Consider the following 141,084-nt stretch of genomic DNA (forward strand, 5'->3'; position numbering starts at 1 on the left):
GGACACACACACACACAAACAAACAGAGCGATACAGCATCTCTACCGTTCGAGGCTCTGTGCTCTGCTCCTTATAATAAAAAAAATAACTAATTCAAACAACACACATTCGGAAGATACATCGACACCCTACGCACACGCACACACACTGTATTCTTGCGTCTACTAGTACTACTACTACTGCCACTCCTACCGGTCGGTTGCTGCCGGCCGCCTTTGTCGGCCGTTCTCGCACCGTCGAAAGGTGATTCTCGACTTATCGACCCGCGGCAGACAACACAAAGGGAAAGCTAACTCATGTGTGTGTGTGTGTGTGTGGGTCCGTTGCCGAAAAAATGCTGCGCTTACGGCTTAGCCCGACCGGGGGGGGAGGTGGGCTGGGCGGACACAGGCGGCAGCGATTTGTTTGCTTTTTTGGCAGCGTTCTCGACTAGCGCCACACAACGTGCAAAGCCTGGCTACGGGGGTTGCTGCTGCACACCACGCTCCCTACACACCGCGCGAGACAAATTAAACTATATGTGCACACACACACACACACACGCGCGTACAACAGTTAGCACACAGGGTGGGGAGAGGCGGGGGATGCAAAAGGAATGGCCCGACTGGGAGTCCAAAGATCGTCTGGAGCTGTCGGGGCGGCGGCAGCAGTGCCGTTGATCGCACGACAGTACACCGATGAGAGCGAGAGAAAGGGTGAGCGAGAGTGGCAGACTGCGAATCTGTCCCGCTCGCACGGTTCTCGCTTCCAGAGGAATGTTTGATGGTGGTGAACGCCGGCGAGAAAAGCGAGCGAGAGCGAGAGGGCTGCGTCGGAGCGGCGCGCACACTAGTTGCCCCGGGGCACGATCGGTGGCGGCGTGTTGATATTGGATTTACTTTTGCAAACGGGATGAGGGGGCTAAAATGCGATCGCAGCCACACGCCGGCGAACGGCGAGTATTTTGTGGTGGAATGACTTTAACTGCAGAGGCTCCGAGCTTGGAGAGTGTGGAAAGTTTGCGAGAACGCAAAAAGGAAAATTAAAATCGTTTACTAAATCATAATCCAAAACTTTTTTTTTTTCACTTGTAACAATTTTGAAACATTGAGAAAAAAAATTAAAATGTACCGTATAAACTATAGCCGTACGCGTGTTTAAACTCCTTTTTAGGTCCAAAATGATTAAAGTCGCATTAAAGGGGTTACACATGATTCGTTTCGATGACACTTTAGACAACCAATTTGATTAAGCACAGAGACAGTCTGGTGCATGGATATCCACACAATATGATGATAACTGGGAAAATCAAATAATATTGTTAATTAATTACCACAATTAACTAGCACAACGAAAAAGAAAGAGGTTTTTTTCAAAAAAAAAATAGGAAACATTGGATTTTAATGGTTCTTCAAATTCAAAGGAAAAGAAACCATTTAAGCATAAGATCTACAATAAAACTTGCACATAAAATGCCTGTATCGAATTGGCAAATTGTATAAATTTGATTTTTGTTGTTTTTGAATGTTGTAAAAGTAAAATTAAAGATTTTTTCCCAAAATGTTTAAAAATTAATTTTTACTCAATTAATAAACCAAGAGTAAAATTGTACGAACAATCCATTCCAATGTCTGTAGCGGGCTAAACCGTTGACCGGTCATACAAAAGAGCACTCAAAGGTTTTAGCTGATAGTTGTAATCAGATTCTACCGTTCAGAGTAATGTATGAAGAGGTATTTCAACCTAATTACAAGCTACAAAATGGAACATTCAGTACATTCTGTTCTGTGGGTCCAACTGATTTTTTTTTCATTTGAAAAAGCTCATCATTTTGACTTTTTTTGTTTTGAAAATGATCGTATCAAGCAATTATAAATATTTTTTTAACCTGATTTGGGATGTTTTGATGGGAGCGTGTATAGAATTGTTTAAAATGATTTTAGCTTTTTTTTAAATAGCTGAGAATAAAAAAAACACAAACATTTCAATTACCAATTTAGCTGAAATGCGACAGACTGCATGAATAATGTTATGAACACCATTCTAAAATTACCAGAGAACGATTTTTCTGGTCATTTTCAACTGAAAAATGAATTATCCATGAAATACGATAAAATTTGAATCCTTCTTCTTCTTATAAATAATTTTCCGAATAACGAATAATTTTCTAAGTAGGAAAAAAATTAAGCCCCTCAATCAGTGCTTAAGATTCCTTCCCAAAAGAAGGCCAATAAAATCGATTTGCATACAGAAAAAAAGCAGGCAAAATGTCGACCAAACAAAAAATTACCATACCATGTCCATAGGGCCCCGTCTTCCCACTCCCCTTTAATCACACCAAGCTTGCCCCACCACCACCAGGCTGTGCGAGAGAACCTGAATGAGAAAAGAATGTTTTTTTTTTGTGCCGGGGCGGCGATCAAAATAAAAAATAAATAAATAAAAATCGAGCCAGAGATTCTCGCTCAATGCGCGCGCGCGTTTGTGTGTATTGTGTGTTATCTTTTGTCTTATCGCTTTCTTACTTACTCACTCGTTTACGCGAAATTCTAGCCGTTCCAAGAAGGAAAAAAATACGTTCACCTTTTTCTCCCCCTGCTCCCCCACCCGCTCACAAACCATTTCCGCCGTGCACGATTCTGCTCCCTCTACCACGCCTGAATCATGAACACACGAAAGCTTTTGTGGTAAAAAAAAAATGATGTGCCGGGATGCCGGTTGGCTCCTTCATGCGCCTGCTTGGCCGGATTGAGTCAAGCGCGCTTGAAACGGAACACACTTTGCTGTTGGCGAAAACGACTGACAAGTGACGGAAGGGAAAAAGCATAGCAGAAGGCAAACAGGCCCAACTATTCCGCTTGACATGTTTACTTTTTCTAGTTGTTAGCTCTTTTACTGTCATTTTGGGGAAAAGATAAACTCATTTTTTTATTTTGCCAGCTAAGCAAAACAACAAATAGAACCCCCAAAGCAGGAAAAGGTTGAACGTGATTCTAATGGTGAAGTGTTGTTGTTGCGTGTTGACAACCCGGTAGTGAAAGAGCACGGCAAACCACGTGTGTTGCCAACAACTGAACATGCATGGAGAAAGAGAAAGACAGAGAGAGAGAGAGAGAGAGAGACATACATTCAAGAACACTATCAACACGCACAAACACACGCACAGACACAACGCTCATCTTGATCAGGAAATTCGATCACAAAAATATCTCCGCCCGGCCTGTCTCACCTCCGGCTGCGCTATCGATTTTCCGTCCCCCCCCCCCCCCCTTCCACTACTTAGAACAAACAATCCCACACACTCACACAAACAAACACAGAGGCAAACACACATAAACGCACCTGCACCTGTGTTCACGTGTTTTGGCAACGGTAACGGTCGTTCGTTTGCTCATCAGCTAGTAGCGCACACCAACACCTTTGCTTTCGCCGAAATACACACAAACGCTCGGTAGAACTGTGCGCGCAAACTGTCACGCTTGTGTGTGTGTTTTTTTTTGCAGGAATTTGCCGAAACGCGCGCGCACACACGACTTTCCCTTGCTTACGTTCCCGGGCACACATACACGCGCACGTACCATGCACGTCCGGCAGCGGCGAGCCCTCACAGTAGATTGAGCCCGATCGAAGCGCTAGAACGCGTGCCCGAGAGCGAGAGCGTTCTGCCGTGCACTTGTGGCATAGTGGTGGGCAAAGCGGTTGAGCGTGCGCGTGAATGAACACGGGTGTCGCTCAGCGAACTACTGCGAGCGGTGAGCGATTGACTCGTTCGTTCATCCTTACACCATGGGAACATCTGGGGAGGGGTTTCATCTGTTACTCGATAATCAGTTTTTAAGTTTTTGATAAAATTGGTTCAATATAACGAATTCGGTACCATTTTGTATGCTCAATATGTTGTTCATATACATAGAAACAATAAAAAGAGCTACACAGCAAATTTTCTCATCCTTCTTTATTAAAGTTTTTTTTTACTGAAACGGTTCAGTAATTGTATATTGAACTGATTTTCATCATTAATGTTACGTTTTCAATGATGTTCAGTAAAAAATTTATTAAATGCATTCAAGTAAAACAATGATCAAATCAAATCATCAACATTAATTAACAACAAACTGTGTCATAGGATATGAGTAAAACGAATTACTCAAAATGCAGCAATTAATGCGCTCAAATCGACCTGTCCGCAAGAGCATCAGAACAAAATATAATGAGATACTTCCTCGTGATATGCAGTTAAGAGGTGAATATAGTAGGTGCTTAAAAGCACCCCAATAAAATGGCAGGAGAGATTTTGGCTTGCGGGATTAATTTGAAGAAGAAAAAATGGCAGAAATCTTTGCTAAAATTCACTGTGCTTGCTGGAATTTCGTGGCGTCTTTGAGCGCTTACTGAACCATCAAAACTTGTTACGGCCAAATGAAGTGTAAAAACTGTATGAAACAATATAAAACATGGACGAACATTAGCAGTGACACTGGCTATCTCAGCGCATCAATAACCTCAATTTGAAAGAAATATTCCGTCACTGTTTAATCGCGACCATTTACTGAGCCATCAGTAATATGAGAATGGTTTTACTATGCTTTAGTAAACGAGCTACTGTTTACTGAATTTACAGCTAAAAAATTCTGTAAAATTTTACTAAATTTCAGTAAATAATGTTTTATGTACGTAGCCTTTTATTTCTTAGAGTATTTATTAGAACTTGTTATTTTACCTCTGTTCTGTCTGCCGTCTACACGGACGATTTCAGTCAAACTTTATATCCAAACGAATCATGTGTACAAATATCAGATCAGTACAAACGAGAATTTGCAATGTTGTTACTCATATCTTCTTTTGAGTACTCGATATGAAAGTTAAGTGAAAGTTCGAGTTTACAATTTGTCATTTCGTGCATACGATTCGACAGCAAACGTTATCATAAAATTCCCATAAAAACGAGTCTGGAAAGGATCATTTTTCCATTATATTTTTAAAGTAATGTTTAACACTTACAGACCTTTCCGCCACACTTAACAGATATTTTACCGAAACCGTAACTTATTCTATTTCGTGTAAAAATCGCAAAGGAATCGCATCGTCCATTTAATGTGAGAATTTATAATTAATTCTGTACGAGTTAGTTGCATAACAACGGAATGAACTGAACGTAACCATAAGCACATCTCTATTTGGGATGAACGGGCTCGTTCTCATGAGAGGGTGAAAGAGAGATAGAGAAAGCTACACAGCTTCCCGTCCTGTCAATTCCCCTTTGCGTTGGTCACACTTGCTCTCGCGATCACACGATCGGTCGATCGTCTCTCTATACTTCTTTTTCCCCCATTCGACTGTAATCTTTGTATCTCTCTTTGTTTGGCACTTCACGGTGCCCTTTTTCCGTCTCGCTCGGTACGTTCTGACCGATCATCCCGATTTAAGCATGGCAGGGGTCGTGTCTCGCTTAGCTAACGCGTTGACCGTTGCTTTTTCTTGAAATTTGTCATTTGTACAAAAAACAATCATAAATCGGGGAAAAGCTTCAATTTGAGGTGTATACGAGAGAATATTTTCTTTCGCACAAACGAAGGACGCTTTCAACGATTTCAATGCACGTTTTCAGTCTTTTATGAAATAACGCTCAATTTGAATTGTTTATTTTGCTTATCTCACGTACGTAACAGCAATTCCTTCTGTTCAAATCCTCTTCTACAAAAAAATCCTCCTTTTATTTTGAATGGTTCAGTTACTTGTATTATAATTTCATAAACAATAGAAAAAAGTAAATTATGTCCCCCCCCCCTCATTTGGCTGGCCCATCTGCGACGAGGCGTGTGGTAGGCGCAGCGAAATTGGAACGGGAACATACCGAAAACCGTTTGAAATTTGAAATTTAACGTTAAACCTCAACTCAAGCAAACAGCCAAAACACGTGCAGCGGTGTTGATTGCGGCGACGCTTATTAAACCTATCTCTAATGATCTTGCAAGATTGTTTAAGGAATGACCTGTGCCGTCAACTGGAAAAGCTGTGCCGTTTGAAAATCCTTTCATAGGAGACGTATTACACCATGAGATTCTAACGCTACATGGCCGTTTAATGTGTCGTTCTCTCTGTCTTTCTTTTTTTCCTGAAATCTCCATCTCGAAAGATATTTCTCTTACTGTGCTACAGTATGCGCCTACACTCCAACACAAAACAGCCCTAAATATACCGTTTAAAACAAAAGCTAACTCAGCGCTAACTGCTGCTGATAACTGCTACTCCAGCCCGCCCTGCAGCAACCGATCGTACGGCAGCTCGTACAGCACGATCAGCTTGACCAGCACGCGCAGCTGCTCCCGGCGCCGCTCCGGATCGACACCACGGCGCTCCTGCTCCTGCTGCGGCTGGCCAGCGTGGCTGTCATCGTCGCCGCCCAGCTGCAAGTACTGCCGGATGATGGTGCGATAGCGGGCCCGCTGCTCGTCGCACCGCTGCCAGATGCGCTTCAGCAGCGACTGCAGCAGATTGCTGGCCACCAGGCAGCGGGCGTCCGGTGCCCGGTGTGGCCAGGCCTGCTTCTCCAGTGCCGCCCGGAGCAGCCGCAGCTGCCAGGCGTCGAGCGATTTGTTCGTGCGGCGCTTATCGTCCTGCAGTATCTGGTTGTGCAAAAAGAAAAAAGAAAATAAATATTAATAGGGAAGTATAGCTTTGCGCCTCGCTTTTCCGGCGGCCGTACCTGCGTCAGCCCGAGCAAGATCGGCAGCCCGTGCAGCCGGTCGCCCATTACGCTGTCCGCGACTAGGCGCGCGTACAGCAGCACGCTGTGGCGCAGCTCATCGCTGTGGCCGGCCGGCTCGATCGGCCACCGGAGGGCGGGCCGGTCCGGCTGCAGCAGCAGCGTGCGCGTCGTGTTGATCACGTCCGGCTGGTCGACCAGCTGCAGCAGGTTGAGCGGCTCGAAGTGCCACCGGCTGTGGTTCGGCTGGCTGAACGCGTTTAGCTGGCTCGTGATGAGCCGGGTCGGATCCTCCTGGTAGGTGAGGCAACCGGTGCGCTGCTTCACGTCCACCCGCTCGTTCTTCTTGAAGATGCTCCTGCGATTGGTGACGGAAAAGAAGGAAAAGCAATTAGGCACGTGAGTTGTGAGGGGAAAAATAGAGTCTTCGTTGGAATCAATTCCGGCTAGCTCCGAAGTTTTCTGGAATCGATTCCGGATAGTAAGTTCGGAATTATTGTTCGGAATCGATTTCGGATAGTAGATCTAGAATCAGTTTCCGTAATCGATTCCGAAATCGGCTTCGGAATTGGTTCTGGAATCGGAATTGGCTCCGAAATGAGAATCGGCCCTGGATTCGGAATCGGCTTCGGATTTGGAACCGGTTTGGGAATTGGTTCCGAGATCAGAATTGGCTCCAGATTTGGATTCTGATTCCAAAGGCAACTCCGGAAACGGCTCCGGAATCGACTGCGGAATCAGCTACGGAATCGGAATCGGCTCCGAAATCGGAACTGGTTCCGAAATGATAATTAGCTCTGGATTCGAAATCGGCTTCGGATTTGGAACCGGTTTCGGAATTGATTCTGAAATGAGAATCAGATCCGCAATCGGAATTGATTCCGAAATCGTAATTGGTTCCGAAATGACAATCGGATCCGGAATCGGAATTGGTTCCGGAATCGGCAGCGGAATTAATTTAGCTTCTGAAATGAGAATCAGATCCGCAATCGGAATTGATTCCGAAATCATAATTGGTTCCGAAATGACAATCAGATCCGGAATCGGAATTGGTTCCGGAATCGGCAGCGGAATTAATTTAGCTTCTGAAACTTCTATTTCAATTCAAGAACTGATTCTCATTCCGGACCTGATTTCATTTCTGGAGACAATCCTGATTCCGTTTCCGGAGGTAAATGTGATTTCCAGATCGATTCTGATTCTGGAGCCGATTCTATTCCCGGCATTGGTTTTGGATTCGGAATCGGGTAGGTCCGATTCGGAGCTCCCGCCACTCCACGCGAGTTCAACAGCTCCTACCCTCCCGCAACCCCTACTCACTCCAGTATCTGCCAGTTGTGGCGCCGGTCGAACCGGAAGTGCCAAAAGTTTTCATCGCACACCTCGAGCCAGGCGAGCGTACCGAGCTCGGGCAGCAGGCACGGCGCAAACTGCTCGACCGGCTGGTGCTCCCGCCCGACCGCCGCGTACCGGATGCGGCACAGGCTGAGCCGGCCGGTGTCGATGCTGCGCGGCAGAAAGATGCGCGGCTCGATCGCGAGCACGTACAGGTGCCGGAACGCCTGCAGATGGTACCGGTTGTCGTTGCTGTACGTGGGGAACTTGGGGAAGATCGCGCAGACGAGGGCCGCTATCGCCTCGGGCGACCGGGACAGCGTGAACCGGCCCGCGCCCAGAAACAGAAACCCGAGCGCCATGTGCACCGCCATGTGCGAGCCGTACGTCACGTGCTGGAAGCCGATGCGCGACCGGAGCATGCGGATGGGGCGCAGCACGCGCAGGCTGCCGGTGCCGGCCAGCACGAGCGACAGGGCGAGCAGCAGCATCATCGTGCAGTTCTCGATCACCTGGCTGCCGACGAGCCGGGCCAGGCTGGTGGGCGGCTCGGCCGAACCCTTGTGCAGCCGGACGCCCTGCTCGATGAAGTACTGCAGGTAGTGGTCGAGCGTCTCGACGGCCGACTCGCTGGCGGTGCCGGCGTACCGCAGCCCGATCGCGACCGCACTCCCGCACACCACGCTACAGTACGCCTGGCTGTACAGCACCTGCTCGAACTTGGACAGCCGCTGGGAGAAGGCGGGTCCGCCACCATCGCCGGGAGCGTCCGACTCCTCCGCCGTCTCCGCCGTGCCCATTGCGTCGTCCTGCGGCTGCTGCTGCTGCTGCTGCTGCTGCCGCTGTGGAGCATCGCACGTGAGGGAAATGTTTTGCCGCAGCAGGTCGGGCAGCTGCTGCTCCACCCAGCCGCACGTCGGCTCGATCCGGTGCCAGTGGATGAGGTGCCGGGCGACGGTGCGCAGCTGCAGCAGGTCGGGCCGCAGATGCTGCAGTATGTACAGCGTGTTCGGTGGCTCGAGCAGCCGCGCGATCGGCTCGTTCCCGGTGGCGAAGTACATCAGCCCGAGGGCCAGCGTGGCGCCCGGCGCCGTCACGTCCACGTTCACCGTCGGGCCCTCCTTGATCTGGAACGAGGGCAGCCGGTACTTTTCCTTCTGCGCGCCGACCATCAGCCGCCGGTTGCCCCCGTTCATGTAGTAGTAGAGCGTGTCGGGCAGGGCGAGATCGTGCAGCGACGAGGAGCAGTCGCCGAGCCCGAGCGTCACCAGGCCGAGGGCGAGCCCGGCCGTCAGCGCGTACGACTCCCGCTCGACGTAGTTCTCCATCTCCGGGCCGGGCGGGCGGCCAATCTCCTGCAGCAGCACCTCGACCATGTGCCGCTTGGCCGTGCCCTGGTAGAGCAGGCCGACGCCGAACAGGGCCGCCACCTGCAGGTTCTGCGAGATGTCCAGCTCGACCGCGGTCGGGGGCAGCAGCGCCTCGACGTGCACCGCCAGCAGCCGGGTGATGGTGAGGTCGGAGGTGCCGCGGTACGCCGCGGACAGCCCCACCATCAGCCCCAGCCGCACCATCTCGTCCGAGCGCAGCATGTAGTCGAAGATGCTGTACAGCGACAGCTTGCGCAGGTGCCCGGTCAGCCCCAGGGCCATCAGAAACCCGCCGTGCTCGGTGGAGGTGTCCGTGCCGGCCGGCAGCAGTGCGCTGCGGCCGCCGCCCTGCCGATTGTTCGTGATCCAGGTGGAGGTGAGGTGGGGCGTGTCGGGGTAAATGCGCAGCCCGGCCGCCACGCCGTTGTGGAACGCGGGCCAGAGGCTCATGTTGGCCGGCACCTCGATCTGCTGGATCTCGATCGTGGTGCCGCGCGTGACGTCCCGCCCGGACAGGCAGAGGCGCGGCACGCGCACCGTTTCCGTCTCGCTCGGCCGGCTCGAGCAGACGGTCAGCATGCCCCGCCCGACCGGCAGCGCCATCGTGCGCAGGCAGAGCATGTACAGCCGGCGCTCCTGCTCCTCCAGGAACTCGTGGTCGGGCGTGGTCGCCGACTGCGGCAGATTGATCTGGATGCGGGCGGCACTGTTCAGGAAGCTGCGCACGTCCTCGATGCGCCGATCGTCCGGAAAGCGCAGCTGCAGCACCTCCCCGTCCATCCCGCCCATGCCGTCCTCGTCCTGGGTGGGCTGGCCCGGCCGCAGCCCGTCCTCCTTCGGGGCGGCCGACGTGCCGCTGCCGGTGCCGGACGCGATCCCAGCAGCAGTGGGGCCGCCGGTCGGCCCAGCCGATCCCGCCCCGACCACCTCGATTTCGCTCATCTCGTGCTGCCAGCTGGCGATCTCGTCGTACTGGGGCGTCGCCGCCTGCCGGGTGCCCCGCTCGGTGGGCTCGGGCGCCCGCAGGTCCGGCACCCACTCGGGCAGCCCGCTCGCCAGCCCGTGGGCGCGCAGCTCCGGCCGCAGCAGCAGCTCGTAGTAGACGGCCTGCAGCCCGTGCGACAGGTACTGCCGGCAGCCCTCCAGGTAGTTCAGCACGAGGTAGCGCAGCGCGATCGGCAGCTGCTCCAGCTGGTCCCGGGTGTAGCCGCGCGCGACCAGAAACGCCAGCACGGTGTCGCCCGTCCGCTCGAACGAGGCGGTTGTCGCTTGCCGGCCCGCGGGGTGCGTCGCCTGCAGTGCAAGTGGTCGGGTGCGCTGCGCGGCGAAAAACTCCTCCGAAAGGACCGACGCGAGATGCTGGCGCACCCAGCGCTGCGCGCTCGGCACGCGGTAGATGTACGCGACGAGCGTCAGCATGTCGTAGCTGAGATCGTTGATGCCGGGCCGGTGCGGGAACGGGGCGTCCGCACCCTGGCACCCCGCCAGCAGCCGCTCCAGGTAGCGAAAGATGGCCGGCGGCCGGGCGAGCGATTCGCCCAGCCGGCCGAACAGGGCCGGCTCCTCGATCAGGCAGCTGCCGTGCCGCCGGTACCGGTCGAACAGCTCGGGAAAGTCGACCAGATAGTGCAGCTGGTACACGGCGAGCTGGGCGTCCGCCGCCAGACAGTAGAGGAAGTCGGCGAGCCGGCGCAGCTCGTCCGCCCGGCACACGTTCAGCTTGAAGTCCTCGTACAGCAGGTGCAGCATCTGCAGAAAGTCGGGAATGTGCGGGTAGAGGCTGTTCAGCTCGCGGCGCTGGTACGGCCGGCGGCCGCCGGGCTGCTCCGCCACGCCCTCGGCCGGCCGGTCCGTCGCGTGCCGCACCAGAAACTCCCAGTCGGCCGGCTGGCCGTGGGTGGCGTCCCCGCGGCGCCGCTTCTTCGGCTCCTCGGCGCAGGGGCAGCTGCCCGAGCCGGCCGGCTGGCCCGCTGCGTCGGCCGCCCGATCGTCCGCATCGGGCGGGCCCACCGGCCGGCCCATCATCGTGAAGAGCAGCGTGCGAAACAGGTCCCACTCCTGGTGCGCACTGAGGCCGGCGTGCGAGCCGGGCACGTTGCGCGTACTGTACCAGTGGATGAGCAGCTCGTGCATGGTGGTGGTTGGGAGGGCGTGCCGCAGCACCGCCAGGCAGCTCCGCACCAGGTGCGACTCGGCGAGCGGGGCCAGCGACAGCCGGACGAGCCGCTCGTTGCCGAACACGAGCGTGAAGCGCGAGCCGGTCGCGTCGCGCAGCGCCACGATCGGGCTGTGGTCGGTGCGCAGCACGTACTTGCTGCCCGAGGGGCACGTGCCCGCCAGCGGGACGGGCCGCACCGGGGAGAGCAGGTGCAGCTCCTCCTCGAACTTCCCGTGCCCGGGCGACACGTTCGGCAGGAGCGTGCTGCGGCGCGGGAAACCCTCCTGCCCGGTGCTGCTAGGCGCAGTGTCCGGCGTACTGCTGCTGCTGAGCGCGCTGGGACGATTCGGCACGAACGGGGGTCGGGCTGGCGGTGGGGGCGGCGCCGCCCCTGGACCGCTGGCCGCGCCGGTGACGTGCGCGCGGAAGCAGCTGCTGCTCGGCAGCCCGTTCAGGTGCAGCTTGCCGACGGCGATGCAGCCACTGTACAGCACCAGCCGGCCGGTCGGGTCGAGCAGCACGATCAGGTTGACCTGCTCGAGCGATACGGCGGAGCGGGCCGGCAGCGTGCTGATGCCGAGCACGTTCAGCGCGGTCGGGCTGTACTGTACCAGCGTGAGCCGGCAGGCCCGGGCCTGCAGGAAGCAGATGTACGTGTTGCCGACGAGATCGGTGTGCAGGAAGGCGCCGGTCGCCATCTCGCCGTCGGTAGCGCTGGGAAGGGAGAAAGAGAGAGAGAGAGAGAGAGAAAGGTTGATTAAGCTTTTTGTGGTTTAAATTTTATTTGTACACGAAAAATGGATCAAAATTGTAAGGAAAAGTGTTCACAAACAGGATTTCCGAATGTTTATTTTACGGTTTCTCAAACATATTTGAATGATTTCCTCCAGCTTCCCCATAGTTTTAAAATAATTGATAAAAAAATACAAAACAATTGGAAAAAGATCAATTAATTGGTGCGGCAAACTGAACAATATTGACCAATTTTTGAAAAATTTCCAAAAGGACATTGTTCGATTCACCGTCCACCATAACCCTACATTCGAGATCACTGAGGATAAGGTAAATGTTGCACTTCATTAACTGAAATCATCATTTTTCCCTGGTCCTAGCGGTATACCGTCATGTGTCTTCGTTCCACTTTTGCAGCAGCTTTTCTGCAGATCCTTCAAAGAAGGATTTGTTCCAGAAACCATCTGGAAATCTGTGTGGATATGTCCTGTGTATAAAAAAGTGGATCGTTCAGTTGGTTCTAACCATCGTGCTGTGGTCTGCAATCTGTGCAAGTTAGTGCTGGGAATAATAAAGTTTTTGTCGGAATCAATTCCGATTAGCTCCACAGTTTTCTGGAATCGATTCCAGATAGTAGGTTCAGAATTAGTTTTCGGGATCGTTTCCAGGGCCGACTCACGAATCGGCTCCGGAGTCAACTCAGGAATCGGAATCGGTTCGGGAATTAATTCCGAACACGAAATCGGAATCGGATAGGTCCGATTCCGAGTTCCCATCACTAAAGCAAGTGATCAGTAAAATTGCCAAAAATCCCGAATCAACTCCGACAATTTCTTAATTTCGATAACTTCGGAAACAAAATCCGCCTTGCATTATCTGGAGTCATTCGAAGTCGTTCGGAGTCGTCGGAGTCGTGCGGAGTCAGTTGGAGTCGGCTTCCGAAACAAAGGCCTCTATAGGAAATGCACCTATGTCTATAGGAAACCCACATGCACATTGCCTCAGGTGACTCCGAACGATCCGAATGACTCCAACTCCGGACGATTCCGAACGACTCCAGGCGATTCCGGACGAATTCGGACGACTCCACACGACACTGTCTCTGGACGACTCCTGGCAACTCCGAACGATTCCGACTCCGGGCGACTCCGGACGGCTCCAGACAATTCCGAATGGCTCTAGATAATGCTGGGCGGATCTGTCTGCTGGAGTCGGTTCGGAGGTTGTACCTAGGGTCGCAACAAGTATGCAGATCTGGTTAATAACCGCGCCAGAGGTCCTCTCGCAGTGTGCTCACTATTTTGATGAATTACTCAATCACCAGTTTAACGAAAAGGTAGAGGCTCCACTAGCAGAGTCATGCTATTGCCACCTAGTATCGACGAAACATAAAAAGCATTCCGTCGGCTGAAAAATAACAAGGCACTGGTCAAGAATGAAGGTGCACGACGAGAAAACGAAACTCATCAAATTGTTACTTGTGATTGGAATCTCGGCATCATCTACCCCATATACTATAAGGGAGACAGGTTGAACTGCAACTACTACAGCGGTATTACGGCGTTGAATACCGCCTATGAAATATTCTTGTCCCGCACGTCGAAGATATAGTCGGAAACTATCAAAGAGGATTCCTAAACGGAGAATCAATCACAGATGAGATCTTCACCATGCGGTAGATCTCGGAGAAAATGGCAGAATACAGACTATGACCAACATCACTTGGCAGGTGAAGGTGGGTGGAAAACTCTCAGGACCTTTTGCTACCACCAAGGATTTGCGCCAGGGGAACGGACTTGCCTGTCTCCTATTTAACCTGGCACTGGAGAGGGCCATCGAGGGTGGAGACTTCGGGAACCATCTTCTATATTGACTTATCTCCCAGATCCTGGCATACGCTAATCATACAGACATCATTGCGGTTCATCGATACGTTCAATGTGTACTTTGGCAATGGGGGGTCTATAGTACCGAGCAGTATTCGAGAGTTGTCCTCACGATTATATCATGTAAGGATTTTATCATGTAAGGATCATCTAGAGGACTTATAAAAAAAAACTGAATGAATTAGAAACCGATAGACTGCTGAGATCAGCAGGAGAGACTTCAGAGAAACTACTACTTGTTGAAAAATGTTCAGCAAAAAGAGAACAAATTCCATCCGTAAATACAGCAGTTGGTGAGCCTAGAGACATGATGGAAGGGGCGGTGAAGGATTTACGGCTCTTATTAACGAACCTCCAAAACGATTTCAGGTCCGAGCGGAACTGAAGTTGAAGTCTACCCATGCAAAGCCCTGTATCTTGCCCGAATATAAATGCGATAGGCCGTTGCTGCATATTTAAAAATTCGCCGGTGCTAAGCAGAATGAGTTTGAAGTAGCTTACTAAGTGCGTATGCATGCTGGACTAAAGATACACGGGGTCTTCCGCAATTGCTTGCTTTGCTTACCGTTTAAGTCGCCACTGACTGCACATAGCAAATTAGTATCACTAACTACAATATACCGGATATAAGCTAATAATCACTGAGGCTACGTTAAAAAAAATCAAACATAGAAACCAATTGAGACGCCGATGACAAAGAAATATGTGGAACCATGCTTACAAAACGGAATAAACGGTTTGGTAACGGAATCAGAACTGACTCCAGAAATGGAATTAGCTGGAATAAGATCCAGTTCTTGAATTGAAATAAGAAGTTTCAGAAGAGAACTCATTCCAGGAATCTCCATGAGAATTTCGGAGCCAATTCCGATTCCGGAGTCAATTTCTAATCCGGAACTGATTCCGATTCTGGGAATCGATTATGATTACGAAGCCAATTCTGGAGCCGATTCCGATTCCGGTTCCGGAGCCGATTCCGGAACCAATTCAGGGTCCGATCCCGGCGCTGATTTCGATTCCGGAACCAATTTCGATTCCGGTTCTGGAACCGATTATGATTCCTTAGCCAATTCTGGAGCTGATTGCGGAGCCAATTCCTGAATTGATTGCGGACAATGATTCCGGATCTATTATCCGGAATCGATTCCATAAACAGGTTCGGAGCTAGCCGGAATCGATTTTGCAAGGAAGCGTACTTTCCGCTACTATTTAATATTTACAGATGCGATTTTCCAAAATTTTTAAACAATACGCTTTGCAGATGACTGCGATTAGTTCCTCTGCCAAATGTTCAAGAAATAACCACCATCAATCCAGCATATTGTATGAAAGGAAACTGAACAACATTTGGAAAACAATTAAACCCCCTTGAGAAAGTGTAAATAACCCATTAAAACCCCCGTAATGCACCGTCACAAAAGCTTAAAGCCTTACCTCCACGTCGAGCCGGGAGGATTGCCACCCGGTCCACCGGCACCGTTGCCACCGACGGTCCACACATGCTCGAGGCAGTACTGGGGTGCGAGCGGTTCGCTGCGCGGTTCCTGCTGCTCCGGCGCGATACCGTGCCGGTCCAGCCCGGACAGGACGTCTTCGGCGAGCCGGGACGCCTGATCGGAGAACGGATTGTTCGGCAGCTGGAACGAGCCGAACCGGGACGAGACGGATGCACTGGCACCGAGCTTGGAGGCGCCGGCAAGGCCTCCGCCGACGGTGCTAGTGCCAGCGACCGAGCCGTGGTACAGCGCGCTGGCGTCACCGGTCTGCTGATGGGCGTAGCTGGCCTCCGAGTCGGCCGTGTCGGGCGCGAATGGTGCGTACCGCGCCTCGGGCAGATCTTCCTCCTCGGTTAGCCGCAGCTTGTAGATGACGTGCTTGCCGCTCGGCTCCACGTACAGCAGCACCAGTGCGACCTGCTCGCTCGTAAACACCACCCGATAGTCGGGCTGCTGCAGGAAGCCATAGTTCAGCCCGGTCAGCAGCAGCACCGGCTTCATCTCCTCCAGCGGGAAGGTGAGCGTGAAGAGACGGGGCCACGGGACGGATTCGCTCCACGTCGCTGCCGCCGCCGCCGCCGCCGCCGCCTGCGTGCTGTCGGTCTGCTGCTCGAGCAGGATGCCGTCCGGCATCATCCACACCGCCGACACCGGGCACTGCAGCATCGCCTTGTACGTGTCGCCCCCGTCCAGAAACACGTGCAGCGTGTCCTTCTCGATCAGACAGATGGCGCTCTCGGGCGGGTCGGGCGCGCTCGGCGATGCCGTGTCGGGCCGGACGAACCGGCGCGGGCAGAAGAACGCGAACCGGATCGGCGTGTCGCAGGTGAACGTTTTCTGCGGCAGCCCGTCCGGCTCGTTGCTGATGCAGCGCGTCCACACGGCGGTCGGGCCGCACACGTACAGCTCCTCCTCGGTGCAAACGTACGGCGGCGTCACATCGCGGCCCGCGGTGGCCGTGGCAGGTCGGCCGAGGGGCAGCTCGCGCAGCCGATAGAACTCGGCCGGTTCCCGCTCGTCGAGCGAGATGTTCACGTTTTGCAGGCGCTGCAGCAGCAACAGGTCGACCGGGTGCTGGCCGGCCACCGGCAGCTCCTCGTCCGCGTTCGGCCCCGGATGATTGTCCACCACCAGACGGCCTCGTGGAAAGTATTCCTGTGTGGGTGTGGATGGTGAGTAAACGGTTGAGTGTAGTGTTCGGCGGTGAGGCGGCGGGGGATGCCCCCCCGTGTTCCTACCAACGGTTCCGTGGCGGTAATCATCTTTTCCCCTTTATCTTCCAGATTTGCAACCTTAGCGAACCGACGGCGTCGACGACGGTGGCAATGGGGGAAACATAACCAAACACGGGCACAAGCACAAGCACCGGGGTTTGCGCGGAAAAAAACCCAACAACAACCAGAATGCGAAAGCTGCCGTCCCTGCTGTACGTTGATAAGGATTTTAAATCGTTTTTGGGGGTTTTTGAGCACCACTTTTCTTTCACAATGTTTCGGCACCAGTGACTACAGCAATCCGGATTCCGGTTACCGGTACAGGCAAGGTAAACAAAAACGAAGCAGCCCTACCAATGTGTATCACATCGGCCAAAGGTGGTAGCCGCGCGTAATTCAAGGCAATTAACGTTCGCCTGTTTGACAGTTTGACAGTTAAACGGTCAGTAGCGGCTGCACAGTGGAAGCGCCGCTCAGGATTTGCGTCAAAACTGTGAAGTGCGCTCTGAAGGCTGGAAATATTTCAAAATTATTTATTTATGAATTTTATAGCAGTACAGGTATCCCCCGAGATACGACTGTGTTTGGGACCGAAAAAATGTCCCAAAGCAAGGCGTAAGGGCGGTGGCAACGCTCATCGGATGCGATTTTATCGGACGAGGTTTATATGGGATATGACAGATAACGTCGGACGTGCGATTTTGTCGTCCGACGTTATCTGTCAAATCCCATATAAATCTCGTCCGATAAAATCGCATCCGATAAGCGTTGCCACCGCCCTAAGTCGAAAAAGTCGTATGTTGAATATCTATGAATATAAAGTTTATAACCGGAGTTGAAGAGTTAGAATCTATGATATCGTGTATTTTATTTAAATTAATGTTCAATAATGTTATTTAATAATAATAATTAATTTAAAAGCCGTACTTCTTCTTCTTCTTTTTGGCACAACAACCGCTGACGGTCAAGGCCTGCCTGTACCCACTAGTCAAGTGAGCTTGGCTTTCAGTGACTTATTGTTACCATCCCAAGTGCCACAAATCCACTAAACGACCACTAAACGGCTTCTAAACGACTCAAGTTCTCTACCTAAACGGAATATAGAAAGACTTCGTTTAGCAGACGGCAAACGACTCTTTCATTCTAAAAATAGCAAAAAAGCTGGTGGCGCTCTCTGTTGGTGGGATACCCCAACCAGTTGAGCTTCATCGCTTGGAGGAGAGCTTTCTCATTTCCTCTGTACTGTTGTATGGTTTCGCATTGAAGTTATGCATCGCTAGAACTAGAACGGCGATACAATTGTTTAATTACTAAACTCCAACGGAAACCACCAGTACTGAAGCAAGTGAGAATTGAGTTATGGTCGTTGGTGTTGATACCCACGTATCTGACCACACGACCATTCACATAGATTTTTGCTCAGAAAGTTATAAGGCTATATAGGTCATGATAAGATGAAACTTGTCGAAACACATTGCAAGAACAGGATAGCAATATAATGATGAGTTGTAATACGCCATCTATTGATCAAACCAATGAAGCTGTGGAGCTTTCATTTTTTTATATGGATATTAAATTTTCCAGTCGTTTAAGCTTAATCTGTGGCGCTTGGGATAGCAGGATAGTCAGTCCTACACGTATGGGGGCACGGTCTTTTCGGGACTTGAACCCAAAACGGGCATGGTGTTACGTCGTACAAGTTGACGACTGTACCACCAGACCGACCCATTAAACGCCGTACACAATATAGATACCCAAGTGCCACAAATCCACTAAACGACCACTAAACGGCTTCTAAACGACTCAAGTTCTCTACCTAAACGGAATATAGAAAGACTTCGTTTAGCAGACGGCAAACGACTCATGCATTCTAAAATAGCAAAAAAGCTGGTGGCGCCATCTGTTTGTGGGATACCCAACCTGTGGAGCTTCCTCGCTTGGAGGAGAGCTTTCTCATTTCCTCTGTACTGTTGTATGGTTTCGCATTGAAGTTATGCATCGCTAGAACTAGAACGGCGATACGATTGTTTAAATACTAAACTCCAACGGAAACCACCAGTACTGAAGCAAGTGAGATTTGGGTAATGGTCGTTGGTGTTGATACCCACGTATCTGACCACACGACCATTCATATAGATTTTTGCTCAGAAAGTTAGAAGGCTATATAGGTCATTATAAGATGAAACTTGTCGAAACACATTGCAAGAAAAGGATAGCAATATAATGATGAGTTGTAATACGCCATCTATTGATCAAACCAATGAAGCTGTGAAGCTTTCATTTTTTTCCTATGGATATTCAATTTTCCAGTCGTTTAAGCTTAATCTGTGGCGCTTGGGTATTCAAGATCGTGTAGTTGTGGAATCTTTGCAAATGTGTGTATAACGGTTATCAGCCCAGCAATTCAAAAATATGATTCAATTTCTTCTCACTGACAACTTTTAACTGTCAAAATCAACATCGTCGTATCTGCGAATCGTCGTAACTCGAGGGGGTCGTAACTCGAGGGACCCCTGTATCTGTCCAATTCCATATAAAATGTTAACATGCCTGTCCGATAAAATCGGATGCGAAAAAGCGTTGCCATCGGCCTTATGTGGTGTTCTGATCGAGTTTATTAGTTTCATAGAGTCAAAAATAATTTCATACAAGTTCTTCTAGCCGCAAGACGTCAAAAATCGAAGGATTTATCAAAATAATTTGATTCGCAAATTGATAAAAAATATTTCTTCTTGGCCTTCGGACGGTTCCATACACGAACCGCGATTATCTCGCCTGCAGTAAAATCCGTCAAATTTTATAACAGAATTGACAGCTTAAGTCATACGCGATTTTCGCGATACCGCGACGATCTCGGTTCGTCTATTTCCTATCTTGCAAGATTTTCAGACTTTATTTTTCCGGTACCTGACAGAATGAATAATTACTGTTATCGTAAGGCCGCGGGGCCATGGGGATTCTCAACGCTCATTTTCTCAAGCACTCATGAGTGCTTTTGAGAAACCGAAAATGAGAAAATCGTTCTCAGCGTTTGTCGAATCGGAACAAAATCGGTTTTGAGAATCTTTGAGAATCTTTGAGAAAGTTGAGGATGCAGCGATTGGCTTATTGAAATAGGAGCAATTGTGCTATTCGTTTTTCGGTAATCACTTTGCACAATGTATTAAATGTTTATAATTAAAAAAGTAAAAAAAAAAATGTGATAAAAACTTATTTTCTATTTAAAGCTTCAAACAAAGCTTGAGTGGCTATATCAGTTTCTCAGAGTGAGAAAAATAGACAACGGCCACGGGCTCGCGCCTGAGAACAAGTTTTGAGTGCTTGAGAAACTTTAATGAGTGCTTGAGAATGTTTTCTCAGCTTGAGAAAGCCCCGTGGCCCCGCGGCCTAATACAACCAAAAAAACGCTGCTTTAAAAAGGCTTTCAGTAAAAATCCGAATATTGGATTCGGCAACACAAACTGGACCGGGTAACTGTCAAACCAAGATTTCTTCTACTTACTTCAACACGTCAATTTCAGGAAGATGCTTCGACCTGTATCATGTATGGAATTTTGAAACCATTGTAGATTTCCAGCAGTAAACTTAAAATGTTTCACTTTGTTGCTTGTTTTGCTTCCATTGCGTTCACATCGCGATTGTCCGCCGGCTGTCGCGCGGTTTTGCTCCTTGGGTGCTCCCGGTCCGTGACAGCTGTCAAAACAAAGGTTTCGGGGTTGAAAATTCTCGCGCAGTGAAAAGAAAAGGAAAAAGACCGACGACAAGGGAAGGAAAAGAAACAACAGACACGGCAAACGTCGAACGGCCATCGCGCGCACACACACACACGCGCGTCCACACGGGTTCTGCTTTTCCGAGTTACGAATAGGTGCCCGCACGCGATGGGGGCCGCATCCAGCAATCCGCGAACGCTGGTCGTGAACAACGACTCACCCGCCGGCCTCATCGACATCTCCGACGACGTGGTGCAGCGGCTCAAGAGTGGCCTCCCGTCGAAGGCGCAAGGTGAGTACGGCATTTGCAATCCTGCTGCAATCGCCCCGTGAGCGAGCGAGCGAGCGAGAGAGAGCACACCTGGCGGATCGATCCCCACACGCAAAAAAGTGCATGGCTTTGAGGGCAGACAGGCAGGCAAGTGGGCGGGCCGGTGGGCAGCTGTTTGAACCGAACCCGAGCCTCTCCGGTGCGGCCGCCGCAGTGGGGCGTTTCGATGGCCGTGCCGCACCATCAATAGTTAAATCCCTCCCGCCGGTTATGCAACCGTTAGCAACTGTCGCACTGTCATGCCGCCGGGCTGGAAGGTGGTGGAGTGAGCGATGCGCAGCCCGTCTCAATTTGATTCTTTTTGCACCAATCAACCCCGGCAGGTCGGAACGGGTCGGACTCCCCGCAGCAGCAGAGTGGTGGTGGTGATAGCGGCACGCCGGCCAGTCGTGGGCCCAGCTCCTACCCGAACCCGCTACCGCCACCGTCCGTGGTGTACCAGGGCGAGCTGCCCCTCACCTCGATGCAGGTGCTGCAGGAGAAGGAGCGGGAGCTGCGCGAGAACGACGTCTACTGGACGCAGCGGCTGAAGGCGCTCGAGGCCAACCTCGCCAAGACGAACCAGGTGCTGGAAAAGGAGTACAGCGATGCGGTAAGGGACGAGGGGCGTTAAACCCGCGTGAGATGGTGGTTTCATATGCTGTTCTCTCCTCGTGCTCGGTACCAGGTGGCGGATGTGAAGAAGCGGTTCGCAACGACCGCCGTCCAGCAGCAGCTGCCCCCGTGCCAGGACCTGAAGGCGAAGGTGATCGCGTGCTACCGGCAAAACCCGAACGAGACGCTGCGCTGTGCCGAGGAGGTGCAGCAGTTCACCGACTGCGTCAATCTGCACCGCATCCAGCTGCTGCAGCAGCGTACCGCCGCGGAAACGCCCAAGAAGTAAAGGCAATCCCCCCCCCAGCACTGTTCAGAATGCACTGGCACAAACAGCAAATGGCGAGCAACGTAAAAAAAAACAACCAACACAACAGCCTGCAGGAGAGGCATTCTTCTTGGCCACCGGTGGGCGCTGCTGAAGCTTAAATCCGCGTTTGCCCCGTGCGCTGTGCCACGTGCTGTCCTGCCCAGTTTGACGAGTTGGCTGGCTCTGTACCCCTCCCCCTGTGTAGCGAGCATACTGATGTCGATCCCTTTATTCGTTTGTAAATATAAACGCTAACTCAAACGACTTTACCGGGTGTGCAAGGCTTCGCTTTTTTCTGCTTCGAGGCCCATTTGCGGGGCATTATCCGTTTCAGAGCAAAACAGTGTAATGTCGCTTGGCAGGCGTTGTATAGGAGGCAACAGAAACTAGGGAAGAAGAGGGGGTAGAAGTAGCAACAAAATAGACGTTTGAATAGAGAAAGGGTAGCTAGCTTCAAGCGATTTTTCAAGCGACTCACGACGTTTCGCTTAGCGTAACTCGAGCAATATCCGAACTTAGTGGCCTTAAAGCGCGGGTAAAAGCGGCTCATCTGTGGTAGCTATAGTTTTGCTAGCCCTTTTATACATAGGTACCATGAGGTTGTATGGTAAAGTTTGGCTTAGTAATATTCTGAAGCTGGTTAGAAGATCATTTTTGGGGATTTTTCTTCAGTAATCAGCTACGTCGCAATCTTCACTTGGGGGGGTTTTGCGAATCCAACTGTTCAAGCTTCTCTAAATTCTTTAAATTGCATTAATTTTCTAACTACTGGTAGCGTTAGAAATGCTACAAAAATCTATATCATTTAATTTTGTTTTGCACGACGACCTTTTCTCGTTTTTAAACTCCAAGATAGATTTGTTGATGCACTGCTAGACAATTCCTGCTAGAGTTTTTCCTCCCAAAATAAACCGGTTTAATCACAATCAGAAATTTGCTGTGGTAAATACTATTCAGCGAGAGTAACATGTTTAAATAATTCGATAAATTTAATGCCATTAAATCTATTAATTTGACCGACAGCGGTTGTTGTGCCAAACAAGAGAAGAAATCTACAACCACACTTGCCCGCAATCATCATCAACACTCATGGTCATCTGCAATCATGCGATACTCCTCCAAGTGGCAGCAATTGGCAGGGGAATCTCGCGACTTCATGAACACGTAGATCCAGTTAAGCACGCAAGAAATACTTACACAATTATACGACACTTTTCCTCCTGGCAATAGTTTTATATCAGTGACGAACGAGTTCATAAGGGCCAAAGTCACTTTAAATCTTTTGACAGACAGACACAGTTTTATATTAAAAATTAAACAAAAAATTCTGAATCTTATCCGAAGGTAATCTTGATTTTAAAATGCACTTGGAACACAAATGATATTGCTCGATAGGCGAGATTTTACTGGGGAAAAATCCTAATAAGGATATGTTTGTTATGAGGGGCTCCGCTGTACATTGCAAGTGCCGCTGTAAACAAAATCGTCCAGCGGCTAGCAGTGACTCAAGATTTTAAGACTTAACAATTTTTTGTAGAGACTGTCGTTTAATTCTCATTAGGTATTTGTTTTTTCTTCATGTAATTTTACAAGAACCGCTAATGTCCGCGGAAAATGTCCTTATAATTTTATTCCTACTTTCTATGCGACAACAGTTTGCGTGAGGTAATTGTTTCACGTATTTCGGTTGTTCCTTTTGCTTACGCCTTCCGTTATCGGTTTAGAAGGGAAAATCGCTACCATATGTTTAGATCCGTTAGACCGCTAGCGGGATGTGGACTGCATGCCTTCGAATCAATTCATTTTATTGCTCTGCGTGCGGTACTGTACAACGATCCTTGTTGTTCCTAAAACTCAGAATTGAACAATTGTTCTTTGATTTTACTTTCTCGATGCGTGGGTCGTTTCATGTGTTTCGAAGTTTGATGTAAGTTTTTAATGGTTGAATTCATGATCTCATAATTTAATGGCCGACTGTTAATTATTTTGCTCTAAGTTTTTATGATCACTTGCTCTTGAGTTTGAGATTACATGAGTTTCGTTGTAATGAAAAAATCTCGAATTGATGTTTGCTCCTATTTCAACGGTTCAGTATATGGATTTTCACATTAATTATGGTTTATAATTATAACATTTTAATGGTTATCGCAAGATCAAGAATATCCGTTAAACTATTTTTTTCTTTAAATTCAAAGTTTCGTGTTCCCAACAGCGACTTTTGATCATGTTGTATCCTTTGCATTTTTGAAAAGAACTCTTTGTCCTTTATTTAAGTACAACTATAAGTAAGTTGTAGAACCATACATCGCTGAGGCTCTCCTCATAGCCACTCATTACATTATATTTAAATGATAAATATATATTTAACAACAAAACTTAACACCACAAAGCAACCGTTTGCAGGAGAGAGTTGGCGAAGCAGCGATAAAAAAACTTGAAATTCTAAGAACTAATCTCAAGCTATCTCTCATTACGCAAAAATGCAGTAACAGGCCGGTATCAGTGTAGATCAGCGGTCGGCAAACTGAGCTAAAGGGTCAAATGAAATCAGTTAAGGATCGGCAAAGTAGTACCTGTTAGAGATTTCGGAACAGACTCCGGAAGGTAGGTCCGCCCAGTATTATCCGTAGTCGTCGGGAGTAACCTGAAGTCGGAGTCGTCCGGAGTCCGAGTCGTCTAGAGTCGTCTGGAGTCATCCAGAGTCGTCCAGAGTCGGCTTTCGAAACAAAGGACTGAATACGAAGTACACGCGCAAAGTGAAAGGCAAAAAATACAATTGAATGAAAGGCTTGATCACAAGCACATTGCACCAGACGGCTCCAGGTAACTCCGCCCGACTCTGGATGACTCCAATCGACTCCGACCCTCTCTAGCAAACTCCGGACGATTCCAGACGACTTCAGACGACTCCGGACGACTCCAGACGACTTCAGACGACTCCAGACGACTCCGAACTACTCTGCACGACTCCGAACTACTCAGCACGACTCCGAACTACTCTGCACGACTCCGAAAGACTCAGACTCCGAGAGAATCCGGACGACTCCACTGCGGGTGGAACTAGTGGTTTCCATTTTTCCGGTGTCGGAATCGTACTAACAATAATCGGAATCGGATCGTAGTCTGTGCTTCATAATTTCGGCAACACTTTTTGGTTTATTCCCAATTCTTGTTGTTGTGGCCCGTTTGGCAGAGCTGTGCCAGGTTGAATACTAATGTTTTATTTACGCAAGGTTTTATTTACCATACTTACTACTATGTACCCTCATGCTCTCCTTTGAAATTCAGAGTCATATCTCTCTTTGTAGTACGTTTAATTTGCCTGCCTATCTAGATGCCAATCCATAGTTTATTCCTGGTGGCCGACTGTCTTTCGCCAACATTATTATGCGTCCCTGGCTAGTTTCTTTTGTTGTAGTTTTGAAAATCCGAACATAAAATATGAAAACATAGCCATATTTAAATGAATAATTTAATTGAACCCTGCTCTTCTTTGATCATCATTTCACTTCAAACATTAGACAACGAACTAATTGTTTCATAGATTGGCAAAAAACGGGTGAAGAATTATAAATAAAGTAGTGAGGGAACAATGGAGAAGTAGAGCGAGAGAGTCGTTAGAATTTGTATTTTATACATAGATTCTTCCTATCTTTTATAATCAGGCAAATTCGTTTGCGGACCAGAATTTGCCCACCGCTGGTGTAGAACGAAAGGGGAAGTCCCATTAAAAGAAAAAAAACGCATCCAATCAGCATCAAAAAATCCCCTGCAGGAGCAGTGGCACTTAACCAAACTGCATAAACAAAACAAAAAATTTATGGGGCATTGGATGGAGAACTACGTGACTGGAATAATACTTAACGAAATACCTGAGCTGAGAGCATGCAACGCCTACACTTGTTGTAACCGATGAGATACATATACAAAGGTCTAGGAGCGTCTTACATGATATGCGAATGCTCTAAAACGACCTTCAAACACTTTCGGTGGAAGAATTTCCGAAGAACATCTCGTGCTGGGTGTCTATTGCCAATCAGTTCCTTTTGAGAAACACTGACGGAGCAGCTCCGGGGAGCATTATCAATGCTCTCTGGCCCCCCTCGCGTACGTGCTCATGTACGGGATGCTGCCCCTTATAAAACAGGCCTCCGAGCAGTGCCGCTCTAATCAGTGCCACACGATCCATTCCAACGGGCAGTAAGCCACCGGTCGCTCTTCCCTGTCAAGTTCAAGGATGTATTCCGGCATCGCGTTGTGCGTAGCGGCACTGGCCGCACTTGCCGTCGCCGGACCGGCCGCCGTGCGGCAGGAACGTTCGGCGCTCTCCTTTCGCTGGTGCGTCCCCCAGGAGCTGGTGGACGATTGTGGGCGGCTAACGGCGGCGGCCGGCGTACCGGTCGGGTGCGTCGGCGGCATCGATCGGCTCGACTGCCTGCGCAAGGTGCAGAACCGGGAGGCGGACTACCTGATGGCCGACCCGGAGGACGTGTACGTGGCGTCGCACTTCGACAACGCCGACTTTGCCGTGTTCGCCGAGCTGCGGACGGCGGAGGAGCCGACCGCCCAGTTCCGGTACGAGGGCATCATGCTGGTGCGCGCCGCGGACAACTTCCGCGCGCTGGCGGACCTGCGCGGCAAGCGCTCCTGCCACACCGGGTTCGGGCGCAACGTGGGCTACAAAATCCCGGTCACTCGGCTGCAGCGGGCGGGCGTGCTGAAGCTGCCGCAGGGCGACGGTACACTGTCGCCGGTCGAGCGGGAGCTCGCCGGTCTGTCCGAGCTGTTCAGTGCGTCCTGTCTGCCGGGCAGCTACTCGTCCGATGGTGGGTTCGATCGGCTGCTGAAGGAGCGGTACGGCAACCTGTGCCAACGGTGCGCCCAGCCGGACCGGTGCGCCAAGGACGACCGGTACGCCGGGTACGAGGGTGCGATCCGCTGCCTGGTCGAGAACGGCGGTGACGTGGCGTTCAGCAAGACGATCAACGTGCGCAAGTACTTCGGGCTGCCGGTGACGAGCGGCGGCGTGCCGGCCGGACCCGCCGTCAACCCGACCGCCCGGCCGGAGGACTTTGTGTATCTGTGCGAGGACGGCACGACGCGCCCGATCGCTGGTGGGGACGGACAGCCGGTGTGCTCGTGGGCCCAGCGTCCCTGGCAGGTGCTGCTCGGGAACGGGGATCTGAGCGGGGCGCGGCTGCAGGAGCTGCAGTCGGTCGGCCAGCAGCTGCACCGCTACTGGACGGCACCGGAGCAGGAGTCGGACCGTGCCACCGCCCAGCGGCTCTGGATCGACCGGAACGCACCGCTGGTCGCGCGCAACGAGACGCTGGCGCCGCGCGACTATCTCGCGCGCGCCAACTACGCGGAGGTGATCGAGCGCGAGGGCCGGTACGGGAACGTGCTGCGGCTGTGCGTCGTGTCCGAGCCGGAGCGGCAGAAGTGCGAGCTGATGCGGCAGGCGGCCTACTCGCGCGACATACGCCCCGCGCTCAGCTGCGTGCTCAAGACGCACGAGGCTTGCGTGGCGGCGGTGCGTGATGGGACCGACGCGGATGTGGTGGTGCTGCGGGCCCCAAATGCCCAGCTCGAGCCGCTGCTGTGGGAAACGTTCGGCGACGTGATGGTGGCGATCGCTGATAAGACCATCAGCCGGGAGCGCCTGCAAACCGGCCCGGTGTAAGTATTGCGCGAGATTAGGTGCAATTGTGAGGTTATACGGATTTCGATTCCGTGTTCGTAATCAATTCCGGAGCCAATTCCAATGCTGAAATAGATTCCAATTTCGGAGCCGATTCCAACTCGACCTAGGAATCGCCTTAGGAATTGCAATTCGCTCCGAAAAATGGAATCAGAATTGACTCCAGCATTGGAATTAGCTCCCGAATGAGAATCAGTTCTTCAATTGAAATAAGAAGTTCCATAAGCATAATCAGTCCGGAAATCTCCAGGAGAATGGATCGTTTACAAGTAAATTTGGATTCTTTGAGGATATCAATATGTAGTATCATTGAACCTAAACGACTATTCTTATGGAGATGCCGCAACTGACTGATTTCGAAGCCGATTTCCAGATCCGACTACGACTCCGGAACCGGTTCTGATTCCGGAACCGATTCCGATTCGGATTCCGAAACTGATTCCGATTCCGGAACTGATTCCGATTCCATAACTGATTCCGATTCCGGAACCGATTACGATTCCGGAACCAGTTCCGATTCCGGAACCGTTTCTAATTCCAGAACCAATGAAGAAGTTTTCTCCGGAACCAAATCTGATTCCGACACCGATTCCGAATCCGGAGCCGATACTGGAATCGATTCCGGGAACTGATTCTGGACCTACTATCCAGAATCGATTCCCGAAAACTTCGGAGCTATCCGGAATCGATTCCTGCATGAGGCCTGCTCGAATATTAAATCACTTGTCGCTTTGCTTCCTTCTATCGCACAGTGCGCTAGATTTGGCAGACGAACGGGCCGTGGCCGCGTTCGGACAGCTTGCCACGCGCCTGCCCTCGCTCAAATCGGTGGACGCCAGCGCACCGGAAGCTGCCGGCGCACCGATCCGCATCGTAAACTCGAACGCACTGCCGCAGGGAGAGGCAGCCGACCAGAAGGTGCTGGTGTGCGACGATTTCACCTTCCAACCCCTGGCGAACGCGGCGATGTGCCATCTGAGGTCGAACGACGAGCGTGGTCCGGCCGCCGCCATCTACGTCCGCCGGCAGGTGGACGAGGCGGTCAAGGACAGTGTGGTGCACGCGTTCACCGCCCTGTCGGACACGTTCGGGCACGGGCAGGCCCGGGAGCAGGTGTTCCGCCTGTTCGGACCGTTCCGGCTGCGCAGCGGCGAGCTGCAGCTCGATCTCATCTTTCACCACTACGCGGTGGCCCTGTCGGCGGGCAAAAGATCGTGAGGTAGCAATTCGCACACCGCACAGGTGCACAAACACACAAAAACAAACAAAAAACACTGCATCATCATCAACGCGTCAAGTGGTGAGAATGCGACACAAACAGTTAGCAATGTATTTTAATCCAATACGCAGACATGAATATAAATAGTGGCTCTTAATTGCAACACTGTCTAATGCATATTCTTCCCCGAAGTTTTAAAATATTATCTACTACCATAAGCGTGCAATTCCACCGAGCAGCCGCGTTCGTACTCTTAATAAGCTTTGAAGTTCCGTTATCTGGAATGTTTGTTTTTTTAAGCATTTCACCCATTGTTGACAAGATAAGATACCATATTTTAGCGTGTATAACGACGTCCCTCCTCCCTTCTAATGAACATTTGAATTTTTTTATAGAAAAAATGTTTACTATTTATTTCACAAAATTCAAAATCAAATTTGACTATTTTATTTCAAATCGATTTAGACTAAACTCTTAGCTTCGTAAAAGGCGGGCTATTATACACGCTATAAGACGGTACATTGCAAAATCGTTTTGTTCCCTTTTTTATGTCTTTATGAAATGAGTTATAATACTTTTATTACGGGTTTAAACAATGATTCAAACTGTCTTTAATCTTTTGTTTGCTAAATATGTATGCTTTAGCAAAATCGACGAATCGGTATTTGTTTACATTTTTTCAGCCCGAAAATCTGAGTGTGGCGTGTGGTGTTGTATGGAGTATTGGCATGATTACAGCTACCAAATGTCAAACTTCTAATGCAAAAGATGTCCAGTAATATTGTGAAATTCCCTATTGTGCTAACAAACCAGAAAGCTTCAACGAGCATCGTGCGCTTGTTAAGCAGCTTTCAAGCTGCCCATCGGTTGGAAGAACTCTTTCCAATCAGCGCTTAACCAGCGACAAAGTTCCGATCGCTCTTTGCCATCCTATTGGAAGTGGAAGACAGCGTCATTCAATCTTTGACTTTTTTTGTTTGTTTACACCTAGCTTACATGAAATGAAAGTGTTTCTATATACTTCGCGAGCAGCACCCAACACATCCTAACCGTACCACTGGAACGCTGCTGTGACATTTGCACGCGACCGCCCCTCACTTGATGCCCTTCTTGTCCAGAAACTTGGCCGCCTTGTACATGGTGACGTTGTAGAACTTGGACAGACCCGTACCGCCCTTGCTGGGCTTGTGCGCCAGGCTTTCGCTCGAGGCGCCCCGCTCGGCCGCCCCGGTCGCCTTGCGGACTGCACCGTACTGTGCCTGCAGCTTGACCGGTGGCTCGCGCTCGGAAATCCTGACCCGCACCAGCTGCTGGATCGGCTGCAGCTCGACCTCTTGCCGCGGATCGGCATCATCGCCGCTCGGCGGCTGGGCCAGCACGGGAACGGAGCATGCCACCCGCAGGCTGGCCGTGCGGCTGGGCGAGTTCGGTTCGGAGTGTATGCGCACCGATTTGCCCGCGCCTGCAATCGGCCTCGCTTCCTCCTCCTCCTCGTCTACGTACGGTAGAAAGACTTCGTCATCGTCCGGTGTGCCGGCCGTCTCGCTGTTGTGAGCCGGCTGCTTCCGGCAGATGATGTTCCCTTCCGGAACCGCTTTCAGGTTGACGTTTTCGATGTTCTTGCAGCAGTAGTTGGTGGGCAGGTGTGTGGCCGAGGTGCTGATACTGTTGCCGCCGCCGCCAGTGTTTAGCTTCATCAAGCTTTGGGTGCGCGAGGGCCCTACCTCAAGTACGCGAACGCGATAGTGCAGTACCTGAAATAGGAGGTTGGGGCAAAGGTGCGATTGCATGCATTAAGCGATAAAGATGGAAGGAAGCGATAGCGCGTATAGCCTGTGCGTCAGGCCCGTACCTTATCTTCCGTCATGAAGCGTAGCGCATCGGCAAGCGGCAGTTTCGCGCAGTGGCCATCCTTGAGAAAGTCGGGATCGAGCTCCGAGTGGCACGGGAAGCGCTGCACCAGCAGCTGCCAGGTGTTGACCGGCGAGTACAGCTCCAGCTCGAACGCGTACCGCCCACTCACCTGCGACTCCTTGGTGGCGCAGATCACCGTCCACAGTACGGTGCGGCTGTCCTGGTCGTACACCTGGTACAGGTTGAACGCTTCGCCGTACGCGCGCACCACGTGGTACGCGACCACCAGCTGCAGCTCGGGTGCGCGCTGGGCCGCCTCGGCCCCGTACGCCCACTGCAGCTCCACGCACCGGTCCTCGTGCACGTGGTCGGCGTGCTCGGCCAGACAGTGCGCCAGCCAGTCCCGCTCGCACCCGTGCCAGCCGCACCCGCCCCACACCTTGCCCATGAAGCACTCGATCAGCTTGTAGCCGCACCGCTCCTTGTGCCAGCGCAGCAGCTGCAGCGGCAGCCGGACCGAGCAACCCTTGACGGCGTTCCTGCACGGGAACTGCACCTTCGACACGATCGCCTCGAGCGTGTAGTTGCGCAGCTCGGTCACCCGGTCGCCGCAGAGCGGACAGGTGCCCCGCTTGACGCGACACACCGCGCAGATGCTGTGCCCGGTGCCGCACATCGTGATCGGCCCGTCCATCGGCTCCGCACAGCCCGGGCACTTCACCTCGCTCACGATGCTGTCGTAGTGCTTGAGCGTGATGCTGAACTGCCCGTCGCCGTACACGTACAGCGAGGACTTGCGGCAGCCGCCGGACCCGGACCCGTCCGACCGGATGCTCGGCGACTGGGACTCGTCGAGCGAGCGCAGCCGGACCACCGCCAGCTCCGGTTCGGCCGTATCGCCCGGGCACGATTCTCCCGCCGCACTGGCACTGTCTGCCATCGGAGCGTCCCTCGGTTGACTCGCTGTAAGCTCTGGTGGAAGGGTTGACGGACGGACCTGCTTGGACTGATGCGCTGATGCTCGAGCGAACCGGACCGTACGACACTGCAGCAACTACTGACGGGTGAACTGCAGCGAACCATATCAACGGACCAGTTGCGCCCATCTTTTCGCACCTCTTTTGCGCAGGGACGATTTGGAGAGACACCCTCGCATCGATAGAGGATAGAAAAAAAAAACAAAAAACAACACACATAACCGATCGGTATCGGGGAGGGCCCTGCTGTGGTCCCCGATCTTGGTGGATTTATCTTATCAATCGCACCGCCATTGCGGCGAACGCTGCGGCTTTACAATCAGTGCCGTACCGCGACCGTTGCTCATCAATTTGAAGTTCACGCCATTGCGCCCGGGGGCACCAGCACAGGGTATACAAATTTACACCGCTTTGGGCCGTCGTGTTGCGCTCTTTCTCGCTCTCTTGGTTCGGTTCTGTTAGGGATGGAAGGTACCGCACTTCCGCATTTTACCTCCCCGTCATCCAGAAACGCGTCGACACGATCGATTATCGGGCCTGATTATGGCTGACCAGTTTTTACCCTTTTGGCGTACTGCTCCCGGTGTGTGCGGGTGTGTGCACTTACGTGGACAGTGTGTTAAATGGGATTAGGGATTAGCGGTGGCGTCATCACGCCATCGGTACTTCGATACCAACGCCCAGCTGTCCAACCGAATACAGCTACCCACGGACCGGAAGAATGCAGTGCTCAAGGACGGTGTCCACCTACACCCGCCTGCCTACGAAGCTTGCTTTCACTTGATTAACGATTGAGAGCGACCAGATCCGATAATATCCACCAGCGACAACCCCGTGCTCGTGTGCTCCTCGAACGGGCTTTAGGAAAGCTCGCGTCTGTTATCTTTTTAATCGCTGATAACAGAGGCCACTGCGGGCAAGCTCGATAGTGCACTGCATGGACGCATCGGCTGCTGTAAGCACGGATATCGATAGATTCCCATCCGAAGACAACTTTCTCTCGCCGTGTAGCGCAAAAGAGATGTGAACCGATTGTGGATTATCTAGGTAAAATATAAACCACTCTATAATGTAATGTGTAAGTCTTCTGTATCTTTGGGGCCAATCCCAATCCAGTAAAACTCGCAAGTGTTTGTACAAAACAGGTAAATTGGTAGGTATATAGAATGTGTCGATACCAACGTAAAAAAATAACTCTACAGCTCTCAGAATCGAAGAAAAGTCACAATATAATACACCCTCACATCCTCCAACAACGCTTCAAACGGTGTGTTGTGTGCATCTCTTACAAGCCTATGGCTTGTCTGTGTAGGTGTTACCTCTCTCGTTCGCGCTTGCACATTTCTTGCTCGGTCGATCACGCACCGGCCCATGTGCTTCTCGCTCTGCTGTTGCTGCTGCTGTATGCCGTGCCCCGCGCGTTGTAACACATGTATGGTTTATTTTGGTACCACGCAAAGGGCAGGACCGCGTGGGGAATGATGTGGATGACACGTTTTCCTTGACCATTTGCGACCAACTCGGCTCTTGTTTACATCGCTAACGTGTTACGCTAACAGAGTTTACAGATGGTGCCGTAATTTTCTAATTGCATCTACGCCTTGCGGTGCAAAAAAGGTGCATTTTTCGAAGGACGCCGGGTTGAATATTGGCACCGGCAAGTAAATGTGTTGAACATTTGCGATATAAAAAGTCAGTACATTCTGGGATTCAATTCGCTTTGAAAATGGAACTCTATTATCGATGGGAGTTCAATAAAAAAAACTATAAACGAAATTCCCATGAAGTATGGCCAACAAGAAAAGATTTATTCGTGAAGCAAACTACCATCCAACAGCATGGACGATCACACCATATCGCATTTGTGTTGGTGCCAACGTGTTCTAGAAATGTATCATTTGTTGTTTTTTTATAGCCTTTTCTGTGTTTTGTTTTGGGAAGGGAAACCGGTGGGGGGAGGGGACTAAAACTAAAGGCTACATTACCGGGAACGTTCCGGAAATTTCCCGATAAACCCGTACGGGAGAGGACGGTTTCCATCGCCTTTGTTTTGGGACGGTTTTAGCTGCGTCGAATTTGACAACGATGGAACACGGGTGCGCGCACACACACACTAATACACGCGCGCCATTCGCATGATGGTAGTGGTGGTACATATGCCGGGTCGGAGCAAAACAACAAAGCAGCGCTTTGCAAACAATTTCCGTTAGTTTGCTGGAGAGCAAACTGCACCTGATCGGGTGCGGGCGAACTTCAGCTGAGCGCTTTTCATTGGTAGCATATTGTGCAAATTGAAGTAAACGTGGGTCGGAAAACAGGGTTTTTTGATATTATAGTGCCCATCGAAATAACAGTAAGCTCAAACTGTACAGTTGTGAAAGTTTTAGAATTAAGAGCTACTAATTAAGTTTAAAAGAAATATAAACATCTATACAAAAATGGCTAAACCTACAAAACTTCACTTGCCCTACGGATGCCGTTGTTTTATTAATTATTATATTGCTGTCCTTTTCGTTCAGTGCGGCCAGCCATCTTTTAGTGAGTTTCGCGAACCTTCTATCGGTCACACCCTAAATGTTATTCTAGCTTTCCGAGCAAACATAACTAAAATGAACATATGGAGATTAGAATTGATCTTAGTATAGCAGTTGTGTCAGTAGAGCGAAGAGAGCAATGCGTAGGAAATGGCAACGAGTCTGCTGATTTGAAATTGAATGGGTGGAAAGAAAGAAAACGAAACCCCCTCACCTCGACTGTGGTGTTTTTTAAAGGGTGGCCAATTCGTAAGCTGATAGACTTATCGGCAGAGTGAGAAATGGCAACTGAGAACGGTGTCAAATTAAACGTCAGGGACTGAAAATGAGTGGGCCATTTCAGTCAACTATTTCTCGCTCCCTTCTATACTGTTGGTCAGAATGTAAAGTTTAGTAAACAATCACATCGCCGTTCTAGTGATACGCGATGCATATCGTCAATTCAAAACCGATCAACAGTGAAGTGAGAGGTTGCATCCTTTCAAAACGATGAGAAATCCACTGGCTTCCAATTCTCACAACAGATGTCGCGTACAGTTTTTTTTAATTTTTAAAATCTTTTTTTTTGCATCTCCTCCAGTTTATACTCCTTTCAGACTGAGATGTTGAGTTGTTTAGACAGCGTTTAGAAAACGTTAAAGTCATTTGAAAAGCTTCAGTAAACATGCTCGTCACGGGTTCAAGTCTCGAGTGTACTCAGGATTCATCTAAGAGGATGCTCTTAGATCCTACGACTTAGCAGCTATAATGCGCAACTGGGATACGCTTACGAACTGTTTTCGGTATTTATAGGTCCAATGGAGCGCCCTCTATCCGGGTATCTTTTATCCGGCTGTCCGTTTATCCGTGCTGGTGAGAAATGACAGTGCAATACAATGATGACATTGCGTTACGAGGAGGATATTTGAAAAAGCGGTTGAAAGAGCACATTGTCCTAACAAAAGACACGATAATTCAAGCAAATTTCAAATTTTCTTATGAGAAAAGCATGACGTCAATTAAAACTGGGTTATTTTTATCAAAAAATAAGATACTTTTCCAAAAAATAATAAAGAATTGGTGATCAAATATATCATTTGATTATCCATGTTTTGTTTTTTATTTATGTTGCTAATAAGCCCTTCACTCCAGGAAATAAAGATGAAGTATTGACAGACAAAGAATAATATGAAAACATTGCAATGATTTTCATTAAAAAAACGGGTAATATTTATTACAAACTAAATGAAGCCTTGTGTATAGCTGTTAGCAAATAATTTGTAAACAAGAATAAAATAAAGAGGCGAATGTCAGTCAAATAACTATAAAACAAAACAAAACAATGCTCCCTATCAAAGGAGCGCCCTTTAGTGGAAATAAACCGTCGCCCCGGGCGAACTCGCTCCGCTGGTGTAAAGGTGCCCGACGTACACACCACCGCTCTCACCAACACACAGGCACGCGCGTGCGTGCGATGCCGAACACAGTGAACCACCGGACGGTTCCGGCAAGCGGCATCGAGCACTCGCAGCTCATTCCTGTGTCAGCCGCCATTAGGTGAAGAGTCGTTTCTCGCTAAGCAGTAAGTGTACACTGAAATCTCTCTCTTCTTACCCCCCTCAAGCGCCATTATCCGCGTTGTAAAGGGAGAATTTTGCGTTGCATTCTCTATCGCTGTAGCGATTGCTCTCAAGTGCGTGTGCGTTTTCTTGCAAAGTGTTAAAGTGAATTGAATTGCGAAAGAGAGTATAGACAAAAAACATTCGGATAGAAAACAACAACAAACAAGAAAAAAAAAACATTTCGATTTCATTCGCCGGGAAGCGGTGCCCTCTTACTCTCTATTCCGCCCCAGACCACTTGTCCACCACCGCCCTATGTGTGCGTGAGCACTTGAAAGCCGGCGTTTGTGGTAGCGAAAAACCGTGCGTTGGTGTGCGCGAGCCTGTGAAGCGAGTGTGTGTGCCTGTGCGAGAAGAAAGAAGAAAAAGCGAGTAGAACGTTACCGGTCCAAAGAACTAACTTTTCCTTTTGTTTTGCAAGTTGCGCTTTTTGCGTTTCTGTTGTTTCCCCCTGGACGACGTGTGTGCTCGCTTCTGTTTCGAGCAGTTTCGGGAAAGTTCCTGCACTCTGTTTTATCCCCTGGGGGGTAGGAGGGATTGGAGCGGAAAGAAAAAGAAGAACATCCCAGTAGACCAAAAAAAACACACATTCAACCGCTGTGTATGCGGGCGTAAGCGAGACAGCAAGCGAACTTCTCATTTCATCTCTCCCATTTCAACTGCAAACCGACCGGCACACTTGTAACGTACGTTTCTCCAAAAAAGAAGCTCAATTTTCGGTGTTTGTGTGCGTGTGTGGAGCCGGTGTTTGCCACCGTTCTTACCCCGGTGGGTGTGAGAGTGAGCGAGACGCACCAAAAAGGAAGGAACACATCCATCAACACAAAGGCGCGCGAGCGAGAGAAAAAAAGACAGTGAAGCGTGTGTGCGTGTATTTAATGGCTGACGGTGTGTAGTGTTTTTTTTTTTGTTGTTGTTGCTGGTACCGGCAAACTGATCGGTTTCGGACAATTCTGCTGCGAACAAAACACGACTGTGTGCTGTACATGTTGCGACGTGTTTCGCCGCGTACCGCTCGATCGCTGCCGTAAGCATCCCCGGCGAACGCGCGCACACACACAGCCACGACGACACAAGTAATCCGAACGTGTGGCCCGGCGGCGCACACGCGCAACACGCTCTCCGATCAGCGCAAGTGTGTGGCCCAACACATACGCTCCCCATATTCCACGATCAACAAGCGCGAACAGGCGACGCAGCTGCTGCTGCTGTGTTGTGCAGCGTGTGTGTGTGTGTGTGGACACTCTTCGTATCAACCGGCGTTTGCCAAACCACGCGCTCTCCTCTATCAGCCGGCGACATTTTGTGTTGTGAAGACACGGCCCAAAGCGGAACACGCGACAAACGCCAGTGTCTCTGTGTGTGTGTGTGTGAGTGCGTTTAGCAGAATAGGTGCTTGAGGCGGGTGTGTAGTGGTGAAGAAAAGGAAGAAAAACAACAGAGTAATCTAAAACACAGGTAAGTAGAGTAGAGAGGGTCCTCCCCATCCCTTGCCCTTGTCTAGCATATCTCCGGACGGTTTATCAATCTCCTCCTCACACCAATGGAAGGGGCAACGTGATCTAGATCGTTTTTTTTATTGGCTGAACGCCATCTTTTTTTTCTGATGTACCCCCTCCCCCATAAAACATGCGTTTTTTTTGGTTCAAATTTTATCTCCCTCTTCCTCTCTCGCTTGCAATAGGGGAAGGAGAGAGACGCGTGCGGTACAACAATGGAGCTCGACAGTGCGGCAGTGCTGGAGAACGGCGGCAAGAAGCTGCTGAACGGCGGCGGTGGCCCTGAGCTGCTCAGCAATGGCGCCGGCGGCTCGCCGGGCGGCGAGGGTAGCAGCGGCCCCGGCTCCCCGGCCAGTGATGGGGAAGCGGCGACCGGGCAGGAGGGGGCGGCCGCCGGCGAGCTGATGAAGAAGCCGGCCGGCCCGCTCACCAAGCGCGTCCGCAAGCTGTCCCGCTCGAACAGCAAGGACGGCGTGCTGGGGGTGGCCGGCACGCCCAACTTTGTCGCGCCGCACCGGAAGTGGAAGAACAGCCGCCGGTCGCGGAACGGGTACGGGCGCGGCCTGCCCAAGAAGGGGGGCGCGGGCGGCAAGGGCGTGTGGGGCAAGCCGGGTTCGGAGGAGGTGTACGACGAGCTGGACGAGGACCCGAACGATCCGAACTTCGACATCGACGCGTACAACAGCTCGCACAACGTGGAGCTGAAGGAGATCGTGCCGCAGCCGACCGAGGCCGAGGTGGCCAAAAAGCTCGAGACGATCATACTGGAGTACTTCGAGCACGGGGATACGCGCGAGGTGGCGGACGCGCTGGACGAGCTGCTGCCGCCCGGCCTGAAGCCGCTGGTGACGAAAACGTTCGTGTCGGTCGCGCTCGAGCACAAGCAGTCGCAGCGCGAGCTGACCTCGGTGCTGATGTCGGACCTGTACGGGCGCATCGTGACGCGCGAGGACATCTGCGCAGGTAAGGGATAGCGTTGAGAAGGCGGCACTTGCTTTGCTGTTGGTCTTTTGTAGCGTGTGTGTCTCATTTTCCAACCGTTCGCCGCAGGGTTCGATCTGCTGCTGGCCAACCTGGCCGACATCATGCTGGACACGCCGGACGCGCCGCATCTGCTCGGCAACTTCATTGCGCGGGCCGTCGCGGACGACTGCATTCCGCCCAAGTACGCGTACCAGTCGGAGCGGGAGGACCTGGACCGGCACGGGCAGGCGGCGCTCGTGCGCGCCACCACGCTGCTCTCGATGCACGACGGCTGGGGCCAGCTCGACAACGTCTGGGGGGTCGGTGGTGCCCTCCGGCCGGTGCAGACGATCACGCAGCAGATGTCCTACCTGCTGCAGGAGTACCTGCTCTCACGCGATCTCAGCGAAGCCCAGCGCTCCATCAAGGAGCTCGAGGTGCCGCACTTCCACCACGAACTGATTTACGAGGTAAAGCATCCTCTAGTACAAGGGCTGCTATTCGCTCCCCCTTTTGCTAATGCCTTTTGCATCTACCTCCATCCCTTCCCCCCTAGGCAATCATAATGACGCTGGAGGCGTTCAACGAGTCCACCGAGGTGGCCATTTGCGAGCTGTTCCGCACGCTCGACAGTACCTGCATCGTGACGCCGGAGCAGATGGAGCAAGGGTTCCGGCGCGTCTACGAGGACATGACCGACATCGTGCTGGACATCCCGCTCGCCTACTCGATCCTGGACCGCTTCATCCAGCGCTGCCAGCGCGCCGGCTCGTTCATGAGCGAGGCCCTCATCAAGGATATTCCCACCCGGTAAGTGGCACTTTCTTCCCTTCTCTCCTCCTTCTGTGATGTGCTGGGTAAAATCTGATTCAGATTCATAAAACGGAATGAATCTTTGGAATGGTTCAATGAATCTGAGTCTCGGTTGGTGAGATTCATGGATCTCGAAAGATTACTGATGACGATGATGATGACCCACATCTGTCCCCTACACAGGATTGAGATGCTCGAGGTATCGTGCGATAGTTTGATAAAGCTACGACTAGAGTTTGAAAGCTGAACAAAAGCATACAGGTGTGACGAGTTATAAGCACGATCAACACCAATCTACCAAGTTGTGCACCCCGAGTCCACTACACGCGCGCGTGTCTCCATTCAAAGTAGTCTCATTCTATTTATTAATATTTTCAAGAAATTTATAATAATTACTAATATATGTTACAAAAATGTATAATTTGATGAATTAAGATGAATGACTGTATGAATGAATGAATGAATGAATGAATGAATGAATCTATCTCAAGGGATTCACAAATCTTCGAACTTATATAGAGCTCAAGCTTTGTATTATTCTTCCTCTTGGCCAGTATCACGCATTCGGATAGTTTGTTCTGCTACGGGGAGATTGTCCATGCGAGGCTTGAACCCTCGACGGGCATGTTTCAGGTGGGATTGGGCAAATTCAATATTTTGAAAATCATAAATCTCTTCAAAGATACATCAATCCCTGGAGATCTATGTATTATAATGGATTTATGAATCTTATAAATTCAAGAATCTTTCAAGATTCATGAATCTTTCGAGATTGATTAATCCTTGGAGATTCTCGCAAATTTGAACCTTTGAAGAGTTTTGGATCTTTAGTCATTTATGAATCGTTGAAGAGTAGTGATTCTATAGAGATTCATGAATCTTGGAAGAGTTGTGAATCTCTGAAGAGTTGTTAACCTCTGAAGAGTTGTGAATCTTTACAGAGTTGTTAATCTCTGAAGAGTAGTCCATCTTTGAAGAATTGTGAATCTTTGAAGAGTTGTGAATCTTTGAAGAGTTGTTAATCTCTGAAGAGTTGTGAATCTTTGAAGAGTTGTTAATCTCTGAAGAGTTGTTAATCTCTGAAGGGTTATGAATCTTTGAAGAATTGTGAATCTTTAGAGATTCATGAATGTTTGAAGAATCGATATGAATCACTCATCATGTATCATTCATCATTGAAGATGCATATGAATGAATCTCAACGAAAAATTCATGAAATCCTAAACTACTAGGCACCCAACGTGTTGTGGATGGACGGAACTGTTGCGGTGGCCTACGTGACGTTGAGCAAGTTTGTTTTTTTTTCGAGCAGTCCCTATCCATCCATGTGTGTGTGTGTGTGCTCGTATTTCGGCAACGCATTTGCCCTTCCCTTTTCTAAACACACCATGCGGTGTGTTGTTGTTTTCCACATTTAGCCCACTCTGCGCAGAGTTTGTGTGTGTGAGAGAGAGAGGGGGGAATTTGAAACAGAGTGAGACACACACACCAATAGCTTCATCTTCCCGGAGTAATGTCGGGAATATTGAAACTGAAAGCGGCAGGCAGAGCGCCACAAGGCAGTAAAATGGTGTGTTTCGACCTTCGGGCCCGATAGAGCAAACCCCTCGCAAGGGATTCGTGTGTTTGTGCGCGTTGCGCATGTGTTGGTGCACACGCATTGGCCATGATGTAACAGGGCACACCGGGGTGGCGCAGGCAAGTGTGTTTGGCCCGGCACCAGCAGCTTCTTATCGTTGTTTTTGCGTGTTCCCTGTCTCTCTCATTCCCTTTCACACACACATACACAAACCCGGTTCGTTCGATTGCACAACAACGAAAGGGGATGGTGGGTTTCTTCTTGTCTCGTTTCCTTTGTTGCTTTTGCTCTCTGAACGGAACGGACGGAACGCGTCTTTTGCGTCGCAATTTTTTGGTCCGCGGTTCCATTCCGCGCGCACGAATACCATTACATGTGGAGTTGCGCACACACATACACAGGAGCGGCTGCGGTCATTTTGCCATCGCGTGATGCTGCCGGGGGAGAAGGGGAAGAGAAGCTGGAGAGACAGCAAAACACCGTCTATCGGCATGTCCATTCATCCCCCGAACTCTCCATCCCCTTGAAAGGGGTTTGTGTCACAATGTTTCCACACGTGTTGTGTGTGTCATCTTTGTTGTTGTTTTTTTTTATTCCTAATTTTTTGGAAGCGTCCGCTTTCGACACCACAAAAAAAATCAAAACAAGCAAAACGAAGAAGAGCGCATACCCGTTTGTTACCGGTTTGTTTTTTGGCCTTCATGTGGACCGAATGTCCCCGTTACACCAACACCTCCCCCTCCTCATCCCGCATCCACAATCTCTTGTGTTTTTGTTTTGATCCTATCGAAGCATCAAAACCCTCCTCTACACCACCCCACCTCCCCTCCTCACCGTCCGGAAGTGTATTTTATCTACACAAAAACAAACACTTGTAATGTACGCACGTGTGTGTGCGTGTGTGTGCGATTTGCTATTTCGCCGTGTTTGCCCAAATTCGGGAGTTGTTTTGCGACGCAATTTTGTGTGCGGCTTGTCATTTCGAATGCCGGCTCTCTAAGCTGGCCTTGAAATGTATGTGTGTTCGTGTGTGGTTTATGGCTAAAACGGGTGGAAGGAGGGGAAAAAACGGAAGCAAAACAAAATAATCGACTAAAGCCGAAAAAGCGAGGTTAAGAGAAAGCATAGAAAACAGAATATGTATAAAAATATCATCGATTGGGATTGAAATGTGGGGAAAGGAAGAGAAAACAGCAGAGCCAGTGGTTTGTTGTTTTGCGTGTGCGCGATGTGCGTCTCGGTGTGTGCGTGTGTTGCGCTTTTTCTTGAAGGTCACCAGCTTTTCCGGCCAATCCCGGGGGACACCCGGAAGTCAGGAATCGGGATGTGTTGCAGCGAGGGGGGAGTAGGGCGATCCATTTGGGGCAAAGACGCAATTTTCTACGTGACCTTCATCACGGGGGGAGAAAAACAATCAAAATACACCACCAAGACTTTCCCTTTCATTCCCATGCAAAAGGTTTTGGTGAAAAATATCGTTTTCTGATTCGATTTTTGGATTAAATAAGTTAAATTAGCAAAGTGTCCCATTTTCGTTTGCAAAACACACTACTCCAAGCATCGATTAACCTTTCAAAAAGCGATTGCAAAATAATCAGCAACGAGCAATGTTTTTATTTTTAATATTTTCTAATTGCAAAAAAAGAAATGTAACGCAATCAAATAGGAAAAATTGGTACGCTAACGCATTCACGCTTTTGGCAATGGATGGATGGGTTAGAGAGTGTTGACATATAGTAACAGCTGCAGTAAATGTAAAACTAACTCCGGTACAAAAGTAAGCGTTGAAATTGTATGTGTAGGAGATATTGGAGGAGTGGAAAGAAGAAAGAAGGTAGAATTGGAAAGACTCAAATTGCTTTCCTCTAAACAAATGCTAATGTTTAGAAAAAAAAACCGTCACGTGGGCGCGGGACCAGTCCATGCCTTAACTGACTGCGGAAAACCTCAACGATACCACCGAGAGCCCTACGCAATGTCCCAGCAGGACCACGATTCAAATGGGCTCATGGAACGTACGCACTCTTAGCAAATGGTTACAAAACAATCAAATTGCCGTTTTCTTTATCATACTTACACCGTTTTCGAGCCCCAAACAAACAATGCCAAGCTGCTTTTGAACATTGTGCAACTACAGAAGTAAACATCCGACGTCTAACTGAAATACTGATGCCCATCTGAACTTCGTTCAATCGTAACTTAACAAGTGGTACCCGCCGCTTGATTCGTTAGCTGTAGCTGAAGCTTAGATTTTTGGTTATTTCTTCTTTCACAAAAAAAGTTCGAATGTATTTTCCAATAATTGATCCCGATGCATTTTAAATTAATATTTTATCACTAAATTAATGTTAAATCAATTGAAATGAGGCTCCAAACAATTCCAATTGCAGCAAAATGATCACCGAAGAAACGAACCCGGGTAATATAAACGCACGGAAAGCAAAAGTTACGAAAAAATACGATTGAACGAAGCTCAGAAAAGCATCACAATTTCAGTTGGTTATTTCAACGCTTACTTATAATTCAACACTGTTTAAAAGCAGCTTAACATCGTTTATTTGGGCTTGAAAACGGTGTTTCGTGTATTGGAATAGATGCACACAAAATCATTTCCGTTTGGGTCCGTTTTTTGTCTAAAATTTTGCTTTTTTTCAGCTTAATAAGAAATGATGGTATTTAAATCTGTCGATGTGGAAATCTAGGCTTGTTATCATCCTATCGACCTTTTAGATGCATTAAAACACATCTGCAGCATCACTAATTGGTACATTTAACCTACACCTATGCGTCGATTTGACTGTCGCTTTAGTTTGATTTTTGTTTTTGCCATCAATATTTTTGTAATTTCCCATCAATTTATTGTCTCTCGTTTAAGGGCGGAATATGGCCAAACAAGGTGATTTGTATCTATCGCTGTTGCTGCCACCGGTTCTGCGCTATCGCGCTCGTGAGGGGACCCTTGTTAAGGTGTGTCCCGTTGCGCGGGCTTAAAAAAGAGGTGTAGTGTGCGGTGGTGGTCAACCCCACCGTGGGTAGAGGAAGGCTTGATTAATTAAAACTTGTCTCTGACAGCACTACTTTGTTGTTGATTGTGATCCCGGTTTTCTTTTTTTTTCTTTAAAAAAAGAACAACTCTCAGCTTCACCGTTTTCCTCCCGGCAGCTGTTCTCGGAGGGAGGAGGCGTAACAGTTGTAACTCACACGCACACAATGGTGTTCCTTCTAAGATCGATACCAGTTCATCGAGCACAAGAGGAAAATAATCTTCAACGCATAAAAAAAATAGCGTTAATTGAGCCTCTATTGATGAACACACGTTGTTACGAATTTAGGACAGGGCGCGCCCGGATTCAATATTACATTTTTCTAACGGGGGAATAAACACTCCTGAAGTCACAGTCTGCCGGTGCGGAATGTCATCTAAATTAGTAATACGCTTCAGGTATAACTGTGAGAAAAAGAGGGCGTTCGAGACGTTGCAAAATCAAAACAAAGTATGCTTCCCCCCACTACTCCTCCCTTTCTAAGCGATAGACTCTCCTCCGCGTGTCAACAACAACATGTCTCACAAGCACACACACACACATACATCCAACCGGGCGACCTACTTTGTTGTTTTATACGATTGTAGAAACAATGTTATTCAATTGCCTTCGAGTGTATCAAGCGCTGATTAGTCTAAACTAACATGTATTTTTATCAACTAATTTGCTTTTACGTTTTAGGGAGAACCATCTTCTTTTTTTTAGCCGGCTCACTATGTTGGACATCCAAATGCGCACACACATACACCCATACACTATTTCCGTTCGCTCGGCGCTGATGTTGCTTCATCGGTTTATATTATGCTTTTTATGCAATCCAAGCTCTATCTCCCTCTCTCTTTCTCTCTAGCAGCAACACGCACCTGCGCAATGTATTGAGAAGTTCGCTTCCTCTCCTCGCCGAGACAAATTCGTGTGGTGTAGCGGTAGGCCGTTGCTGTTCGTTTGTGTTTGTTTTGATTTTGCCTGCTTGAGAAATGCCTTTCCAAGCCGAAAAACAGGCCCAAACATAGCAAATAATGCGTACGTGCGTAGAAGCATGCGACGAACGGCACTAAACACACAGACACACCCCGAAATATCCCCGAGAGAGAGAGTGAACATGAAGAAACTTTCAACGCCAAATAATATACACAAAACATTCATCTCATTTTCTGCTACTCAGACTGTCGAGGAATGTTATCGTTCGTCTAATTAGAGGTTTAGCACACCATATAGAGCTTTTTATCTTAAAAGTGGAGCCATGGTTTAAGGCTGAAATGGAAAGCCTTTTTTAGAATACTGTACTGAGGTCTCAGGCGTGGTAAAGAAACTCGATCGTGGGAAGGTGATCGAAAAACATCGTTTGTCAACTCTCTCGACACACACAAACATCATGTTTTTCCACCCCGTTCCAAAATAAAAACGCTCGCGGGAGGGGGGGGGGGAGTGTGCAAGGCGTTGTTTTCGATTGCGCGTGCCTAATGCCAGTCCTCTCCCTCCTTCCCATCCCCCCAAAACAACCCTCTGGTTTGTTGTTGTCGAGTTAGTTGCGTACATGTTCAAGGTCAGCCCGCCCTTGGAAATATTAGCTGTTCTTTTACACCGAAAAAAAACCTCCCCCCGTGTTCTGGTGTGCTCTGGTGGTGGTGATGCCCGTTGTTCGACCGTCTATAATGCCATACTGCGTGCGCTGATATGTGTGCTAATGCGCCGTGCATTAATGCTCAGCAAATATGTTCAAAACAAAGTAGCACAACAACAACCACACCCGGCGCGGTATGCGAAAGGAAGGAGCGAGCCGGCATCTCTTTGGTTTGCCGGCGTGTGTGCGGTGAGTTTTGCAAACCGGCACCCCGGCGCCCGACACACCCGGGGCGCTTTTCTGTTCTGTATTCTTGTTTGCGTCGCACAGCGCGAACGATAAAATAGAGCCGGGCAAGCAGAATTAAAAATAAAGAACAAACTCCTTTACCTCTCTCTTTTCGCTTCTTTTTTTTCTATCTATAGGCCCTTTTGCGCCCTGTGTGTGTGTTGCATTGGACCGTTTGTCCCAGACCGCAGAGTTTGCACGTTAGTGTCACATCATGATTCGCCCCACAAGGCGCATTGAACACTGCGAAAACCTGTTTCAAACACGCCTGGTGTGCTGTGGTGGTTGCTTGCAATGCACAACTGTGTCTGCAGTTCTCTTTGCAGCAAAAATTTATGTTTATGTTACGCTGGGGGGGGGGGGGGTACCCATTACACTCAAATGTGTGTATGTGTGTGTGTGTGAGTTGAAGGTTGTGCACGGCGGGAGCGTTAACCCGATGGCTTGGCATACATCTAGGATGATGCATTTGCTCTTTTGCGTGGCGGGCGCGCCATCGAGCTGTGTTTAGAAGGCAAAATGCAGTGGCGCTGCATGTGTGGATGCTGCCCCGCGTTGGTTGGGCATTGGGGGTTGGACCAAAACAGGCACACAGTTGGCGAGTCGTGTGGATTTTTACGACGCAATTACACAACGGCTGCCGGTGGGGGCACCATCGATAATGGCAATGCAGCTACTTGAATGATGGTTTGAACAGCAAAACAACACAAAACCCAAGAACATAGCGAAACATAAACACAGAACACTTTCGCTTCGTTCCGTTCGCTTCGCCCTCCCCTCCCGAATAGTTGTGTTTTTGAGCATTGGAACGAATCCAAGCCATGCAAACGCGCTCTCGGAGCGCTTTGCGCTTAGTGTTTTTAGTGTTACAAGGTAAAAAGGGCAAGCCAATAAAAACAGCAGTTCGTCGTTCCGCTTATTTTAATGAAGCTGGTCATACTCCCCTCCTAGTGATGGGAAAAAATGAAGTTTTTGTTCGGAATGAATTCCGGCTAGCCTCTGAAGATTTCTGGAATCCATTTCGGATAGTAGGCCCGGAATCAGTTTTCAGAATCGATTCCGGTATCGGCTCCGATATTGGTTCTGGAATAGGCTCTGGAATCGGAATCGGTTCCGGAATCGAAATCGGTTCCGGAATCGAAATTGGCTCCGGAATCGGAATTGGCTCCGGAATCGGAATCGGAATCGGATCCGGAATCGGATCCGGAATCGGAATCGGAACCGGCTCCGGAATCCGAATCGGCTCCGGTCTCGGAATCGGTTCCGAAGTCAGAATCGGCTTCGACATCGGAATCAGTTGCGGCATCTTCATTAAGATTAGGCGTTTGGGGCCAATGATGCTGCATATTGATATCCGTAAAGAAATCAAAGTCACTTTTAAACGTTCCATTCTCATGGAGATATCCGGACTGATTTTGCTTCTCAAACTTCTTATTTCAATTGAAGAACTAGTTCTCTTTTCGGAGCTAATTCCATTTCTGGAGTCAATTCCTGATTCCATTCCCAGGGTTTCTCAGATTCCGGAGCCGCTTTCGATCATGGAATCGATTCCGGAATCGGAATCGGCTCCGTAATTGGCTTTGGAATTGGTTTCGGAATTGGAATTGCAGAATTGTCTTCGAAATCGGAGTCAGTTGCTGCATCTTCATAAGACTAGGCGTTTGGGTCCAATGATGCTGCATATTGATACCCGCAAAGAATCAACATTTACTTGTAAACGATCCATTCTGATGGAGATTTCCGGACTGATTATGTTTCTGGAACTTCTTATTTCAATTGAAGAACTGATTCTTTATCTTGAGCTAATTCCAATTCTGGAGTCAATTCTGATTCCGTTTTTCGGAGCAAATTGTGATGGCCAGGTCGATTCTGATTCGCGAAATCGGCTCCGGAATCGTCTCCGAAATCGGTTCCGGAATCGACTCCGGAATAGGAATCGATTCCAGCGTCGGAATTTGCTCCGGAATTGATTCCGAACACGGAATCCCACCACTATCTCCTCCTCCCCTTGCGTCCATTAGCGTGACGACACTTCTCCTAGTGTAGTGGAAGAATATTATTATTACCTGCCCATTACTACTACTACAAACTCCCACTACTCTTATCACTAATCCTTCTGTTTCCTTCTTCTTCTTCTTCTTCTTCTTTTTTGCAGTGGCCGCAAGCGTTTCGTCTCGGAGGGTGACGGTGGCCTGATCAAGCAGGTCAATTTCCAGCGCGATTTGTAAAATGTGGGTGTGTGTGTTTCCCTCCAATCTCTCGCTGCGCATCACCCAAACTTCTTGGCGGCGGCGGCGCCCCCCACCCCCACATATTGCAACCACCATTCATTGAGGAAAAAAAATTTGGATGTCAAGGAACCAGGAGTTGAAAGGAAAAGGATACGGAGAGAGAGAGAGCGAGAGAGAATATAAGAATGGCCCCGCGAATGAAAGCAAACGGCGGGTGCGTGAGAGTTAGGATGCGTGTTTTTGGGCTAAATTTGTTGCGGAAAAGCAGTAGGATCACGGAAATCAGGAGAAAGTTACAACCGCTACACACACAGATATATGGGGAAGCGCAGAGGATGAGCGCGACTAAAAGAGAGGAAGAAATTCATTCATACTCTTTATAAAACAACAAAAATCTATTACCTGTGTATCACACGCTATAAGCAGCATGAAGAAGAGAACAAAATTAACTTCTTTTCCTAACACCCCCATCATGATGTCCCCTACAATTCCTCCATTTATCTACCTACTTACATATATACTAATATGCGTGTGTGTACAGCAGGGACATATGTATTATTATTGCTGCACCGCCCCGGACAAAACACACAACACTGTCTGCGGGAGCAGCAGGGGCAGCAGCACCACCAGAATCAGGGCGAATCAATTAAAGCCTTATTAAACAAAAACACTAAACTTAACCGTGAGTCGAAATTTGCGTCGAATCTGTGTGTGCGCCGAGAGATTATCCTTTTCGCTTCGTTTTTGGTTGGTTTTTTTTTCATCCTTTTTCTATTGCACTAATTAATTGTGAAAAGAATATTTTTGGTTTTATTTTTTCTTACTGTACGAATATACACATCGTGAAAAGGAATCGTGGGCGCGCAATTCGATTTTGTTTGCTGAGAAAAAGAGGCGCTAAGGTTACGATTAACACAAAGCTTGAAGGGACGCAAATATTTGACGGCAAACACACTCGCGCGGCAAAATGCATAAATGCATATAATACATAAATTACGCGAGGCGAAATGAACTGAACTCCCATCAATGATGAATCCATCTTCACCCCCTTACCCTTCGTCCCATTCCGACATCCCAACGTAAATGTCTTGTTTCCACACTGAAAACTGTTTTTTTAGATACAGGAATGATCGATAGAGAGAGAGAGAGAGATAGAGCGATAGTGAGAGAAGGGAAGAAATGAAAAGAGGAAACGCGTATGTATCGACCACTAACGAAAATCATTGGCATTTCTCCTTGTTAGATTAAGTTTGTTTTAAAGCGCCTTTACAAAGAGAGAAAAAAAAGATAAATGGAGAGACAGACAATGAGAGAAGGAGAATTCATTTAGCCAGGGTAACGAGGGCAAAACCGTGCACTGTTCATTTAGTTTTTTTTTCATCTTTTAATTCAAGAAACTTAGTCATGCGTTCCTTTTGTGAAGAAAAGCAAGCTTAAACGGCGTTCGTTGATCATTGATCGTGATGGATATATGGATGGATGCTCAGGAGACGAGAAGAAGTGAAAACACAAGCAAGAAGAAGGCATTGTGTGTAGAATTCAAAACAATCCTTTCTCTCTCTCTCTCTCCCCACCTCACACTTTCTGCTGCAACATTACATGCAATCGTCAGGGGCAGCAGGAGAAAGAGGAGAGATTAGGGCTTGCGATTAGCCTTATGCTTTTGTCTACTTTTCCTTCCCGTTTTTTTATTTTTTTATTTTTTAAAAAAAGAAAAGCGCGCGCCATATTTTTGTTTAAAAGCGTAATTCTTATCCAGTGAAATTTTATACTTTTCTCCTCCTTTTTTGTGCACATTTAATACTTGAAAATCATGATTTCATATCCAGTGTTTGCCTTTCTTGATTCTCCCGCTTTGGTACATTGATTGAGAGGCGTTCTAGGGGGGGGGGAAAAAAACAAGAAACATATGTAGACCACCACCAATCGTGTTGTAGTGGATTTGGATAGCGCGTAGATGAAATGCGAGTTATTACTAATATTGGCTTTGTTGTGAAGAAATCGGCTAAAAATAAATGGCAATAATACTTCAACACTACGAAAAAGGCGCGTTGGAAGGATTCGGAAGTTGGTTAACCCGTGTGCTGACTTCACTACTACTTAACTATGTCGTGTGTCAATCCTAGCTGGTAGGATAAAAGGAACCGAACGAACACCCTCAACACTCTCTTAGACATTGTGGAACATTTCCTAACGCTTAACGCAACTATCAATAAAAGCTTACGTTGTAGTCAAACAAAATTCTGACACACCACGAAGAAAACAACCCACAAGAGATGAAGGGATTATAGGTAGTAGTGTGGTTGGTTGGAAGGTGGTGTAAAAGTTGATGGACTTGAAGAAGCGAGCGAGCAGATTGATCACCCTTTCATTGGTTACGTTTTGGAGGCCAAATGGTGCAGCCATGCTGTGTGTTTCGGTCGTTAAAAATACCAAATTCAAATCGGTTTTTATTGTATGCCATTTATGGAACCGGTCCCGACTCTCTTCCCTTTCGCCAAGCGTCCCTACACTCACATTTCATCGTTCGTTTGGATAGCGGCGGCCGCATGATGGCGCAAAGCATAATCTCTTGCATGGGATAAACAAAACGAGAATAAGAGAGAGAGAGAGAGAGAGAGAGAGAGAGAGAGAAAGAGAGGAGGAAAAAAGAGCATCGCATATTACTACTAAAACATTATACAAAAACAGACAAAACAAACGTATGTACCACACAGCAGCAAACTATTAAACATGATATGGAAGTTAGAACGAGAGAACGCCGTTTCTCCCTTTTTTGGTAGATGATAAGTGAACAAACAAGAAATAAAGAACAAACAAGCGAAAAAAAAATACAAAAAATAATGAAAAATCGTAAAAAAACGAGTTCGAGGAATTGGTGTGCGAGAGACGAGACAGTGGTCCAACAAAGGCCACGGAGGGAAAGAAATCTTTCTTGGTTGGAACTAGATAGCTCCGTTATTGCGACAGATACTGTTACTGGGCATGGATTAGTCAGGAATTAGACAGACAGGAAATCCTTAGACAGGAATTGAGTCCAGATCTGCTCCAGGACGGGTGTGGCTTACGGGATCGGAATTAGTTTTGCTACCGATATGCAACCAAATAAGCTCTAGATCCAGTGTGTGTTTGGGACCAGTCCCAGGGGGGTGTGAAAATATCCGATGCCGACTCCGATCTGATTCCGATTCCGACTCCGGCAACATGGGAACCACTAGTCCCGCAAGGAGTCGGAGCCGTCCGGTGTCTTAGTTGTTCCGAGTCGTCCAGAGTCGGTCAGAGTCCTACGGGGTCGAGCTGAGTCGGAATCATTCGGAGTCGTCCAGCGTCGATACTAGTCGAGAGTATACAGGCTTTGTTTGTTTCGAAGGACGACGATGACTACGGAACGACTCCGGACGACTCGGGATGACTCCAGACGACTCGGCGTGATTCCGGACGACTTCGGACGACGCCGAATGACTCCGACTCCAGACAATTCCAGACGATTCCGAACGTTTCCAGATAACGCTGGGCAGATTTCCCTTCCGGAGTCCGTTCCGAAATTTTTGGAGTTTAATCGAAGTCGACTCTGGATTTGTGTCAACTTTACCCATCACTAATCCGGAGTCATCGGGAATCACAGACGTTCGGAGTTTAAGTCGTCTGGATTTAGACGGAGTCGGAATAGACCGAAATCGTCGGGGATCAATTCGGCTGATCGATATAGGGCCAGAGCTCACATTCAGGTCCGGATTAAGGCTAGGATCAGTTCCAGGGCTAATGTTGGTTCAATTCTAAGTCCTGTTTGGTTTTGGCTTCAGTTTCTGCACATAGGCATGGATTCTGTGACAGATCCGGGATCGACATGGACTCTGAATCAGTTTCTCTTAATGTGTCCCTATGACCTTAGATCAATTGGGCCACCAATTGAATATTCCTAAATTGATATTGGGCAGCCCTGTACTCGGGCCAACTTAGCTAGCAGATTTAAAATCGATCGACTAGGGACTAACAATTGATGTTGATCGTAGACAGCATCGGTCACATTTTGTTGTTTAGGGAACACAACTTCATGGTTGAGGTACTCTTAAGCTATGCTTAGGCAAAAACAAGCTGATATCTTTTAAAATCTCAAAAATCCTTGAACTTGTAGCCTCTTTTCTCGGATAGTCGCATTTCCATAACAAAATGATCAATTATCAAGCGGATGTTTACCGCTGATGAGCTAAAATTAAAAGTTATATTTATTAGTCATGAGCGTTGTCAAAAGGCTGCATTTGTACTTCGTGTGCTCATTAAATGACCTATGGTTAGAGCACTATTTCAAAATTTTAACAGAATGGCTTTGCTTGGTTGAGTGTTTTTTAGATACTGGTGTGATTGTTTGTACTGCCACAGCCCCAAAGTATTTTTTCACCCTTCTGTGAAGACGATGTACGAGGTTTAAAGATCATATTTGGAGTAATGTATAAGAATTATTAAATGGCCGAGTTATGGCGACCGCCACTGCACATATGAGAAAATGTCATGCAAACTGCTTGGCTCATTATACTCTACCAGCATTAAACGGTTTTGAAGGTATTTAAAGCCATAGTCGCCTTAGAATAAATCTTAGAAATCTTAGAAATATTACCCTTAGAAATCTTTCAACCGAAACTTCAACCGAAAAACGTCAATCTTTAATAGAGAGAAATAACCCACGCCAGAGAATATAACACCTAGATCGTGCTATCGAATCTCACACTCCTTTCTGGGAATCACTACAACAGTGCAGGGTTGAAAACAGCTTCGGTAAGGTTGTAGCAAGTTGGCAAATTCAAATTTAAAATTCAAAGCGAAATATTTCATTGAAATATATCAAAGACATTTAATTGCTGCTAAATGCACTGCTAATCGCCTTCAATTCGCCGGCGAATAACAGGCGATTAGGAAGTCATTTAAAGGAAGTTTGTAGGTGGGGTGCTTTAACCCAAAATGACTTAAAACCGAAGCCGATTCTCGGAGTTGACTCCAGAGCCGATTCCAGAGTCGATTCCGGGGTCGAGGAAACGATTCCGGAATTAAAATCGGCTCCGGAATCAGAATCAACTTAGGAATCGGAATCGACCTGGGGATCGCAATTTGCTCCGGAAACGGAATCCGGATTGTCTCCAGAAATGAAATAAGCTCCGGAATGGGAATTAGTTCTTGCATTGAAGTAAGAAGTTTCAGGCCTATCTTCTTACGGAGATAGCGCCTATCCTTACGGAGATGCCGAACTTCGGAGAAGCTGGTATCAATTTCGACGAAAACTTCATTTTCCCATCACTAGCCCCTTTTACCCGGTTTGGACGAGATCGTTGTGGATGATCCCGCTGATCAAGCTGTCAAACTTGTTTATGTTCTACCATCGGGTGTGTTTGTGAAGACAAAGGCAGTTGCGATCGAATCGCCGACGGAAGCAGACCACACCCCAATCTCAGCGCTTACCTTGGAGTGATTTTTTTCCTGCATCTTTCAAAAATTTTACTACACCCTCCAACTGTAACCCGGTCTTTACCATGGCAGCGCCGGGTCCATATGCTACGATTGAATTGGACTCTGAAGACGATGCCAATGACACCGGCCCGGCAACGCGTGCCGAAGTGATATTGAACACTGATGGGGCCGGCGAGCACGAACAGCAGAGCGACGACGACGACCTCATTTGCATGTGGGAAGAGCCGCAAACGTTCGGCATCTTCGACGAACCGGTCGGCAAAAACGTCCCATTCGACGAGGCTGATGAACGGACTGCGAGCGAGTATGCGGCCCTGGTGTGCGACGATGCGCTGTTCGGCATACTCGTCAAAGGAACCAACCGGCACCGAAAGCTGTGGGCAGGTTGTATGCGGGCTAGAGGGCTATCAGTTGAACCGTACCGGAAAGTCACCGTGGCCGAGATGAAGCGGTATGTCGGCCTGCTGCTGGTGATGGGGCAGGTCAGAAAAGAATGCCGGCGCTACTACTGGTCGACGGACCCGCTGCTCGAGACGCCCCTGTTTGCGAAAACCATGAGCTATCAGAGATTTAAGAAAATAAGTCGCTACTTTCACGGGATGAAGCTGGCCAACCGAACGTACGACGCGAAACCGGTGCTGAACCATCTGGTACCGAAGTTCCAGGCGCTGTACGCACCGAAGCAGCGGCTGATGGTGTCGGAACTAGCGATACCGAAGGACGCGGTAAAGGGCCAGCAAACCGAGCCGCCCAACCCCGCCCAGGGACAACCGCCGGAAAGCGCAAAGCAGCTAAGACTGCTGTGCGACAGTGACACCGGCTATGTGCTGAACGTGGAGCTTGCCAACCAGGAGCTGGACCAGGTCGCCCTCACGGACGTGTCCATCGTGCACCCGTACTTCGGCCGCTGGCACCATGTGTACTGGGGCAACGGCGGGATCACCGTTGCTGCGGCGGAAACGCTGTACGCAAACCAAACGCTCGCCTGCGGAACGCTCCGCAACGCTCCGGAAGGCACGGTGGCCCCCGAGCGGAATGGTCCGGTCCTGGTGATGGACGGGCAGGGCAAACCCATCCTCTCGACGATGCACGATGCGGCTGCGATGCAGCCTGCTGCCGGCCAACCGCAAGGCCCGCCGCCGGTCTGCGTGGCAGACCTAAACCGACACTTGGCAGAACTGGAACGGTTCGAAGGTTTCCTCGTCGAAGAATACCTGTCGAATGCAAGCGTCCGGTGGCACAAGCGCACTGTAATGTTGCTGATCAATGTGGCGCTGCTGAACGCGTACATCCTGTTCTCCCAGGCCGACAAGGTTAGCCGGTTTAGGTTCAACGCATTCCGGCTAGAGGTCGCCAGGGAATGGGTGGGGGCGGATGTGCCACTGGAAGAGCCGAGCGATCACATGCCGATGCGCCCCGTTGTCACCGAAGGAAGGAAGCGGAAATTTCTCCCAATGATCAAAGGAAGGAAACATCATGCCCGAAACTAAGGGGCAGCGCAAGCCGATGGTGGAAGTAAGGTGGAAAACGTAGAAAGTAAGCATGTGGCGGTGATATTCTAATTAGTTCTGTTTTTTGTTTCATGCACAATCATAATCCGCAGCCACGCAACGAACTCCGCAGAGCGCTTGGGTTGGAGCATCTTCAACACTTGTGAATGTGCAGTGCGCGAACTCCCAATATCAACTCCTAATTTTGTTTGATAATATTTTAATATTTTGATATATGTTATGCTCTTTTAGCAACTTTATGTGCAAATCATACCTGCTTGTCAGTTAAATATCTCTTACAGTATGTTTATTCCTGTCACCAGTATGGCTGTGTCCTTCCTGTGATCCTATGTGATGCTTCAGAACTTCAGAACTCGCTCGCGTAATCCGCTGACATTCAATTATGATTTCGATTCATGTGTAATCAATCGTCACGTTCTGCTAGAACGAGATCTGCTCAGTAGGAGTACGTAATTGGTCGTACTATGCAGACTATTGGTCACTCATACGCAGAATGTGTAGATATCTATGGGACGTTTCTTTTAGTCTGGTCCGTCCTGTCCTTGAATATGCATGTTGTTGGAGTTAGGAATTATTATTTTCGAAGATCAATTTGAATTTCGCATAAACTAAACGGTAGGGAAACTAAGATTAGGGTATAAACAAGCTCGACGTAAATAACTGCTCTAACCAACACTCATTGCTGGTTTACTGTTGGACAACATCGATGCACCATCATTACTGTCGCAATGGTCCTTTGATAACCTGTTTTACGTCCATTTAATGTATGTGGGGACTCGATTAACCAAACTTAACGCTGCTTCTTCTCTGTTATCATTTACGAAGCCTGTCCATACCTTCACCTACTCCTTTGATTCCTTTCCAATGAGCTATAAATGTACAATTACCGCACCTATGAGTTTTTGTGAAATGTATTTAGTTTTGCTAGGTTAGCTTAATGTTTAGGATGAATCATCATTGTTTAGCCAGTGTATGCAAACAAGTGAAATAAAATGAAATAAATATGTAAAATTAAGAATAACTGGTAACTTGGAAGTTTCTAGAATAGTTTTTTTTTATGGTAATTGTGTATCGAAAAACTATCATCACACATCGATAGGAGCAAGTTCTGGTTATGCAGCTGCAAAAAATCATGCCGATATCTTATATAAAAATTCGAGTTCTTGAGGTCCGCGTGTTCGCCGGTCAACCTCGTTGCGACCGCGCAAACGATGTATTGCACGCACACATCAAGGTATTTCGCTTCATACAGTGGTGGCCGCCACGTCGCGGATATGAGTATGTTACGGCAACATTTATTCTTAAGGAACCTATAAAAAAGGCTTGAGAAGCCTCTGAAAAGGTTCTTGCCACGAATGAAACAAACAGTCACTAGACTCGATAATTATTAAGGCAGATATAGGTGCCATTTTTGGGGTCGGCATAAAAAGGGAACGCTTTCATGGAGCAGCGGTGCTTGAAGCAGTCCCAAGATCGTTTCTGAATCTGTTCCAGGACCAGTACGAGTTTGAAATCAGTTCCAGCACCGGAGTGGGATCATGATCAGTTCCATGATCTCTGACTGATGTTCAGATCAGTGTAATCTAAGATCTTTTTGGGGTTTGGGATCAGTTTCAGCACCGGCACCGGTTATGTAAAATTAATAGGAACGGCATGATTTTTTTATTATGGGTTCTGAACCAGTTTTATCTGTCTCTTAGGTTTCAGAGACATCCTGCAAATTGTCTTTAATTCCAAATTCAGTATCGATAATTTTCGACCCTTGACTAGTTATGGGTAAAGTTGCCAAACATCCGGAGTCGACTCTGATTCGACTCCGAAAGGTAGGTCCACCCAGCACTATCTAGAGTCGTCTGGAGCCGTCCGAAATCACCCGAAGTCGTCTGAAATTATACGGAGTTGTTCGGAGTCATTTGGAGTTGTTCGGAGTCGTCCAGAGCCGGAGTGATTCAGAGTCAGAGTCGTTCTGAGTCATCCTGAGCTTTCCAGAGTCATTCAGAGTTGTTCAGAGTCATCCGGAGTCATCCGGAGTCGGATGACTTCGGCCCTATCCCATTCCAGACGACTTCGGCTAGCTCCAGATGACTCCGGATAACTCCGGACGACTCCGAATGACTTCGGATTACTCCAGACGACTTTGAACAACTTCGGATGACTCCAACTTCGGATAACTCCAGAGGACTCCGGACGACTCCAGAAGACTCCAATTCTGGATAACTCTAACTCCGGGTGATCCCGACTCCAGGAGGAACTAGTCATTCCGATTTAGCCGGAGTCAAATCGCAGTAGTGGGTGCACTCCGGAGAGTACACCACAACTCTCGACCCGGTAGTATAAAAAAAATCCTATTGTAAAAGATTCAGAAAAACCTATTTGCTGCTATAGTTACCGCCATGACTACAAACTACGGTCACTTAATTTAGCAGGCTCTATGGCATAGAACATTGGTTTCAAAATTTCAAATGAAAATAAAATTCTGGTCCGACCAGTGCCTATAGCTCGCTTTCATCAAGCAAGGAAAATCAAGGCAGACGGGCAGCCGGAATCGCCTCACATTGGACCATCACAAAGGGTTTTTAATGGCGTTTAAATGTTTAACAAACCTGAAATCACAGCTCTGGAATCGAAAATACAGTCCAATATTTTAACAAATACCTCTCTCTTAACGAGTAAAATAACGAGTTTCGAAGTGTGTGATATATTGATGAGTGTTTCTTGTAAAATTATTCATTTTCGGGAATGAAGTATTCTTTAGAAAATGCAAAAACAATCGACCATGTGTCAGTTTAGCATCAGAAACTGGACGAGTAATAATGGCAAAGCAAATCGTGAACTACTAATATCTCCCTACATATTGGTTTTAGGATAACATTTTCCATTGTACACATGCACGCATTAATAGCTACACCTCTACTACTTCTGGGTAAAAGCTTCTGGTGGTTCTTGATTATCTTGAAGGTGAGAATTACACTGAAGTCGGGTTTGCAGCTAGACTGCTCTAAAAATGTAACGCGGCGTGTGGCATTGCAGGAGACCGAAAACGATTATTGAACGTGAAATTAGGGCTTATTACAGGAGAGTTACTTTTTCAATTTATACTGATGTATCCTGGCTATCGTATAACAAATAGGTGTCTTGGTACGAACAATTTCAATAATTGAAGCGTTATGTAAATCAGCACAATACTAACCGAATGATTCTTTCCGAGCCTCATCAATTAAGTTAATTCGAACCTAGAAGACGCTATAATTGCTATTATTGTTTATCCTATCATCATATTTTTCAGTTATCTCAATGACAGCGTGTACCAGCAGTCAGCTGCGGAAGAAGTATTGACGTTCTACCTATAAAAGAGAACGTTTTAATAATAATAATGAAAAAAAAGAACACATTTCTGAAGATGTTTTTCGGAATGTTTGATTGAAGTTGCTGTCAATGGTAATGTACGCGCAGTTCATGCGTCAATCCTTCAAGAAAATGTACTGCCCAACTGCCCCCAGAAGGGTCTGAGAAAGTCCAGGCCTAGGTAAATGTTATTTAACCCATTTTCGACATTGCCAAAGGCAAACAAACAAAAAATCGTGAGAATGTAACGTTTCAACAAACTCTTTATTACATTGTTTCATTGTTGTGGTTTGTAACTGCATAGAATTAGCCTAACGCTTTTTTGTTGTTGCATTTTGTTGCTCTCTGAGAAGGGAGGGGATAGTGGGTTGAATCTCCTTCTCCGTCCAAGCTTCCACGTACGTCGGAAGCCCGGGAAAAACCGCGCTGAAAAACGATCAGTTTGATTTGAAAAAAAAAAATGCAACTAAAACCCTAAAGATGGACACTCTGGACAACGGCCCTGGAGGAGATATGTTTGAGAAGGAGCGTAGTATAGTAGGCGCGAGCACCAGAGCGAGCGAATGAATTGAGCATGAACAGCCGGTTTGTGTTGCTTCTTTTTTTTTGCTGCATGACGGTGTTCTTATTGCTTGTTTTTTTTTGTTGTATTACAGGGTTTTCCAAGGATTCTCATGGTTGTGGGACATGTCCTAAACTCTTTTCTATTGGAAATGAACGTCATTTGTTGGAAATTAGACTATGGCACCCTTTGTGGACAGGCTCATTGGAAATTCCTATTGGATTTGTCCAACAAGGGTGCTAGGAGAGTCCAATTCCCATTACATTAAGTTCATTTAATGTAAGAAAGAGTCAATAAAGTTTCCCACAGCTGTAAGAACTCCTGGAAAACCCTGTATACGCTAAACGCTTGCCTGCCTTTGCCTGTATATTGTAAAACACGAAAGAGTAGCAACCACCGAAAAGTTCCGGTGTATTAGTGTTATTTCTTTGCGTTAATGGCGTACTTCCGGATTTCCCTCCATCTCCACCATTTACCTAATCAATGCAGGTGGTTGAAATTGTAACGGGCAAGAATAGGCACAAACCAAAAACTCACTCAAATCACACACACACACACAGACGCGCGCAGCAAAAGAACGAGTTTTTCGGGTTGTTCTTTCACCATTTGTCGTCCTTTTTTGTTGTCCAAATGTTCGCCAACATCCGGATATTTCTGGCCAAGAGATTCGCTGCCTATTTTACTAGGGTACGTGTACATTCACCGCGCGCGTGTGTGTGTGCTTTTGCTTTTGGGTTGTTTTCTTTAAAACTAAACCTTCATCCACCTTACTACTAGCTGCGAAAGGGGAAGAATCACCTGTCTTCCTTTGTACGAACGCATCTCTCGCTAGAAAATCTCTCTCTCTCTCTCTCTCTCTCTCTCTTCCTCTCTCTATCTCTTTCCGTCTAGTATTTATATGTATATATTTTAAACATGTTACTTAAGCTCCCTGTAACGTACGCGAGTTTAACAGCTACATTCTTAACAACACCACAACAAGCCCTACACACCCTTCACCCCCCTCCACCACCTACTCTCCGTCTCTCTCTCTCTCTCTTAGGGTGAGAGGTGCAGGGACCAACGAAGCTAAAAACTAAACATTGTCACCACTTTGCCGAGCAGTTGAGTTGAGGAAATGAAACAGCAGCCTCTTGCCTTCGCTAGCTGTGCTTTCCGCCCGGGTGCTGAGCTAATCGTCTAATGAGCAAGCTGATCTAGAAAAAAGAAAGCGTTTTAGTTATAGTTATTAGAGAAAAACATAAAAATAAAATAATTAATTCCTACCTATGCAAAATAAATTAACAGATGGCATAGTTGCTAGACGGCGGTTAGCAGTGGGAAATCATTTTAAATTGTAAAAAGAAAAATAGGAAGGAGTAGAAAGGAGTGGCAGCAGCAGGCGCCTTGAAAAGAATGGTTTTTGTGCGTAGCACGGCTCTGTTTTTTTTTGTAGCCTCTGCCTGTCTTTCGCTCCTTCCGTTTTTTTAGTGGGAAAAATCGTACCATAACAGCAAAAAAAAAAAATGGAAAGAAAAAGATTAAACACACACGCCGACACGTGGTGTTTATCGGGGGGGGGAGGGGTTGTTTTCTTCTTCTTCTTTATGCCTGGGCGGATGCAGGGCCATCGCCGGTGCCGCGCGCTTCACCGCCCTTGGTGCGCTTCTGATCGTCGCTGTCCTCGTCCGAGTAGTCCTCGTCGTGCGTGTGCGTGACCGAGCGGGGCGTTTCGGGGCGCGTGTGCGGCACGGACACGCTCAGCTCCGACCCGGTGGCGGACGGGAGCGAGGAAGGCTGCGGTGTGCCCAGCAGCAGCTAAAACGAAACAAACAAACAAACAAAAAAGAGCAGGAAAAAAGATTGATTGATAATTTTGCGCAAAAAAAGAACGGTTACAACGTGGCAAGAGATCGTACCCGTCCCACCTCCTTCGACTCGTCCCCGCGTGCATCGGCATCGCCCTCGCCACCCTCCTCCTCGTCGTCCAGCTCGTGGGGCGGTGGGGCGGCGGACAGCGGCTGCTCGGCGCGGGGCGGCCGGGTGCGCTGGATCATCGGTGCGTCCAGCGTGAAGCGCTGCTCGTGCGCGACGGTCGACTCGTGCGGCAGCAGCATCGCCGGCGCGCGGAACATGTACGAGAACGGGTAGTACATCAGGTTGAGGATGGTGGCGGCGTACAGGTCCGCGTACCGGACGACCTGCCCGGCGAAGAACGTCTGGCGGGAGCCGGAGCGGAACAGCGAACCCATCATGCCGTACGCCAGGTCCATCTTGTGCGTCACGTCCCGGATCGCGGTCCGCACCGACCGGATGTCGGGCTTTTCCTTCGCGCTCGAGTCGAGGTTTTTGTACAGATCGCCCAGCCGCACGTCGAGCTGCTGGAGCTGCGCGAACAGCTGGCACTTGTCCGTCCACACGTGCAGCTCCTGCACCAGCTCCGGCACGATCAGGAAGGTGCGCCAGCCGCGTATCTTCTTGCTCTTCAGGATGTCGCCGAAGATGTGGTCGCCGATGTACAGCACGTCCTTGCCCTTCGCGCCGATCAGCTTGGTGAACACGTCGCACGAGCCGCCCGAGTACACCTGGTTCGCCTGCAGCGGGCCCATGTGCGTGCCGACCTTCAGCGCGCCCGTGCTCGTGTCGACCTGGCGCAGGATCGTGCCCTCGCCGAAGAACAGCGGCTTGCGGGCGTCCACCACGATCGTGTCGAAGTACGTCTTCCAGTCCCGGTGCGGCTCGTCCGGCTTGCCGCCGTGCGGGAAGTCGAACAGGAACGTCATGATGCGGTCGGTGAACATGTAGTCGCTGTTCGTCAGCAGGAAGAGCTTCGCGCCGGACTCGCGGATGCGGGACAGCACCATCGGCAGCCGCTCGTCCTTCTTCACGTACTCGTCCAGGTTCTGTGGAGCGGGAGGGAGAAAAGGGACAATTAGAACGAGGACATAGAAGATTTAAAAGGTTTAGGTTATAAAGGGGCAATTTAATTTTTGGAAGTGAAAACCCGTTCCGGGGAACTTTGAACATGGAGCACTGGAGACAATGCTCGAGTAAAATTAGTGTTGGGTTTTATGTATCTTTTGTTGAGATTCTTTCATATGAATCTTCAGGGATGACTGATTCAAATCTCGAATCAAATCTCCAAAGATTCATTAAACTCTGAAGATTCTTAAATCTCCAAGGATTCAAGAATCTCGTAAGATACATTAATCTTCCTAGATCCATGAATCATTAGAGATGAATGATTTTAAAAATATTGAAACTTGCATGGCTTAACAACATGCCCATCGTGGTTTCAAGACTGGCATTGACCGTCTTCCCGTAGCAAAACAAACTATCCGGCTGTGTTGTACATGCTAAGAAGTCTCGAAAGTCTCTCTAGGCACTTCTTCATAAATCTCATAGCCAAATCATAGTTTTTTTTAATTTATGAGTCCTTAGAGATTCTTAAATTTTTCGAGATATATAAATCTTATAAGATTCATGTTTTTTTTCGAGATTTATAGAAATTCACTAATGAATCTGAATGAATCTTTAGAATGTTTCAATGGATCTGATTCTCGGTTGAAAAGATTCATGAATTTCAAATATTCATGAACCTCGAAAGATTCATGAATTTCGAAACATTCATGAATCTCTAAAGAAGCTTAAATCTTCAAAGATGATCGTATCTCTAGGGATTAATGCATCTCTAAAAAATCTTAAAGCTTAAGCTTTCTATTATTGTTCTTCTTGGCGTAACAACCTACGTGGTCATGCCTGCCTATACAGGCTATCGAGACTTCATGGAAAGTACCACGCAGCTGAAGAGTTTGTTTTGCTACGGGAAGACGGTCGATGCGAGGCTTGAACACACAACGGGAAAGTTTTAGGTGGAATTGTGCAAATTAAATATTTTGGAAATCTTAAATTTGAAGACATATGAATTTTAATGAACTTATGAAGCTGATAGATTCATAAATCTTAACATATTCATGAAGCCTTACAGATTCATGAATGCTTAGAGATTCATGAATCTTTGAAGATTCGTGAATCTTTGAGGATTCGACTAGAGATTCGAATCACTCATCACTGAAGATTCACATGAATGAATCTCAACTAAAGATTTATGAAACCCAACACTATTTTTAGATTCATGAATCTTTCTAACAGATTCAGATTCATTGAATCATTTCAAAGATTCACTCGGATGAATGAATGTCTGAATCAAATTCACTCAATACGAATTAAGATCCTTCACAAAAACATCAAGAACTTCTAGAGACGCTTGAAGTATCTCAGCAAGTCATTCCCCATTAGTTAAAAACAATGGAAATTATCCTAATAATCGGACATTGAGGCTCGCCCCACTTAACTAACATTTAAATTGATATTTTGATCCTGTCTAGCCTATATTGTGCCTCCAAAGACTAAAAAATCCTCACGAACTTGTTTACAATCGTAGCATAAACGATTCATGTAGCAAATGATGGAGCATTTTAAATCTCTCGGTGAATAAATGTAAAGCTATATTTATAAAAAGATATAATAAGGATTCATATTCATATAAAACAATAAACACTTTCACACTACCTCTGATGATTGATTTAGGAAGAGAAAGGATAAACAATCTCATTCTTTGTTAGTTACGTATTTTATGGATAGCCCCCAAAGTTTTTCGTTTTAACATGATTGCAAAGATTAATAAAAAAAAAAACGAAAACACCCTTTGATGCTTTCTTTTAACAGGCTTACCTCGAGCGTTTTCTTCTTGAGATCACCGTAGATGTGCACCCAGTCGACGGCACCGCGCACGTCCTGGAAGATCGACTTGAACGACATGAACAGCTCGCCGTACTTGACGCCGGTACGGTCGACCTGCTCCGCGTACTGGGGCGAGTGGGTGAAGAAGTCGACCAGGCACGCGAACAGGTACGTCTCGGGCAGATTGAACAGCGTGTTCAGCACGTACACGCGGCTCTCGTCCAGCTGCAGGAACTTGTTCGGGTACAGCTCGTACACCTGGTGGCTGCACAAAAGCAAACGGTACGGCGTCATTTCTCTGCGTCACTGCTGCTTACTTAACCTTTACTTACTGCTTGAGGAACTCGAAACCGTGCACGCACACGAGGATGTTGCCGTACGCGTCCACCTTCAGCAGGTTGCCGTACAGCGAGTCGAACCAGAGGCCGCGCACCGGGAAGGACGGGTCGTACTCGAACTGCCGGATCTCGGCCGGGTAGCCGAGGCTGACCAGCCGCTCCTTCACCAGATCGAACCCGAGCTGCTCGTACTGGGGCGACTTGTACTCCGCGATCGTGTAGTCCATGTCGAAGCCGTAGAACTTGATGTTCTCCAGGTGCATCGACCGGTTGACGAAGATTCTGTTGGGAGGCGTACGAAAGCAGGAAATTCGTGGTGGGATTAGCGCTTGAAGGTGGCTGAAACCCGGCGGCCCATTGCAATGCGTATCGGTTGACAAATTGTGTCCGCATTGTGTCCAATTTGCTCGTCACGCCAATCACACGCCTGGCCCGGGCACAATGGCATCGTCGAGCACGTGGCGCGCGCTCGCGCGGCATGTTTGAATTCGGAGGAACTGCCATGGTGACGAGATGATGGTAATTGATGCCGAAGCGATAAAGCGCGGACCTTTAACCGTACTAAATCGTGAGATATCCTCTCTCTTGCCTCTGCACATCCACACACACACACACACAAACAGCGCGTTACCATGCGCACTTACTTTGCGCGGTGGCAGACGCTGCAGCAACCACTATCGGTTAGCGTGGAGTGGTCGCACAGATCATCCTCCGTGCTGGAGGACGACAGGCTGGAGGAGGAACTACCGCTACAGAGCATCATTACTACACACACACACACACACACACGCACACACAGGACACTAGAGCAGATGTCTGGAGGCTGGACTAGTAGCAGGAACTACACCCAGCGCGACCTGTATCGAAGCACAAACCCAACCCGAATGGTCGGGAGCGCGCTTCTCATCGGCCGTCGTAGCCGCAATGGTCCTCCCCCACTCCCCCATCCCCCTCCCTTTAAACAACAAACACATGTGCTAACCCTTCAATGCGTGGTGGGGGGAGGTGAGCTGCCCGGGTGAATGGCAACGTTCCGTTTTCTTGCGCGTGGGAATGGCCACTGCCCAAAAGGAGCTAAAGAAAGCAAGCAAACAAAAAAGGGGCCCTGGGAGTTCATAGAATTCGGACGATTAGAAGCTCGGAGGAGCCGTCCGGGGACAGTTTTCAGCGAAACTTTAAATTGGCGGCACACACACACACACATATATAATTTCAATTTCCATACCGGAGGGATCTCATTATGCTCGTCAACGGTCCCAGGCGTTGCCGCCCGATGAGTGCTGCTTACACCTTACCAGGGGGGGGGGGGCAAAGAAAGCAATTGAGGCGAAGGAGCAATTTATGGAATGTCAATCTCACCGTGCTTCAGATGACGAATGGACTCGAGGCGGGGCGGTTTGGGGATGTTTTCGAGTGTCGTGAAGCATGTTTTACAGCCTGGCTGACCATTCAATCGTGGCCGAAGGTGTTTGGAGTGGGGCCAAAAGAAATGCGGTGACCTGCGAGAATTTTCCACAATTTCATCGCCCGCACCCGGTCGGCATTGGTAAGATGCTTTGGAATCAAAACTGCACCAGAAAGGGTACATCAGCAAAAAAAAAGAAAAAAAAAAGTCCGACAAACGGGCGCATGGAAACATGCCCACCTTGCCCATGGCCAAAATAAACGCACACGGCTTGGCACGGGCGGACGAGAAAAGGTATAGGAGAGGTGCTAATCCGGCGGAAGCGCATTACGCGATTACTGCTTCAATTGGCCGCGAATGGAATGTTGGCCGTTGGATGGCTCGTAAAACTATCGACATTTGTCAGCGTTAATCACCAAAATCTCGGATTGTGCACGGATTGCATTCGCTGGTTAGCAGTTCTGTTTATTGAATTTTTATTTTTACGCTGCAATCTAATAATAACACACCCTGCAGCGTGTACCTTCAGAGCCAAAGCGAAACCCAAGTGCATGGCGGATGGCCGCCGCCCGGATGGATGTCAAATACCAATTAATTATTTTTAGTCATTAACGCCAGTATATGTACGTACGTACGTTTTTTTCTACGAAGGGTTTGAACTTTATCATTATTGTTGCATTTTTTCGTTTGTTTGTTTGTTTGGATGAGTAACTCCTTGACACGTTCAGATGCGTCACAGCTTGCACGGCGAAGACTAGCACACGCTACAATAAACGGTACAATGGAGAGCTGGTAATAGCATCCGCCAGAGACACCGGACATGGGGCGAGCGATTAAATAGTAAAATAGCGTGTCGGTTTCACTGTCGCCGCAATGGTGCCGTGCCATAGCGCTCGGAGGTATTACGTAGCGCGGAGAGAGGTCATGAGTTCGAACCCGCTCTCTAGTGGGGGAGAGAAGGGAAGAAGATGATTGAATGACAACGCACACACTTCTTTTCCTTACATGCATACATACATTAGTGACGTGACTTTCAATACCTATTAATGTGTTTTTATGTAAGTGTTAATAATTCGGCAACTCAATTGCGCGCCGTTGTAATAAAAAGACGAGCAATAAAATTAAACTTATACCAAAGGGTTTGTTACACGGGTATGATGCGTGCCGAATAAGCCTTTCTAAAAATTGCATGTACCCGTATTTCCTTCCAACCTTTTACAGCATCTGCTGATCTTTCAGGCAATTTCAAATCCCATCAGCATTTTATTGGCAGCACGTCTCTGTTACCAGTCGTAAACGGGCAATTGATGTTCTTGGGTTTTATGAGATAATTAGACAATCAATTTGCTCAATCTTTCATTTAGTGTACGGAGCTCTCCGATTGCACGGAGTTGGGAATATGATCACGTGCCAAAACAATCTATGGCCCTGAAGAATGCATGGGGAATGTTGGGAAATAGTACTAACAGAAATAATTTCAGGGGGACTTAAACTTTCCAAAGATGTTCCAGGGATACTCTTCACTCAATCCAAACTATTGGACATTCAGGTCAGACCCTCTGGTCGTTCTGTGTGACTTCGATGATCCAGAAACACCCAATAAATGTTTACCCGTACCATATGGAGATTACGAGTGTACAATTCAGGAGAAAAATCCTATCGCAAGTTTTCGTCTATAAATTTAGCAAAAACCTAAAAATAATGATGGCATAGGACTTTCAGGTAATATATAAGTAATTGAATAAGTTCTAGACAAATCCAGTAATGTAGACCCTTGCCCAAGGTCTGTGATTTTGTAAAGTTCATGAATAATAATCTTCTTGCGATGACTAGATTGGCTCATTATTGTAATCACATTCAAAATTTCAAATTTAAAAGAGCTTTCTAATGTCAAACTACCTGTCAAACGAACTTGTCTAACGAAGAATTCTTCATTGTAGGACCTCATTCGTACACAGACCTTGCCCTAGTCTGTTCGCTAGAGCGATAAGAATCTTGTAATTAAAAAAAACCTTGTTGTGAAAATGGAACCGTAATCTAACTATAATTTCAATAACAGCGTACGAACCAATTTTCGTAAATCTAGGAAGAATTAAAAAAAAAAAACACTAGTTTAAGGACCGCATGATCAAATGAGTTTGACATCGCTGGCTTGAGGGTTTGGCGTATCAGGGCGCAGACCGGCATCCTATCCATCCTCAGAGATATCACGTGCTAGCCACACACACCTCCATCCAGGCATTGATTCATTGATGATACTTCTAGTGCGACAACCCACTTCCACCCTTTGGAGCAGTGTACGCGCGCCGAGCTGCTGTGCTGCGCAGTATTACGCTCTTATTCCCCCGTCCTTCAAGCACATCGTCACTGTATCTGCTGCTCAATGTTGTACAGTACACGCTGATGCTTGTTTTGTTTTAATCCCCCCCCCCCCAGCCCTCCTCCCATTCCTCTGTTTGTCCAAGAGAGCAGCAGGAAAAAGGGGTTTGCGCACACGGCGCAGTCTGACGCCGCCAGCGGGACACAACAACACATCAAAACAACGATCAACCGTGGACGCGGGACTCGAACCGTGCCTGTGTTTACGTGCCATGGGTGTGTATGTTATTGCTTCCAACTTCTAGTGCCGAGTGTTGTGTGCGCGTTGTTGTTATTGTTGTTGTTGTTGCTGTTTCTGCAGTCACCCGGGCGAGGTCGGAGGCGCATGCTGCTGCGCTAGAAACAACAACCCCGAAACCCGACGCGGGACGTCCAACGGAATTGGCAACAACGGCCGAGGGCCGATGATCTCGCGCGGCGCGATCCCCCCTCCTTCCCCCCGAAAGCTTATCACGAAGCATCATATTCACCCTGGAAGTGTTCCAATCACAATCTCCGAGCTGTTCGCAATCGGGCTTAGCGATCGCGCGCTACGATCACTCGCACGGGATAGCTACGTGGGCCACCGAAGAGGGAGAGAGAGCAGCATTGGGAAGCAGCATTGCCATTATCAAGTGTCACAGCAACGGGTTCTTGGAGTGAGAGACAAATTGAGAAATTATTCCATTCCCAGCGTGCGCCCATCTTCAGGAAAAACTCGACCGTGCTGGAAGATGTGTAGGGAAGAAACGATGCCCTACCACGACACTGTCTTTTGCAATTACCATTCTTGCTCGTTGCTTGGTGGCAACGTGTCGCATCATGCGCCTAGGCAGGCAAGAACTCATTAATATGATAAAAAGGAAACGGTCCGCCAAAGAGGCAGGGGGCAGGTTTGCGTCGAGGTTGGGACGGTGGTACATGGTTTTAATTAGGGAAAGTCAACGGCCAATGCCAGTGCGCACGCAATCACACCGGCCAATCCACAGTGCTGGAGAGATTCGATAGATTCCCCCCGACGACGCCGTCACTTTCCGTTTCTTGTTCACTCGGCCCGTCCGGCCGGTGCGCGGTTGGGGTTTTCGGGGTTGCAACACACGCTGCCCAATGATGGTGATGATGGTTTCGGACGGTCCTACATTCCCCCCCCCCCAACATACATCTGTCCGTGTCCGTGGGTTGGAAAGCTCATTTGCATATAGAGTGAGTTGATTTCAAACCGCGCGCAACACGTGCCGCAACCGCCGAATCCCAAAAAAAAGAAACGCGCCTTGATTGCTATCACGTGTAAGCGAACTCCGGGGATGTATCTACCACCATCCCACGTATCTTACGCCTCTCTCTCTCTGTTTTAGGCTATTAATTCATTTGTTGTTTGGCTTTTGACATTGCATCTGCATCCGTTAACTTTAATAGAATTATCGGAAACTGCACGCACGTGGAACGTCCATCATTGGTGCTCCGCACAAGGGGCGCCCCCTGGAGGCTAACTCCACTTAAAGGACGCTTTAGACTCTGCGTGAAATTTTGTTGTTTTTTTGCTATATTTCATTAAATATTTATCAGAATATGACTTATCGTAAACTAGTAAAAAAAAGGATACTCTATTCCACATCTATTTAGCCTGTAAAAAACATTGAAATAATGAATTAAATACATTTCCCTGCGATTCCCGGCCGACCATCATTTTCCACCGGGGAACAAAGTGGGGGATTACAAGGAAATGCAATTAATTTATTAACTTAATATTTTTATAGTATACATAGTTGAGGAATTGAATTCTTTTGGTGTACGATAAGCCATATTCTGACAAGAATTTATTGATGTACAGCAAAAAAAAACCCTAAAATTTCACGTTAAATTTCGCTCTGGTGCTCTAACGCTTGGCTTTAATCGCGGGCAACTTCTGTACTAACTGTCGTGTACCCAAAAAAACGCGTAACTTTGGTGAAATCAAACTGTGCTCTGCGTAACTCTTCCACTGGCGCAGCGCCGTACAGTGTGCTGTGCCCGCTCTATCAGCTGAGACCGAGAGGCTAATAGGGCAAGGTTAATGATTAAGCGTGTCCGTCGGCTGCGGCCGTCTTCCAAGTCGCCCGCGCGGGAACAGAGATCGCCCAGCGCAAAACCCCGCGCGACGGACACACGTACCTGTGGCTAATTTCGCGCTTGTAGCCGTAGGCCGGCTTGGCCACCGCCGTGTCGGCGGCCGCCGTTTGATTGGTGGCGGCGGCGGGCTTGCGGGCGGCCGACCGGGACCCGCCCGAGTTGGCGCGCTGGCGCAGCTCGGCCGCGGTGGCCGGCGCCAGATGGGGCAGCTTCGCCTCGAACTCATCCTGCGAGATGTCCGGCATGGTGGTGGTCTTTTGATCGAGGTCAAACGCACGTCAAGCACACACAAATTTTCACAGAAAAAAAAAAAACACACACACACGCACGGAGGCGAAGGGAACACGATTAAGGGGCGCGATGGTCGGTGTGGGAGATGCGCATATCCCTTATAGGGAGGTTATGGTTTTTGGCTAGAATTGGCACACGCACACAGTAACACATACACAAAGGGGGAAGTGCAATAAAAAATTGGAATGCCGTTGCACGGGCTGCGAGGTTGGCGAAGTGGAGGAGAAGACACAGTTGACTGCCAGCCGTTGCGACAGTTGAATCGAAACTGAGAGCGAACACGGACGGACGCTCGCTGACGCATCGGGACGGGCGGGCGCCCCCGAGTTGTTGTTGCGCGGTTTGGAAATAGACACGCAGGGGCCAGAAAGAGAAAGAGAGAACTGCAGGGCGGGAGTGGAAGGGGGAGAGCGATAGTGTTTTCAAGAGTGAGAGAGAGAGAGAGAGAGTGTGTGCGAAAGAGAGCGCCGCCCCGAACGCACTGGAATGTGGCGCGCCGTTTGACGACGCGCGTGTGCCCGACGCTAATCATATGCGCCCCCCCGTCTGATGACACTTGTAGTGTCGAATCTAAGTGCCCCGTTAAACCGTCCGAGTACCTTCCCACCCTCTGATATCGCGTAAGATATCTCTGCGAAAAGATGCAGAGGGGGGGAAGGACTGGGTCTAGGGCCGGTTTTTTTTTGGGGAAAGCTTGGAGAGGAGGCAAGGCACGCAATCGACCCAGTGCAGCCGAACTACGAAACGCGGCATTGCTGGCATCTGGAACTCTCCAAGCTGTCCGAGGAGAGTGCACCACAAGGGGGAAGCTTGTGGGTGGTGGGGGTGGTGAATCACAACACCTGATAGGCATTGCATTGGACGGTGCAGTTGCGCGCGTTTCCAGGGGCCCGTGGGCGCGCATGAGGCGTAAGCGCTTTCCCTTGCAATGCTTGTGTGTATGTGTGTGTGTGTAGGGGGAACTCATTTACCCTCTTTGCTAGAAGCTGAACCAGCGCCGTTGATGGTGACGTCCACACACACAGACCAACGAGCTCGGGGCGGTTTCTTCTTTCTTTTGAAGGCCATGCGCGGCGCAGTTGCCAGTGCCGTTGGCAGTTCAAATGAATGAGTGGGACTTGTACCTCTGTTGTGTGAGATGCACAGAGAGATAGATAGAGACAGGTAGAAACAGAGAGAGAGAGAGACAGAGAGAGAGACAGAGAGAGAGAGAGAGAGAGAGAGAGAGAGAGATCGAAAAGAGATCTTGTGAAATGCCAAGAGCGCGATATCTGTTTCAGCTGACTAATCCCATTGTAGTGACCCCTGAATGCTCCAAAAAGATCCCAGGAGACATCTGCCAATCTCCAACAATTAGAGTAGTCATCATCTTATCGTGCCGGGGTCCAATATCTGACACCTACTAAACATCTCTAGTCTAGCAAGAGCAGATCGGAAGATAAACAAGAGCCCAACACCGAAGTTCCTCCCTCGGAAGTGACTCCAACGGGTCGAAGTACTGTGAAGATACACGTTCAGGATGCAACGACTCCCGTAATTTCCGCAAGCAGTAGTGGTGCTTCCAGCAGCTCGCTTCGTTTGTATACCACTTGCCATTTTCTTTGGTCCGACAAGTCTTATCACGAGCATCACCATCGTTTGGGGAGCTATAGAGCTCGCACTCATCGCCACCCCTTGCAAAACAACGTGTGCCCCTGCTGCAGATTACCGGATGGCTTGTTAATCGATAATAGTGCGCAGCGGTGCGGTGATAGTTCCGGCGCTGGCGGGGCGTCGCTCATCTACGCGCCAACTACGCGCTAACATTCTTAGCATCATCCATATCCCACCGGGCCACAACCGAACGTCACGACGCCACTTGCGCAGCCCTATCGGCCCAGATGCAATTTACCGTATTTTGACCGTCCCGCCTTATCACCCCGGTCTTTGTGTGCGATTTGCTGCTGCCTATCGGTATTGACCGATCGATCGGATCTATCGCTGGGGGTCAGGGAATCGCCGGGTCGGTGGTAATCTATCGAAGCTGATTAGCCAGCGGGCTCTGTGCTGTTGTGCGGTGCGGTTGCGATTGCTTCCCGATAACGCTACTGGTGTGTAGCGATCTCTCTGTAGCCGCGGTATGAGATTTTGGAAACGAAAACTCCGGCACCGGGGGAGGGCGCTGCGATTTGCGAGCGGTTCCGGATGAGATCACCGTGGACGTAATCTCTCGAGTTCAGCTTCTGGGGCTGTGCGTGGATTTGTGAATTCTAATGATGAGGTCTTCAACGATAACAATCGATTGGTGACTCTACTGACACAGGCACGCTGTCCACAGCGATAATTAGCGTTTGCTTTCAACATTTCTCAACTATCGCTAACATTGGGTTGGCAAACCGTAACTTTTCCATGGAAGTATGAACCAAGTCGTTCCACCCAAATGTACGGGGTTGGCCATTTTGTGTCAGTGTTTAAATGAAAACAACAACAAAACACTGATTTAAACTCGTTACAGAGCTAATTTGTTCATCAAATTTGCTATGCAAGCACTTCAAAAATTACAAAATTACTTTTTTACTCTTTTTTCACTCTTTTTTGATGGTTTTGTAACTTTCATAAAAGTTGTTCGATAACGAGAAAAGCTCTCTCTTGCAGTGCTAGAATCGTAGCTAGACAATAATACGATCGTAAATATTTTGTCTCTTTGAACTGCGTAAAAAATATCGCTCTAAGAGATAATGCTTGTTTTGATTCAGAAATATATTTTTTTTGTATTTATTTGTAACATTCTAAGTAGGAAGTGTACGAAAAACCTGAAAATAGCCGCTCGCACACAACAAACTGTTTCACTCGACTGGTCCAAGTTGTTCAAGGCACAGAAAATGACCAAGATTTGCACAATAATTGACCCAATTTGGAACGGCACTTTGTTTATGGATGAGCCTCTATTTTCGCCTTATCAACAACCTGCCTCTCAAGTATCAAACTTTGGAACATAATCAAGATACCAGCGAAATTGCGAGAAATGTTTCGTTAAAAACAATAAATCAATATTTAAACTCTATTCTTCACTTGTTTAAATCAATTCATGGGATTCTACCACACAGTTTTACAAAAAAATGAATTAATTACTTCGAATAGGAGGCTTTAAGTGTATCTTAGTACTCTTCGAATGAGCAAATCACCTCTGACCCCAAACAATGTCCTACTCTTTGTTCTTCTTTTTGTGATTATCATCTCGTGACGATTCGGATTTTCCACCCAATAACTCATTTCGGTACAAAAGCGTCAACAGAAGAAAGAAAAAAAGAATAAATTTAAAACGCAAACCTTCTCCGATAAGCTCTTACCCGTCTGCGGCGACCGTTCCGATAAATCACCTAACATCATCGAGCGGTCGTGGTTGCTTGTTTGCTTCTGCCTCTTACTGCCGTTTCGGTTGATTCATCCGGCCTTATCTTTGCCATCTGGCGCCGAGCGCCGATCGCATTTCCCCACCCGCCACTGTGCGCCAGGTTCAGGTTTTTTTTTCAACCTACATCGCGATGCAACGCAACAGCACCATCAATATAAGCTGCATCGCTGCTGCGGGTGGAGCATAAACACACAAAGACCGCACACGTTTGCAGCAATGATCGGAGGCGATTGCGAGTGGAAAATGGCCAAAATGGTGCCAACAAACCTTGTCAAATCAGCAGCGTGTAGTGTATTGCGTGCATGTCTCGCTGGGACACGGTGCGCGATTCAAGATGTTTACTGCGAGTGTGTTTGGGATGCTTTGTCAACAGCCGAGAAGGAGAAGTGTCCCGCGCGGGAGTCTGTCTCGCGTGTGCGTGTGTCTCGCAGGACCGTCCATCTCCAAGGTACATCTCCAAGGGATGCTGATGCTCCAACCTGAGCGTTAGTGTTAAGGTCGGCCACTATCAGTATCCGAGACGCAGGGTCATGCCGGGCGATAAGGCGATCCTCAACGGATGGCCTCCTTCGCGCGAGCAGTGCCCGATTTAGCACAGCGATTGGGCTGTGTGTGTGTGTGTTCAGTAAGCACCGGTTCCACAACGCGAAAGCGACCCAAACACACTCGATGAGCAGTAACCGGGTTAAACAAAAAAAATATCCTCTCCGTTTCATCGTCTGATTGCGGTCTGTTGTGTCCGCACAAAACAAACATGAAGACGATGGTGTACGGCACAAACAGAATATGTATTTTATCACTATCTTTGGTATATGTTCAACCGTTTACAATAATAAATAATACCACACAATAACACGCAATGCGGGGAGAAGACGGCTGGTCCTTCTCGCGCCGCGATCCTCACTGAGGACGTCACAGGATGACAGCCCTGCTGTCAACAGTGAGCCCTCAGGATGAGGCAGCGGTCTGTCCACAACATCTCCCCGTTTTAATTAAGCCGGTACGGCTTAAGCCAACGCAGCGGTTTTAATGTAATTAAAACCGGCGTGGCAAGCGTACGGCTCAAGTGGCGCTGTGTAAAACGGGGGAGAGTGCTGACCGGCCTCCGTGCCTAACGCTCGAACGGGATGAGCGTTACGGGCTGCAACAGGGGGCAGCCGATGTGCTGCGCTCGCTCGTTCCGTTGCAGCCGCTGTGGTGTTGTTGTTGTTGTTGTTGTTGGTGCAACTGCAGCATGATGCTGTTGCCGTAGGACGTTGCACCGGACGCCGATGATGCTGATGAGGCAGCTCTCCGGATGCTGCTGCCGTTGGGGCGTCGATGTGCGGCTGAGCAGGGGGCGGTCGTGGTGCCGCGCGCGCTTGGACCGCTCAGCCGGAACCGCTGCACAGGGGCGACCGTGATGTCGCTGCCGGTGAACTGCTGTGCAGGGCGCGCAGGATGATGATGACGTTGACGATGATGATGAGGGTACACAGGGGGCGACCGTGATGCCGCGCACGACGACTGTGACCCGGGACACACACGATGTTGCTGCACAGGGGCGACAGTGGTGCCGCCGTCGAGATGCACCTGTGCAGCTGGAGCGCCGGCGATGAAGATGGATAAGGGGCAGCCGATATGCCTCAGCACTGTGCCTGCTCACCGGGCTCGACGATGATGCTGGTGCAGCAAGGGCGGCCCTGATGCCGCGCACGACAATACTGCACCAGTGTGTCCGATGACGCTGCAGCGGGCGGCGGTGATGCCGTGTGACGACGGTCCAAAGCGGAATGTCCCCTCGCTTTGTCCGGTATAGTGCTGCAGCGGAGTGAGGATCCTGGGGCTTCGCGCAAGCTCGAGCGAGCCCATCCTGCGCGATGGCGGTTGTGCGATGGTGACCTTCGTGCTGCGTCGGTTCGTTGTAGGATCCCCCCCTACGCGAGGAGGATCCCATCCTCGTCGCCACTGTTGTGTCCGCACAAAACAAACATGAAGACGATGGTGTACGGCACAAACAGAATATGTATTTTATCACTATCTTTGGTATATGTTCAACCGTTTACAATAATAAATAATACCACACAATAACACGCAATGCGGGGAGAAGACGGCTGGTCCTTCTCGCGCCGCGATCCTCACTGAGGACGTCACAGGATGACAGCCCTGCTGTCAACAGTGAGCCCTCAGGATGAGGCAGCGGTCTGTCCACAACACGGTCTTATCCTTTTAAAAAAACAACATCCCTGCCAAAACCATTGTCGGTTGAGGAGGGTGCTTTGGTCCCATTTTATGTCGCTCTGGTTGTAACAGTTGTCGCGAACAATTCTATTTCGACTCACAGGACTACGGACAGGATATGGCGGGAGTAGCGCTGTTCGCTTTAAAATGTCTACCTTCCCTTCCTTTTAATAACGCCAAGCAAAACCATATTGGTCTGGCGGAAAATTCAAAATATATTCTATTTCTAGCCACAGCCCGCGTATTGATTGAGCTGCCTGAAATGCTATCGAGTGGCCACTTTTCTGTTGTTGCTGTCTTCCCGTACCGTGTCCTCATCTAAAGGCTCGCCAAACTCAACGCAATGGAGCTCCGAAATGTCCCTGTCTGGTTATCTAATTTGTCTTCCCGGGAACGTTATTTTCCCTGCATCCATTTTAAGGTATATCTTATCGACCGTGCCCAGCAAAAGCAACAAAAAAGCCCCACTCAGTGGTCTCTCCCGGCCGTGTTCGTGGCGAACCGTCGTATATCTTTCTCACATGCAAACCGTACCGTAACAGGGTGGCCGTACTTTTTTTTTCTACCCCATTATACTCGAACCGACAAAGGGTCAACCGGAGCCGCAGGCAAAACCTAAAAGAATAAAACCAAATAAAACGGCTGTAGGTGTGTTACGTGTCCCGGTGGTGCAGGAGTTTTTCCTTCACTTTCGTTTGTGGGCGTTGGGCACGTGTGCCACAAAATCCCGCCTGCCACGTGAACGTGCTGCTCTCTACCGGCGTTCAAGAGCGCGCGTTGGTTTTAGAAACCACGATTTTGCCATGCATCGTTCGGTTGGGTTGCGCGGAAATATGAATGGCACCAAAATTAACATCATAATTTCACTGGACCGCCGGCTGTTGATTCAATAGTGTACTGCTGATGTGCTGGTTCCCCCTACCCCGATGATGCTAACCTGTGCTCGGCTTTGCGGTAGTACTTTTTCACATGTCCTTCGCCTGCCGCCATACTGCCGCCACCGCCGGCCGTGGGAAAGGTTTGCGGCGACGGTAGATCCGCCGTCGGATAGTACATGGTGCGGTTGGGGGTCTCCGGGCCGCCTCCGGGGTTGGGCGAGTCGAGTTAGCTCCTTGGTCGGGATCGGGATCGCGCTTCCGGTGCCGCTGCAAGCAAAAAAGGGTCAAGACAAATAAATTAATAAATTACATAACTAATCACGTTTTTCGGGCTTTTTGGAAGAGCAGGAGAGCGGAAAAACGGATGCAAAAAATGGGTTGGGTGTACAGGTGGAAAAACAAAAAACCCCTCAACATAGTTGCTGCTGAGATTCTCCAACGCGTTGCATAAGCGCCAGGCGGCGATGCCACAAAAACGAGCACGCTTTTGGTGATGCTTTGCCTACCTTCGGGCGCGCATTCGCTTGTGCAATTCCGGAGCACAACGCTTTGCTTGTTTCATGCGCGTGCACAATATGTTTATTGTCCCGCTTTACAGAGAGAGAGAGAGAGGGAGACAGAGAGAAAAAGGAGTTTGGCCAGGGAGGGCACGAACACAGGTCGGAAAAACAACGTTCCTTTGTGTTGCGAGCAATGCGAGCGGAGTGGGGGAGCGTCGGGGGCATGATTGAACGAGAAACCTACGAACGAGCTGCTGCGGTTAGAGAATACAGTTTCCAGTTTGTACCGGCACCAACTTCCGCCGTCCACCGCCGCACCCGCCTATCAATAATTTCCGGCTCCTTTTCATCGTTACGGTGGGAGTGTGCTGCTGCATGATTACCGATGAGGACGATGATGACGATGATGATGGTGATGAAGGTGTTGCATTACTACCACTGGTTGCGGGATTGCCCCTTCACTCTCAGACAGTTTTGCTGGGTGATTGTGTGCTCCTGCCCAGCAATATACATCGCTTTCTGCTAGAATGCTTGTAGATGTATGTGTATGTGTGTGTGTGAATGAGCAATTCCTGTTAAGAAGGCGCTTAATTGGATGCTCCACTGGAATCGCAATTGTAGTGCCACCGGTACCCCGGCGGAAGACCCGGGTCAGCTGGGCCGCGTGGCCCGATAATTGAAGAATCAGCGGCAGTCAGTAAACGTGCCTCAATACATCTCGGAGCGAGGCGTACGGTCGTCGGTGTGGAGTGTACTTCAGTTTGCGATGGACAGGAAGTGGAAAAAGAGAAACCCATTGCAACGTTTCCAATACCTTCCAAAGCGTTCTTGCATCAGAGGAAGTGTCTCGGATGTGGAGAGGCGGATCCAGACGGTGTGCTTGGTAGATTTTATCAGTGTCTTTGCCAAACTGTGAGGTTTTGGGGGAAGCACATCGACAACAAACATCGAGACGTTACGAGCAGAACATTAGCACAACCGCACCATCGTTGGGGAGAGGATCTTTGCGGCGAGGATCTTACAGTGCAAAGAGCACCGGGATTTAGGACATTGGAGCTTAGGGCGTCGGGCTGAGCAGAAAAGTGCTTCCGATTTTACTGGGAAGCTTTCAACGGTGAGTGTGGGTTTGTTGAAGCATTAGCGCTAGCCGATAACGAGATGTTTGCCGCCAAGATCGAAATGTCAGGGCGTAAGACACCCGACTAGCTACGTAACATCTCCAAACGGGACGACTGTTTGGGTAACCTTGACGGTTGAGGATTGCGGAAAACTCGTGGACATCTTCAGAGTTGCCTGAGATATTCCCATGCAACGAGAAAAAAAAAGTAACTCAACAATCAGAAAACAGTTGGTCAGCTCAAGAGACACAGTATTGGGATCAATCTCGGGCTTGGGGATCTACGTGGAGCTGGTGTGGAGTTCACAGAGATCACTCTAATGAATCGCACGGTAACGCACGCGCTAATCCCTTACCATTGGTGCTAAATCCTGATCAGATGGGGCACAGATAGGCTTGTCGAGAGTGTATTTCAATAGTGTATGTGTGTGTGTGTGATAGGGTACGATGAAGAGAGCGACAGCTTAGCCTTAAATTGCTTTCAATTCACCCCTACAAATCCAGCCGACTCTGGCAATGGCCAATTGGACCTGGCTAAACCCTGCTTTATTGCCGTAAAACAATAAAACTAGCCCAACTTTCGTGGGGATGCGGAGGCGATTATAAGCTTGCCGTGCGCTTGAGGAGTTGTCGGAGGATTCCACATGCAGCCACAGGCTGCAGGACGGGTTGCAGTGTGCGCGCGATAGCGCTAATTTTAATCCCCCATTAATTGGTGGCAGCCCCAGCTACAGCGTTGCTACACTGTGTGGGTGGGAGTGTTTTTTTTAATGTGAAGTGGCCTGCCTAGAGAGATTTTCTATTCACTGTGCAACGTAAAAACCCCTGGCCTCGTTTCAACACAACAGTCACAAGTGACGGGAGGGCAAAATCGTGTTCACTACATGGTCCACACAGACAGGGATGCAGGTTCCGGACGGTGGGAGATTAGTTGGAGCATTATTTTTTTGTTTTAATCCATTTCAGGACAGCCTTTAGTAACGTACATCAGCTATGTTTGAAGGTTTATCGCACGGTAACTCTACTTAGCCCCACAGCAAAGCCCAAAATTCATGCCTCGGCTAAACAGTTTGCGTGTTGGTTCTCCGTAACTCATTTAGAGATACTATTTCCGAATTTGTAATGAACGTTCCTAACGATTGGAAGGATCTGAAATCGTCAATTTGGAGATTCACGGTTATGATCCCTCGAATACTGGAATTTTGATATGGGAATATTGTATTGAGCGAAGGCAACCGGTAACATCTGTCTCGGTTTGGATGCAGTGGCTTGGCTACTTTCTCCCAGATCCGCAAACCTGATTTCGTTCTGATTGGATCCGATTTGAAATCCACGTTTATCTTTATGTAACGATTCTGCCCCAAGACCTAGATAAAACATTCATCACCAGTCAAGTTTCTCCAAGGTTTGATGTACGATGGGGTTTCTTTGATTAAATCGTTTATCTTAACCAACATTCTTGGAGATGGCATTAATGGTTTCTTTGGGATTCTACCAAGAGTCGAATCGAATATTTATGAACCTTGGGATAGTATCATCTTCAATTCTGACCAAATCTCGAAATTCCTGAACTTCATACAGTAAGATCACCAGGAACGCCTTTGGGTGGTTTGAAGGAATTATTCGGATTCATCTCAAGATCACAATCCAGTGGCTCCTCGAACGCAGAGTCCTCGAAATTGTGAGATATTTCTGTTGGATTCGAATTCCAAGGCCACAGTTTTCTGGGATAGGTTTGGTTACTCACATGCAGCATATAAAAAAGCCCAATATGCCACTACCCTTCTATGGTGGAAGTTGTGAACTGTACAGTCTAGAAGTACAGGAATATAGGACGACCACATTTAGCAGCGAGGTTCAAGACAGCGTTGCCATTGATTCTCCGGCACTGCTAGAACTTGTAGCGTTACATGCCTTTCGTCACAAGTTAGAGACCACGTATCGGTTTGAATTGTGGTAAAGGTAAAGTCATGCTCAATAATTCTTCTCAGTATCCTGCAATCATCCTTAACAGCATCTGTATGATTCAACTGCTGAGCTGTATGATTAGTTGTAATTGAGATTTGAAGTTAATACTAGGGGAAGTAAAAGCCTATCTCGACCTAAATTCCATTCATTGAACTTTAAACACAATCATTCCGACCATTTGCCTTACCCAGCAAACGCTGCGTCTCATCCTTAACATATGCCAATTTACAAGGAAAAAAACGATTTTCTTGATTCCCACCTATCAACACATACGCTCATCATGATGTCGTTGTCGGTTGTTGTGCGCTGCAGAATTTGTTACATTGCCATCAGACCAAGGGAAGACGCTCTCCCCAAGCCCAACCGACGGACGCAGCGAAGACACATATTTACCAGAGCACGGGGCGTCTCCTTTTATTTGCAGCGAAGCCCCGACCCCGCCACCCGTGCGCGCGTGGCCGGCTGTTGTCCTGTTTGTTTTGTGCATCGTTGGATCTCGTCGGGGAACAAACAAAGTGCTTGTGTGTGAAGAAAAAAAAAATACCCCATCAAACGTGTGCGCAATGTGTTTCTCCCCAGTTGCGGTCGGTTGTTATCGTAGCGTGATGCCCGCTGTCTCGGGAGATACTACTCTCGCAGCAGCCTGAAAGCCCCCCCCCCCCCCTCTCCCCCCCTTAAGCGTCTTGTGGTTAGGGCAGTGGGTGCTAACCGGTGGACTGTTAATCCAAGCCACACTCTTTCGCCCGCCAGTTCCGGAAGCCGGCAGTTGCTAAGGAGAAGGCGCGCGCGTGCACTGTGGGCAAAGAGACGTTCTGCGAATACGAAAGCAAAAAAGGAAAAACAACAAAAAAAAAACTAGCAGAAGAAGAACAGCGGAACGGAAATGACACGGTGGCGGGAAACTGGAAAATCATAATCCAACAACACAAGCACGATTTTTTTGTTCGACCTTACCCACACTCCGGCTCCATCTGCGGCTTGATAAGCCGATTTCGGAAGCCAACCGCGCGGTTGGTTACCATGGCCACGGACTCCGGCCAACCGCCAACCGAGGGGCGGCACACGGTGTGATAAAGGCAAGCGTAGGTGTTTTTACCCACTCACACGGTGTTTGTCACATTCACATAGAGACGGGATTTTTTGTTCTCTTTTGCCGAGGGAGTGGTAATTCTATTCGGAAAGATGTTCCTAGACCGATACCTATGTTTTTCTTCCGAGCCTGTGGTTTCATATCTATGTATGTACATGCTTGCAGCGCTTTTCAAGGAGCAAAAAAAAACAAAATCAACTAAAACAATCATCCAGGACAGCTAAAAACACGCTCCATTTTTCCATCGTTGGTGTGCCTATCGTTGCGTAACGCAGCACACATCAAGCAATAATTCCTTTGCTGGATGTTTTGTTTGTTATCCACCATTTTTTAATGAAAAGCTTGCAGTTGCAGTTTGTTTGTGTAATTGCAATTGCACCCTGTGCCTAAGCCCTGCTTCGTGCTTGCGATTTGAATCTCGTTAATCCCCGGGGAACTCTGGTACCGGTGCTACACAGCACACAAAAACAAAACTCTTCCTATAATCCTTTTTCTTCTGGTGCAGCGGAAAGCAAATTGCACATCATTGGTATAGCGGCCCAACAGCGCCCACTGGTGGAGGGGATGGGGATGTAATAATGCGGTTGTGCGGAGGAGTAAAAACATTTGCACACATTGTAACGAGAGCGTGTGCACTAGTGATGGCAAACATGAAGAATTTGTCGGAATGATTTTCGATTAGCTCCGATGCTTCTGGAATCGAGTCCGGATAGTAGGTCCGGAATCAATTTCTGGAATTGGTTCCGGATTCGACTCTGGAATTGGTTCCGGATTAGACTCCTGAGTCAGTTCCGGAATTCGAATTGGATCCGGTATCGGCTCTGGAATTGGAATCGGTTCCAGAATTGGAATTGGTTCCAGAGTTTGAATTGGTTCCAGAATTGGAATTGGTTCCAGAATTGAAATTGGTTCCAGAATTGGAATTGGTTCTGGAATCAGAATCGGTTTCGTTATCGAAATCGACTCCCGGAATCGGAATTGGTTCCGAAATCAGAATCAGCATCGATGCGGAGTCGATTTCGGCATTTAAAAAAAGGCGCTTGGGTCCGATGATACTACGTATTGATGACGCCATAGTGAAGAATCCAAATTTACTTGTAAACGATCAATTTTCATGGAGACTCCCGGACTTATTTCGCTTCCGAAACTTTTTATTTCAATTAAAGAACTGATGCTCATTCCGGAGTCCGTTTTCATAGCAAATTGCGGCAAATTGCGATTCCTAGGTCAATTCTAATTCCCGGAGCCGACTCAAAAATTGGCTCCGGAATCGACTCGGGAATAAGAACCAGCTCCGGAACGATTCCGAGCACGAGCTCCCACCACTATTGTCCACCACACGACTGTTGATCCACCTTGCGATTATCGACTCGTGCTGGAAAACTCGTCCGCGGCACCACCAAAGGGTGCGAGAGTTAGGTTGGTAAAGTTTTTACTCCCTGTGTTTTGTTGTTGTTTTAGTTTCTAAGCTCCTACCAACGGTTTGTGGTGCGATGAGTTAAAAATAGTAAACCAAAACTACTATTAAACAGTTGAGAAGGAAATTTTCCATCCAAAAAGGAAGGGCGTAGCACGTTGGTAGAAAAGTTGAAAGCACCTTTTAGAAGCGATCAAAGCAGAAATGCAATTTAAATGTATAAAATCAACATTTTTAACCATAAAAAACAAACTAAATTACATTTCTTCGACACACGCGCAAGCAGCAGACAATTATCCAAAAAGCATCAAAATCGGGACAGGTGCCGCCCGACCCCCCGGCTGCCCGCCGGAAAGGTGTGGGGACGTCTGACAGTGATGGATCGATACGATTTTGGGCAGCGCACAGCACACCGACCGCGCTGGGCAGTACGGTATCGCCGCGGCCACGTTGACCTTTATCTCCTTCAGAGGGGGCGGCCTGAGAAAACACCTGCAAGCGAGGAACGGGGCCGAAGGTCAACCGTCCCTTGAAGGTCCGTATGGAGCTCGACCGACCCTGAGACCTGACGGGCTGACCGAAGCTGGTATGCATGTGTATGTGTGCCATGTGTAGGTGTGTGTTTTGCCACCCCCTCGCTCTCTTTTCTTCTACAGTATGATCTGCGTTGGTGGGAACGCATCTCTCATCTTTAATTTCATCGCAGTGCAGAGAGCTAAAAATACGCCCCGCGACGCGTTTCGCATCGGGATCTACCGGCGTGTGACCTTATTTTCAAACGGCCACCTGATCCTCCGTGCTCCGTGCTGCGACCATATCCAATTCGTTGTCTCTGTGTTTGCGCCCAAAGGGGACGGGGGCGTTGAGATGCAGCACCGACCGGTTTTGGATGCAACCGTCATCCGTTCAGTGTACGGCGAGACGGTAGGGTTGATCCTTGCCAAGCCGCGCTTGGCAGGAAAATCGATGCCTTGACGGGCCGGAATAGGCTCGATTTTCGATGCTTTGCTCTTTTCGAGGTTTTGCCGTTGCTGGTTGCATCATTTTTCCCTGTAATCTTTGGGGGGGGGAGGGGATAGAACGGAGCCGAGATAAAACTAAAAAAGCAAACAAAAAACGTGTAATAAAGCGAAGCCGAATGGCGATAAGAGAACATGAGCGGGGTGTAAAAATACCCAGAACGCACAAAGCAGCTCGAGGTGATGCAGCTTGGCTACAGCTGGAATGGCACTTACCCCAGTGGCTTTGTTCTTTTCGTTTGTTTGCTGATGGGACCAATGTGTGTTTTCTTCTTTTCCGTTCCCTTGCTGGAGAGCGCTGGCTGGTCGCCTGGTGCTGTGCTGTGGCTTTCGGGTTGATTGGTGCTTGTGCAGCGTTGCTTGATGCTTGTGGTTGGACAGTCGAACTCGCCACCAAAACGCACCTCTTTAGCTCTTTTGCTTTGGGGTGGGGACAGCCGCCTTAACTGACCCGGCAACACTTACGGTGCCGCAGTGTGGCACACGGGTTCACGCACAGCCGCACATTCGCGAAGGACACTGCGACACACGGGAAGGACCGTCCGGGTCTGCCGAAACGGGGGAACGGAGCAACAGACACACGCACCGGAAGGGAGAACCACACACGGGAAAACAAGGGACCGAAACACAGACACACACACGCGGATTCACGCACGGTTTGCACTACGGTATGAAAGTGAGCGAATGCACCAAAGGGCAACAAACGAAAAGCCAGGGCGACCGCGGACGACTCGCGGAAACAGCTACGCTTTATTTGTTCGCCTTTCTGACAGCTGCACACGGTGGAGAACCAAGGGTTTGACGTTTCGGCCGTTGTTTACATTTTGGAACAGCTGTTTGATGCTTGGGGGGAGCGCGTCGGGAGTCGGGCTTGTTGGCAGACACACTTGGCTTTCGCAGACGTTTTAAGATTGTATTGATTTTGTGAAAGATTGTGCATTTTTTTGTTTGAAACTCTTGCAATAAACGAAGCACTGATTTCGCGAGCGAAAGAAAAACAATCGCTACCGCCCGGCTGAAAACGGCTTCGGCGCGTACGGCTGACGGAGCTGTCAAACGCTTGAAACGCTTAGGCCGCAGTGTATGCTCGATATCGGCGAGTGTGTGCGAAAAAAAAAATTATAACAAAAAAAAAAGTTTTTTTTAACATACTAGCATACAATGAAACAGATTTTAAACTTTGCAGTAAGTCAGGTAAGTAATATTAATTAATTAAGATGCAATTATTTCTGCTGACCGTAGCCTCGTCTTAAAAGGAATAAGATAAAACGCTTCAGCATTAAAATAGAAAATAAAAAACGCTTCGTATTTTTTCGTGGAATTTGTATTTCAAACATCATGCCGGTTATCTCGTATTTTGCTGCTGTTTGTGAACAAAATATCAAATATCACGTTTTTAAGATTAAATATGGTTGATAAATAAGTATTTTTTTAATTCAATTTTGTACTTCTGTTCAGTTTTAACTATTTATTTGATACAATTTTTGTAGAAAATTTGGTTATTGCTGCCTTTTGAGCGATTTCAAAGTTTTGGCAAAAAAGTAATTTATTTTGGGTGTCTAAAACAATGCTTGGTAAAATGAGTCCGAAATGATCGACTAAATAGCTAGCTCGAACTCTATTGCTCTTTTGCTGTTATTACGTTAAGTTATCGTACTTTGTGGATCATTAAAAGTGCTATCAGATTTGGTAAATGGAATTAGAATCGGATATGGAAAAGCGCGTATGACATGAGTTACCATGGCTAAAAAAAATGAATTGCCCGTAGTAGGTTCCGTATCGAGAGGAATTTCATTGTCAGAGTGCTAAAATAATGGAAATAAAAGCCCATGCTCATTTAAATGCAAAGCTTAACAAAAATAGACAAACTTTCAACGTGTTAACATGCGTTTATTAAGTCGTTAAAACAGCAAAAAAAAAAAAAAAAATCAAACAGATTCTATTTCACATACAAGAATTCTTATGTTATAAAGCTCGCTGGAATCGATTTTGATACCCGAATTCCAATTCTATCTATCCAATCTAATAGCAGCTTAATACATGAAAAGGTAAAACTATGACGCTTATTAATTAGGGAAATGCTTATTACTCTATGGAACTTGAAGGCTTGCTAAGAACGTATACCAAACTTGATGGAACTCAATAGCTTTGGAACGCATAACTGCGGTGCAAGGTGGCTCTGGTCAAAGATGATCAGCCAAAGCCACCAATAAGATCGTAGCTTGTGTACAGGTTTGTTGTACTAAGAAGAAATGGTTAGTGAAGTGATTGTGGTTTTAGAGTGAATTATGTGTAATTAACGAGCAATTAAAATTTAAAAATATTCATGCACTCAAACAAAAGAAAAAGTATGATTCATTTCAACGTAGAATCCCTGCAATGGGGCATCAGGGAGCTGCTTAAGCGCTTATGAAAAGGCTCTCCAAGAACTTTGATGCTGTTTAATTAGTCCAAAGGCCGAGCTCATGTTAAGAAAATTTAGTTTTTTGGGATAATAGAGATTGATATAATAATTAGATATTGAGATAATAATTAGAATAGGATTGCTGAATAAGCAAAGAGATAAACAAATAAAAAAAACCTAACGAAATAACGAATGTTTTGGGAGTAATTCATTTTATAGAGAAGACAAAGTCTGCTAAGCACATATTACAGGTAGCGTGCAATATGTAGTTCCGCGCGCCTATTTTTGTTCCAGACACTCTATGTAAGCCTCCAGGCTCTTTTTGGAGCTCAGCTTGACGTTTTTAGGCACTCTGCGTTGCATCACGTAGCTTTGCTCGATTTGTGGCATTTTAATTCATCAAGTCATATTTTATAACCTGAAAACACATGCCTCGCAACTAAAATGCTCGTAGGTACTGTTTGTTTCTAGGGAGTAATTTCCCTACAAGTTTCCGAGATGTTTAGTTGATGTTCAATGAATGTTTGTTTCTACCAACCTGTAGCTCATGTAGCATTCTCCATGTAGCGTTTTCCACGCACCTCTCCCGCTGCTCAGAGACCCAGTCGTGGGTGCGAGCGCGCCCGGAAGCAGCGTTGAAAAATATATCTCTAACGAACATGGTTTGTCGCTAACTCGATGTGCTACCGAGAACTGGCAGTAATCCTGGCTCAGCTGGTTCATAGAACTTCCATCCGGGGGCGCGCACATTTTCCTCCCGATTTTAAATGATCAAGTACGAGATACACTGCACAGCGGGGGAGGATAATACCAGGGTAGCGAAACGGGAGACATCATTCCGACCGCAAATTTGATGCGATGCGATGGATTTTACATTTTCTCTTTTATTTTTCCTTGTGCGCCAGTCGATCCAACACGTTTCGACTTTATTACTGCTGTGTGCACAGAGTGGGCGCGAATACAATGGCCACCTACGCCTACGGATAAGCCGTTGCAATTTTTAAAATTAAAATCACCGACAGCGGCGAATTTCACACAATTTCAAACGAACTAAAAAACACAAAAACACGCACGTGGACGGTGTCGAACTGCTAGATGAGGGAGGGGGAGTGTAGTTTCATTAGTTGAATTTTCCACACCGAAAATGGCCACCGGCTGTGGCATGGGCGTGGGTATTTACCAGGGATTGTTGCTGTAACGCAACATGCAAATTAAAGGTACGAAGAACTGAAGTGTATGAACATCAGCAGTGATTTACATATTAAATTTATTTTTGTACTTCGAAACGACCCGCCGTGAGGCTGAGGCTCGTCCGGTCGGCAAACCGAAACGCGAGCATGACGCACCGCAATAATGGAAAACATTTAATAATGGTTTCGGGCGGTGCATCCATTCGGGGGTGGAAAACAAACCGTCCGCAAATACCCGCGTGTCGGTCGATCGTAATCCTGTCCCGGTCATACCCCTATGTGGCGTGTTTTAGTGGTTAACTCAATTCTCAAATCCCCCCGTCGCCCGATAGCTTCTTTATTTGGCTGGTGCAAGTGCGCACGGAATTTGTAATCGGTCCTGTCTTCGTGATGCAATCGATTCCTTTGCAATGGGGGTTGTAAATTTTGTGGTTCCATTTGTGTTGGGGAAGCTTATGTCATGCCGACGGGGAGGTATCTCGGGGCGGCGTTTGCCCGTACTGTCACACGAGCCGGTGACCGTATACCGTACCAATACGCATTGTGCCACAATTTAATCGATCAATTTTATTGACTAAGCGAGAAAGGCGAGAGTTTGGAATGAAGACGAAAAAGAGAGAGAGAGAGAGAGAAAAAAACTCAATCAATGAATAATTGATGCAAACAAAACGGAACGGCTTTCACTACCTTGCACCCAGTTTGCCCAGTTCGGCCCGTTCCGGTGCTTGGCGCGGGGAGAAAGTGTCACGTGTTGTGGAACGTGATAGTAAAGTAGCGCTTCAGCTGGCGACGCTTTGCGGTGGTGGTGCGCCTTGTGCTTGGGTTCACACGCCGCAGGATGTGCAACGTAATCTCATCTGGAGCGTGCGCGGGGGGGTGTGTTGTTCATATCCACAGCTGCTATAGCGATAAAAGCTTCTTTGGGAGCGTTGTTGTTATTGTTAGGGTATTATTGAGGTAATAATGGTTTGCTTTAACTGTGTGTGTGTGTGTGGTGGTGCTGGTGGTAGCCTGTGTTTGATTACTTCATAGAGCTTTCTCCAACATGGGTGTTACTTTTTAAGCTCTCTCTATTGCACTAAAATTTTATGTTGAACACAACATAGATTTGTGAACCTTTTGACCAAATTTAAACAATTTTCGAACGGTGCCATGTCTTTTTAATCAAGTCGAACCGTTATCATGGAGTCTCATATTCTATTAAAAAAAAACTTCATTTCAGTTCTTAGTTTAATCTTTGTTAAGCGATCCCAATCTGTATCAATCTGGATCTGTATCAAGCATTTAGGTACAGTGGTACAGTCGTCAACTCGTACGGTAATACCATGCCCGTCATGGGTTCAAGCCCCAAATGGACCGGGCCCCCATATGTAGGACTGACTATTCTGCTATGTGTAATCAGTAAGTCAAGTCAACTGAAAGCCCTATTAGTGGTGCCTTAGACCGACAATGGTTGTTTTGCCAAATGAAGAAGAAGAAACAATTCCAAAATATTGGAAATAATGCGCCATACAGTGGACCCTCGCTTAAAAATGTTTCATCCGTTCCACAGTGACTCCATTCGTCATGCGGGAGTCTTTTTTCGCCATAATTTATATGAAATGTGACATAATTGGCTCCAGAGCCTACTATACAGGGTTTTCCAGGGTTTCTCATAGCTGTGGGACACTTGCTTAACTCTTTCTTAAGGGAATTTTATAAGGGAAGTGAACTTCATATGTTGGAAATTGGACTCTATGGCTCCCTTTTCGGACAGGCAGCTTAGATTTCTAAGCCTATTTCTAAACCTATTGGATTTATCCAACAAGGGTGCTATAAAGTCAAATTCCTATTACAATAATTGCATTACAGGTAAGAAAGAGTAAAGTGTCCCACAGCTATGAGAACTCATAGATAATCCTGTAAAGGTCATAAATCCATCTTGACCAATCCAATGAAAAATGTCATCATTAGTATTATTAGCAATGGGAACTCCTTTACCAATATCATTCATGCTTTTTCTCGAAAACCTTCCCCAATGATTGGTGGGGCAACACGCAATTAAATTAAATTCAAATAAGAAAGAGATACAATAAAAGTCAAATGTCGAACCAAGCAAAACTGTGTAGCACGGCCAACTTCATACATATTTTAATAGCAAGTACTTTAAATATACAATGAATCTTTCTATAACCTCAAAAATCCTCCTTATTTAGCTAATCTTCCAGGCGAGAAAACGAAAAACACAACAGAAACACTCTCTGTACTCACTGTGCACTGTGCTGGGGCCCGATTATGTACAGCAAGAGCAATGTCAAATAAAAATGCCAACCACCACCACCAGCTCCGCACCGATGCGTTTTTGCATCCATTGCACCAGTTTCCGTTCGCCCTAGCTGGCGGCGCAAGCCTCGCGTGCTCTGATGAATAATGCAGCCCTCCCTCCTCCCCCATTCCCTTCACAAACACACCCCGGGGCAGATACGGGTGAACGGGATGCAAAAATCTGGCCAGGTAAATGCAGCGTCGTAGGCCCTGTAGGCGGCAGCATGACGAATGGTAATGCATACGGTGTGTGTGTTTGTGTCGCTTTCGTGTGAATGGAATAGTAAAGTTGACGCGTGGCGTCAGTGAAATACGCGACCAGCAAACACCCCGGGGCTGAACCGGCTTTCTCGAAGCCGGGGAGGAGCGTGCCGGGACGACCAGCGGTGGAAACGGCTTTTGCAGGTGGTAACGAATTCGCATTGCCCCCGGAGATTGCATAATTGTGTGCCCACAGCGCGGTCGCGCGCATTGCTGAAGCGGGTGTGGTACGGAGCGTCTTAAAAAGGGCAGGCGAAAGAAGGGCCCCGGGTTCGCTTGACCTACCCAACCGATCGTAGTCGGCGTAGGGGCGTTTGTGTGTGAACAGCCCGCGTCCTCGAGCAGTTAAGCGGCCCGCTCGCCGCAATAGAGTGTACACCCTTTTAGCGAACAATAAATTAGCTAAACATCCAATCGAATGGGTGGGTGCATTTTGCAGGGCAGAATTGAATTGGGCCGCGGCGCAAACATCAGCCTCATCCAACGATCGATTGAAGTATGTTGTGCTTTTGTGTGCACGGAACAATCAAAGACTACATGCATAATTTGAGTGTGTAATTGAGCACGACAAACCAAACGGCCTGGTGGGCATTTGATAAATTGTGTTTGAAGGATTTGGAGGTCGTAGAGTGTCTAATGTCGATAGGATTTTCCTGGGAAGCTGCGGAAACTGGCATTATACTGCATTTCATTGTCTGCTAATGGTTAGACACAATCAAAGCCCTACCGAGCGGCGTAACAGGTCGATAAAAATGATTTCCTTGGGACTCACCCAGTTTATTTATTTATTAGCTGTAAGGACGTGGTAACAAGCTGGCAAAGATTCGGTGTCCGATGTACCACCTGCACTGGCAAGGGCGAGGATGTGGGTAAATGCGCACACACCATAATTATCTCATTAACGTTGCCCCTTATCGGGGGCAGCGTTTTTGCGGTTGCCCTGTTATTGCTGGTTGGTGGTGGCTTTTTTTTACTTCTTTTTCTTCTGTTTTTGCTACCAGCTATGACTACGCCCGACGTCCCTTCATTTGACGCACGCATAATTGTGCGGGTCGGATAATTGCCTCGTAATCATAAACCTGCGAGTGGACTGAGCGTGGAGGCGAACAGACACTGCCTAGCATCGTTTTCGTTAGTTTCAGAGGTTAAGTACTGACACAGCGAAAGTTTGAATCCTGAATTTGAAGCATTTAGAATCGTCACCGAAAATCCATTCTTCTCCAGCTTTCAAAAGTTTTTGAAAGTGATGCTTACAATGCTTGTATTGAGGATTTAGACATTTTTATAATTTTTTTCTCTGCACATTCCAAGTAGTTGGGTAGTTCAGAGCTTTAGTAGTGGGAGCTCCGATTTCGTGTTTGGAGTCAATTTTGGAGCTGCTGAAATCGATTCCGATTCCAAGGCCGATTCCAGAGCCTATCGGAGTTGACTTCGGAATCGATTTCAGAATCGCCTCCGAATCAGGAATCGATTCCAGAATCGGAATCGGCACGGGAATCAGAATTTAATCCAGAATCGGAATCAACTTGGGGATCGCAATTTGCTCCGAATTGGAATTAACTCTGGAATCAAGATTCAGTTCTTGAATTCAAGTAAGAAGCTGCAGAAGCGAAATCATTCCGGGAATCTCCATGAGAATAGAACATTTAAAAGTGAATTTGGTTTCTTTGCGGCTCAAATATGTAGTATCATCAGTAGGCTATAAATATGTAGTATCATTGGATAGAAAGACCTATTCTTATGAAGACTCCGGTTCCGAAACCAATTCTGATACCGGGGCCGATTCTGGAGCCAAATCCATAGCCGATTCCTATTCCGATTCCAAATACAAAGCCAATTCCGGAAACCAATTCCGGACCTACTAGCTGGAATCGATTCCAGAAAACTGCGGAGCTAGCCGGAATCGATTCCGACGAAAACTTCATTTTTCGCATCACTACAGAGTTCATTGCCAGGAGGCTATAAAAACAAGATAACTAGGCCAGAGTCGCCTCCGAAACAGAAATCGATTCCGGAATCAGAATCGGCACGGGAAACAGAATCGGCTCCGGAATCAGAATTTGATCCGGAATCTGAATCAACTTGGGGATCGCAATTTGCTCCGGAAACGGAATCGGAATTGACTCCAGAATCGGAATTAACTCTAGAATCAAGAATCAGTTCTTGAATTGAAGTAAGAAGTTTCAGAAGCAAAATCATTCCGGGAATCTCCATGAGAATAGAACGTTTAAAAGTGAATTTGGTTTCTTTGCGGCTCTAATATGTAGTATCATCAGTAGGCTATCAATATGTAGTATCATTGGATAGAAAGACCTATTCTTATGAAGACTCCGGTTCCGAAACCAATTCTGATACCGGAGCCGATTCTGGAGCCAAATCCATAGCCGATTCCGATTCCGATTCCAAATACGAAGCCAATTCCGGAAATTGATTCTGGCTAATAGGAATTGATTTCAGAAAACTTTGGAGCTAGCCGGAATCGATTCCGACGAAAACTTTGCATCACTACAGAGTTCATTGCCGGGATACTGTAAAAACAAGAGAACTTGGCCAGCCAACTACAATCTTTAGACGACTGACATTAGAGAGACAACGTCAAAACAAATCAAAACGACAAACAAATCAAAACGACAAGGTCAAACAAACAAAATCGGTAAGGTCAAATAGGTAAAGTAAAATTCCACTGACTGGTAACCGTCAAATCGCTCAGCTACTTGCGTAACGTCCCGCAAGGATGCAAAATTGGACGACAAACAACAAGGGGGATCAATGTACTAATCCCGCAAAGCAGGGCGAAAGCAAGAATTCGATCATCCCAAAAACCCCAAGAACAGTGTGCGCCGGCAAAGGCAAACAAATCCTCCGCCGCCCCGTCCAACCAAGGCAACCAAAACGAAATGAGCTTTGGCGAAGGCAGCAAAGCGCTACAGTGGCAACCAACACACACAAAAAAAAGGAATGAAAAAACAACTCAGAGTGCTAACAGAGCGTTTGACATTTAATGATTTCGCGCCATTATGGACGTGGGTGTGAGACCCTCGGTCACTCAGCACATTTCGAGATCCACTTGTCGCGATCCGGCGCTCCCCAGTTTGCCCCCCCTCCCCCCAAATATTCCTCCCCGGGACGGTGAAGTGAAGGCAAAAAGTCATAATGCTGCTCGACTTTGCATGGAACCGAAAAAGGAACATTTATTATTCATCGCAATGTATTTTGGAATGTAGTTGCTATGTTGCTAGTTTCGGGCCGATAATTCCTAACGATGGCAGTGGTTCGATTTCTACCAGATGCTTCGTTTTTCTACGCCGGCACCGTTGCCGGGCGGTGCAACAAAAGGGCTTAGGGTTTCGCAGATGGTTGAGCGAGCAGCAAACAAAAAGAAAAGAAAAACAACCTTCAACAAACACCACCACCAGACAACGATTGCGTTCCGTGAAATGTTTCGGTCCGGAATATCGCATCAAAGCGTCCGAATCACGGCGTGCCGGTTTCAGCATTTCCATTCGCAGACTCCCAAACCCAATCTAGCGAATCCTTCGAGCCCGATCGTTTGTGCCTGCATATTTACCCCTGCAATGCGATCGAAAAAATCAAACCCCAAATAGAAACTTTTTTTTTTTTGCGGTGCTGATGGGTGGGTGTTTTTTTTCACAACTCGTCCTTCTCCTCCACGTTTGGGTTTATCCAGGGACTCAATCAAAAAGGGAATCTCCCTATTTTTTGTTGCCATTTGGTTTGCGTTCACTTTTGCACATCGGTTTGCCCCTGTCGTCGGCCTGCTGATACTGATCCTAGGCCCGCTCGCTCATGTCTCGATGCTTTGACGAGGATGTTGGGGGGTGGTTTTTTGTTGTTGCTGTCGCTACACGCCACACGAGGCGGCCACTTTCCCCCGCTTTCGCGGTCCGCGGTCGGAATGTAGTTGTGTGGTGATTTTAATATTTATAGCGCCCGGGATTTAAGTGTGTGTGTGTGTGATTTATTGCTGGCAAATGGGTGGCAAATGCCTGCCGCCTCAATGAATAAGCAAATACGCGACCGGGATGCTCCCGTGGTGCAAAACAGGCAGGGCAATTGGGAGGTTTTTGGAGGGCCCTTTTCTTCGTTGATATGCTGGCGTTTTGCTCGCAGGGGCTGAAACGGTATTTAAAAGTGAAAGTATCATAAGCATGATATATGTGAGCGATATGTGTGGGCGGGCGCGCGGGAAGAAAACAAAGAAGAAAAAAACGGAAGATGTCGCGTTTGATTGTGATATGCAAACATGTACGCACGCACGGTGGGGACTTGCGGAGGTTATTGAGTGGGGCAGGATGCGGAAAAAATCTGCGCATCGAGGGGCTGAAGCATTCATAAATTATTTCCGCTGCTCGTCGTGTGCGTTTGGCACACATCAGAAGTCACACAGGAACGTGTTGCGTTTGGAAGTTTTTTTTTTTTATTTGTTGCTCGAATGCAAATCGAGACTCACAAAACTGCCCTTTCGCTGGGTGGTTCACCGAGCAGTGTTGATGCTTTAATCTAAAAACAAGCCCACACACAAACGGCAAACGTTACCGTGAGTCAATGTTTGCTAGCACACTGAAGGTTGCTTGACAGAACATGGTTTCGTGCAGCCCACGTTTAAGAGCTTTTTCAGTTTTATTAAAATTTGTCAAATAATGCTTGTTTCAGATCGCTTTAAATGCGCTGCCTTCGAGAGCCTTTAATAAGGCCTGCGATGATTGTATAAACAGATCCTATTGGTTTGAGCATTTTCGTCGAAAATTCGATTTTTACTTTTGAAAGACAATCAATCACGCTGTAACAATGGCTGTAAATGGTCCTTAACAACGATATTTGCGAAGCAATACTGCTCTAACCGTTCCAATTACAATCAGTATGAGCTAGATCTGTTGCTTATTGTGCTTTGCAGTCAGTTTCCCTTATCCGCTTGGTTTTGCTTTGTGAAACAAGCCTTTTGCTTTTACAAGAACGTTTCATTCGCTTTTGCTTCTTGCAGAAAAATTGATGCCATTGGCTTTGATCGGTAAACACTCAGGGTAAATGTACCCCAAAAAGTGGTGCAGCTTGCAGTGTTGCAGATGATTTTTAATGAATTCAAAGTGTCAAGATGTTAATATTCTCACAGAGAGAAATTAAAATACGGTTCACTTTGTACAGTCCTCAATCTTTTTTGTACCATTAAGCACAACAAATCCACACTTGCTTTGAAGAGCTTTGAAGCTTGTTTCATATGAAAAGCAATGATTGCTGGCAAGTGTGATTCCGAAACGTACAATGTAGATGTAGAGGAAATGATTGAATGTAGCGCTGCGTAGCAATTCTAGTTTACCCAGACCTAGAAAAGGTGTGCTTGTTTTCAAAACAAATTTGCACTCCCAGCAGGATATGCAAATTCCAATTGCATCCATTTCCAATACGTAATACGAGTGGCTTATATGAATTCTGTTTCTTTCCTGTTGAAATGACTGTTTTTACTGATTCCTGTTGGAATGAACTGTTTTTGCTGATTCCAAGACTGAAAATACTATAAAAACATGTCTGTTTTATGTACCAATAATGGAAAATAATGCCTAAAGGCTACGAATTTGAGAGAAACAACTGCATTTCAGAGTAGTTTTATTTAAAAAAAACTGCTGAATAATCGTAATTTTGTAGCCATTTACAGCTTTAATAAAAACTCCAGTTGAAAATCCCAAGGATTTCCGAATAATGTTGACACAATCCACAAAAAGATGGATTTTTTTATCCATCACAGCACGGCATGATGTCGCTTCGGTTTAGATGTCTATAATAAAATGATAGCAAAGGCTGTGTTTGTGGTTCGCTTGGTTTGATTTTAATTTAGTTTATATCAATAGAATGGTTATCACATCGGTTCGCAACGCCGACTTAGTTTTGGCGTGTTTTGAAATGTAAGGAGAAGAACGATACAAACTATAACCAGAATAGATATAGAGAATAAAATAGAGATAGTTCCTTATATTTGATCTCATTTTTTGGCTGAAATAAAGCTCAACAATGTCATCGACGACGTGTGGGTTTTTCCAAAAAGTGGTCCAGGAATCCTCAATGTCATCATATAGATGTCCTGGCGGTCGCCACTGTAGGTCCGCATGTTTGAAAATGTTGTAGCAACATTTCTACAGAAAAGCTACTGCAATAAACAACCTTCTTCTTACCGGGTTTTACAGGCTTTTGGGACTTAGATGGGTAAAATTCCTTGGGATCAATATGGGTACTGAATCAGTTTCTCTTAATGTGTCCCTTGGAGTTAAAGGTCATCTTGAATGTGCGTTGTCTCTTCAAAAAAACCCTTTGCACGCGTCCTAAAGTTATTGAATACCTCCGAAATTATCTTGCGTAACCGGGCCAAATCAACTAGTTTGCAAAAGACCACAATGATTGGTTTTCGTTATATCGTTTTCCGACATTCATGTCACATAGATTCTAAAGCAATTGACCACTGTATAGAGCTAATGTACAAAAGGTTGAGCATTCGTCTTCGATTAACTTCCTTTCGCTCTCAGGCTCTACTCGAAAAACGACCATCAGCGACCTTTTCAAGCGAACGGATTTGCCGCTGCTCATCCCCAACGTGGAAAAATTGGTTTCGCCAGCTGCGAACCCAGGCACGGAACGACCTACATTGTGGCGCCCGGTTCGCGTCGGGCCTTTTTACCCCAGATCGACAGCGATCGACCAAAGCGGCGAAGGTGCGGCCGTACCGCCACCGAAGCAGTGCTCAAGGGGAATGGGAAGGGCGTCGGTTATGATTTGCCACCCCGAGCCAGCCAGCCAGCCAGTCTTGACGGGATCTCGTTTATTTTTTCTTCTCTCTGTTGCTGTTGCTGCTGCTGTGTTGGACCAACATCCTCTAACAAACGTGCGGTAGGGCGCCGATAGAAAAGCGAAAGTACTCACGTGCGGTGCATATGCACCAGTTCGAGTGCGCGCACGCGTGTGTGTGTGTGTGTGGTGCATTGTGCAGTGCTGCCGAAAGCCGGTTCTAGCCACGCGCACGTTGACCTCCAGCAGCAGCAGGCACGCCCTAGAGGCGCGTTGCTGCGTGTGCGTATTGCGTAGAGGCGTTGGGTCACCCCGTCACATCCCTCCCCATACAAACACACACACACACTCGGGGTGGGTGATCTGATAACCTGGGTTTCGGGCGACACCCAAAACCCCCGGCCCCTCGGTCCCGTAATGTGCGAAAAGTGAACGTACGCGTGCGAGTACGCAGCGCTTAGATAAGTTCTTGCGCGAACTCCCCTTTCATTCTGGGGGGCTGATAACCCGACCGAGCGAAAGAGGAGGGTGGGGGGGGGGGGTGATTCTGCGAAGACAGATTTCGCCGAGCCGCGGATCTGGCGGGTGCAACCGTATAAAAGCGCCCGGCCGACGGGTTTGGCAGCATCAGTTCATCGGCTCCGTTCTGCAAACGAGTGTGTGCAAAGCCCTTCAATCAACTCGCCCAATCAAACCAACCAACACCAACTGCAAAATGGCCTTCAAGGTAAGTTGGTCCCGTGCCAGCCAGCGGGATTTAAGGGCAGGAACGCTCCGAAAAGCTCCCGAACAGTGGTGTGCCGTTGGCGAAACTCTCAAAGACATTCTGAGAGAAGTCCCAGTGTTCTCAAAAATTCTCCAAAATTCTCCGAAATTCTTCAAAATTCTCTAAAATTCTTCAAAATTCTCCAAAGTTCTCCAAAATTCTCCAAAATTCTCCAAAATGTCCAAAATTCTCCAAAGTTCTCCAAAATTCTTCAAAATTCTCCAAAGTTCTCCAAAATTCTCCAAAACTCTCCAAAATTCTCCAAAATTCTTCAAAATTCTCCAAAGTTGTCCAAAATTCTCCAAAATTCTGACATTTTGTCCTTGGGAGTGTGTATGGTTGCGTGTCTGTGTGTGTGTCTGTGTGTATGTGATAGTGATTCTGACCCATCTTGCTCTATTCCATCGTCTCTCCTGGCTGGCAGTTTGTCATCCTTGCTGCGCTCGTGGCCGCCGTCAGTGCCGGTGGACCGGCCGCCTACTCGATTGCCGCGCCGAGCGCCGACTTCCACTCGGTCGGTTCGTCGCACGAGCACACCGTCAAGGGCCTGTACGGCCAGAACGTGCTGTCCCAGTACTCGAAGGCCGTCGACTCGGCGCACTCGTCGGTGCGCGTGCACAGCTCGCGCCTGAGCAACGACGGGTACGCGTACGCCGCCCCCGCCGTTAAGTACGCCGCCCCCGCCTACGGTAAGCAAAGATGGACCGGTGACGTCAGCTCAGCACTCGTCACGTAACACTGATCGTTCTAATCGTTGTCCCGCGGTTGTCGCACAGCTGCCCATTATGCTGCCCCGGCCGTCCACTACGCTGCCCCCGCCGTCCACTACCCGGCTGCCGCTCACTACGCTGCCCCCGCCGTCCACTACCCGGCTGCCGCTCACTACGCCGCTCCGGCCGTCCACTACGCTGCCCACGCCCCGATCGTTAAGGCCGCCTACCCCGCTGCCTACGCTGCCCCGCTGGCCTACAAGTAAGTTTCGTATGGGGGCACGGGAAGCAAAGGGGCTTTACTCTAAATCCTTCCCCCGGTTGTTTGCAGGACTCCGCTGGCCGCTCCTGTAGCCGCCGTGCACGGTGGATCCGTGGTCCAGTTCGCCGGTCTCGGTGCCAGCTACGCCTGGTAAGGCCTCCCGCTGACTGCATCGCACGCACTGATACCAACGATGATGATGATGACGACGACGACGACGACGACGTCGCACTAGCTCGGCAGTAGCAATAGCTTTACAGAAGAGTCAAGTCACACACACACACACACAGACAGATAGCAAAAACAGTTAGCAGCTTAGTAACTAAGTTCTTCTTAGCAACCACTGTGCATTTCGGGTGAACAGCCCCCCCCCCCCAGAGCAAGGATGCGAATAAATGTGAGACACAGTGGCACAGGCAGTAGGTGCTGCCCGGACGTAAGAAAATTTTGGCTGGCGTTTTTCGTTTTTCTTTGTTGTTGTTTCGACTACCCTCCTCTGAAGTATATGCTGGACTAACTATCCACGAGGCCCCCCGGGGCGGTCGCCCAGTCCACCTACCGTTAAATCCACGCCACTGCCTAAAACAAGGAACAGAAGGTCCCAAAGGAGCACAGCTTAATGCCTTTGTGGGGAATGGGTTGTGAGAGTGGGGAGTTCGAAACATTCGAAAGCCTCGTTGCTCCTGTCAATCTTCCCAGCAAACAAGTCCGCAGACATAGCATGGCTTTTGGCATGTGAGGCAAGCAATTGATGAGCCGTGTCTTTCTCCAGAAGTTTCCAGGAAGTCAAAACGACACACAAGGAAATTCCTCTAAAAAAAAAAACATTGCCACTTGACACACACACACACACACACACACAAACACACAAACACACAAACACACACAAAGTCCGGATGAACTTTTCGAGTGGGAAGCTTTAATTTGGTATCTTTCTAGATTCTAAGAGGTTCTCCACTCTCCTGTGTGCCTGTGCTTGCCGCCTCCGGCTCGAACACTCCAGTATGCGAACGACATTGATTAAATAAACAAACGATGATGGACGAGCAATTGTTTCACTCTCCGTCTCTCTCTCTCACTCTCTCTATCTATCTATTTATATATATATATATATATATATATATATATATATTATATATATATATATATATATATATATATATATATATATATATATATATATATATATATATATATATCTCTGTGCTGAGCAATCGAAGTTGGCAAGAAGTCACCTCGAGCTAGCAAAAAAAAGAACATCCCAAATCTGCTCTCTCTCTCTCTCTCTCTCTCTCTCTCTCTCTCTCTCTCTCGCCCTTGACCTTCACCTACCGCAATAGCTGGAGAGCTTCCAGGAACGGTGCGGCAATTTAATTCCATTTGTTTCCGCCAGGACATTGGGCAATGGAACGAATGGACGGACGCGCACTCTTCGCACTCGGCTCGGTGGCTAATTGTATGCGCGGAAATATTGGCAGCGGCCGCTGGTGCGGTGGTACACGGCGAATAAAATTTAATCGCACTGGAGAAGGAATAATATTTTTTGACTCGTGCAAACCGGGTAGGAAAGGCAGTGGGCGTCCACGGGGATGCTCCTTCAGCGGGGGGAAAATACATTTTTTGAAGCATCGAAGCTAGTGAAGCACCGGAAAAGTGCTCATTTCACGGTAGCACGGTACCGGAACAGTCACAATAGCAAGGATGATAGAGATAGAGAGAGAAAGAGAAAGAAGAGAAAGAGAAAGAGAAGAGAGTTGTTGAGACTTTTCGACAACTGCTCGTCCTGTATGATAATTTGCATCGAAATGCTGCTGTATCTTCCAACAGTTGATAGTACAATCGGTAGGGGTTATCCATAAGCTACGTAACGCAAAAGTTAAGTAAGTTTGCGTTGCCTGTAGTTTGGCTAGTATTAAAACAAGTAAAATTTTAGGATTGCCAAGGATGTTCACGAGTGATGTCGTCCTCTACAGGATATCTCTATATATTTTTGCTTGCTTGCCTGCAAGCGATACGTAATGTATGGACAGCGCCCGTTGCCAGCGACAGCCTCATCGTAATGAACGGTAGCTTGTTTGCTTTTTTTTCAGCTGGGGTGGTAGATTTACCCGTGCAGGGAACAAAATGAGCTCGCTGGATTTAAAGAGATGTTTGACAGTAATCGATTCAGGAAGGTAAATCATTGAACGATGAATTATAAACGAGTTGTAGAGTTGGCTTTTGCACTTCGCCCGCTGGCAGCAAACGGTATGCTCTCCCTGTGATGGTGGATGGCGTGTCCACCTTTAGCACACAGTCAGGCCCCGAGCCCCGAACCTTGCATCACCAATGATTCTTGTACCGGGCGTCGTCTCTACCGCTCAGATCACTGTCCGTACTGGTTTCATTAAGGTGGTAGCCGTCCCGTCCTTACCCTCGGGCTGCTAAGGACGCTGGACCGACGAAGGCACGTCCAAGGAAGCTACGGGACGAAATGTGCCACTGCCGATTTGCTGCCGGCATAAATTATGCAAACGTGAAGTTACACGATCCACGCCACATCTGTCGCTGCTGCTACGGCGTTTTGGTGCTGTCCATCGTTTAAAGCAGAGCGCCGCATTAAACATGCAAGGCAAAGGATACCGGTTGGTGATGAGAGACGTGAGTACGAAAAGGACACGAAAAAAAGGATAAAGTTACACGGCCCAAAGGCTCGCTTGCAGCCGAAGCTGAAAGTGAAAACGAACCTCGGCCCGATTTGCGCTAGGGCTTCGAGCTTCATCGGCTGGGATTAAAAGGTACGGACGGGGACGGTTTGCAGGGCAGTAGGAAAAAGGATCTGGAGTGGAGTGTGGGCAGGGAATGTGCAAATTTAAATGCAAAGCAAAAGCGGAACACGGAGCCCGGGTTTTGCTCGTGCCATACGAGTGTGTGATGAAGCGGTGGTGGGCTGAGTCAAATAAGTTCGTTCATCGAAAGGGTAGCGACACGTCGGAGCGTGTCTTATTTACGGTCCCGCTCCGTGCTTGAGGCACCCTTTGGGCAGCAGCTTGGGTGAAAGTGTCCCCGTTCGATCATCATCGGGGCAAAGCAATAACGGTCGAGATTGGCACAGTGAGCGCTGTATGGTAAGCGGTATGGGATAAAATATCGTGCTCGGGTTTGCTTTACGGCTGTTGTTGCTTTGGTATACCTGAAAGCGTATTTTGCTCTGTCTTAAACGGAATATTTCTACTTTTTAAGGGCTTTCGTTCAATACGAGATACGTGATTTCTTGTTTTTGCTTTGTAGCTTGAAATTAAAAAGAAAACAAAGTTTTTATGTCGATGCTCAGTAAACTCAGTAATTTGTCCTGATTACGTAACAGATATTGATTTCGAAACCCAGTTCAAATGAGGAACAAAAACGACTCATTAAGAGGTCAAAAACAAAAACCAAGTACATAGCTGTCCTGAAACCAATACAGTACCCATACTGGACCTCATGCCAGTCCTGGAACTGATACTGACTCTATACAGGTCCTGGTACCAAAACTGAACCCATTCGAGTCCAGAACTCGACCACGAATCTATTTCAATTCTGGAACTGATCAGAAATATATACTGTTTCAGGAACTGATACAATACTCATACCGGTCCCGGTACCGATCATGAACCCATGCCAGTCCTGGAACTGATGCTGAACTCATACCGGTGTTGGAGTTGAAACTAAACCCATGCCGATCCTGGAATCGATCATGAACCCATACCGGTCCTGGAACTGATACAGAACTCATACCGGTCCTGGACCCTATCATGAACCCATACCGGAACTGGAACTGATATTGAACTCATACCGGTCCTGGAAGCGATCATGAGTCCATACTGGTACTGGAACTGGTTATGAACTCATACCGGTCCTGGAACTGATACTGAACCCATATCGGTCCTGGAACTGATACTGAGTGAATCGGTCCTGGATCCTATCATGAAACCATACCGGAACTGGAACTGATATTGAACTCATACCGGTCCTGGACCCTATCATGAGTCCATACTGGTACTAGAACCGATTATGAACTCATACCGCTCCTAGAACTGCTACTGAACCTATACCGGTCCTGGAACTGATACTGAACTCATACCGATCCTGGAACCGATCATGAGCCCATACTGGTACCGGAACCGATTATGAACTCATATCGGTCCTGGAACTGATACTGAATCCATATCGGTCCTGGAACCGATACTAAACTCATACCGGTCCTGGAAGCTATCAAGAACCCATTAAGGTTCTAGAACCGGTTATGAACTCATATCGGTCCTGGAACTGATACTGAATCTACAACGTTCCTGGAACTGATCATAGGTCCATACCGGTCCTGGAACCTTTCATGAATCTATACCGGTTCTGGAACTGGTGCTGAAGCTCTACTGATCCTGACATGTAGTATGAACCTATATCGGTTCTGGAACCGATCAACTCATATCAGCCTTGGAAGTGATGCTGAACCTGTACCGGTCTTGGAACCGATCATAAGCCCATGCCGGTCCTGGAACAGCTTATGAACTCTTATCGATCGTGGAATTAATACTGAGCTCATACCGGTCCAGAAATAGCACCCGATATTATCTGTCCATTGTACTTGGACCTGTTCCGAATTCGGTTCGGATCTGAAGCTGACTCAGTTCCTGTTCCGATCGAGCAACTAAATAGAGTAGGAAAAAGCATTGGATTGTTATTATTGTTATTTATTAACAGCTAAAATTTTTATTCGTGTGCGTAGCGTTACGTAATTTATGGATTATCCCTTAGTTGCTCCATACGCTAGATAATTTAGCTAGAAAACACTGTTTTTTGTATAAATACTTCAAAAAATAGATCAAGCAAAATTGGCTGTTAAAAAGGTTACACACACACATATACACACACACACACACACACACACACACACACACACACACACATAAAGTAAGCGAAGTTTTGACCGGCTCCTATCCGGGTTCCGCTCGTGCCCACCGTGCCGAACAGTAGTTTATCCTTTTTGCGCCGCTGCTCGGTCGCGCGTCCGGGTGCGTGACTGACGGCGCCCCGTGCCGGTAGAACCTACCCCTACCGTCGACCGTGCTTTATTTCTGTGCCCGTGTACAGTGTGTGCGCCTTTAACCTATCGTACCGTTCGATGGTTTCGATTTTAAATGTTCGATTATCGCAACACAGTCACGTTTCGCTGTGCGGCACGGGGCACCAGGAAACGGGCCAACGGCAAAAAATCTCAACCGAACGAAAACAGAAAGAAAGAAAAAGAAAAAAAAAACTCCAACCCTGGACCCGGTATTGAGAAAGAAAGCAAAAAAAATGGGAAAAAGTATTAAAAAAAAAAAGGAACCATAACCTCCCAGCCACGGGGCTGATGACTTGGGCGACGAGGTGAATTTTAAAAGGCGCGGTGTGACGCACGCCAACCGACCGACGATCACTCGAGACGAGCGTCGCATACGTTCCGATGATGCGACCTGGATTGGAAGTGTAACAAGCGCCACAAAAAACAAGCAGAGAGAGAACGAGAGAGAGAGAACAAACGAAAAAATGGTGGACGAAAAACCAAATATCCTACCACGGACGCATGCAGCTTACAGCAAGCCCGGCTTACCCGGGCTATAAAATTGAACTGTAAAAGTTTCCCAGTCGGACGGGTCGGTCTTCCTTCCGTCCCCGTTACCGCGCCTGGGCCAGGCGCGCTGGGGGTAGAAATCGAAAGTGAATTAACGTACCCGGAAACACTCGTGTTGGTGCTTTTTTTTTTTTCGTTTCTGTTTCCCGAGCAGTTCTGGGCTGTGATGGGGCGCCATCAACTGCCACGGGATGCCATTGTGTTTTGCGCGAGCATTGGTTGGTCCGAAAATCCGTCCACCCACAACCCCCCCCCCTCCTCCACCGGATTACTGCGATGGTGGGGGACGCTTAGCGGGAAGGTGGTATTTAACTGCCGTCCGGTACCGGTACGAGCCTCAGTCTCAGGTGCGGTGCTGGACATTCGTGACATTAAAAACATTTAAAAAAAAAAACAATAAACGTTTCCGATTCATTGTTCGCTGTTGCGTTGAGCTTGGTTGTGGGTGAAAATCCTGTTGTTGAAACCGTGCGACCGTGTGTGTGTGTGTGTGATTGAAAATAAAAAAAAAAAACAAAAAAACATGAGCAACCGTCAAGTTCGTCGCTTCGGGCAGCTGTCACTCGTGGCGCTGCTGGCACTGGTTGCCGCCGCGTCCGGCCAGCTCTCCTTCCACAACGATCCATCCCAGAACAGCTTCTCGATCAAGCTGCCCTCCTTCCAGCAATCGTTCACGCGCTACTTCGGCAATCAACCGCAGGGTGCCCTGCTCCAGCAACAGCAGCAGCAACAGCAGCAGCAGCAACAGATTCCCAGCACACTGGTAAGCGTGGGCGGTGGAACACACCGTACCCCCGTACGTTTTTATTTATCGTTTGTTGCCTGAATCGCTGCAAAAGTGTGCATCCTTTGCCCGAAGGTTTTGCGCGGAACGCATTACGCTTGTTATTACTGTGCACACGCCACCGTGCACACCGGGAGCATCGTAAACAATACCAATCGGTTCGAGCTCCTCCCCGAACAACACAGGATCGTATGCCTCGTGTGCAATAGTTGTCAATCCATCACACCGTTTCCCGCATAATTGCATTACCAGTGAAGAGTGTGTGCGGGTGCGGATCGCTTCCGATACAAATTTCGCCCTCCCCAAAAAGGGGCGCAGGCGACGAACACAGCAAACTCACGCAAGCGGGGACGAAAAGGAAATAAATATCGACTGCACTGCTGGCGCGCGAATGTAGTGCGCTGGTAGTCGTTTCAAAGTAGAAAAGTACAACACACACACACATTAATATACAGTAGCACTACCTCTCACTCTCTCTTGCTTGTCTCTTGGTTGTGGCAGGGTGTCTACTTAAATTTTATCTTTTGTGCAGGTAGCCATGGTGCCGCCGATCTCGCGTTTCCCGCACTTCCGGCGTTGAACAATTTCCAAGTTGGTGTTGCGCTTGTTATGTTCAAATGTTTCCCTGTTTGCGGCGCGTTCTGACAGAGAGACAGAGCGAGCGAAATGTAGCAAGATGGCGTACCGCCCATTACAGCGCTGGGATTGCGCTCTTTCTTTTGCTGCTTGCGTGAATCCACCATCCGGGCGCGTAATCAAATGCACCTTCATTGGAGTGACGAGGCGCCTGGGGGGGGGGGGGGCAGGGGACGCCTGCCAGCAGCACATAAATAGCAATGAGCGGGCGCATGTTCGGTTGCGCTGCCTCAGCTCGCCTGCACCTCGCGGCTCATGCTGCTGAAGCTGACGGCAAGTTGGACCGGATGTCACCGCACCGGTGCATAAATTGTCAATCTTCTTGCGCTTCCCTTCACTCCCTCTCTCTTTCTTGTGCACATTGCCTTGTAATGTAGCAGTAAAAGGATGTTCTATTCTGTCCTTACTTTTTTTGCTGCGCTTCTCCCGCTGCCATTTGCCAGTCGGTATCATTTCGCCAGATCGGTGTTGCAGCTTCTTGCACCAACTGCCTGTTTGTGCGTAGTGCTGCTGATGTAGCAACACAAAAAAAAACAAACACACAACCGGAAATGAACGTACCGTAAACTTACCCCGACAACTATTGATTCCACCAAGCGGAAGCGAAGCGGAATGAAGCGCAAATGTGTTGTCGAAACTATGCTCCATTTAATTAACATTGAGTGTGGGCTTAAATTGCTGGACGGGACAGGAGCGCCGGGATGCGTACTCCCTGATACAGCCCCAAAGCTGTGCCTGGCAAAAACTTGCCGGCATTGATTTCCTCGCCGAGCTACGCTCATTAGCGTGCTGCAATAAAAGTGCATCATTAAAAGTTGCACAGCACAAAAACCGGCCCCGATGAGTTTGCTGGACTTGTTGGTGTGGTGAGCTTTTTTTTTTTTTTTTAATTGATGTAAGATAATTCATTATTACGGGATTTGTGGGAAGCATGTTTGATTGTTGGAGCGCAACGCTGCACGGGAACGCTTTTTGCAAGCGATTTTTACCTCCGGACTTAATGAAGCTTATTTTGTTGGGTTTGATTTTTTTCTCCAAAAATAATTGGCGAAATCAAAAAGATATTTGATCCGATGCTACTGGCTTATAAAGCTTCTTTAATTTTAATATATTTTGCGATGCTTCGTAGAAGCAAATGATACCTTCAAGTTAATTTCCAATTGGTATCTAATTAGACCAGAAATTGGGACCATTTAGCAAGTGAAATAAATCTGGGTGAATTGATGGGAGTAGAATCTGATACGAATCGACAATCTAGATGACAAAGACCTTGTAGCACAAACAAATTTGTCGTTGCAATGAATTTTACGGATATTTCGAAACGCTTTCTCCTGCATTCCAGTCGCATCCATCGCTGATTGGCACCCAGGCACAGGCCTATCAGCAGCAACAGCAGCAGCAGCAGCAGCCCATATACTATCAGCCGCAGGCGCAGCAGCAACCTCAACAAGAAAGTCTGAACCGCTACGTCGCCCAGTTCCCCGACCAGCCGCACTACACCGTCCAGGAGAACTACATCAATCCCAACATTCGGATGCGGCTGCAGCAGCAGCGTCTTCTGCAGCAGCAGCAGCAGCAGCAGCAGTACGCCGCCCCACAGCCCAACAAGTATGCCACCTTCACCAGCTTCGGTGCTCAGCCGACGGCCCAAGACGCCACCGTCTACGCAGGGAACAATCAGGTAAGAAATAGTCATCACAAAGCTGCAAAGAACGCGAACGCCCAAAACTCAACCCGGATTTCTCTGCAGCAGCAGCAGCAGCAGCCACAGTACGAGTACGTCCAGCAGACGGGCGAGGGCCAGCAGGAGCAGACCCAGTACCAGCAGCAGCAGCCGTCCGCCGGACACTATTCCGTACGGGGGCAGCAGGCTCCCCAGCCCGGCACGGAGCCGGACGCGTCCACCAACGCGGCCAAGCTGATCGGCGTTGCCTTTTCGCCCTCGAACGAGGTGTCGCAGGTGAAGTTTAGCAGTGCGGGCCTCAAGTACAACTTCTAGATGCGCAAGGTGGGCGGCCCAAAACCCTCGTCGGGCTGGTTGTTAGTGTTAATGGTTCGAATAAAATTATTACCTGTTTGTTTTTTTGTTTTGTACGGAAAAGTTTCGTTTCAATTTGGGGTAGAGGGTTCGTTGCTTGCGTTCGTATTAGGCATGGGACAATTGTGCGAGACCTATGCCGCACACTCAGTTCATTATAGTGTGCGGTAGATCGCCGCACGCGAAAAAGTGAACGGGTAGGTCTTCCGCACGCATACAGATCTAACTGAAATGTGCTCCGAACAAGATGCAAGATAACTGTCGGTGTCATAGCCTGAATTAAAAAAAAAAAAACACTCGTTTTGGGTCGGCAGAATTTACCACACACCACACCATACCACACGAGAAGATCGATCGCTTTTTGAGCGAGAAAGAATGGCCATATTGCTAGCGTGCTCAGAATGATCAATCGCCCTCAGCCGTACAAAATAACTCCTGCCGCACACTGATCCCACACTGTGTGAGAAAGAACACTCATAGCCGTTGGGTCATTCGCACACAGCCGCACGCATGTTCGGTTGGGTCAGTCGTACACACGCCGCACAAAAAGAGCTCTTGTCGCACGCGCGGTCTATTAGCTCAGTCGCACACTGCCGCCCTCGTATTCAGTAGGATCAGTCGCACACTACCGCACAAAAAGAACTCTTGTCGCACACTGCCGCATGCGCGTTCAGTTAGTTCAGTCGCACACTACCGCACAAAAAGAGCTCTTGTCACATACTGCCGCACGCGCGTCCTGTTAGCTCAGTGGCACACTGCCGCCCTCGTATTCAATAGGGTCAGTCGCACACTACCGCACAAAAAGAACTCGTTAAGCGCGCAGCAGCATTAAAGAGAAAGCTTGTAGATTTTACTCGTTTAGATCAGTTTTCATTACAAATCAACTTAAGGATATACAGTCTGTTCTCGAGCTACGTTTTCTAAGTTCTTGTGTGCAATCAGTACAATTGGCTCAAAGGATTCTCATATGCAAGATAAATTACTATTTTGTCAAAATTTGAGAACCCTTTAAACCCCAGAAATATTAAAATTTTCTGAATGAATTGTGATACATAAATGGTTTAATGTAAGAACCTAGTTGTCTAGTTATGCATAAACCGCGTGTCTCGGACTGACTGTAATTAAAAACGCGTTCACTGAAAAGAATCAAATTGCCTAAGCCTAGTTCGGATAGGATCAGCACTACACCGGAGAAGCACTGCTTCGTTTGCACATTCTTGCATTCCCCAATAACTGGCCTCAACTACGGCAAGTTTACATCGAAACGGAGTGGCAGTGAATGAAGCTCTCGCTCTGAATTTGATTGTATCCTTCCACATTTTTGCTATCGAACGAGAGCAGTTGCGGGAGAGCCCGAGACATGGGCGGCAGAACTTCTGGGAGTGATATGTCCAGCGCCCGTCCATCTGTGGCATGCAATCTGAACTGCACGATTAATTTGGAGCCGTTTCGGAGCGCACTCGGAGGGAAATTGAAACCTTTGCAACAAGCGACGCCCCAATGTCTGGAATTGCGTGCCCCAGGGATCTACGGTTTCTCATTTTGAATGGGTTTTCCGGAGAAAGCATTAATTTCCCGTAAACCAACGTTCCGATTCTGATGGGAAAGTGGGCAGGGCTGGTGATAGGCCTGAAAATTTGCATCTGCCTCAGGTAAGGGGAGCCAAAACTGAGCCAAAAACCCAAAAAAATGCAGATTACCGTAGGCACGGATGTACTTCGCATCCAATTAGTGTTCCGGGTAAGTAGTGGGATGTTTTGAAGCTGTCAAAACCCATCGGTGGACGTTTGTGGTTGACGTTCTACAGACACACACACACACACGCAACTCATAACCATTTATCCCTGGATTACCTGTGCAACTCCATCCCGTTTTATTTTGGTTCCGGCAACTTTTGCCACCGATAATTGGACTCTCTCTCGCAATTTTGGGACTCCCCTCCGCTGAAAAGGTCGTCGGACGTCGCCGAATTATTGGTTAAACTCAATCAGCAAATCGTGGCACGACCGGCCGCCTAATGCACGCTGACAGGATAATGAATTCCCGGACGCGCCACCGAAGTGACCGTTTTTTATTGGTTAAAAGCATCTTGGTTGTGTCGTTGTGTTTTTTGGCTCTTGTTTAATTCCTCATGGCTCGCTGGTCTTCGCGCAGGTGTCTTCGTGCAGCGTAAGGGGATGGGTCGGATTTCAAATTACTTTTTTAATTATGAGTCGGGTCGGGACCCTCTCTCCCTGTGTGGCGGTTCCCGACGCGGCCTTACACTGGACAGCGCGAGCTCCCGGTGCGAGGATCTTGGTGGAGAGCATCTACTTTACCGCTGCGGACGGAGGGACATCCCGTGGGGCTTTAGTGTAGTGCGTGATGGGAATTGAGTTTAGATGTCGTTGAGTGTCCGTGGGACCGTAGCCGGCGATCAGCAGCGCAGGTGACATTCGCCTTGATGTTGTGTAGCGCGTCCTGTGCCATCCAGGCTCCAACGTTGATCAGGCACAGCGACCGCTACTGCGTAGTTTAAAGTGTCGCTTCATGTTTTCGTCACACGCCCCTACCATTTGTCTGGCTGTTACGTTCCTTTTTTTCTTCTTAATGATTTCCAACAGCAACGCAATTTTCCTAGCCGACACGGTCCGAACGTTCACAGAACGCTTCATCGATTGATATTTGAGATTTTTACATTCGATCAAGTTTACCGGAAAAAAACGGTGCAACTGCAACGAGCTGTGTTGTGGTTTCCCAATAAATGGAAGGCTGTTATTTATTTCTGATCCACTTCCGAGTAATGTAGTAATAGAGGGGAACAATTTCATTGGATTTAATGATGTGATATTTCCAGGTGGGTAGAAATTTAAAACGAATATTTCGATATTTCACTGGCAAAACTGTGTAAGATTTTGTACCTAAAATAATCAATGTTTCGAATAGACAAGACCCAAGTACGTATTCTCAGATATTGGATGCTCTGATGGTTAGTGCATGGAATAATCGAGAGAATAAAAACCCAAACCCTGGATATGGACAAATAATAATATGGATTGAGTAGAGTCTGACTAAACCTTATGCTAAACGCCAATCCATGTGCCAAAAAGTATTCCAGTTCAAGTTTTTTGTTTTGGGGTTATCTTAGATGACAGGTTGGAGTACCACATTAGCATAGACTGGATTATAGCTAAAGACATAGACTGGGTCATTGCTGCTAAAAGACATTTTGTTCACAGCAAGGATCCTCTTGCAATGATTCTGAGATTGTCAAGACCGTAATGCCGCAATAAAAGGCGTCAGAGATCGCCAAGACAACTGAGAGATTGGTTCTAAGGTACGGTCAATGTACGCCAACCGCTGTTATGCTATATATTCTCCAGTGGATGTCAGTAGAGCAGCGGATTGAATATCAGATCAGACTTTATTTTTAAATGTTAAAAGGCCTGATATCACGTCATCTGTTCCCTCAGGTTGTTTGCATCGTTGGAGGATTCGAATCCCATCGGCACTGCACATTTGGATTCTACCTCGGGAAATTTGCTGTCTTCACATGGTTCTGGGAGTAAGTGGCCCATTTCAATTACATTAGGTTCGCCTGCTTCGGAAGATAGTGTCCTGGAACCACCGGATGGTACCAGTGAATCTGAACATATACACGTTGGAAATGTGTTTTGTTAAGTGGTGAATCAAGCCCATAAGTTGGTTCTTGATGAGCTACGTAAAGGATGCTAGGGAATACGATTATATTTGATTAAGGAAGGGTATTATCTTGATGGTACTACCGTCTTTCTCAATCCTCCATGGTCCCGTACTGGAGTATGACGTGGGGTTAACGATCAACATCTTCATTTGACGTCTGTCAATAAAACGGTCCAATGTTAGAGGGAAGGTGGCTGATGTCCCAAAAATGCTACGATTTGTGACTTTTTTAGAGCAATCCTTTTTAGATGACGTCTCCAGTACATTCAAAGTTTTTGTGAAAACAACTTGCTTCAGAAGATTTTGTACCTAAAATAATCAATGTTTCGAATAGACCCAAGAACCAAGTACGTATTCTCAGATATTGGATGCTCAGATGGTTAGTGCATGGAATTATCGAGAGTTCTGCTCCGAAGTAAGTGTTCTGACAATCAATTTCCAGCCATCGAGCGGTCTGACTGTTACTGATGCCTAGATTACGAGAATTATTCATATCTCGGATAGTTCTTTAAATGCATAATTTCTTGGATCAATATTCGGCTAGCGCATCACAGATTTAGAAGTTATCAAAATAACTGTTCCGAGAATGAATTTCGAGCCATCAAACTGTCTGAAAGCATATATGCCAAATCGATTGCGTAGTTCTGATGGTTTCTAGAATTCTGTGGGAAATCTGTTCCTGTTAAACTTAAGATTTTACACTAGAGCTTTGAAATTAACAAAAACCATTGGAGTTGCGACGATGAATGTCGCAACGCATATCGAATCTTTGATATTGAAGGGTTGTGAAGTTGTTCAATGTCGCTTTATCTCAGCGGATGCTATTGACCTTATAAACGCAACAACAATTGTTTGGAAATTAACCACAATTGTTTCACACTTTCTCGCTCCAGTCCGACGAGCTATATGTACATTTGAAGAAGGGTTAAATTCATCCCCGCGCCTGCCGCACCAACCCTCCCATGCAGACTATTAAATCATTCCCAGGCGTAAGATCGGGCTAATCGGTTTCGATTTCTTCGGCCGCCTGCTTACGTCACGGCGCGTTACAATCCAAAACCGGCGGGCAACGTTTTAGGAGTCGCGTGGCCTCGGCACGTTTCTCGAGCCGTGCGCGTTGAATAATTGATTGGATGAGTCGCAACGGGACCCTCCTGTCTCCCTCCTCCCCTACTGTGGTGGTGGTGTTTCGGCCCGCCAGCTTTCTCCCGCTCTTTTGCTGTTGCTTTTGTACAGCTACAGGTGGTGGTGGTGGTAGTGGTGGTGCTGGCGGCACAATTAAGGGACCGATTAAATCGACATTGAGACAATCGCGCGAGGCAACAGGTTGGCTGGTTCTTCCTCCACGCGTTTTTTGTTGTTGTTGCTGCTTGCTCTGTTCCCAATCCAATAAGAAAAGGTGAGTGTCATTCATTCTGATTCACCCCGGTGCGAGTGAAGCCGCAGAGACATTCGAGACCTTTTTTTGTTAAAGCCGAACGCGAATGTACGATAAATGCGAATGGTGAGCAGTAGAAAGCAAAGCGAAAGCAACAACCAAAAAACGTACTGAAATCAGTTGAAATTGATTTTACAACTTTTGTGCCCGGTCAAGAGGCGCTCGAGGAGATGCTGCTTTTTCTTCTTGCCCATCCGGCGAGAGGATTTCGTACCGAACCGGCGAGGGGATTAGAATGCCCCCGTCGGCCCGAGGCTGACCAGATGAGTGTCACGCTTCAACCTCTCGGGATCGTTTTCGGGGTCCGGTTTTTCCGCTCCGGTTGTGCGTGGGGTGTCTCTTCTTTTTTTGTTCTGGACCTTCGCTTTCTGCTAGAGCCAGCAATGACAACAACAACAAAAAGGAAAAAAGAAACCACCCAGACCGAAGGTGTTGGTAGGGCTCACCACATTGTGCAGAGCTGGGGTCGCGCTAAAAATAACAAGCGATAGCGTTTCAAGGGAAAATCTCGAATTTCCGTGCTGCTCTACATCCACCCACCCACGGTTTCCAGGAAGATTCACGCTTTAGAATAGAAAGAAAATTTTAAGTGCTTTGTGTGTGTGTTTTATTGCACAAAAGCCCCGGTCTTGTTCTTGGACACGAGGATGTATTCGGGGTTTTGCGCTGTTTTTGGTCGGCACAGTTTGAAACACTCGTTCACGGCACGCAACCCACTCCGGATGGGGCGGAATGTAAAAGCAGAAAAAACCATTTACACACACACACACACACACCCACACACATATCACTACACAAAGCAAAGTGGGAGAAAAGTGTACCGAGCCATTAATTGCATTTTCAGCTGGCGTACGTGACTGGGCTGCAAAAATGTTCCATTTTTTTGCCGGGAGGATTTCTATTCGGTGTGTTGGCGTGCGCTTTGGTCGCAGCCTTCTGCGCCACGCCAGCTAGCAATCGGTGGCACGCCAGCCTTGTTTAGGAGGAAGCACACCCGTCGTACCAGGTAAGCTTGGCCGGTGTGTATCCCGGGAATGCAACAGTGCAATGTTAAGAGAGTCCGTCGCGGCACGCGCCTTTCCGATGAAGCGATGCGCGCCGGGGACCAATTTAGCAGCGTGTTGTGCGCCATCCGTTGCCCCACTGGCTATGCTCGCTGCCCGTTTGGATGTCCGTGTGTGTGGGTGTGTGTGTGTTAACAGGATTTGATGAAGGCAGTATAAAGCAACTGCCCGCATTCAATGGTGCGGTTCGGGTTCAAAGGGTTGCTCCTGCTGGAATCACTTTCCCGTCTATTGCAGCTCAATCGTACCCATCTGTTGTTTTGCCATGGTTGAGTGCTAGTATTTTTGTGCTAGAAAAGTGGAACTAATACAGCGCTTAGTAGAAGCGCGGCTGGATCTAACAACCACTTTGGGTACTGGCATCTCCAACAGCCATGTTCAAACAGAACATATTGAAGATTCGTTGGAATGTTTTGCATCCTCAGGGGTTATTGATTCGCATGATCATATCCCGTGTTCCTATAATCCAGCACTTTGGGTACTAGCATCTCCAACAGCTGCCCAAACAGAACATATTGAAGATTCGTTGGAATGTTTTGCATCCTCAGGGGTTATTGATTTGCATGATCATATCCCGTGTTCCTATAATCCAGCACTTTGGGTACTAGCATCTCCAACAGCTGCCCAAACAGAACATATTGAAGATTCGTTGGAATGTTTTGCATCCTGAGGGATTATTGATTCGCATGATCATATCCCGTGTTCCTATAATCCAGTACTTTGGGTACTGGCATCTCAAACAGCTGCCCAAACAGAACATATTGAAGATTCGTTGGAACGTGTTGCATCCTGAGGGATTATTGATTCGCATGATCATAGCCCGTGTTCCTGTAATCCATGTTTGTCGATGCTATCCCGAAGCATCGTATCGAGTGATATGCTCTTCATACCCTTCTCAAAATGTACAACTTCAGCGATGCAGTTGCGCATCAAGCAGTTTGGTCAGAAAACCAAGTCGTCATCGGTTTCCAATAGCTCCAGCTCATCGGACGGTCTTCTAAGCTTCCCCAATGAGGGCGAGTTAAAAATGTTTTTGGACAAAATGTTAGCGTAGGGAGGTCTCTTTTTAATATCAGTTAGGACCTGGTATATACTGAGCGGCAAACTTGTATCATACACAGACTCAACCACGTTATCATATATAGTTCAAGAGATCCTAGAAAGCTGAACTTTATTGTCGGTTTAGGATACAACGCTTCAAAAAATAGAGGTAAACAGCGCAAGCCGGTCGAGCCGGTCTCATGGTACAGTCGTCAACTTGTACGACTTAACAACATGCCCGTCATGGGTTCAAGCCCCAAATAGACCGTGCCGCCATACGTAGGACTGACTATCCTGCTATGGGGGGAAATCAATAAGTCACTGAAAGCCAACCCCACAAGCGGGTTGGCAGGCCTTGACCGGCATCGGTTGTTGAGCCAAACAAGAAGAAGAAGAAACAGCGCAAAATGAGCATTACAGGGTTTTCACGCAATCCATTTTTTTGTGTGTTCTCACAATTTTTGGGCATTTCCCAGATTTTATTAGTTCAATTATATATAAATCTAGTCTGACGATACCAACAAATTTTGGGAACGAACCAAAAAAAAAAAAGTAATATGATGAATAAACCGTGAAACACTGTATTTCACTTACCTACTTACTTATCAGGCGCTACAACTGCTTTGGCCTGTCTCAGGGGTGTCCGAATCCCTATATCTCGTATAGCTCGTCGTTATAACGGCTCCTCCATTGTCCTTCCACACATACGGGGCCAAGGATCCTTCTGAGCATCTTCCTCTCGAACGCGGCTAAGAGGATTTCATCAGATTTGTGACAGTGTCTATGACTCAGAGGTGTGTGGGAGTACCGGTACTATATAGGTGCTATATAGTCCCAGCTTCTTCCGTCGCGACAGGTTCTTTAAGGTGAACTGATTTCTCAGGCTGTACGATAACCGGTTGGCAGCCAGCATTCCTGCGCGCAACTCAGCTTCCAAGCTTTTGTCGTTGCTGTCCTTTGACCCGAGATAGGTGAATTCTAGAACGACTTCAAAAGTGCGTCCTTCTATATGTACGTCAAGCCTACGTAAGTTTGGATTTGATGTTGGTAGGGCTGCTGATGTTGCCACCATCAGTTTGGTCTTTGCCTCGTTTATCTCCAAGGTTCTCTGCCGCCTGCTCGATCCCTTGGTAGGCATCTGCTACGTAGGAGAGTCGCAGACCAATGATGTCTATATCAACAGCGTATTCCAGGATCTGGGTTGACTTATAGAAGATGGTTCCCGTAGTCTCCACCTTCGAGTCACGGATGGCCCTAGCAGAATTCCCTGGGAGTTTTCCATGCACCTTCACCTGGCAAGTGACCTTGGTCATAGTCATTCTAACTAGCCTTATCAGTTTGGCCGGGAATCCAAAAGTGCTCATAGCTTCATGCCCCAAGTAACATTTTAAATCTTATCATAGTTTTAACGTTGTTGCATCGGTTATTACATTAAGCTTCCCATTTTCATTGGAATTACTTGTATGACCTAATAAGACTATAACAAAACTCTCTTAAGAGTGATAGGGCCCATATACAAAACTCTGTTAAGATTACGTGTTAAAACCCTTTCTAGTCCTTTAGGATATGAGGAGTAAATAAATTATCAAAATTACAGCTTATTGCTATGGATATGTTCTTGAGACGGCAATGAAGTAATGATTATGAAGTCATAATAACGGTTGATAATTATTTGAGAATTATGATGTTGTCTTAATATTTTTTCTGATTCTGAAATCGCTCGCGTATGAGCAGAAATCCATGCCAAGAAAATTTCACTGTTGAAATACACTATAATTATTTAAAACATATCAAAGCGCCTCAATAATAAGCAACTTTTTAGGTTAAAAATAAATTATTTGAAAAATATAGTTTTCATTGAAACGCTCTCAATTTGCACAAAAAGCTTTTTCAAGGCTGTGGTATAATAAACTTGACGGGAAAAACCATTTTTCTATTTGTCTTGTAAATTATGAATTGGTTATTGGTTACACATCAACATGGATGACACATTTTGGATACGCAAATCAACAAACTATAAAACTATAAGGCTTAGTACACTCATAGTAAAGCATTCTATAAACATGTTTAAGTGTAAAGGAAATGTTTCTTGGATGGTGTCGTGTTTGTATTCTGTCATCTTCTCCAAGATCTGTCGCGTGGTAAAGATCTGATCACTGGTTGAATTTCCGTTTCGGAATCCTCTTTTTAAATTTCCGACTATCTCTTCCAAAGCTCAATATGTGTTCATTGGAGTGTTCTATGAGCACCATATATGTCTTATATCCCTGAATTAACAATTAACTAAAAACATTTTTAATAATATATTTGAGCGCCTTCCTCAGTCAAAAGAAAGACATATGCCCATTATGCCCCAGGGCTATGGGCGTTTTTCATAAGTTTACCTCATTTCCAGGCTATACTGCAATTTTAATCCCTAGATAAGTGGTGAAGAGGTATATAATAGTTGTGTTTTGTGGAAAATTAATTAAAATGCATTTTGCCCTGCTTTCCCCTACAATAAAGAGAACCACAGTGTTTGTTGGTATCATCTCCACTCTTTGACAGAGCCCGTAGTATATAAGACCTAGGAGGCTCTAACTAATATCTTCCATAGCGTTGCAAATGTTACAAGTCAGTGCAATGACTTGTTTGAATTCTACTAAAAAAATAAAAAAGGAAAAAAAACTTGTTTTAAAAATTTCTGCGACAATAAATGTGGGTAGGCATGTCTCGCTAAGAATAAGCAGCAAAAAGGAGCTATCAGACAATAATTAAATCGTGCCATTAAATTCCTGCAAAGTATTGATGCGTTGAACGTGCATTCCATCTCGTAACATCAACCAATCGGGCAATTACTCGCTGAAGCGCTTCACGCAAACAAGTGTTCAAATTAATGCCTGGTGAATTCCTTTTCGATGGTGCTGCATTTTTGGGCGTGAAAATGCACTCGCACTGCATTTTGCAAACGGCTGGAAGGGCTGCAGCAATGTTGCGCCTCAAGCCGTTTGCTGTTGTGTGTTTCGTGTTTCGCAATCATTAATCAAACAATGTAACAGTTTTCCTTTCCTCTCCTCTATCGTTTGCAAATTATCAACGACGAGTAATTACTGGACGGTCTCACATTCACACATTCCACTGTCGCTGAATGTTTAATTTCCCGTCTGTTTATTGCCATGTTGATCAGCCTTATCATTATTTATTTGCATTCGTAGAAATTGACAGTCGAGGAACAGAATGGAAGAAAATAATACGTTTCTTTCCTGCTCATAATCAACAGAATCGAAATGAAACACGCTCGCCGGCTTTGTTTATCGCGGATAATAAAAATAGGTAATGCGCACACGGCTTTATTTTTCGTTCCAATGCGTTTCATGTGTGTTTTTGTCGGTTTATTTGTATTACAAAGTTCTCTAAATCTTGGAGCATATGATCAACTGTGTTTGAGTGAGTGTGTGTATGTGTGTATTTGCCTTTTTTTTTTACTAGGAAGATCAGTATGTGTTTCCTGTTCCCTTCATCCTTGTTTACAAATTTATCACCGAAATTTCACTAATTTGCTTTAAACGTGTTTCCTAAACGTGTGTGTGTGTGCTTTTGCAAACGTATATGTGAAGCTGTATGTTTAATGTATGTGTGTGAGTGTGTTGGTGTGTGTGGGGAAATAATTCTCTCGCACGGAGCGGTGTGTGCGTACGAAGACAAATGGGAGTTTGATGAAGGTTGTAATACCTTTACAGGACGTTAGTTTGTTTCTTTTTGTTCAGTGTAGCGTTTCGAGTGATCAATCAAGCACACATACACATACACACACGCACTCATACATATACCCGACTCACGCATAATAGTTAGATTTGCTACGAACAATTTTTGAGAGAGGTTTTTTGTTAGTGTTTGTTCAGCTAGTATTTGTTTGTTTTGATTTTTTCCCCATCTCTGGATACACTCACACATTGATTTTCTGCTGCTCCTCCACCCCTTCTTTGTGTTAGTTACAAATAGTCTCTATTTTAGTATTCATTTGAAAAAAAGGAACAAAACTGAAAATAAAAACTATTTTCCAGTCATTATCGCACCCGATTCGGGGGCGTTCAACTTGTTTTGTTCGATTGTGTGGGCGAGGGATAAAGAGTGATAAAAAGGTTCAGAAAGCGTTGTTCGTTTCCCTGCAAACAGGAGCATTAGATATAAAAGGTACAAGAGAAAGAAAGAGAGAGATAGAAACGGGAGAAGAAGAAGGAAAGAGACTGGAAAGCGATCCGTGCGTTATTAACAAGATGTTCTTCTACACTCTGATCCACTCCACGCAAACACTTTCTCGCTTCGGGGCGCTATTTCCGCCCGCTCTGAAACCAATCAATACTGTTGCTCTATAAAATGTGTTACGTATAAAGCCCCCCCTTGCCCCCCTCCTTGCACCATTTCATCCCGATGCGTTCGATGTTATTTTACTGGTTTGGGGGGCTGTTTTTTGTTCGTTTTTGTTTTGCACACCCAATTATTTAGCCCCCCAAAAAAGAAAGGCTTGACTTTGAAGCTGAACCACTCTCTTACGTACACAAATTGGCTGACCAGTTTCTGGTCGCTCGCTGCAGCAACAACAACAACAACAAAAAACACTCAACACTGTAATGCAGCTCAGCGAGGAGGAGCACGTTCATCATCGACATCGACCATCGATCGGGAATGTTTTGCTTACTGTAGACAAGGAGCTCAAGAGCAGGAATGGAATGGGGAAGGGGACAGAGAGAAGGCGCAGGAGAGTTTTCTCACCTTTCCGAAAAGCGACACGTAACACACACACACCTGCACATACGCACACAGTTACATACAGAGCTCAGCGTACAGCGTTTCGTGCCATTTCACGCTACTTTGAAGTTGTTGATTAAAACATGTATTTACGGAATCGGCTCCATTCCCCCCTATCTCCACTGCTTGCACGCACAAATAGAAACAGCCAAACATTGCCAAACACACACACACACGCACACACATACTGAGCTTTCTTCGATCAGTTCGGTTCGGTTTTCGCCGGTTTCGTCCGAAGTAGGTATCACGTTGCGCTTTTGGCTTTCACAAACCCAGCGGCCAGGGGGATGATGGTTGTATATTTTTTTTTGCAGAACATCAGCACGGTACTCGGTGTCCCGACGACAGGGGGCGCTAAATGGGCAAGAATTAACTTAGCTTGTCTCCTAGGGAGGCGCGCGCAACTAATGAGCACGCCATCGTTTCTAAAGTTAATAGTGATCACAATTTTGGTTCGTTTTGCTTCATTTTGTTTACGGTTATCATTATCGTATTTCTCTGCTTCTTCATCGTACCTTAAACATGCAGTTAGTTTGTTTTCCATTTGATTGGACCTAATATGTATTTTGGTTTATGCGTGTTTTTTTTTTCGTTTAATTCTAATTATTCAATACATGTCTTGCGCTATCAATAAATGAATTATAAGGTTTTATTTCTCCTTTATCCTCTTTTTCATCTCTCCTGCCATTCGCCAAAAACTTACAAAACACGAAATCGCTAACACTAGTGACCGAAACCCGACAGGTGCCGTCCCAAAATTCTGTGAACTGAGCCTCAGCTGTCTCGCAACACGTTTACAACCCTTGCTGCTCGGTTGCACCTTGCCCATGTAGCTGTGGCTCATCGCAAGTAGACGAAATTGCTCGACTGCTCCCAAAACACTGACACTTGGCTGCGTGCTTGCGTCCTTTTGCCGGCGCGATGGAGCCGCCCGGTGGTAGCGCGTTGCGGCATAATGGAGCCGCCTGGTGGCTCACGCCCGGGCGACTGTAAATGCAAATGTAAGTGCAACAATGAGGTGAACGGTAGGTGGGTACACCGGGGGAAGGGTAATGGAAAACATCAAGCGAAGCGGGCGCTCCTTCCCGCTCGCGAACATTAAACTCCAGTAACACAGGTAACACCAAACATCAAACATTATCAGCAGCTCTCTCTATAAATGCATTTAAATTGAAACCACGGTTTGTGTTTATATTTTTTTTCTCCTTTAACCATTAAAACACAGCCAGGTGGGACAGGTTTCCGAGAGCAATCAGGTCGTTGGGTTACACACACATTTGTGACTTTACTGCATGCCTGTTACATGTGAGGGTAATTTAATACGAGACAGTTGATATGAAATAGAATATTGTTAGAAGTGGCTTCACCAGAGGGTCGATTGCCGATAGTGAAATGTTATACTTTTTTTTCATTTTGTTCAGAATCTGAGCCATTCTGAGGCAGGAACCAAAAATGACATTGTGCAAGAATGTAACAGTGGTGTAAAAATAGATGAAAATCTTCTATATTAGTACATTATCAGCGATTTCCAAGTAACTTTCGAATGTAAAAAAATAGTTTTTCACCGCGTGCAAGATGTTGTTACACATCATTCCGGTATTTCATTTCGATTATGATAATTCATCATTTCTTCAGTATGATTTTCAACACTTCAAAGGTCTATTTCCATTTTTTTTTCACTAGAGCTTTGATGTCGCATCTCATCAAGATTAGTACAACATCATTATAATGTGCACATCATTATTCACCACCTTCTAGATGATTTTCAACAGTTTTCAAGACACCATTTTGCATCTTAATAAAATTTCAGTTTTGATATAAGATTTTCAACATGTCTCAAGCTGGACTGATTTTGACAGTTCTTGTATGTGTTGTGTTGAAAATCATGTGGAACAATTGAAATCTTATTTTGATCCAAAAGTATCATTAGACAGCTGTTGAAAAACATCTTTAAGGTGGCGAATAATGATGCGCACATTCAAAAGTGACTTAGGAAACCCTGTAAAGGATTTTGTTGCGTCTTACGTGTTGTAAAATTCCGGTGAAAAAACGATGGCAAAAAATCGATGAAGTGTTGAAAATCATGCTGAAGAAATTAAAAATTAGTATAATAGAAATGAAATATCAAAATGATGTGGAATAACATCTTGCACGCGGTGAAATAACAATATTCACATTCGAAAGTGACTTGAAAAAAAACTCTTTAAAAATCATAACCCTAAATGCTACAAATAAAAAAACGTTTAAAAAAGATGGGGCCACGCCTCTTGGAAAACCTGTGCCACCAGCCGTCGCTTCAGGGTGCCGCTTGATTCCCTTCAGATCCCGCTTGATCTAGCCCGCCGTTAGACGGTTTGCAAGTGACTACTCTTTATCTCTCTCTCTCTCTCTCTCTCTCTCTCTCTCTCTCTCTCTCTCTCTCTCTCTCTCTCTCGCAGTGTTTGTATTCGTTGCCTCGTGACGTCACTGCTCGGTTTTTGTGCTTTATTTAGTCGTTTGCGTGCCGCAGTGATTGCAACACCATGTACATCTGCTAGTTAGCACACAAGCACACATACACACACACACTCTCTCTCTCACACACACACACACACACCCACAGCACGCTCTTTTTGAGCCCTTCGGTACAGTTTTTACACAACAGCAAAGGATAACGACAACAGGAGGGATAAACGATGATAAATCTTATGAGTGCGTGTGTGTATGTGTGTGTGCGTTAGCATGCTGCTTGCTATACGATTACTACCTTACCCCGCTCCTTCCACACGGGCGTACGTGCGGTTCGCTCGTTCTGTATGTATGATTAGCGCCATGTTCTAGAAACTACTTGCTACGAAAAAAAAAAAACAAAAACACAGTAAACCGGATGCACCAGCTTGCGCCGCTTCTAAGAGTGTAGGTCTTGTCGGCTGGTGCTGCTGTCCGGAGTGTTGCTAACAGTTATCAGCTACGTGTTTTGCTTATTGACAATGACAATCACACACACACACATGCGGCAGCATTCGATACACATACCACACTGAGATCGGTGTCCGCCTTGAAGCGCGTTCGTTACGAATTGGGATTTTCTCGTGCCTCCTTGTTTTGTGTCGTGTGTACAGTTTATCGCACAAAGTGTCGATCATAAAGTTGTCCCCAACAAACCCCCCCTTTAACCCCCCCCCCCCTAAACTAACACCGGATCAAGCATCGCTCAATGATTTTCTTACATCTATAACTGACCTGACCTTCACGCCGTGAGATTTACTTAAAGACTAACAGTGTGCATGCAGGGTAGCCCGGTTCACATCTGCCACTCATCTTTCCTTTCCCTTCCTCTTCATCTTCTCCCCCTGCCATACATCGCATATAAATGTGTGCCTTTTTGTGCACGCTCGATTGCCGTCAGTCGACGAAAGCAAAGTGACGAACTTTTCATACAACCGATTCGCACCCCAGCTGGTGACATTTTGCGAACCCCATCAAACACCCATTACAGAAGAGCGGCAAAACACTGTTGTTTTAAAGGATACCAACATACCCCCACACACACACACACACACACACACACACGCTTGAGTGTGCAAGCTTATAGTCAGAAAGGGTAAACGATGCGCACGGACGGTAATTGGACATTAATGGTACAAAATTATCGCACAAAGTGGCGGCCGCCCGGCAAGCACGGGCAGATTTAAATTAATTTCCGGAAACTACATCCTCTGCATCCGTGCAGCGGGCACCGGAGCGGCGATGGTTGGAGCCTCATTCAATTTTACCCAATATTCCCAATCGAGCGCGACCGAGTGTGCGTCCCGGTAACGTGCGATAATTAACGTTCACGGCATGATGCGTTGCAAGCAGCAGCAGCAGCAGCACCAGCAACCGTAGCGAACACTAAGCCTCACTCCATTCCAGCACTGGTCCCTTGTGGGTGGGTGACATTCTTTTGTTTCGCGGATGATGAAGATGATCGTTGGTTTCGAACGAGTCACCGGTTGAGCCATTGTTGTTGTCGATGGTACGTTGAGTAATGAGCTCTGCCGGAAGGTTCGTCGCTTACGGAAAAATAAAATGGTTTTGTTCGAGAGTTTGTAACACAACCGGTGACAGTGAGTCACAGTTGTGACAAAATAGGCTTTGGGAACGTGTTTAGCTCATCCTCGGAAGCGAGCTTTAAGCGTCCTAGGGTTTGCAGAAGTACAGTCGTTGCAGCCAAATTTTGGCTGGCGGACTGTAACAGCTACCAGCAAAATGATAAAACTGGGCAACAAAAACAACTTTTCAACAGCAATTTTAGAAAAGTGAGTGTGTAAAACTTTTTATATTAACTGCCGAAAATTGGAACAAAAAAAGTGTTCCCATTTTCACCCATATCTCTAAAATATACATTTAAATCGGCTAATAAAAATAATCACAAGATAATACGATAGTTAATCGTTCAAAATAACGTCACTTTCGTGAAAAATAATAAAAAATATAAGTGTACGAGCAGTTTTTTGTGAAAGAGCTGCACTAACCTATCCAATACTGGTAAATTTATCCTTTGACAGATGTAAAAAAACTATTAAAAATCACTACAAAAAATCATGTTATTCGATTTTTTTTCAAAAAAAAAAAGAAAATTAATAAATTATAAAACCATTATTTACATCTAGACGAATTTAAACAAAAATTAAAAACTACCAAAATTGGCATTGCGTTTGCTTTATTTTGTTTTTCAATGTAATTATAAACATTCAAAAATTACGTTACATTTTGTAAATAAAGCAAAACATAGTCTTACAGTCGAAAATTGATGCCTTAGACACGCTGTCAAAAATTGGTCCTCAATAGACAAAAATACCTATGGTAGAGCCAAACATTAGTGGCAACGACTGTAAATGCAGAGCGACTGTAAGCTACTGTGCTTCACCACGCCTTTTGTATACGACAGTTTCTCTTACCTCTCTCTACCGTCCTAAAATGGGGTGCAAATTTCGAACCAAAACATAGAATGTTCAAAACTGGCATTTGGAACGTTTCATCATCAAAAGTTGAGATTAAAATCAAAACCAAACAGTTTATGCAAGAGTCGCCTCATGTTTGCGGACGACTATCAAGACCACATTACTGTCCGAAAGCTGAATTATATTGCCATGTTTAAATGTCACATCAAAGGAGCGAACTTGCTGGAGCTCGTGGAGTGTGTTTCGAGATTGTTTTGTTGCCTAAAGTTGCTCATGGGTCGCTCTAGGGGAAGCCCTTCGGAGCATTTCTTCCTAGTAAGCCGGTTCCTATAGCTTCCTCTGTCATCCTGCAGAAGGATTTAATCGCTTGCAGTAACTTAAAATCACAAATGAGAAAGATAGCTGTCAAAAAGTAAACCTCTTTTCAACCTTCATCGTTTCAGTTCGCAGATACGGGCGAGAGTTTGTATCAACGTTAATCCACAGCGTAGAATTCGTTTAAAAGCAAGGACTTACAACGCTTTTGGTCACTGTAACAGTTTTTGTGGACGTGTAATGTAATGCCGAAGCCTAAAGGATAATATTACCAAACAGTTAATCGCTCGGAGAGCGGTGCGTGCAAAAGTAAAATGGCTCTAGCAACCAGCAAAGCCGCGGGCCAAGGTGCAAAAATGTAAAGCCAAATAAAAACAATTTAATCGTGGACTTAATGGCAAAATTACAGCTCCAAAAGCCTCATTATCGGCCAGTGAAAAGGTAAATGGCAGTGTACACTGTCATTGAATCACTTGGTACTCGAAAAGTTGGAAACTTTCCCGGGCCACACAGAACAAAAGAACACCATCCTCGCTAAAAATGTGTGCGAGTGGTTGAATTTTCCGCCTTAACGCTTTGTTGCTGGCCGTTTGTCGTGTGGGAATCCCAAACCAGTATAAACAGCAAACCGCACCAGGTGTGTGTGTGTGTGTGTGTGTGCCGCAGTGTGTTGTGTAAACTGGGTGCGGGGTGTAGCCAGTGTGGGGGCGTATCCCGTTCCAGCCGTTAGCAACTCCGCCCGGGCAATTACGCCGCAAACGCCCACCCCGGTGTGGGAAATCCCTACGGGAGGAGCGCCCTTCTGGCCGCGAAACCAATAAGCTAAACGATGCAAAACATCCACAACACCCCCTTACCGGTCGTGTGCGTGTGTTGAGCGAGGTCGGGGAGACACGTGTCCCGTCGGGTTGGGTTGTTTGTGCACGGGAAAAACAAAACAACAACCAAAAAGGGAAGGCGTGTGGTGCCACCGCTAACCACATCGTCCCCGGTGGGAAAACTGCAATGGCCCGAACACACACTCAAACACACGCACACACACGTAAGGTCAGGGTTTGGCGGTTTGGCGACACACCCCGGGTCCTAATCGTGCCAAATGGCTGCATGCAGTGTTGTACCGTGGGGTAAATAGCTTTTTACCCGGTATTTTTTGGTTTTGGGGTTTTTACCGGGTTTTCACCCTTTTCGGTTTTACCCGGGTAAATAAAGGGTATTTTTGAATGCATGAAATTTTGAATGGAATTTTAATGTTTGCCACTTACATTAAAAAAAATTCTCGAATGTTCATATAAAACAAACATTTCCATATTTTTATACGCAGTTTAGGATAATAAATGATATCTTTACCTAAACATTCAATAAATGTTATTCTATTTCTAACGAAACAATGATGAGCTTTTTTATCCATTGAAGATGTCTTCTTGGTTCTTGGTTTATGAACAATTTGTACAAATTGTAACAATTTGTAACAAAATGGTCTTGGCGGGCCACATGAAAATGATGCTCGACTCGATGTAATGATGAACTTTCAACAGATGAGTTATAGGGGAAGGTAGGTAAAGACGGACACTGCTTGGGAAGATGGACAATTCTCATAAATGCATGAAAAAGGTAATTTGCGAAAAAAATCAACAATCCTAACTTAAAGTTGAACAACACTTTTGAGAACATTTTTGGCATAATATATGCAAAGTTGGTTAAATCAACGAACAAAATAAATTTTCAATCGTGTGTACCTCTTTGTGGATCTAATTTGACTACTTCGGATTTTAAGCTCTACAACTTGCATTGTTTATATTTCCGAAAGTTTTATTTCATGAATGAGTTGTCGTGATCATTATTGAAAAAAAAAGAAAAAATGGCGAAATAACGAGAAAGAGAGCAATCGAGAGTTTTCTGGTGGTTTCAACATTCTGACACCAAGCGAGACAGACAGATCCTTGGTCGGATCGTAGGGAAAAATGGACACCGAATTTATTGATTTATTTTACTTCTTATATCGTTTGGTGATGAATAGATTTCTTCAAATACCTTAAATAAGGCTATTTCGAAGCTATTAACCAATCAACAATTAGAAAAAGTACTGAAATAAGCGAGCAATGAAACACTGATCAAAATAGTAACCATTCGTTATTACTCGCTCGACGCTGATGAGACGCTTCACGAAATCCAATATCTTGTCACGACTTTAAGGAATAAAAATATGACGCATTGTTACGACATCGTTCAGGAATAGATGAGAAATTCTATGCGACAAACAATATGAAATGTTGAATGGAAAATGGTTTTAACTATTAACAAGTCCCTCAACAAATACTGGGGTCATGGATTTTTCGCGGAGTAATTCCCAATAATAATAATAAAAAATAATAATAATAATAATAATAATAATAATAATAATAATAATAATAATAATAATATAATAATAATAATAATAATAATAATAATAATAGTAATAATAATAGTAATAATAATAATAATAATAATAATAATAATAATAATAATAATAATAATAATAATAATAATAATAATAATAATAATATATAATAATAATAATAATAATAACAATAATAATAATAATAATAAGCGATATTTAAATAATACTTTAGATGCTGCATTCTAGGGTGTATTACAAGCGCCGCTTACAATTCCTAAATTCATGACTGAATGAACCGTCGTTCCAATTGGCCTGGAATTGGTTTATGTACGTACCAGAATATGGAAACCAATAGGATATGTTAAAATACAATAAACCTATTCAATTTCCAACGAGTTTTTACAGGTGTCTGTCTTACCCTTCGTGGTCTTACTCGAATATTTTAAAACTGCACGAAAAAAACATGTTTTTCATTCATGAAAAATAAATCCGCAAAAATCGATTGAAACTTAACAGTTTCAACACATTTTCTGATAAAACATGAGTGTAAGATGCACATTTTCATGATCATTGCACTTATATATCCATACATTTTTACCATTTCCCTTCACGTGTCCGTCTTTACCTACCTTCCCCTACATAGAAACTGACGCTATCCACGAGCATTCGTAGAATTTAGAGATGGCACCTACGATTCATTTCACGGCCCGTCGTTCAGCAGTAGGAGCGAAAAAGCATAAGCGACTCCGCCCCGTTGGTGCGAGTTCAGTTCGGGTATTGAACCTACTTTTACCCGACCTAACCCGAATGACCCCGTCACTAGTACAAGTGCTTAAGCGCTTTCAGTTAGGAGTAGTAGCGCTCTGATGTTTGCTATGCTCGTCATTTAAGATGTATTCTACTGGAATCATTCTAGCTTCGTGCATCCATGCTTGTTAACATGTGCACTCTTGCTTCCATTTTCCTTTGGATACCGTTCCATCGTAGCCATGTCATAAATACCAATTACGTCCAACAGCCAAAAACTTTCATTAACTGTTACGCCATTGAAAAAAACCCAATTTACCCGGGAAAATACCGTTTTTCTGAGATTTTTCCCCCAAATTCGAAAATACCCGATTTGGTACATCCCTGGCTGTATGTAATTATTTTTACACACACACACACACACACACACACCACACACACACACACACACACACACACACACACACACACACACACACACACGCAAACATCGGCCAATGTTTTCTTCCCCCCTTGCCCTCTCCCCTCATCAAAATTGTGGGCTGGGCTGGGAGTGGTTTGGTGGTGGGGTCGTCGCGCCAATCTACACAAGCAGATCGCGGCCCGGGCTGCGGACGGCCCGGTGGACCGCCAGCTTTGCCGCACCATCACCACCACCACCACCACCACCCCCACCACCCGGGCCCAACACTCAGACGTCGTCCTGGAAGGTGATGCGGTCGCGCGATTTGGTCGAGCTGCGGGTGGAGCCGCTGGTCGAGTACGTCCGGTGGAAGCGCCGCTCGAGCTCGATCGAGCGCCGCGGCCCGAACGGTTGCCCCCGGTCCAGGGCGAGCGGTACACCGACCGGCGGCAGCTGGCTGTTGCGCCGCTGCATCGGCGAGCGGGACCGGCGCGGGGATAGGCTGCCCCCCAGCGTGGTGGAGCCGGGCTGCGGGGGCAGCTGCGCACCGCCCGCCTGGTGGGACGGCGCCACGATCGGTGGCTCGGGCAGGGAAGCGGCCGCCGCCGCCGCCGCCGCCTCGAAGTAGTCGTCAAAGTTGGTGGAGAACTTGAGCTTGGAGTTTTGGCGCGACAGATACTGCTCGTACGACTTCTCGCGCTGGATCATCTCCTGGATGTCCATGCTGCGCTCCCGCTCGAGCTGGTCGATGATCTCGAGGTCGCGGGAGAGCGTGCTGAACGAGCCCTTGCGCGACGAGTACTCGCTCTCGCTGATCGACACGATCGAGGGCGTCGCCTTGAGGATGCCGACCGGGCGCTTGCGGGCGGACGGCTGCGACACCGAGCTGAAGATCTCCGACTCGTCGTCCTCGTCGTCGTCGTTGTCGTGGGGGGCCGGCGGCCCCCCATTGGATGCGCCCGCACTCGCCACCATCCCGTCGTCCCGCAGCTCGTCGGCGGAGGGTGGAGGGTAGAGTGGTCGGGCGGCCGACAGGTGGCTGGAGGCGGCGGTTTGGGCGGAGCTGCGCCGCCGGTACGGGGCGCCCAGCGGGCCCGTCAGCGAGCGGCGCGCACCGAGCGGATCGTCCCCGTAGCCGCCGCCGCCGCCGGCGGCCCCCTCGCCCGTGCAGCAGTACGTGCTGGAGGTAATGTCCGAGCTGTTGCCGACGAGCGAGCTGACGTCATCCTCGTCCTCGGCCTGGGACAGGGCGGACGAGAGCTGCCGGCTGTGGGTGCTGTAGCGGCGCGAGGGGTAGAGCGGGGCGGTGCTGCTCGCCCGGCTCGCCCGGCTCGCCGTCGACCGGACGGAGGAGTTGTGGGCGGTGGCGGAGGAGGAGGCGAGCGTGCGGGAGGACGACCGGACCGAGGGCGCTTGGTGGAAGTTGCTCTCCTCGATGCGGAGCGGCGGGGGCAGCTGGCGGCGGGGCCGCCCGATCGAGGATTGGCGGGAGATGGTCGTCTCGACGGTGCGCGCACTGCTGCTGCCGGCGGGCGATTTCGTCGGCTCCGTCATCGAGGTGGTGACGGTGAGCGGGTTGTCGGTGTGGAGGGAGCCGGTCCGGGTGCTGCCCGGTGCCCCTGGGCGGCCGTGCGAGCCGGTCCGCCGGTGGGATGGCGGGGAGCCCGGCCGGCCTGCACCCGCCGCGGCGCAGGATTTGAGCGGGACCCCGACGGAGGAGAGGGGCGTGGCTGGTGGGACGTTCTTGCCGGGGGGTGTGCTGCCCGGCTCGTCCAGCGACTGCTCCGAGCGGGTGGTGGTGTTGCGCCGGGATGACAGCCGCAGGTAGCCACGGAGACGCTCCTTTGTTGGTCTGGTGGAGGGGTTGAGTGGTTGAGAGAAGGGAAGGGAGAGAGGGGGAAGAAGAGAAGCAGAAAGTTAGTTGCGGGTGTTTGTTTGGCTTCTCCATTTGGCGAAGGAAAGTTATTGTTTGTTTAAAAATAAACGATCTAGGGGGTCGTCCATCAATTACGTAACGCCAAAAATGAAATGACCAAGTGAGTGGCCAAGAGTTGAGTACCTTAAAAAATGTCACCATGCAAGTGATTGGCACTGCCTGTAATGCTTTATACCTAGCTTTAAAGTACCCTGTCATGCTATGTTTTGAAATGAATTATGAATTTATATTGTACCAGTCAGGAGATTTTAGACCATCTTGAATTGTGCTACTAAAACACAATTTTCTCCTAACTCCAAATCATAACGCTGGTAGGAGCTTTCCCACCATCACTGTGAGCGTTACGTAATTTATGGAAAGCGTCGAACGTTCTAGGGCTGCAAAAAAGGCCGTCTTAAAGTGGATCGTTCCTCCCGGATGGAACATTAAAGATGGCTCAATCGCCGCAAGTCAAGCCCCGGAGTACTCGTAATTAATGGCCTTTCCACCTTAAAAAGCATGCCACCCAAATGCAGTGCTGCCAGCTTTGCAGCTCTTTGAGGTGATCTCAAGGGCCGAGCTAATGCAAAGGACCGCAAGGACAGGGACATGGTGCAAATTGATTTTGACTTGGCGCGGCGAGGCACTATCGATCGGCTACTGTGTCCAGGGGTTTCCTTTCATTCCGGCTTCGGCATCGAGTTGCGGAAGCTATTTGTCAATTATTCTACCCTCTTGCAGGGAGCGAAGCTGGCGCAGAGTGGTAAGCGGTCCGATCGAACACCTCTTGAAACACCATTTTCCTATCGAACGCATCTTGGTCGAATGGAACAGGTAGGGCTATGTTTATGCGTCGACATCGCCGTAACGAGCGCGGTCGCCGCGGCGGATGCAAGAGGAAGAATTGCCTCTTGGCAGCTTGTTGGCCCCGGGAAGGTGCAGGTGGTTGGGGGCAGGAAGGCAAACAGAATGGTACTTACTTCGAGAGCACCCAGGCCGCATAGATCCACGGCACGATGATGGTCGGCAGGAAGGCGATCCAGACGAACATCAGGAAGGTGATGTCGTAGTGCGCCTGGTTCTCGTACGTCTCCGCCACCGTCATGCGGGCGAGCCTGTGTGTGTGTGTATGTGTGAAAAAGAAAGAGAAAGAGAGAGAGAGAGAGAAAGAGATATTGAAACCGACACGAAGTGCAAAGCGGAACGACACAAAGAAAAGCAAGGTTAAAACGGCGAAGAATTGAAGAGCCCGGGCTATAGGTTACGCTATCATTGCAGCCGGCGTGGACGCTTTCTCAAGAGTGCGAGAAGAATGCTGCCTGTCTTGTTAACGAAATTGTCCAATATATCATGACCGAAGACGGCGATGGGGAAGCCCCTCGGGGAAGCGTGCAAGCGGGAAAACAAGATGAACTCTTGAGCGCTCCGTCCACCGGACTGGGGGTTGTGTGTCGCAACATTCCTTTTTTTTCGTGGGTTGCAACCTGTCTCCTGTTTTTTCCAAGAAATCTCCCGCACAGGTGTGCAGGTTGGGGGGGGGGTCTGCCGGTTGGCGGACGGGAGGCTGAATGCACAGGAAACCTGTCAACGTACACTCGTCACACGAGTTTGCCCTGCCAAAGAGCACACTTTGCACACCCACCGTCCGCGTTGGCGGCTAACGACGGGGCCGTGTGGGTGTGTCGCTGTCGGCTTCCCCCCCGTTGCCGTCGTGTGCAAGAATACAGTCTCCTGCCCGCCAGGGTACGTGCAAGGGTTTGGAAAGTGTCGTTTTTGTGGGCGCACAGTTGTGACGATAGTGTTTGCAGGCAAGATTTGCTTAATTTGGTGTAGTTTTGGTGCGTTATGGGCTTGCTTTGTTTCGGCCAATTTTATCCACCTTTGGGAGCATTGCACCGATAAGGAAGATTTTAATGCTTCACAAAACACAACACAGGAGGCTTTCAACCAAGTTAACCCCTTTTCGCTTCGCATGAAAACGCACCACACGCAATGAATGCGCTTTTCCCTATTTGCCGTTTACAAAACTGCAACTTTGCATTAATGTTGTTCGTGAGGGGCCTGGGCAGTCAGGCGGTTGGCGTTTGACAGAATGTTTTCCTATTCCGTGTAAGTCGTCACTCTCAATGTGTGTGTGTGTGTGTGCATACGGATACTTTGATGGGGCATTAGAAATGGCAAACGTTCTTTGATTGACTTGACTTTGCTCAGTTACACAGTCCATGGAAGAGGCTCTAGGACGTGCATACTTAGTGCTTTTTCTGAGTACCGAGCATACTAAGACGGTAGAGTGCAATGTGATATGGTAGAACGCTTTAAATTGGCACCATCACACAGTTCGCTCCTCACTCTGTCTTACTCTGCCAGACGGTTAAACTCTCATACAGAACATGTTTAAGTGGAAATTTATACATTGAAATGGATTTGGTTATTTCTATAGAAATAAATAAACAAAAACGCATCAACCTGTATACTAATTCACGCTAAGCGCCTAAATGTATGCAACAGCATACAGCCAATAGGAATAGGAATAAGCAATAGGAAAGTCTAATATTGTACTTCTTTAAGTGGAAATTTGTAGATGACATTGTTTTTTTTTAATTATATGAATTGAGAAAAACAAAAACGCAATAACCTGTTTACTAGCTCGCACCAAGCGCCTAAATGTATGCAACATGCATGTAGGCAATAAGGGGATGGTTGGTTAAACTTTAAATATTGTCTAATTCTTGGTAATTTATCCTCCAACTACCTTATTTACCACCCTAAGGTTCTTCTTTTGCTTTTTTGTTTTGGCATGCTGACGCCTGAAGGTATGCAATATAGTGCAATTTTGATAGAGTTACAGTTTTGCAGGTAAAAAAAACACAAAAGCAACAGTTTTCACATTGCACAGCTAAACACTGAAGAATGGGAAGCATTATGGCTTGCATGATGTGCTGGCATCAATTCAGCTACTAAAAGTCAATCAAATTTGATTTAAAACAAAACTGACTAAAAGCTCGCAAGCATCCATTCTGCCTACATTTAGGCGCATGCCAATTTTTTCTAATCTATTTTTCAAATCATAATGTACACGTTTTTTATTGTAATTTAATAAAAAAAAAGTGAAATTACCCAAAGCAGCACCTATGATGGATTGCACAGAGCTGTGGGGACGTAATTCTGAAGATATGTTTGTGCCTCCGGCCGCACTTAGCAACAGAGACACAGTGGCGTACAGTGGCACCGGCGGCCAAAACAGCTGTCGGGCGGGGGTTCGCCTGGTAACGAATTATCAAAGTGATCGCACCTGACACCGGTTTTGCCGAACCCGCGGAAGGGCTAAATTATTCCGGATGAATAATCTGCCGCGTGCGGCGATGCGCGAACGAGCCCCGTCCCCCGTCGGTGGCATCTCGAATCGGCGTGATCATTCATCATGTCTGGAGCGCATCTTGGTGGGGAATGGGGCAGCGGATACAGTCACACTGTGTGATGAACTGTACTGTGTGCGGATGTGTGTGTGTGTGTTTCGGGGGTGGTGAGGTATTTTTGAACCACTGCGCTCGTTGACGACGAACCCGAACTAATCCGCAGAAGCCGCCCATCGTAAGGCAAGTGCCAATGTATTCAGCGCCACCGACACCAGGCAGGGCTGGGGCGGTCGTATTGATCAGTACAAGTTGAAAATATCCCCCCCCTTCACCTCCTTCTCTCATTTACCTGTTTCTTCCCTCAGTGTTGTGTGCGGGCAGGCGGTGATAAATAAAGTGAACAGCTCACACCGTGCGCTGCTTTCGGTGGTGTGGTATAATTTATGCAGCATAATTTATATGCTTCACACCCACCCACCACCCAGTGTCCCCCATGGTCCAACAGGTGCTACCGGGAAACAAACGCAGCGCATGTGGCGAAACAGAAACACATACACACAGCGATTGTTTTCCCATTCGCCCGCCGCGGAAAGCTCTGTTTGCATAAATTCCAAAATTTGCCGTGCGCGCGGCGGAGAGATTTAACGGTTTAACGTTCGAGCAGGAGCAGGTGGGGCGAATTCCAAACCGGGAAGTACATTTTTGAGGGGTGTGGGGAGCATGCTTTCATGTATCGCTGCCAGTCGGTACGCTTGTTGTTTCGCGTCAATTTACGTCAAACTTTTGGCCGCCGTCCTTACATTCTAGCTGGTGGAGTCACGCTTCCCGACAGCGAACGTTTGCGCATTAGCAGCGCTTGCGATTGAAATGCAATCGGTTTAATAAACCGCATCCTTGACAGAGAGCATCATCAGTGGAGCAGAACAAATGTGTGTTGGCGAAATGAAATCAGAAATTGAAAAAACAACCAAATCCTCATAACGACACGAGGATAGTTGTTTGCACAGGCACGAATGTACACTATTTGAAGTCAACAAGACGCTGCAAACAGTACGGCAGCACACCAACCAAAACACCACCACACGCAAATGGCGGGTTTGGGAAAATTAAGCACAGCATCCACTTTGACGCGAGTTCCGAGGATGGCGAAGAGTTTCCTCTGTTTTCCTCGATCGTGTTCACGCGCTGCCTGCGCGGAACTGCTCGACAAGAATCCGCCTCGGTCCCGCTCCTGTCCTTCGGCAGGGAGAATTTAGCATAATTTTCACCGCGAGAATTCCCCCCCCCCCTCTTTTTGTTCTGTGAGCTTACAGCTCCCCCACTGCGCAACGTCTTCTCTTCCTAGCATGTTTCTCCTAGGGTGTTTGGTGCCAGTTTACCGATTGGATGTAATCTCTCTCCCCCGCCACTCCCAAAACCGTTGCGTGCGATGGAAAGTTTTGTTTCTCACATAAGGTGCTCCGTTATACCCTTGCTTCCAGGAACCAGCAGAGCAGCAAGAGGTAAACCATCTGCAAAACGCCGGCAGAACTGTGAAGCCATTCCAATCAGAAATCTTGCGCGAGCACGTGACGTGCGCTTGCGGTCCTGCATATCGAATGAAAGGGAATCTAGCTGCTTTGATTTGTCATTCGCAAAAAAAGCAAGAGCTGGAAAGCGTTGTTTGCGTGTGTGAGTGTGTTAATGTTAAAGAAGGTTTCTGATGCAAGCTTAAAAGCGGAAAGCTCATAGTACGCGTAATTCTTACTTTGCTTCTAATTAAAGCGTTATTTCAGAGTACATTAGTTGTTGGTAGTAGTTTCTCCGAGGTACTATTCATGTTAATGTTTGTCAGCAATGTCACCTTGTACGTTAAAAATAAAAAAAAACTAAATTTTCTTAGCTCAAACGTTTATTCGAATAAGAATTTTAAACTGTGTCTTCAAAAATTAACGAGCTTTAATGTACTGGTTAAAAAGAAACCGCAATTATTAGTCCAAAACTGTTCCCCCCAGGGACACAATGGTTTTCCTCAGAGCAATTGATGCGAACATCGATGAGCTGGGTTTCACTATTCTCGATTTTCATGCGTCGATTGCACTAGTTTTACTCTTTGGATGATCTGATCAGTGTGCTCTACTATATTGAACATCCAGATGGCGCCACTGTACCATAACTTTAATACAAACAGTGTTAACACATAAAATTAACACTCGAGTTACTGTAAAATAAGTGCGTATTGGATGAGATTCCTGGTAAGAATCAATTGCATCGTCTCAGCTTTACTCGCTCACACATACATTGCATGCGAAAGCGTTACAAAAGAGGAAAAGTTTTTTGATAGTTAAATGCTTATAACTTGAAAACGAGCTGCTAAGGGGCAGTTGAAATTTGCTGCAAATATTAACAACACATTGATGAAATTGTCAAGTAATATAAATAATAATTAGTAGGATTTACGGTTGTAGCGTAGACATTTTTTTAACATTTTCGAACATTATGTTAAATGTTAATGTTAATAATTAACAATGTTAATAATGTTAATAATTAACAATATGTAAACTGGAATAGCCGGACTCGTAGTACAGTCGTCAACTCGTACGACTTAACAACATGCCCGTCATGGGTTCAAGCCCCAAATGGACCGTGCCGCCATACGTAGGACTGACTATCCTGCTATGGGGGGATCAATAAGTCACTGAAAGCCAAACCCACAAGTAGTGTGGTACAGGCAGGCCTTGACCGGCAACGTTTGTTGAGCCAAAAGAAGAAGAAACTGGAATTATATGCAAGAAAGCAAAACCTTCAACAAAACTCTGGGAAAGAAGAGGAAAAATATGTTTATACAGCTGTGTTGACGATCATTAGTGTTTGTTTTGGTATTATCAAAATTCAAGCTAAAAAACGCTCAATTATTTCACCTGCAATAACACATTTCTCCAATTCAAATCGACTCATATCTGACTAATGGATGAAAAAATGAGATTTTCAATCTATATCAAGTAACTATATTTCTTTCAGTAGGTTTACTTTGACTTGTTATATTACAGTTTTGTTTTTTAAATCCTGATGTCCCTCGAAATCAATGCCCATAATACTTTAATTTTATTATTTAAATAATGATGAGCAATTTCGGTCAGAAAATTTGAAAAATTCATTGAATTGCCCATTGCACATTGCGGTCACTGGGACATTGCTGGCATAGTCGGTGGTACAGTGTGGCAATTCTAAATATTTCTCTAAACCTGAGTGTTAGTTGAGGTGCACAAAAGATTTCATACAAATGTTAAGGAGCGACAATCTATCTATGAGTTTTAGCAATAATGTAATCCTAATCAAAAGCAACGGTCGCAGTAGCTTAAAGGGTTTTCCGAACCAATCTCCAATGTGCACATAATTATTCACCACCTTCAGGATGTTTTTAAACAGCTGTCATATCAAAATTGTATTTTCATCTTACCAAAAAATTCAATTCTTCCTCATGATTTTCTACACATCACAAAGAACTCTCAAACTCAGTCCAGCATGTGATGTGTTGAAAATCAAACGGAAGGAACTGAAAAATGCTTTTTGAAGCAATAACCATAACCAATAACATTTAACATCTGTTGAAAAACATCTCAGCAAGCAATGAAAAATGATGTTGACATTTGAAATTGACTCGGAAACCCCTGTATATTATTAGTAGGGCCACAAAGCCACAGCAGATTACCAATAGCTAGTCTAGTGAGCCTGCTCTCTATCGACTCAAGTCTACCGATCCAACTAGCAGAAAGGGTTACATTCAGGCTACTGAATTATACTCCAAAATTGAGCGAGCTAGTGAGCAGCAGGCTGGTTTCAGGCACATCGGGTATCTAAAGTCTCTAGCATTTGTCATTACGAAACCAAGTATACGATTCGCCTTGTCTAGAATAGGCTGGTGATGGTCATGAAACGTACGATTACTGTCAAAAATGATAATGAATCTCAGCCAAGGTCATGGATCTCAATTTTACGTGCAAGCGGAATGTTGTCAAGACTGGTATAAGCTAAGGGACGATTCTTACTAGCAAAACTAACAACACTACATTTGTCAGGCACCCAGTTTTAACAGATTCGACGCACAGCACTTAGCAAAGACAAGTGATATGTCTTCTATTATTTGTGCGTGTTCTAAAATCCTCGAGTCAATTGTCCATTTATCTGTAATGCCTTGTGTAAAAAATTATATTTCTTCGGAGCAACACGGCTTTATGCCCCATCGCTCAGCGTCCACCAACCTAATGTGTTTTTGTCCTCTCTATATCACAGCCTAATTTATCTTGAGAATCGTTCCTATGTAGTTAAAATCTGTGGCTCTTTCTCTGAATGTTTTCTTAGTTCTTCGGGTGTCCCACAAGGTAGTGTCCTTAGTCCCTTACTGTTCATTCTGTTCCTCAATGACTTTACTTCTATCCTTCCTCTTACCGGCTTCTTGCTATATGCGAATGACGTTAAAGTTTTTCTTCCTGTATCTTCTACAGCTGATTGTCTAGTCCTTCAATCCTGGCTCTGTAAATTCTCTACTTAGTGTGCTTTTAACGGTTTAGTCCTGTGTGCTGAAAAATGTCCTGTCTTCCTCTACAAGTAAAACTCACGCTTATAGTGTCTGTGATGCCCCTATTACCCGTGTGTCCTTGTCTAAGGATCTTGGCGTCTTATTTGACCCGAGTCTCTCTTTCAAAGAGCATACGGACTATGCCATCAACAAGGCCAACAAAAGTCTTGGTTATATTTGTCGCATGTCCACTGAAATTCGCGATCCTTTTTGTCTTAAGTCCCTGTATTGTTGTTGGGTCCGTTCTGTGCTGAAATATGCCTGTATCATCTGGTCTCTTTGTCCAAGTATCTCTGCTCCAAAGGATTGAGAGGATCCAGAGACGTTTTACGAGTATTGTATTTCGTAGGTCGCTGGGTCATCACTCTATTCCGCTTCCTTCGTATGACGATAGATGCACTCTATTAGGCCTTGCCAAGTTGGAGCACCGCCTCTCGGTCGCTCAGGCTTCTTTCGTTGCTGACATATTGCTTAATACGATTGATACTCCTTCCCTTCTGACGCGCTTACATTTGTATGTACCTTGTCCATTACCTTACGTTATCGTTTTCGTCTCCAGCTACCTATATGTCGTACACGTTTTGCTCGCAATGAGCCTTTTGTAAGAGCTATGTCGTCTTTTAATAGTACTTCAGATCTGTTCGATTTCAACCTATCCTATCCTGTCTACCGATCCCGTCTTCGCTCCTTATCCGTACCATAAAGTCCTTCCAGCTCCTCCTCTTACGGCCTCTTCTTACTCCCGAATAATTGTACACTCTAGTCAGTAAGTACCTTTGCTGTAACCCAACGTGACCGAGCAATTAATAAAATAAAATAAAATAACATAAAGACAAGGAATGAATTTTGCCTTCTATTGCGGTCATTACCGTAATTGAATGTCGTTTATAAACAATATAAACAGCAAGGGGCCCAAATTACCGCCCTGAGGCAAGAACGTTTAAATTAAATTAAATTTTGTTTTTACGCGAGATTTGTGGCGGTTTAGGCAGGTTTCTAGCCAGCTTGACATGTCCGTTGAAATACCTGGGCGAGTCAATTTAGCCAAGAATGTAGAATTATTGACGAAATCAAATGCAGCCTTAAGTATTTTGTGTACGCTTAATTTAATTTGCATTTCACTTCATTAAAGTAACCGCAAGCAAAATGTGCACCAAACACCTGCCACCGTGCGTTTCGAACCGTGTTCGTGCCCGATTGTCAGTTCCCGGTAATCGGCAATCACCATTTTTCAAACACAAGTCTGCCGTGCGCTCGCTGTGTCGTTTCTTATTGGGAATGAATTTCGCCAGAAATTTGCGTGACCGATTCTTCGAAAGTGCGGTGACATTTGGAAGCGACGCGAGTGAGCGTTGATTTGAAATTTTGGTTTTATGTTTTATGGGTTTATTTTAAAAGCCTTACAAAAATTTAAAAATCATTCACATTTAGCACGGGATGGTTAATGTTTGGTTGCTGCACTAAATCAATCACTTTTACTAGTCGAAGGTACCGAAAGAAAAAGAAAAATGTTTAAACTTTTGAATTATTCAACCATCAATTTCCTTCCGCGTCCCTTTCACGCACCTATTTTGGGCTTGTGGGGAACCGAAAAAGAAAGAAAATTAGCATGGGAGGCGTACCTGTTGCGAGCAAAACGCGGCAGGGGAAAAGAAATAACACTCCGAACAGGAACAGAGTGCTGCTAAATAAATACCATTCCTAATCTTTGCTCACCTTCCACTCAAAATTGATCATTTGTGTACCGTGTGTCACCCCGAGCGAGCAAGCACACACACACACACAAATCAAAGACTACAAAAGATGATACAATTCTGGCGGGAGCACCATTTGCTTCATTGCTTTCTTCTCCCGTTTGCAATGGATGGGCAAAATTCGGGCAATAAATACTGTGACGACCCAAAATAAACCATGACGGTACAGCAAACCAAAAAAAAAAAAATACAAAAAAAAAGAAAACAAAAAATGAGCGACAGGAAACATATGCCACGTCTCGTTCCGTGTGGTAGTTGCCGAACGCAATCGTTTGCGCGATTAAAACGACGGACGCGCGACTGTGAGTGGCAGCCGTCAAGGTGGTGGAATGTTTGCACCCGTGCGGATATTTCTCGATGGCGCGCGCGTTACGCCGACGTCTATATCTCCACCCCTCCCCCCCCCCCTCACCGTGTTCTGTTTCCCGGTGGAACGTGGAACGTTTTTTAAGATTTTACATCGTATCGGAACGGCTTAGAGAGCGTGCACTGCTTTAGGTAACTGTTTACGGAAGCAGCGTTACTTCGAATTTGGGCAACTTAAGTTACTGTCGGCCATTTTTCGCTCGCCAGAAAATGTTTATCCTATTTTTATCGCTCCGACGCATGGCAAAAAAGGGGAAAAGTGCAGCGACGGGCAGGGACAGGGCGCTGCCTTATGGCCGGTTTAATACGCTTCGACGTGACCAATCCTAACGCTAATGGAGCCGCAATGGCAACGTCCCGATGGAAACGGCCCGATAAGCGGACGCAATAATTGAATATCGCGCAGCAGAGCGCTGCCCCTCCCCCCCGCCCAAGGGGCACGGCGAGAGCGGCAGCTTAAAGTCAAGGGCAATATATGAAAGTTTAATATCTTCCTATTCCCGATTCGGTTTTACGTATTTCAGCTCAAATTTCGGCCCGTCCCCCCAAAAAAAAACCCCCAAAAACGAGAATAAAAACGTGGGCAGGAATGTTGTGCCAAGTGTCTCGAAAAGCTCTTTAAAAAGAAGGACGGGCCAAAAGAGAAAGGGGTCGAAGAAAACCGCGCCTCTCGTTCGGTAGGATCGTACGGTGGAAGCACACACAACGAGCTCACACAAACTTGGATCCGTTTCGCTACGCAGCACAATCGATAGGAATTCCAATTAAATTCCTACCAGAAAGAGCTGCGCCCTGCCCCGAACACCCGAAAATACAGCATCAAAACAGCGCACACACACATAGGGAAGACATATTCCCAGAAACCGGGAGGCTGCCACACGTGTGGAATCAAAACATAATGCCCCTTGCCACTGGTCCCCGGGTTCAAAACTACTGTTACAATTTGCCTTCGGGGCGAGTCCAGTGGCGCACAAAAGCAGTTTGCGCTTTCCATCATGCAAATGGGGGCCCTTTTGGGGCCGAGCTTGCAATGGGATGACGCCAGAAACATGAAACAATAGCACCGGCTATCGGAAGCGTGGCCACGCCAGCAAACATCAAACTGATTGCTTTTCCGCGAATGTCCACTCTTCCATACTTGTGCCCCGTGTGCGCACTCACAGCGTGCGGGGGAAGCAGGTT

General features: G+C 47.3%; 10 protein-coding genes across 25 annotated transcripts in view; 6 read left to right on the forward strand and 4 right to left on the reverse strand.

Annotated features, from left to right (window-relative positions):
- Positions 1-5,099: 5,099 nt before the first annotated feature.
- Positions 5,100-17,285, reverse strand: LOC121594759 (anaphase-promoting complex subunit 1). The gene is made up of 5 exons (XM_041918404.1): positions 16,901-17,285; positions 15,601-16,817; positions 8,006-12,262; positions 6,686-7,043; positions 5,100-6,605 (listed from the first exon to the last, which is right to left on the reverse strand). Exons 1-5 carry the CDS (start codon positions 16,922-16,924, stop codon positions 6,225-6,227), a joined length of 6,237 nt encoding a protein of 2,078 aa, XP_041774338.1. The 5' UTR covers positions 16,925-17,285; the 3' UTR covers positions 5,100-6,224.
- Positions 17,286-20,598: 3,313 nt separating this feature from the next.
- Positions 20,599-22,088, forward strand: LOC121597932. The gene is made up of 3 exons (XM_041924267.1): positions 20,599-20,881; positions 21,244-21,512; positions 21,588-22,088. The coding sequence occupies exons 1-3, from the start codon at positions 20,758-20,760 to the stop codon at positions 21,801-21,803; spliced, it is 609 nt and encodes a 202-aa protein (XP_041780201.1). The 5' UTR covers positions 20,599-20,757; the 3' UTR covers positions 21,804-22,088.
- Positions 22,089-25,976: 3,888 nt separating this feature from the next.
- LOC121597902 (transferrin) lies at positions 25,977-28,901 on the forward strand. The gene is made up of 2 exons (XM_041924206.1): positions 25,977-27,503; positions 28,278-28,901. The coding sequence occupies exons 1-2, from the start codon at positions 26,062-26,064 to the stop codon at positions 28,741-28,743; spliced, it is 1,908 nt and encodes a 635-aa protein (XP_041780140.1). The 5' UTR covers positions 25,977-26,061; the 3' UTR covers positions 28,744-28,901.
- Positions 28,902-29,003: 102 nt separating this feature from the next.
- Positions 29,004-31,768, reverse strand: LOC121597909 (E3 ubiquitin-protein ligase SIAH2). 2 transcript variants are annotated; one of them, XR_006005485.1, is made up of 3 exons: positions 30,597-31,768; positions 29,741-30,498; positions 29,004-29,674 (listed from the first exon to the last, which is right to left on the reverse strand). XR_006005485.1 is itself a non-coding variant. In XM_041924218.1 (2 exons), exons 1-2 carry the CDS (start codon positions 31,536-31,538, stop codon positions 29,839-29,841), a joined length of 1,602 nt encoding a protein of 533 aa, XP_041780152.1. In that variant the 5' UTR covers positions 31,539-31,768; the 3' UTR covers positions 29,725-29,838. The 2 variants fall into 2 exon arrangements, 1 of the variants encoding a protein (XP_041780152.1); XM_041924218.1 differs by lacking the exon at positions 29,004-29,674 and having other exon boundaries at positions 29,725-30,498.
- Positions 31,769-35,606: 3,838 nt separating this feature from the next.
- Positions 35,607-48,968, forward strand: LOC121597915 (programmed cell death protein 4). The gene is made up of 5 exons (XM_041924235.1): positions 35,607-37,168; positions 37,395-38,172; positions 38,260-38,642; positions 38,729-38,982; positions 47,616-48,968. The coding sequence occupies exons 2-5, from the start codon at positions 37,425-37,427 to the stop codon at positions 47,686-47,688; spliced, it is 1,458 nt and encodes a 485-aa protein (XP_041780169.1). The 5' UTR covers positions 35,607-37,168; positions 37,395-37,424; the 3' UTR covers positions 47,689-48,968.
- Positions 48,969-50,464: 1,496 nt separating this feature from the next.
- LOC121597921 (piggyBac transposable element-derived protein 4-like) lies at positions 50,465-55,659 on the forward strand. 2 transcript variants are annotated; one of them, XM_041924259.1, is made up of 2 exons: positions 50,465-54,671; positions 54,755-55,659. In XM_041924259.1, exon 1 carries the CDS (start codon positions 53,214-53,216, stop codon positions 54,639-54,641), a length of 1,428 nt encoding a protein of 475 aa, XP_041780193.1. In that variant the 5' UTR covers positions 50,465-53,213; the 3' UTR covers positions 54,642-54,671; positions 54,755-55,659. The 2 variants fall into 2 exon arrangements, with proteins under 2 accessions (XP_041780193.1, XP_041780184.1); XM_041924250.1 differs by having other exon boundaries at positions 50,465-54,666.
- A 2,593-nt stretch (positions 55,660-58,252) lies between these two features.
- On the reverse strand, positions 58,253-84,197 carry LOC121587750 (cytosolic purine 5'-nucleotidase). 4 transcript variants are annotated; one of them, XM_041904854.1, is made up of 7 exons: positions 83,612-84,197; positions 76,344-76,551; positions 63,624-63,911; positions 63,283-63,556; positions 60,468-61,451; positions 59,836-60,366; positions 58,253-59,765 (listed from the first exon to the last, which is right to left on the reverse strand). In XM_041904854.1, the coding sequence occupies exons 2-6, from the start codon at positions 76,460-76,462 to the stop codon at positions 60,154-60,156; spliced, it is 1,878 nt and encodes a 625-aa protein (XP_041760788.1). In that variant the 5' UTR covers positions 76,463-76,551; positions 83,612-84,197; the 3' UTR covers positions 58,253-59,765; positions 59,836-60,153. The 4 variants fall into 4 exon arrangements, with proteins under 4 accessions (XP_041760788.1, XP_041760780.1, XP_041760772.1 ...); XM_041904846.1 differs by lacking the exons at positions 76,344-76,551; positions 83,612-84,197 and adding an exon at positions 69,544-70,905 and having other exon boundaries at positions 58,253-59,760; XM_041904838.1 differs by lacking the exons at positions 76,344-76,551; positions 83,612-84,197 and adding an exon at positions 69,544-70,905.
- Positions 84,198-96,964: 12,767 nt separating this feature from the next.
- LOC121593808 (pupal cuticle protein G1A) lies at positions 96,965-98,527 on the forward strand. Its single transcript, XM_041916512.1, has 4 exons — positions 96,965-97,073; positions 97,537-97,801; positions 97,889-98,084; positions 98,154-98,527. The coding sequence occupies exons 1-4, from the start codon at positions 97,062-97,064 to the stop codon at positions 98,236-98,238; spliced, it is 558 nt and encodes a 185-aa protein (XP_041772446.1). The 5' UTR covers positions 96,965-97,061; the 3' UTR covers positions 98,239-98,527.
- Positions 98,528-104,068: 5,541 nt separating this feature from the next.
- LOC121592201 (probable basic-leucine zipper transcription factor Q) lies at positions 104,069-107,230 on the forward strand. 2 transcript variants are annotated; one of them, XM_041913598.1, is made up of 3 exons: positions 104,069-104,479; positions 106,479-106,817; positions 106,887-107,230. In XM_041913598.1, the coding sequence occupies exons 1-3, from the start codon at positions 104,240-104,242 to the stop codon at positions 107,133-107,135; spliced, it is 828 nt and encodes a 275-aa protein (XP_041769532.1). In that variant the 5' UTR covers positions 104,069-104,239; the 3' UTR covers positions 107,136-107,230. The 2 variants fall into 2 exon arrangements, with proteins under 2 accessions (XP_041769532.1, XP_041769540.1); XM_041913606.1 differs by having other exon boundaries at positions 106,890-107,230.
- A 20,140-nt stretch (positions 107,231-127,370) lies between these two features.
- LOC121596665 overlaps positions 127,371-141,084 on the reverse strand; it is an 85,086-nt gene continuing 71,372 nt past the window's right edge. For all 10 annotated transcript variants that reach the window (XM_041921847.1, XM_041921875.1, XM_041921866.1 and 7 more), the window contains 2 exons: positions 130,849-130,983; positions 127,371-129,805 (listed from right to left, as the gene is read on the reverse strand). In XM_041921847.1, coding sequence (XP_041777781.1) covers positions 128,242-129,805; positions 130,849-130,983 — 1,699 coding nt within the window. In that variant the 3' untranslated portion in view covers positions 127,371-128,241. The remainder of the gene's footprint in view (positions 129,806-130,848; positions 130,984-141,084) is intronic.

The sequence above is a fragment of the Anopheles merus genome, chromosome X (genome assembly GCF_017562075.2).
Source record: "Anopheles merus strain MAF chromosome X, AmerM5.1, whole genome shotgun sequence".
Classification (NCBI taxonomy): domain Eukaryota; kingdom Metazoa; phylum Arthropoda; class Insecta; order Diptera; family Culicidae; genus Anopheles; species Anopheles merus.

Excerpts from the sequence above, each read along its gene's own strand:
- LOC121597909 (XM_041924218.1), bottom strand. The coding sequence starts at position 31,538 with ATGGCAGACAGTGCCAGTGCGGCGGGAGAATCGTGCCCGGGCGATACG. Across the intron at positions 30,499-30,596 it reads GCTTCATGACGGAAGATAAG|GTACTGCACTATCGCGTTCG; the intron begins GTACGGGCCTGA and ends CTCCTATTTCAG.
- LOC121597902 (XM_041924206.1), top strand. The coding sequence starts at position 26,062 with ATGTATTCCGGCATCGCGTTGTGCGTAGCGGCACTGGCCGCACTTGCC. Across the intron at positions 27,504-28,277 it reads CGCCTGCAAACCGGCCCGGT|TGCGCTAGATTTGGCAGACG; the intron begins GTAAGTATTGCG and ends TCTATCGCACAG.
- LOC121597932 (XM_041924267.1), top strand. The coding sequence starts at position 20,758 with ATGGGGGCCGCATCCAGCAATCCGCGAACGCTGGTCGTGAACAACGAC. Across the intron at positions 20,882-21,243 it reads CCTCCCGTCGAAGGCGCAAG|GTCGGAACGGGTCGGACTCC; the intron begins GTGAGTACGGCA and ends CAACCCCGGCAG. Across the intron at positions 21,513-21,587 it reads AAAAGGAGTACAGCGATGCG|GTGGCGGATGTGAAGAAGCG; the intron begins GTAAGGGACGAG and ends GCTCGGTACCAG.
- LOC121597915 (XM_041924235.1), top strand. The coding sequence starts at position 37,425 with ATGGAGCTCGACAGTGCGGCAGTGCTGGAGAACGGCGGCAAGAAGCTG. Across the intron at positions 38,173-38,259 it reads GCGCGAGGACATCTGCGCAG|GGTTCGATCTGCTGCTGGCC; the intron begins GTAAGGGATAGC and ends CGTTCGCCGCAG. Across the intron at positions 38,983-47,615 it reads ATCAAGGATATTCCCACCCG|TGGCCGCAAGCGTTTCGTCT; the intron begins GTAAGTGGCACT and ends TCTTTTTTGCAG.
- LOC121597921 (XM_041924259.1), top strand. The coding sequence starts at position 53,214 with ATGGCAGCGCCGGGTCCATATGCTACGATTGAATTGGACTCTGAAGAC.
- LOC121594759 (XM_041918404.1), bottom strand. The coding sequence starts at position 16,924 with ATGATTACCGCCACGGAACCGTTG. Across the intron at positions 12,263-15,600 it reads CCTCCCGGCTCGACGTGGAG|CGCTACCGACGGCGAGATGG; the intron begins GTAAGGCTTTAA and ends CTCCCTTCCCAG. Across the intron at positions 7,044-8,005 it reads CACAACTGGCAGATACTGGA|GAGCATCTTCAAGAAGAACG; the intron begins GTGAGTAGGGGT and ends CACCAATCGCAG.
- LOC121587750 (XM_041904846.1), bottom strand. The coding sequence starts at position 69,746 with ATGCCGGACATCTCGCAGGATGAGTTCGAGGCGAAGCTGCCCCATCTG. Across the intron at positions 63,557-63,623 it reads GGTTTCGAGTTCCTCAAGCA|CCACCAGGTGTACGAGCTGT; the intron begins GTAAGTAAAGGT and ends GCTTTTGTGCAG. Across the intron at positions 61,452-63,282 it reads TCAAGAAGAAAACGCTCGAG|AACCTGGACGAGTACGTGAA; the intron begins GTAAGCCTGTTA and ends CCCGCTCCACAG.
- LOC121592201 (XM_041913598.1), top strand. The coding sequence starts at position 104,240 with ATGAGCAACCGTCAAGTTCGTCGCTTCGGGCAGCTGTCACTCGTGGCG. Across the intron at positions 104,480-106,478 it reads AACAGATTCCCAGCACACTG|TCGCATCCATCGCTGATTGG; the intron begins GTAAGCGTGGGC and ends CCTGCATTCCAG. Across the intron at positions 106,818-106,886 it reads TCTACGCAGGGAACAATCAG|CAGCAGCAGCAGCAGCCACA; the intron begins GTAAGAAATAGT and ends ATTTCTCTGCAG.
- LOC121593808 (XM_041916512.1), top strand. Across the intron at positions 97,802-97,888 it reads GTACGCCGCCCCCGCCTACG|CTGCCCATTATGCTGCCCCG; the intron begins GTAAGCAAAGAT and ends GTTGTCGCACAG. Across the intron at positions 98,085-98,153 it reads GCTGCCCCGCTGGCCTACAA|GACTCCGCTGGCCGCTCCTG; the intron begins GTAAGTTTCGTA and ends GGTTGTTTGCAG.